The 126,092-nt window shown below is 41.7% G+C and overlaps 4 protein-coding genes across 6 annotated transcripts; 3 read left to right on the plus strand and 1 right to left on the minus strand.

Annotated features, from left to right (window-relative positions):
- Nucleotides 1–2,733: 2,733 nt before the first annotated feature.
- Nucleotides 2,734–23,403, plus strand: NIPA1 (NIPA magnesium transporter 1). 2 transcript variants are annotated; one of them, XM_065626691.1, is made up of 5 exons: nt 2,734–2,959; nt 6,645–6,692; nt 10,600–10,690; nt 12,068–12,228; nt 13,455–18,659. In XM_065626691.1, the coding sequence occupies exons 1-5, from the start codon at nt 2,800–2,802 to the stop codon at nt 13,964–13,966; spliced, it is 972 nt and encodes a 323-aa protein (XP_065482763.1). In that variant the 5' UTR covers nt 2,734–2,799; the 3' UTR covers nt 13,967–18,659. The 2 variants fall into 2 exon arrangements, with proteins under 2 accessions (XP_065482763.1, XP_065482762.1); XM_065626690.1 differs by lacking the exon at nt 13,455–18,659 and adding an exon at nt 23,358–23,403 and having other exon boundaries at nt 2,739–2,959.
- An 806-nt stretch (nt 23,404–24,209) lies between these two features.
- NIPA2 (NIPA magnesium transporter 2) lies at nt 24,210–38,034 on the plus strand. Of its 2 annotated transcripts, XM_065626805.1 has the most exons (8): nt 24,210–24,476; nt 27,151–27,207; nt 32,380–32,440; nt 32,777–32,999; nt 34,657–34,713; nt 35,303–35,393; nt 35,959–36,119; nt 37,009–38,034. In XM_065626805.1, the coding sequence occupies exons 4-8, from the start codon at nt 32,861–32,863 to the stop codon at nt 37,644–37,646; spliced, it is 1,086 nt and encodes a 361-aa protein (XP_065482877.1). In that variant the 5' UTR covers nt 24,210–24,476; nt 27,151–27,207; nt 32,380–32,440; nt 32,777–32,860; the 3' UTR covers nt 37,647–38,034. The 2 variants fall into 2 exon arrangements, with proteins under 2 accessions (XP_065482877.1, XP_065482878.1); XM_065626806.1 differs by lacking the exon at nt 32,380–32,440.
- Nucleotides 38,035–39,813: 1,779 nt separating this feature from the next.
- Nucleotides 39,814–119,748, minus strand: CYFIP1 (cytoplasmic FMR1 interacting protein 1). Its single transcript, XM_065626804.1, has 31 exons — nt 119,561–119,748; nt 99,110–99,233; nt 98,684–98,773; nt 97,175–97,252; nt 96,043–96,144; nt 94,619–94,800; nt 93,162–93,258; nt 92,894–93,022; nt 91,518–91,622; nt 91,253–91,344; nt 89,877–89,994; nt 89,075–89,197; nt 86,415–86,540; nt 85,966–86,132; nt 84,421–84,568; nt 82,360–82,513; nt 80,992–81,148; nt 80,309–80,405; nt 79,884–79,960; nt 79,681–79,789; nt 78,984–79,103; nt 76,210–76,409; nt 68,891–68,978; nt 56,776–56,919; nt 55,122–55,212; nt 47,289–47,419; nt 45,355–45,427; nt 44,316–44,410; nt 42,475–42,713; nt 41,408–41,555; nt 39,814–40,939 (listed from the first exon to the last, which is right to left on the minus strand). Exons 2-31 carry the CDS (start codon nt 99,224–99,226, stop codon nt 40,775–40,777), a joined length of 3,762 nt encoding a protein of 1,253 aa, XP_065482876.1. The 5' UTR covers nt 99,227–99,233; nt 119,561–119,748; the 3' UTR covers nt 39,814–40,774.
- Nucleotides 60,930–65,626, plus strand: LOC135984477 (fibronectin type III domain-containing protein 9-like). The gene is made up of 2 exons (XM_065626807.1): nt 60,930–61,064; nt 62,342–65,626. The coding sequence occupies exon 2, from the start codon at nt 62,496–62,498 to the stop codon at nt 63,165–63,167; it is 672 nt and encodes a 223-aa protein (XP_065482879.1). The 5' UTR covers nt 60,930–61,064; nt 62,342–62,495; the 3' UTR covers nt 63,168–65,626.
- Nucleotides 119,749–126,092: the final 6,344 nt, after the last annotated feature.

Below are 126,092 nucleotides of genomic sequence, written 5' to 3' on the forward strand. Positions count from 1 at the left end.
ATACCAGCTCTCACATATTGCATGAATTAAGCAATAAGTGGCCAACCAGTGTGGAACTACAAGTGCTACAAGTGCTTAGGTTGGAGTTGCATAAGAGCGGAGAGGAGCAGAGTTTGTTGAGGGAAATACCACATAAATCTGAGGTTCCTCCCTTGCAATTTGTGTGTTCATGAGGCATCAGACCACTGTGACATCAGTAATACTGCAGTACTGCAACGTAAAAGCCAAACTAACCCAAAGCATGTTGTTCTGCAATACTACAAACATGATGACACAACTTCAGCAGGAGGAATTATGTTATCACGACACAACTCAGTCTCAGAAGACTAGATGGACCTTAGGAGCTTATATACTGGATATATGTAATTGTTTAAGGAAAAGAATCTAATTTCCATTCAAGTAATTATAACAGCTGTTATCTTTAAGGTATCTTTATGTTTTGGTCCAAAATGTTTGTAAACTAGGTAATGCAGATTTTTTTGCATCAGTGATCTTATAAGACATTAGTGAATTCAGGCTCCATTTTTCAAGATATTTGCAAATTTAATATTTATAAGCGCTGTGCCTATTATTTTAGTCTATGACTAATCCTTAAGTATACTATGATTATTATATGGCAAGTGTAATAGCAACCAACTGAATAAGGCAGATTAAGTGTATTTAGACTTAGTTATCCAAATATGTACTTTAGAAATGCATATGTAAATTTTACAATTAGGAGATTAAAATGACATGGCTAGAGATAAATAAACTGTTTTCTTAAGATCTCTGGTATCTGGTTTTGAGTATAAAAATTGGTCAGGTTTGAGCTTTGTTTGGAAACTTGCCTGGTAATTGTATGCAACGACTGTTAAATATATATCATTTTTCCACTGTGTAAGCATAAATTATTTCCTGTAATAAATTTCACTGTACATGCTACTAGGCTGTATATAGATCAGAAATGGATATAATTAGCCTGTATTTTTCTTCACCTCTATCTTTGTTTCCAAGGGTTGCTATGGATAACTGTTCTTCCACCTCCTGTGTTCTCATTTTGCAAGTCTTGGGAGCCTCACAAGGATGAATCCTCTTGTCCATAGCATTAAATATTTATGCAATGACCTGATGAAGCAACCTAGGTGAAAACATGGGCAATAACGCAATAACTATTACATCTTCTTGCTTTTAAACCTAAAGAAAAGCATATTGCAGCCTTCCTGTGCCTTCCTAGGACAGCTGTCTTAAACAGTGTAGGCAAGCTGAGAAATATGCTAACAAGAGGAACATTTTCAGGAGTTCGCCTCTTCTCTAAACTTGCATTTCCTGGGAATTACAAAATTCACATTAAGAAGTATGCCCAATAGTTACGAATGACAAAATGTCCACTTTCATTTACACCGAGCCAAAATACCATATCCCATTTTCTTCACTGGATATTGCCACAGTAATCCATTTATGGATTGATTTATTTCGGTGTGTATCTGGGAATGGTAAGAACTGCAATGAAAAACATGCTACAAAATATTTCTGCCTAGCACAGAGGATTGCCTTCTGCTCAGCACTTCATGCTTTGAGAGACCAAGTTCTCTCAAAGAGAGATCTGTGGCCCCGTGATGGCCTGGAGGGTATTACTGTCAGAGGAACCTCCAGCACTTTTGTGTGAGGACTAGATGACTTCTGTCCTGCTCTCCTAGAACCTCAAGGTTGCTGAATGACACCTGAGAGGGGCTGGGAGACTCGTGAGATGACTTTGCTCTGTGTCATTAAGAAGGAGTGAACTTTTTTCCTAGAAATAAATGGGCTTTACTGTGGACAACACCAGAGTGATATGGATCCCAGAGTTTTCAGGCAATCTGCACAACCCCTGGCAGTGGCCAAGCTTCCCCAGTCTGTAGCCACGTGCTCACTTGCTGATTCTCCAGCTCTGCCCAGCACATTGACCCAGCTGGTGGCACAGTGGATCGAGCCACAGCTCCAAGTCACAAGTGGGGCTGCAGTGGCAACCTTGGTGGCACAGTGGATCGAGCCACAGCTCCAGGTCACAAGTCGGGCTGCAGTGGCAACCCTGAGTCCCAAACTGGCCTTCGGCTCACCCCTGCCCTGCTGCTGCAGCGCACCGCGCCCTCGGCCGGATTGGGGAGCCAACACAAATTTTAAAAACGGCAAAGGAAAAGTGAGAGCACTGGGAAGCAGCGCTGCTCCCACAGCAGAAACCCTGGCCCCGCGGGGCTCCCTCTGTCCTGCAAACCACGTCCATCTGCACATCCACCCACATCCCTGCACACCTTCCCACATCTTTCTGCCCTCCTGCATCCCTTAGTCCTGCTGCATCTCTCTGTCCTCCCGCATCTCTCTGCACATCCTCCCGCACCCCCGCGCCCACGGACGCTCCCAGCTCCTTCCCGCGGGGACCGCAGCTTCAGGTCCGTATTTCCCCACGCCGGGGACCCCCGCACCCGCGCCCTAAAACGCTGCAAGCCTCCAGCAGCGGCCCTGGGGCCGGCAGGGCAGCTCTCTGCCCGGTGCCGCCTCGCCCCAGCGCGGTGCCACCGCGGAGAAGGGTGGCACGGCGCCGTGACGTCAGAGCGGCGGTCGGGGAGAAGTGCCATGACGTCATCCTGCTGCCGTCCCCGCGCGGGACAGGCGCCAGGAGCCGCAGCTGCCGCCGGTGCCCGCCCGGAGCCGCCCCCGGCGGGGCGGGTCGCGCAGCGCGGCGCAGCGCGGCGCAGCGCAGGGCGGGTCCCGGTCCCGGCGCAGAGCCGCTGCCGGGTGCGCTGGGCCCGGGCAGGCGCCGCGCCAGCAGCTCTCGGCGGGACGATGCGGATGGCGGTCGGTGCGGCAGCGGGCGAGGGGGCAGCGCAGAGCCCCGGCCCCGCCGCCGTGTCGCTGGGCTTAAGCGTGGCCGTGGTCTCCAGCCTGGTGAACGGCTCCACCTTCGTCCTGCAGAAGAAGGGGATCGTGCGGGCCCGCGGGCGAGGTAGGGGCCCCGGCGCTGCGGTGGCGGCGGGCGGGAGAGCCCCCCACCCCCCCCCGCCTTCCCAGGCTCCCTCTCCCCTCCGCACCGCCGCCTCCCCCCGGGAGCCTCCCAGGTCTCCGCAGCATCGCCCCCAGCACCGTGCGGGACGGGTCCCCCCGCCCCGGGAGCAGCCCGGCTTCCCACGGAGTCGCTCCCTTCCTTTCCTCCCGCGCAAGCCCCGCGGAAAGGCCGCGGCTGCTCCGCGCTGCGGCGCCGGCCGGCACGGGGGGGTGGCGGTGCCGTGGGGCGCAGCCCGGGAGGGGCGCGGAGGACAAAGCCTGTGCCCGGGGGGTGACGCTGTCGCCTGGAGCGGGGGACACCTTCCAGGCGGCTGGACCGGGGGAACCGGCCTTAGTTTGTCACCTGGAGTGTGTTTGACGTGGGAGGTCGATGGCTGGACCGTGGCGTAAGGGATGTGCGTGATAAATTACCGAAGAGACGGCAGGTGGAGAGCACCGGGGGTACACTGACGGAGTCATCAGCAACAGCTTCCCGATGCGTGGCCTGCTCGCTGTCCCTCTGTCACGCTGCGATACAGCACTAGGGACGCGTGTGTGCGTGCATGTGTAGGTTTCTCTTGCAGTATTTTCACGTACCTGTGGGACTTTTCTACCCGTATGCCTGGCTCGGAGAGTTTCGTGCCATGAACAGCACCAGCCCATCTTGTGCCTTGTTTATTCGAGCTCTTCCACGGACACACACCACAAGTTACATCAGTCACGTGGTGATTTCCTTTTGTAGAGAAGAAAGGCGCACCAGTAACATGAAATCACTTCTTTATTTTTCGTATTGAAATCACGTACCTCATTGTTTTCTGAGATGAACGTATGCAGGAACTGACTGTGCTACCTAGCCAGTTTAGCCAGAGCAAAGCCGTAAATTCACAGAGTGTGAAGATCTTCTGTGTTTTATTCTGAAACTGGAGCTCCCCAAAACATGCAGCTTCTGATTAGCATTTGCTAGTTGCATCTTGATGCTTTGAATATGGAAAAATGCAATATATTTATTAATATCATGCTTTTATGTGAGGAGAAAGTTGTAAATGCAGGTAGCAGAAGACCTTTTTATTGTAGCCATTTGTTTTACAGATGATGGTGTCTGTGTGTGTGTGAGCAGAGGTTCTCGGAACCCTTTCTTATGAAAAATCCTTTTTAGTGACCAGGACATTCTAGGTATTTTCTCTATATATGTATGTGTGTGTAAATATATATATACAAATACATGTATTTGAGATGATTAGTGTTAAAGCAGCAGTACATTTGCAGTGCCTGCTGCATCTAGTGTGTTCAGGATGGATGCAGTGGAGCAGAGCAAGCTTGCAACTGTGTTACTACCAGCTGGCAGCCTGATCTAACAAGTTTATTTTGCATTTTCTGCAATGACTGTACAGTTAAGGGCCTCAGACAAAGTACTGTTTTGCAAGCATAGTCTCCCTTTCCCTCCAAGATGGCTGTAATCCATTTTTATTGTCCACAGAGAGATCACGTTTGCATCATAAATACAAATCTTTTTTGTAAGGGAAACAAGGAGAAAACGCGAGATGAAGAAATGACTTTCCATCCTAAGGCAGCTGAAGGAAGTTTGCCTTCTGCAGTATAGTTGGGTCTGGTTACTCCTGAAGAGCTTTTGGTGGAGCACTGGGTTAAGTGGGTGGTGGGTCTGTGCCTGCCTTCTCAGCACTGGCAGCTGCAAAGCATCCTGTTTTGAAGATATTACTGATGTTTATTTGTGTTATCTTGCTGAGCAATTTGTAGTATTTCCTATTGCCTTGCTCAGTGTGGAGACATCCAGGCAAATACCCTTGGTTTATCTCTCTTTAATCATAGAATTGGTTAGGTTGGAAAAGACCTTTAAGATCATCAAGTCCAACTGTTAACCCAACATTGCCAAGTCCACCACTAAACCATGTCCCTAAGAAACTCCTCTATGTGTCTTCTAAATACCCCCAGGGGTGGTGAGTCAACCACTTCCCTGGGAAGCCTGTTCCAGTGCTTCGCAACCCTATCCTGGAAGAAATTTTTCCTGATATTTAGTCTGAATCTGGTGCAACTTGAGGCCATTTCCTCTTGTCCTATCACTTGCTACTCGGGAGAAGAGACCAACCCCCTCCACGCTACAACCTCCTTTCAGGTAGTTGCAGACAGCGATCAGGTCTCCCCTCAGCCTCCTTTTCTCCAGGCTGAACAGCCCCAGCTCCCCCAGCTGCTCCTCATCAGACTCGTGCTCCAGACCCCTCACCAGCTTCGTTGCCCTTCTCTGCACTCTCTCCAGCACCTCAATGTCTTTCCTGTAGTGAAGGGCCCAAAACTGAACACAGGATTCGAGGTGTTGTGAAGCAGTGTGATTCTGCCTTGAATCTAGCAGTCAGAGCTGCAAGTCCGAGATCATCCGTGTCAGATGATGTCTTTTTTTCCACTGGCTTCAGTACGTGTTGTATAATTAACAAGGAGGCACTTCTGTCTTCTCTGTTGAATCAATAATACAGTATCAATGCAATTAGCAATCCTTGCTTAGTTAGAAACAGCAGCAGGTGACAAATATTTTGCAAAGTTATCTTATTTGAGTCAATATTTTCTATAATTTGTGCCTCCAACAGTGTTTTTATTTTATATGCAATAACAAAAGTCTGAAAAATTATTACACCCACTCTAAAGCTGGCCATTTTCATTAGTCATTTTCCATCTAATTTCAATTATATAGTATTTTTTCCAAGCACTTCATATTTTATACGTCTCCCGAGTTATGGATTACTGTGTTTTTCTTTCATTTGGGATTTCAGAGTAGGTACAATATTCCGTATTGCTCCAGCAGCTCTTGAGAGAGCATCTTCCCAAATAAATGCAGAGCAGAACATAGGAGCGTAACATGATGCTGAGGTCATGGTCGGTGGTTGCCAGGTTTTAGTTTAGTACGTGGTCGTTAGCCATGCTGTTCTACAGAAGAAAAACTTATAAAATGTGGTGCACAAGCTCCCCTGGCACATGCCAAGGCAAGAGCCTGTAATCTGACGATGAAAATAATCATCCTTGAGCTTGGGAGACACTAAGGGACAATCCATAGTTTTCAGTCCTCTCTTTGAACTGTGGAAGTATGTCAGGAACTCAGAGGCTTCAGTCATAGCATTTTCCAATGCTCAAATGCAGGAGGATCAGTCCACACTATGACACCACCAAAACTGCTTGCCAAAACCATTTCTCTGCTATTTCTCCAATGCAATTTCATTGAGGCTTTATTACCAAACTAATTGACCCAAATCATGTTTTGTTTCCGTAGGTTTCCCATTCTCCTAGTAGCGTTTGCAATGTGGCATTAGAAACATAGAAATGTATGTTTCAATGGCACCCTAAGAAGCATTTGGTGACATTATGGATGCTCCACTAAGTATAATGATATTGTGTCAGCATTGCATAAGTGCTTCACTGGAAACCAGAACTTCTGACTAATACGTTGTCTTAAGAAGGTCCAACTTGGACACTTAGGTCAAATCCAAGCACCCCGTCTCCTGTTTTACTCCCATTCAGTTGCCTTGAAGAACAGGGTCAACATGGTCCTTAACAATTGAGACCGTTGACATTATTCTATTTCATAGTTCCAATTTCGCAATTTCATATTTTTCTAATATGTCTCCTTATACTTTGTCTTCCAGGTACTTCGTACTTAACAGATATAGTATGGTGGTCTGGCACTATTGCAAGTAAGTATCTCAAAAGGTTGGTGGTTTTTGGTTGTTTTTTTTTTTTTTTTTTTTAAGGGGGACATTGTGGTTAGATGGTGAAATGAGACATCAGGAAATCTGGGTTCTCATCTTGAATCTTACACTCACTTGTCATGAAATTCCCATCCCTCTGAAGTATCCCACCTTTAGTAAGCTCTCACTCTTGGCTACTGTGTCTGATGGTGTCTGAGAAAGCAAAGAGCTGGGACAGTCCCGAGTCGGATATCTTTCCAGATTTCCAAATTTTTTGGTACTTGCAGCTGTTGGCAGCCACATGGTGCTCTGACTCCGGGTTCCTGCACAGTTTGTGTCTCTGGGTTGCGCCGATCCACTTAGCTGTTAATAAAAGCCAAAGCTGAATAAGAAATTGTTGCTCTGCACAAAAGGGCTCATTGAGCACGTTATTTTTTTAGATCAGAAAGCACTTAGCCAGCCTCAACTAAAAAAGAAAAAATCCTTTTTGATTTCTAGTTTGACAGATACAGTTTCGGTTTTGCTTTTAATCTACAAGATTAATGTGAAGCCTTGTGTGGTGCTGATATGAAATCAGTGTAATTCCACTCTTAGTATCTTTGTAAACTCTGCTCAGGCTAAGTTCACTCTCTGATGTGAATCCAGAGCATGGGGAGCAGCTTGCTTTCTCCTCTTGCAGTTCAGCCCTAGTTCTACCCGTGAGCTTAAAATCATACCTCACTTTTGGACTCTAACCCAGCCTTTTGTGAATTATTTGGAAATGTTCTAATGGTGTTTCTGAGAAGTACAGGAGTCCAGTTGCGCCCCTTGTTTTGTGGCAACAAGGTAAGTCTCTCTTTTTATTGTCTTCAAGCTATGCAAAAGGAACGGAAACTCAGAGATCTCCTGAAGGACAAAGTTCAGAGCAAGTGTAAAAACCAACAGAGCTCCAGAGGAAAGTCCTCAGCTAATTTAACCTGAGTTTAAGTAGCTTTTTGTCAGCTTCCTCCTCTGCCAGGAACAATACTGCCTAAGTAGCAATAAATCCATGCATTAATCACTGCTGTTTATCGTTCGTGAGGCCCCCGTCTTGAATCTCTGAGCAGAAGGAGTTAAAATAAGAGAGGTTTTATTACAGGAGTTTATCTTGGTGAATCAGAGAAAACAATTTCATGCTTAAAAGAGCTGACTGAATTGAATGAAGGCAAAATAGCTGAAGGGAATGGTATCAGTTGGCTTTTGTCCATCAGCTAGGTGCAGGTATTTCAAAACCAAGCCTCAGTAAGTTTACAAAGGAACCAAGGAAAGAATATCTTAAGGATGTTATAGATTCAGAATTGCAGGAGAATCACAAAACAGGAATAGCAAGAGCCAGGGAGGAACCCATGGGATGTAGAGAAAGTAGCAGTATCCCCAACTAGCTGGGTGAAATTATAACAGCTGATATAATTTTCTCAGGCAGGGTGTTTGGAGTTAGGATGACTAACAAAACCTGCATGAACTCTGTCAACATGTTTTCACAACATTTGTTGGGATGGTGAACAAGCATTTCTGTGTTGGTGTGCTGACTCAGCATAACACTGCCTAACCGTTTTGGGACCTTGGGATCCACTGGATTACTGAAGACTTGAGAAGAAGGGCTACAGATTCTGCTAAAGGATTTTTTTTAAAAGTCAATAATTGCAGCATGCGTACAGGTATTTCAACTAGCATTAAACTAAGTGGCTAATTGATTGGTTTCAGTGCAGGTTTTGATAGCAGCATAGATGTGGCTGTTTTTTATAATGGATACATCTATGTTAGTGTTTTATTGCAGATGGGGAATGCACTTGTGATGTGAATCTCCTGCTTGTCTCCACAGACTGGGTTTTATTTCATATTGTGGAGCAGTGTTGTAGCTCTTGAACTGGACTTTAAGATAAAACTGGGCTGGAACTCTAGGATTTAATGCACGGGAGTCCACTCTAGGTACATGCCTAATGCACACCAGCTGCAAATAAACTTTCAGTCTGTGGGAGCAGGCTGAAGTTAGTCCAAAATAAAGCCCCTGACGTGTAGAGCAGACATCTTTTGCTGCACGGTTCTGCTCCTGGCCTCCTTGCTAATGTAGACACCTCAGTGTTCATCAAGATTTGTGTTGCAATAATTTTGGGGATATTGGTGCTCCTTTAGCAAGCTTAAAGCTCGGTGTGCCTTCCAGAACTGAAGCCATGACTTGACTTAGAGCATTGGTGTATCTGGAGAGGAATTTCTATCCAGAGAGAACTGGATAGGTTGGCAGCAAAGGTCCTCAACATCAGGTAGATGGTAACAATTACTGAGATTCTTTTTTTAATTGGTCTTAATTATTGCTGGTCTGTCATTCGTGGTGGTAAGAGACTCTTACTCCATGGTGATACTGAAAGCTTCTGGTAAGTTCAATTGCCTTACAAATATGTGCAGTTTGAGGCTTCAGAGACCTAATTTATGGATCAGTGTTGATGCCATCTGTTAGGCTTCTTCTAACAGAAAATTAAGGCACTTGACCTCCAAAAAAGCAACGTTTTGTCAGAGTCACTTGAAACTGTATGTAGCCTGCAGAAACACAGCATGCCAGCTGTGCCCCATCCTCCCTGAAAGATCTGCCCCAGTGCCTTCAGATGCCTTGAAGATAATGTCAAAGTTGCCATGCAGGTCTGGTGAACACCAAGCCTGGTGCTGACAGCTGAGTTACCCTGTTCCCAGGGGCAAGGGGAACTCAGGAGACCATCACTGACTCTTATGTTCTTGAAATGCTGCTCATTAACTTCTCTGGCTCACTCCTGCATGTAGAGAAAGCCACAGTGAATTGAATTAGTATAATTTTGCCACACTCTGCAGTTTTGTAAGTTTGTGTCCTTCGCATTTCCTGCAGGTTACACAGGTCTTCAGCTCTACTGATAATTTGGTAAATTAATTAATGTTAGCACAGTGCTTTGCAGAGGCAAAGAACAGGATGATGGTAATGATATTTGATAGTCGAGTGCAATACCAGCCTGAGCATAAAACCAGCTTGGATTCTTGAAATGTTTTTAAATGCTGATAATGGCTCTTAAAATCAACTGGAAATTCGAGCTGTTTGTTTGTAATTTGTGTTCAGCCTCAAGGTTCTTGCCAGTTACCACAGACCCCATAACTATGCAAGCACCATGTTGACCTACTGTAAACTTGCCAGCACTTGCAAAACCATCCAGCTTTTCTTTTTTAACTGAAAACTTGAACACATGAACTGTTTATCACGGCTGTGATGTGCAATACTGTGGTGCATTTTGGAATTTGTTTTCATTGGGGGAAAGAAAAAATTAAGATTGTGAGGCTGTTATTGTGACTTGTCAAGGATCTGTTCTTTTTACAGTGGTCAGGAATGACTTTTGATGTTATATAGTGTTGTGAAAAATTGATGCAGTCTACTTTATGCATGTGCTTAGTATTTCATTATTAGATTACTTTCCTCAGTACTGTCCTTATTTTACCCCCCAAAAGTAACACTGCTGTTGGACCTATAACCAAGTGCATTTGTGCCACATGTATACATGTTCTGAAGCTGAAATCATGGGTTATATATACTTTTAGTCCTTATCATATAAAAATATTTGACTGTAATATTGAGATATTTGAGCGTAATCCATGAGTGCTTGTAATTCATAGTCTTATTTATATTCAACTAAGAGAAGTTGCAAATGAGATTATTTACTGTGCCCTCTTGGATCTTCTTGTGTGGCAAATATAAATCCTGTATTAAAAAATAATTTAAAAATACAGAAAAATTCCATCCAGTTTGTTTAAGGGCAAAATTAACAGAGCTAAGCAAATCTCTAACATCTGTTTTCCAGTCTTTCCCAAACAGTATTGGGTAAGTTTTCATTACTTCTTTTTACAAAGGGATTTAAAGGCTTATTTCTGGTTCTCTTGGCAGTGGCTCTGGGTCAAATAGGGAATTTCTTGGCCTACACGGCAGTCCCAACTGTGCTAGTGACGCCCTTGGGAGCTCTTGGCGTTCCATTTGGGTAAGAGTTTGCTTTTCTTGTTTTATCTGAGTGTTGTTACTACTTAATAAAATGCCAGATGGACTCCAGTGATCACTGGAGGTCAGCTGAGAAGATGTCAGGCTTATGACGGTTGATGATGTGTTATAATGTCACCTATTCCTGTTTTCCCCAGCAAAGTGGTGGGAGAGGAAGGCAATGGTGAAGGGTCCCTGCGCATCTTCTGCTTTAACTGTCACTATGATCTGGAACAGATAAACATCTATATTTCCCTCCACCCCCCTTCACTGTGGTTATTCTGGACTCTTCTGCCTATTCTCTTATTCACAGTTCCCTTACTATGTAGATCTTTCCTTTTGTCTCACATTCTTTCTCTCCCCTGCTATCCACAGCCCACATGTGTTTATTGATGCTGATTTTCATTTATTTGGATTTGGCCCTGTTTCCTGAAGCGAGGGAGTCCCTTGCATATGCATGCCCACAGCTTCTTGAATGTCATGTTCATGGGAGGGGAGGGAATTAAAAAAGGCAGTGAGTGTTCCTAAGAGGACTTTAAAATGCAACTAAATGTTTTGTGAATAGCTGAACTGCAGTTGTGAAGCTGCTGCAGTGAAAAAGTACAGTTATTTAAAAACAAAGCTGTGCGTTGCCTCCGGATTTTTCTGTTGCCTACTGTTATTTGCTGAATTGTGTGTCTGCACACTGATCATCTACTCCAGAGTGTAGACTGCTTTGTATTCACTCCGTGGCTGTCTTTAGCTTTATGAAGCACACTGATGGTGCTCTACTTACCACCTATTATTTTATCCTAGGCCACATAATATTGTGTATCTTGGTCAGCTACCTGTCTGAGCTGAGCCCTGTGATCTTTGTAACCAAAAGTCACTTTTATCTCATGACTGTGTAGCACCTATAAAACGGGGCTTTGTGACAACTACATTGTTAATGGATAGATATCTGCCTCAGGGGTGCCAGATGGCCGGTTTGGGGGTTATATTTTTTGGGGAGAGGGTGATGTGCTGCTGGGTTTTGGGGTGGGTTTGGTTTGTGGGTTGGTTTTTTGGTGGTTGTTTTGGTTTGATTTGTTTGTGGGTGTAGGGGTGTTTTTTGTTTGTCTGGGGTGGTGGTTTTGGGAGGTTTTTTTGGTGGTTTTGGTTTTTTGTTTTTTGGTTTTTTTAATCCTGAAATGAGAGATCAAGGATTGAGTAAGACTGAGACTGGATGAATCTTTCCTAAGATAAGTCAGAAATGCATTTTGGGCATCTGCCAACATTTGGTTGAAAATCTACCAACATTTGATACTGTTCCTTTAAGAGAGGAATTAATGTGGTACATTACTGTTGGAGCATTATTAACAGGATGTAGTCAAACTTAGGATTTTCTTCCTCTTTGTGAAAGGTCCATTTTAGCTTCTTACTTACTGAAAGAAAAACTGAACATTCTTGGCAAGCTGGGATGTTTGCTGAGCTGCGCTGGCTCTGTTGTTCTCATCATCCATTCCCCGAAGTCCGAGAGTGTAACAACTCAGGCTGAGCTTGAAGAGAAGCTTACAAATCCAGGTACTTTCTTCTTTTATTAACTCATAATGATTTTTGAGAGATTGATCAAGAGCACGTGGGAGGAATAGGCTTACCACTTCCATCAGGTAGGAAAATTGACTTCTGAAGAAACCATGACAAGACAGAGGCAAACCAGTACCGCTTTTGTGTAGGAAAACATTATCGTGCACAGGAAGCTCAGAACAATGGCCACTTGAACTTGAAATTTTCTAAAATTATGAAAAAAATGTATCTTTCTACTTAGAGATAAAAGGTAGGATCTCAGTTTAGGTTGTTTTATACAAAACAAAAAATATTGATTGTCTTTTGTTCTTTAATTCTACATTTGTTTTTTTAATTAAAAGTTTATAATAGATACCAGCTGTGTTCCAAGCAGATTTCTTTGCACAATAAAGGTGTGTAGAAATACGCTGTTGAGACGTATGCTGAAATCCCAGTTTTTCCTCACAGAGAATGTAAAGCCCCACTAGCTCCTGAAGGACACAGACTAGTGCTAATACATGCCAGACCCACTTTTATTTTTCTTGCATAAGGGCTAAACTGTGAACTATTGCTATTTCCTGTAATTGCTTTGGGTGAGAGAAACTCAAACATCATAACATTAACTATCCAAAAAATTTGCAAAAAAAAATAAAACAAATACCCCAGTCTAAATGTACCATTTCTGTCTGACCGAAATGAATTAGAAATACATTTCTTTAAATGTAAAACTGTAAAGCATGAAATGTTTTTCACCAGTCTAATCTGTGTACTGATGCTGTAATGTAAATGATACGGCCTTCCAGTTCTTCCAGCTCTCCTTACTGATCTCGGTCACATTAATGGGATCTAATTTTATGTTCAAGCTCTTTGCTGGATCCATGCACCATGCTTTATTGAACTGCTTATTAATGACATGTTACCACTGTTGCTGTCACAGAGGGCTTTAAGGAGTATAGTCCCCATGGAACAGAGAGTAAAATTTAAAAAGCCATCTTAAATCCCGTTCAAATGTGCAACAGTGTGTACTTGACTACATGATGATTTTTTTTTTTAACCCAAAGAACATGACATCATCAGTTGCAGTGCCCACAACATCTCTAAAAGCTTTGTGATTTGGATCTATATTCCATAGCAAATCTTAATCCTGGTGTATACCTGAAGTATGACATGATTTGCCTGCTAAAATCTTTAGAAGACCAAGTGTTCTCACCTTGCTGTTATCTTGTTTTCTTTTTGTTTTCCAGTTTTTGTGGGTTATCTCTGCATAGTGCTGCTAATGCTTCTCCTGCTTATCTTCTGGATAGCTCCAGCTCATGGACCTACTAATATCATGGTTTACATCAGTATTTGTTCTCTGCTGGGCAGTTTCACTGTTCCCAGCACAAAAGGCATTGGGCTGGCTGCTCAAGATATCTTTCACAATAACCCCTCGAGTCAAAGGGCTCTGTACCTCTGTCTGGTACTTCTGGCAGTATTAGGATGTAGCATTATCATTCAGTTCAGATACATCAATAAGGCACTGGAATGTTTCGACTCCTCTGTGTTTGGTGCCATCTACTACGTTGTGTTTACCACCCTAGTCCTGCTGGCCTCAGCCATCCTTTTCAGGGAATGGAGTAATGTAGGGGTGGTAGATTTCTTGGGAATGGCTTGTGGCTTCACCACAGTATCTATTGGAATTGTTCTTATACAAGTCTTCAAGGAATTCAACTTCAATATCGGGGATTTAAATAAACCTAACATGAAGACAGATTAAAATATTTTTTTGAGGGGAAGCTGGGTGGATCAGGGAAGGGTGCAGAGCCTTTTGTTTCTAGGTCACTGATTCAAATATGATTCAGGTTGGTAGTTACCCTCTGACGATTTGGTGGCCTACATGAATGAATTGGAGGCCTCCATCCAGTTTCAAAGGAACAGTTGTCCATGTACCCCAGTCCACACAATAAATGACCTTAATTGGAACAACTGATTGAGTCAGCATAGAGACCGATGTATTTCCTTACTGTAAAAGGTAATCCATCAGAAAAGATCTGGAGATATTCTGACAGACCCGTGTGTTGAAGTTTGTATTGTGGCTTCTGAGGTGCCGTTTCTATAGGCAGAGAACATCAGTTTCTAATGCACTCAATCTGACACCTTTCATGAGTGATGTGTACCTTAAAATATGGGGGGAAAAAGTGAGTGGAACAATTTGTTAATCTCAATATAGCAATGTGTTCACCGCCAAGGATGTGAATTCTGAGATGAACGTTGGTTGAACCATGGACTGCAGATTTGTCCTTTTTAGTGACTGTCTCAGCAACTTGGTCTGCCATATGGTGAAGACACTGGGGAGTTTTAAATTGCATTATTTCTACAGAGCAGTGGACCCTTAAAAATCTTTCACTAATTACTTATTAGCTGATGGTAGTGTCCAGGTATGCATTTTTCTTTGTAACTTACGTGCATTAAGACATACCGCATTCATCTGAGAGTTTTTAATTGGGCGCAGAGAGAGACTGTGAAGGATGTAGAAATGATGCACAGACTCATTGCCTATATGGTGGCTTATTTGTAAGCAGCTCAGAACTATTTCAGTGCCTTTGTAATCCAAAAATACTGCGTAAATGTGAATGTATTTGTTTCAGATGGCCTATACCAGTTTAATAATTCTATTTCAGTGTCTATAATATTGGACTGTACTCAAATTCTAAATACATAAAGCATCCAGAAGGAGCCACACATTTCTGGAAGAATTTACAGACCTGAACTGAAACTCTTAGATACCTTGACAGCTTCTGAAAAACCTATAGTCCTAATGGGACAAGGTAATCAAAATTCAGAGAGAAGAGCGTGAGATTTCTCATAGCTCAAAAAAAAGATGGTCTGATCCTCTTGTAACATGGGAAAAGGAGGTTAAAGACTGAAAAAGCATAGGCCTTCAGAGAGCTGAGTTGCAGATAACCAACAGGGATATACATTCAGATCCAGTAATTTACTGGCCTGTGTGAACAGTTCAGCAATAATATTTTGACAAGTAGTACAAATAGCTTAAGCTATGATTGAAATGATTCTGAACTGTTCGGTTTAAACCATTTAGAGAATACTGAAATATGAAAGAAATAGTTAACTTTCGTGCTGTACTTAAAATTGGTAGTTAAAACATCACAAGTCAAAAACTGGTAAGGAAAGCTTGAAAAGTAATGAATGTTGGTTTCCTTTTAAGTACAAAAATGAAAGGGTACAGTGGAATTCAACATCTCTAGTTCAGAACATCTCTTGAGACAAACAAAAAAACCCCAATATGATTACGAGACAGCATTTGAAAAAGTTTGACACTTTATCAAGAAATCATGAATGTAGGTTTGTCCCTGGCTGAAAGGAATGAGGACGCTGATTAATGGGGAGTAATACTGACCATTCTGGTGACATTTTTTGTTGACCTGAATTAATGTTACCTTAAAACTCAGCCTCCATTTTCATTTAAAAGGAATGTTATAAGCCCTTCTGATGGCAGCAATAATCATCAACAGTCCACCCTAAAGATTTAGTATTCTGAAAGGACTATTCTGAGGGAGTAACAGCCCCACTATGTTATTTGGAAGCTTGTTTTGTAACTCCAAATTGAGGGGGGAATGGCTCCGAGATGGCAGAAATGCACATTTTTATAGGCAAACACAGAAACTGGGTATCTTAGTGAAAAAAAAAATAGCACTAGCAGAGAAAAGGCCATCTTTGTGGATTTTCAAATACTGTGCACAGCTTCTAGAAAGTTTGAGAATTGTGGGTGAGGGGAACTGGACTATGAAGGTTGGTTAAAACTAACCTCTGTCCATTACTGATTGGAAGATGCTAACTTGGTTGTCAGCAGACAGTTATGTTTTGTCATATTAATTCCCTTTTTTCTGATTGAAACTGGAATTCTACATAAGTAATGAGACCTGGAGTGACCTATTTTTTAAAGCAATATTAGCCATTTTCTGAAGCAGACAAGTTCTCTTTTCAAAATTCAAATTCAGAGTTCATGAGTTGCATGTTGGTTTTGTACTAGCCTTTAATTTCTGAAGACATCTGTGAAAATCTTTAGGTTAGAATGGAAATGACCATGGTCTCATCTTACACCTCCTTTAGCCATATTTATTTGTCTTGGTTTGTTTTAAAATTCATTCCTATTTATTTAGAAAGTGCCTATCCTTGTACGTTAATGTGTATGCAAATTATTAGTAAATATTAGATTCAAAATATCTTGCCTGCCCTGTCTAAACCTTGCCATTTTCTGCACTGGACACACGTAAGTTTACTGAATAAGCGCTTACTATGCAGAGTAAGAATAAAGTAGCAGCCGTGTTCTGTGGTCCTCTGACCATCCTTACAGCTGGTAAATGTCTGCATAGGTTCCTTCTCTTCTCCCCAGCTGCTCTTCATCTGTGATGAGCTTTCTAGAGATGTCTAGTTAACCTTGTTCTTTAAAACACAGATGTCAAAAGCCAGCACATAAGGTGAAAGAAATTCTTGTGGCCTTGCACATTACTTATATCTGCAGCCTTTTACATCATGAATGCTAAATAATGGAAACCTTTATTTTTGCTACTTTGTTCAGTATGTTGCAGTGTTCTTTGGAGTTCTGCTGTACCTGGATCTGGTTCAGTTCTAACTTTAGAAATGTATTAGCATTTTCTGTTGTCACTGTTGGTATGATTCTTCTCCCCTCCGTCCCACGTCCTCCTCCTAGGCGTCCTACCTTTTTTAGTCCCATTGCTCTTCTGATTTAAAAGGAGGCACTGTTGAAGTTGAATTTTAGCTATTCCCTCTTTTTTTACCCCTTTGACAAGTAAGCACTTTGAATAAGACAGATATCCGAGTTCCATCATCTCAGGGAGCACATGTGCATAGTTGTCTCCTGAGCTTTGGTGTCCCTCACGGGTCTGCCCTTTCCACATTCTCTTTGGATTACATCTATCAGTAGCTACGAGCCAGATGACATGAGTTCTGATTCCAAAGTAGAAGTGGGAGAAGCTACGCATACAAAAAGTGGGCTCATTACAGTGGTGGGATGCATTTGAATTAAATTCCAATCCACATGAAAGGCGTTTCACTCTGGATGTCTGGCTTCTGTTATGCTTGTCAAACTTATTTACTTGGTACTCACTTGAAGATAGGTTTTCGATCATTATCCCTTCAGTGTATGGAGGATTTACATGTGTCAGTCTCGATCTTTATTAGCTGTCAAACACAAGAATCCTTCAAATGTTCAGTAGGAGAATAGGAACCCTTTTGATACAACCAAAAAAAAAAAATTGTTACACCTTGAATACTTATGTAAAAAAGAAAAATATCTAAACAAGTTATCTGCTGTATTGACTTTCCAGGACTCTGTATGTGTAAATAGAGCCTATTTATTAGTGAGCTGCAACTAACATTAACAAGAGCCTGTCATATCACAGTTTGACAAGTGAGGCTTCCTATTAATAACCTCGGTTTATATTCAACATAGGTATTTTTCAGAAGTAACTAGCACTGAAAAATGAAAACACTGGATTTTATTTGTTGAAATACCAGAATCTGAGGTTTAGCTTTCCTTTTTATTTAAAAACAGAAGGTTTGTATTTGAAGAAAGATTTTGAGTTATTAAATACGGGGTACTAAAAATAGGCTGTTGTTTGCACGTTATACCCCTCTCACCTTCTTGTTTAATAAATATGAAACATCAAGGAATCTATAGTTCCTCCGTTTTCTCGAGGTGGTGTAACTGCTGAAATTTTGCTGTAAAATCAAATGTTATCAAATGTTTATCTATTACCTGTTCTCTTTTCTTTACAAAGCTTAGTCTTTGTAATAATTTTTTGGTGCTACCGAATGCAGGCTAAAGTGATTGCAGAATTTTAGTGTGTACTATGCTAGGCACCAATGATGTCAACAGTTACTAGTGCCCAAGTGTTTCAGACAGCAGTTTTGAAATATTATAGATTAAGAAATCGGGGTTTTTTAAGCTGCAGATAAGTTTCTTTTATTGTTTTTCTGTTGTGTTCCCTCACCCCCAGACAGTTGCTCTACAGAATGGAAAATATTACACAAAAGGGGTATTTTTAAATCAAATCTTTTTCAACTGTGGAACTTTTTTTTAAACTTTTTTTTTTCCTGGAATGTGAAAAATAGTTCTAATGGGATATAGGGAAAAGGTGGATGGCAACAAACATACGGTGGCAGGTTTGGTTGCTTCAATGCTATTGCAATATAGTTACTACAGATCACATAAAAATGGTTTATTTTATTAGCTTCCAAATAATGTATATATAGATTTGTTAATGGCTTACAAGTCAAGCTTACTCACTTCGCTTTTTAAGAAATAGTTATAGGCATGTTGTATTTGCCTTGTGTAAATTATAAAAGGCTATTTATTAAGTTTTCTGATAACTAATCTATTTATTAACCTGTATTGTTTTAAAATAAATGATTTATTTCTAGCTCAATGCTTGTTTCATGACTCCTCCTCTTCATCACTCCCATGGTTTATAGAATCATAGAATAGTTTGGGTTGGAAGGGATCTTCAAAGATGATCTAATCCAACCCCCCTGCCATGAGCAGGGACATCTTCAACTAGACCAGGTTGCTCAGAGCCCCGTCCAGCCTGGCCTGGAATGTCTCCAGGGATGGAGTATCTCCCACCACTCTGGGCAGTCTAGGCCGGTGTTTCACCACCCTCATTGTAAAAAATTTTTTTCTTCATGTCTAGCCTGAATCTTCCCTCCTTTAGTTTAAAACCATTGCCCCTTGTCCTATCGCAACAGGCCGTGCTAAAAGTCTGTCCCCATCTTTCTTATAATTATATATTATATATTTTTTCTTTTAAATACTGAAAGGCCACAATAAGGTCTCCTTGGAGCCTTCTCTTCTTCAAGCTGAACAACCCCAAGTCTCTCAGCCTGTCCTCACAGGAGAGCTGTTCCATCCCTCTGGTCATTTTCGTGGTCTCCTCTGGCCCCTCTCCAACAGGTCCATGTCTTTCCTGTACTGAGGGCTCCAGAGCTGGACACAGCACTCCAGGTGGGGTCTCACCAGAGCAGAGCAGAGGGGCAGAATCACCTCCCTCGACCTGCTGACCACGTTCCTTCTGATGCAGCCCACGATATGATTGGCCTTCTGGGCTGCAAGCGCACATTGCCATCTCATGTCCAGTCTTTCATCCACCAGTATCCCCCAGGCCTTCTCAGCGAGGATGCTCTTGATCCCTTCATCCCCCCGCCTGCATTGATACTGGGGGTTGCCCTGACCCAGGTGCAGGACCTTGCACTTGGGCTTGTTGAACTTCATGAGGTTCGCATGGGCCTTCTTCTCGAGCTTGTCCAGGTCCCTTTGGATGGCATCCCCTCCCTCAGGTGTGTCAACTGCACCACTCAGCTTGCTGTCATCCACAAACTTGCTGAGGGTGCACTCGATCCCACTGTCTATGTCATTGATGAAGATATTAAACAGTACTGGTCCCAGTATGGATCCCTGAGGGACACCGCTTGTTAGCGGTGTCCATCCATTGTGCCATTGACCACTTAGGTTTAACCCGAGTGAGCAATATAACCACAATAGCTGCTCACTCACCCCCCCTCGCACACACCCACCCTGAAATAGAGGAGAGAATCAAAAGAGAAGGGAGAAACTTGTGGATTGTGATAAACACAGTTTAATAAAATAACATTAATATACTACTACTAATATATATATAATGGAAGTAGAATATAAAATGAAAGATACTCAATGCAATTCCTCACAAACTCCTTCCACACCAAGCGACTAGTCCCAGGCAGCAGCACCCTGGTCCTGAACAGCTGATCCTGGAGAGAGAAGAGAGAAAAAGGCAGAAGGGCCCAGAGGCCTCTGCAAAACAGCAGGATGGCAAAAGGCTGAACTGACGAAGTCCTGAACAGAACTCCCCCAAAATGGAGCAGAACCAGAACAGGTCTGTGTCCTGACACCATCCCAACTCCGTTCCTAGCTGGAAGATCTTGACTCTCCTTAAATATGAAGCACGATGCTAATGGCATGGAATATTCTTCTTGATCAGTCTGGATGTCAGTCAAGCTCTGCCCCATCTTTGCCCCCCTTCCTCGATGCCTCACACCTGTGGGCAGACAATTCAGAAAGACCTTGGCTCCCAGACAACAACAATTAAAAACTTTAACTCTGTCCTGGGATGTTATCTTCTTGTTCTCAAACTAAATGCAAACAATGACCATACTAGCTACAGAAAAGAAAGGTTTCTAACTGTGTGAAGAAAATTAACTCACTTTCAGTCAAACCATCACAGTCACACAGGGGGGAAAAAATCACTTTCCCACACATTTAGCTGCTGTACAGCCCGATTTCAACCCCTAAGCCCAAACTGTTTCCATTACCCTTTAATAAAATAGCAACAGTGCTTTTACTGAGTAGCAGATTCTTTCATGTATACAGATCAATTGCAATATGCAGGGCCCAGTCATCACATAGTGGTGTCTACCAGCAAGCTATAGTCTTAATGTCTTCATTGTACTTAAGTTTGCTCACAGGTGAAGTGAATGCTTCTCTGACAGAAATGTTTGTTGGGGCCTGAGTCACTGCAAACTGTGTCTTATGGGTTATCATATGGGTTATTATGCTCTGTTCATGCGTTCCTGTACACTGTCTACTTGCTAGAGCTTTTATTTCAAGATCTACTACTCTACGGTCAGGTGTGCATCGAGTGGCAGCAGCTGTAAGGAAGTCTGTGTCACCAGCCTAACACTGTCACAAGAGCTTCCTGCAGAAGGAAGCACTTGAAAAAATTACAGTGGCTGCCCATCTAACCCTTCATCTGAAATCCCTATCTCCTTGTATCAGGTACTGGCAAATACGTGACTTTCAGGCATGGTTGGTTTTTGGTTTTGTTGGGTTTTGTTTTGGTTTGGTTTAATGATGGAATTTATGATTAAGAACTGTTTCAGTCTTGGCGCTTGTGTTTTAGGCTATGCATCAGAATTACTGCTGGTCAAAATTAAAAAGTTATTTTTAAACAAGGAAATTAGCTCCTCTCCAATATAAAATATTGTATGCAGTGGAAAAGGCTGGCACGGATTCTTTACTGGGTATGTCATTGCAATTTTATTTTAAATGTGTTGATGATATTAATGCAATGTACAAAGACAGACCAGAAAACTGGCACGGATTCTTTACTGGGTATGTCATTGCAATTTTATTTTAAATGTGTTGATGATATTAATGCAATGTACAAAGACAGACCAGAAAACTAGGGAGGCTTTCCTTTCTACATGCAGCATCTCTGATTTTTAAGCAAATAGGATAAGATGTATTTTGAAAACACATTTTTAGCAGCAAAATTCAACTCCCTGTTCTTTTCTTGTGTACCTCTGGAGTTAGGCCTCTACGGCAGCATTGTGGTAAAAACAAGTATTCCATTTACACCACCATTATTGGTGAAAGTCTGGGATGGTAACCAATCCTGAGCATATATATCTTACCCACACAGTTCATATGGAAAGAGTGTTAAAGACCAAAATCTGATAGTGCCAAAAGAAATGAATTCTCATTGATTTTTCTGAGGTTTGTTCGAAGAGCCATAAGCAGAGTCCCTTAAGTCCCTTGTATGCAACGGTGCAAGTGTAGGAGTAGACTTGGAGACACGGCTTCTTTGTTCTGCTCCGCATTTGTTAAATGCAGCCGAGACCTGGCCACCAGAGACCCTGTTACAGATGCCCGATTCCCTAACTAATTTTCTGCCAGGTGCAGACCTCACTGGATTCCCCACCCTGGTGGGATGCTTTAAAATTGGCATCACTCTGCCCAGGGACCACATACCAAAGAGCAGTTCTGGGCAGTTGGCATATGGTGGCTTTCACCACAACACCTTCACTGCATGTACGCGGTTGGAAGTGACTGCACAAGGGTCAGCCGGTGTGCAACACAAGCTGGATTACCTGCAAACCCCGGGCATCTATGAGGTGGCATTATTGCTCTTTGTCCTTGTTAAAACCTTATGAGATGCTTATACATGTAGTAGATACTATGCCCTGAAGATCCTGTCCACGGCCTTGCAAAAGTACCTACAATAGCCGACCTCTCTTGTGAAATTCATTGAGCACAAAGATGGCTTGTGCTGCTGAGTTACGCTACAAAAATGGGTTAGGTTAGGCAGGTTACCACCATTTTGATACTTGGAGTTCTTTCCAGGTACTCTGCAAACACGCCTGAAATACTATTCTGTTATAAATTATTCAGAGATGCTTTGAGTATTTTCTGTTACTGAGCACGGCCCCTAGCTTTGAAGTAAAGATTTAATGATTTGGGCCAAATTGAGACCATGTTAAAAATATTGTATTTTGTGTGAACAGGTGACAGTATGTTAAGCAGAACTAGCAGTAGAAGAAACATGAGGAAGAAGATGAACAGCTAATGACTGAAGTCCCACAGAGTCTGTAATGCTTAAAGGAGTCCAGTTAATATTTTCAGATGTTTATTCCCTTCATTACAGTTTCAGGTCAGTTGAGAGGTGGTTTTGAAGGGAGAAGAATAGAAGGAGAGGAGAGTGGAAAGAGAAGACTAAATTAACTTGCTTCAGATATGGCTACTATTTAATTCAGGAATATGTATGTGTTTCTAGCATTTGGTTTGATCACAGGCACATTAATTTCTTTAGCCCCTTTAAACTTTGAATTGTCTTAGATATCGGTACTTAGATACCCTGTTTATACTGTTTATACAGCTGTTAAGATTTTTTTTCTTAATCCATCTGAGGAACCCTTTTCACCAGCTGTTGAACTTTTTCAAAGACTTCACAGCTTTGGTATCTTGTAAAACACAGAAAAGCCAGCCTCCTACTGTGTAATTACAAAGGTAATAACTGGATTTCTTAGCATGTGTATCTACGTGTGGAAACTACTTCAAAAGGGAAAAGTTCATGTCATAAATACCAGACTGGTTTTAAACTGGGGAATAGAATGTTACCTTAGGAAATAAAATAGACCTAAAATTTATCCATTTGCTTTGAGTGGCCTAGAAATTGTAGGGATTATGTGGCAGAGTGAAGGACCACATTAGTTCAGTTAATGAGAAAGACAACAGCAGGTAATGTGATGAGGAATAGCTCTTACGGGTGTCCTGTGGGGGAAACCAAGATTGCGTCTCTGCTTTTGTTTCCAAGTCCAGCAAAAATGAAGCAGCTGCTTGTGCAGACTATGATAATGTCATGACAAATCCTGAGGCAAGAAGGATAAAGCAGTAGGAACTGTCGTCACTAAGGGATGTGACAAAACAGTCCCGTCCTGTTTGAAAAGGCAGAGTTGCATCTTCTGTGCGGAGCCATCCCGTGTATTTTGGCAGTGCTGGTTACCCGCACCCGATGTCGCACGGCAGCTGCGTGGAGCCTGCTCGAAGGGTTTTGAAGAAACTGAAGAGCCGTCCGAGTCTGAAGCTTGTTATGGTTGAAGCTGAGCAGAAGTATTTGTCTAACCATATATACCAATTCTACGTCGTACGAGATTAAAGCAGTTTTGGTTGTAAAGCATGCAGTAAGAGCGCGGGACCTGAATAAAATAAACAAACCATGCCACTTACCCGACCCTGTAAAACGTCTCTTTCCCTTACCGCATGCGGTTTGTCAATGCAAGCCTTTCTTTTCCTTAAGAGCGTTAAAGCCGGGTAAGGTGGATTTTGGCGGGCGTGCCTGGGTGGCACGCGGGGATGAGCCAGGCGCGGCTGCAGGTGAGCAGCGCCGCGGTGAGACACGGCCCGCCACCCACCGCGGGGGGTTTTAGAAGCCGAGGCTGACGCTGGGGGAGGCAGAGCCGCTTCCCACGACGCGTTTTCCCCGTACCGGTGGTGGCGCCGACCGCCCCTCGCCCCGCGGGCCGGCCACTAGGGGGCGCCGCGGAGACGCGGCCGCCGGCCGTGCCCGCGGGGAGGGAAAGGGGAGGAGCCGCGGGGATGGGGCACGTGACCCGAGGTGGGCGGGGCGCCCGGCCCCACCGCCGCCTCGCTCTGCGCTGGGCCCCGCCCCTTCCGGCGGGCGCTGCCGGGATCAGCGGGGAGGGGGCGGTGAGGGACAGGACGCCGCCTGCGCTCGCGCTCCCGCCGCCGTTGTTGGCCGCCGCCGGTTCCCCTCCCCCCCTTACACACCCTCCTCCCCTCATGGCGGTGGACCGCGCGGGCACCGGTCCCTTCCACCGCCCGCTCCGGCCTCCCCCTTCTCCTCCTCTCCGTCCGCGCGCGGCGGCGGCCGCGGGGCCGCTCCCGGCGGGGATGTGAGGGGCGGTGACCGCAGGTAAGCCTGCCGCGGGGAGGGGGCCCGGCTGGCCGACGGGCGGTGGCGGTGGGCCCGGCCGGCCGCTCGGAGGGCGGGCCGAGGGGGGCGAGGCGGCGGTTGGGGGCGCTCGGGTCGCTGGGTGACGGGGGCGGGGCGCTGCCTGCGGGCGCGCGGCGCGTCCCCCACCCCAACGTGTGGCCGCGGCCCGGCCGGAGCGCTCTCCCCGCAGCCGGGAGGGCACTGGCCGCGCCGCCGGGCTCCGCTCGGCCCCGCCGCCCCTGGGCCCCGGCTGTTCCGGCTGCTGCCTGGTGCCGCCTGTCTCCCCGCTCCCTGAGCCGCGCAAGGTCCTTGGTGTTGGGCGCTGCGGGCGAGGAGCGAGCAGGCCGGGGCGAGCCGCGCTTCCTCCGGGCGGGCGGCGGGCGGCGGGCGGCTGTCACGGCTCCGGGCCTTGAACCTGGCTGCAGAAGCCCAGGGAGACTTTCGCCGTGGTGGTGTCTTCGTAATGGGAAACTTGTGGTGGTTTGAGCTCTGGAGGCCAAGGTTTTAAAAAAAAAAAAAAAATCTGAATGTTTGTTAGGTTCTCTGGCTGGACGGAATTGGCAAGTGACAGTATTCTAGTTGTGCCGGAGCTCCAGAGCTGTTGTCCTTTTTAATGGAGCGTGTGCGGTGTTAATCAGGGAGCTAAACCAGTTTGGCTTCGGTTTGGCTCAGGATTGAGTTCAGCTGAGGTTGAGGGTGGTGCAGCATGGTTCCAGATCGACTTCAGTGGAACTTCAGAGCCCTGGCAGTGCTTTAGTTTGAGATGGAAAAAAAGTAATTTAAAATTTATATTCAGAATGATGGTTTATGTTCACTCTTACATAGACTGGGTCTGGCTCTTTAGTCTCTGGGTTTTTCTTCTAATCTTTTTTAACCTGTCAACTTTCTAATTTTCCAGTAATACATTTAACATTGTTTTTAGTTAAAACATAATAGACCTAAGTCATCCTGGCTCTTTCTGAATGCTTCTGATGTACCTCATTGTGTACAGTTAGGTTTTTTTCCCCTGAAAGGTAATGAGTTCATTGATAGGAAATAATTGCGTAACTTTTTATCAGTATCATTGCATTTGGAATTCAATGTCACACTAGTTCTGCTTTTGTTAAAGTTACTAATTCTCAGGACAAAATCTCAGCAAATAGAAAGCAGGTTATAACATTATCAGTCATGTAAATGAAAAAACAGTGGCTAATGTCTAGATTTGACTTCAACTAACTGGCTTATCTCAAATTTGAAACTGCCCATCTGAAATAGTAAAGGTAAAACTTCAGTGAACCCGTACTTGTGACTCATCTTACTGAGATTGGAGTGGGTGTCCTAGGTACAGCAAAGATGAAGCAAGTCATGTCATCTGCTCTTATCTTGGATCTGTTCTCATAGACTTCCAGGAAATACAGTCAATACAGTACCAGCTATAAAGCACTGTCTTTAGTTTGTGTTTAGTTCATGAATAGCATTGTGTTTTAGTGGAGTTACTTTTTAGCTTTATGTGAAAATGCTTTAATTGAAGAGCAATCTTTTTATAGAAGAGGCTAACTACAAATAGCAAATATAAAGAATAAGATTACAAAAATTTTTAGTGTGGCATTTTTCTTGTTTCCTCCCAATTTCTTAAAATGGAATGCTTATTGCATTTACTTGATTGGTAGAAATCTGCTATAAAGGATAAGTTTTCCCACGGTTTAACTAAAACTTTTTAAATAGGCGACTTTAGAACCATTAATGTATGTTTTGCTTTCTAAGTACTTGTGCTAGTTCCTCTAACATTACATTATATATATGCATATCTGTAACAATATAAAGAAGTTAAATATTTTTTTGTACCTTTCCTATGTAATGTGTAAATAATAATGTGTGTAAGTTCGCAGACCCATTTAACTTTGACAGAGCTGGAAAACTGTATCTTACAGTGCAAAATTGAAGGTACTCTTTGCTAAAAACCGTGTACAGAATCTTTGGGTACTGTATGCGTGGCCTTTTAGAGATGTACGTGACTAAGTTTCAAACCAACAATTCTTTTATCTTAATACTATATCTGTCCTTTCAGTGTTCTCTCTATGCCTGTGCTTAAAAGATATGTTCATGAGTAGACAGAATGTAACTGAGGAAGACTTTGATTAAGGAGTTAGCTATATTTCGGGGATTTTAGTAATCTTACTGAGAATATTTCTGTGTCATACTCTCCACTGCTCCAGAGTTCTGTATATGAATATCCTCTTGAGAATTCACCATACCCAAGTCAATAATTAAAACTTTTTGTATAAGTTTTTGCAATAGAAGTGCCTTAACACTTAAGTTACAGAACAAAACTGAAAGGAGTAGCATTTCAGTTCAACTGTAGCATGTTACCTTCTAAAGAATAGTTTAGATTGCAAGTTAGTTTCTTTGATTAGTAAAGTTAAAAGCAAAGGGAAGAAATAACTATAATGCTTCAGGTGAGACATACCTAAGGAAGATCAAATTTAAAATCATACTACTTCGTTATTCAAATGTTTTTAAAACAAAAGTTCTGTCCCTCTTTAAAGCATAGATGAGACAATGTACAGTCTTGTGTGTCATGCATGAAAATGAGATTAACTTGAAATGATGAACATACTTTTTTAAGCCGAATTCTTAAAATGCCAATTAATGTTATTTTTAACTTTTATTTTAGAAAACTAACGTTGAAATATTTAAGAAGTGAATGCCTCTGGATATCGGAACAAATTTGGTATGTATAATGAGCCTTTAAAAAGCTTATAACTAAACATTTGAATTTTTTTTGTTAGAGAGTGTTTCTGTTTCTTGTGGCTTTATGCCTGTGGAAAGGAAGAAGGGAACACATAATAGTCAGTGTGGCACGTAATAGTCAATGTGTATTTGTTAAAAGCAACATTTTCTTCCATGAAAAGCTTTATGGCTAGGAGAGCAGTAAATAGGTGCTCTATTTCAATGTTAGAAATGTAAAACTTCTCATGAAGCTCTTGTAAATAAGCAGAATTGAAAATAAAATACCACAGACCAGTTCAAAAGGTGCTGAATGGATGTACCTGGAATAACTATTACTAATCTCTTGTCAAAACAGACTTTTATTTAAACGTCCTTCCATGTGAGTCATGTCTGAATCTTGTGCTGTTTAATATTAGTGATCTGGCTGAAAGGACAAGTAAATAATTAATGGCATTGAGCAGGGAAGGATTGCCAGTGTGTAAACTCAGATAAATATTTTCAGGAAACACTTCTGGGGCAGGGGGGGGAAGATGCTTTTTATGGAAGTAAAAGAAAGTTATTACACCCAGGTGGGAATAATTGGCTATACAAATACAGTTTAGAGAACAGTAGTTTTGTAGAAAAGAATTTGGAAGTTATACTAATAAAGAAGCTGAAGATGAGTCAACAGTAGATGACTGCTCAGGAATGGCTAAGAAAACCACCCATTTTGCATTGTATGAAAAAAAATATTAGTCTTGCACTGTGGTGCAGAAGTAATAATAACTCAGCTAAAATACTGTATGCAGCTTTGGGAGTTGGACTTCATTAAAACAAACAAACAAAAAATACCACACACCGAAAAAAAACACGAAACAAACAAACAAACCAAAACACCCACCTGGGCACAGCAGGAAGTGCCAAGCACCTAACTTGCAGAGTAATGTTAAGATGTGGGTGCAGAGATGAAGAGTGTTGTGTCTTTTCCGAGTCTAGAGTGGACAATATGATGGGCTCTGGTAGTCAAAGTGATGATCTAGATGAAGATGGTTAGATACAAGAGTTCCTAACAGCATCAAAGCGTGGCTCTGGTGTTTGTGAAGTTTCCTTCTTAAGTATTTATTGGGAGAAGCTTGGCTGAATTACCCGTAATGAGGAGCAGCAGTGAATGATGCTGTACATGGCAAAGAGTTGAAGTAAATGTCCTGTCAAGGTCCTTTTAGCTTAGTGACATGATCCTGTTCACAGTTAAGAAGATCAGGTTTTAGACAAAATGGTGAATTCTACCATTTAAATATTTTAGCATACATATAGATTACTAAACTCTTAGAAGCTGGTGGTTAAGTAGGCAAAGTTGAAGCAATCCACCGTGTTTACTTTTCCAACTATAATTATTGCTTCCATACAATGTGCAACTTGTGGAAGTAATACTCATTTTCTTTGGCTGATAACTCCCTCATACATACTTATGCTTATCTGCTGCTTGTAAATGTAAAATATTATTTTGTCTCATGACACCGCTTTTAGTGTTTCTGAATATTTAGAGGGCTTACTTGTTATGATAAATATAACATCTTTTGAGCACTGTGTATGTGCTGCTTTTGGGAGAAAAGTACTTCTGAGAAAAAAGACAAAGAAGTGTTTCTTGTGCTTTAGACCAGAGCTGGGTCTGTTCAGCCTGGAGAAGGCTGAGAGAAGATCTTATCAATGCTTATAAATATCTCAGGGGTGAGTGTCAAGAGGATGGGACCAGACTCTTTTCAGTGGTGCCCACTGGTAGGATGAGGGGCAGCGGGCAGAGACTGAAGCACAGGAGGTTCCATCTGAATATGAGGAGAAACTTCTTCACAGTGGGGGTGCCAGAGCACTGGAACAGGCTGCCCAGAGAGGTTGTGGAGTCTCCTTCTCTGGAGACGTTCAAACCCACCTGGACACATTCCTGTGCGATCTGCTCTGGTGAACCTGCTTTAGCAGGTGGGTTGGACTAGGTGATCTCCAGAGATCCCTTCCAACCCCAACTATTCTGTGATTCTGTCTATATCTTGTCAGCATTTGTGATAGTTCTCGGTTACATCTTAAAAATAAGCAAGCAAACTTTGTGGTTAATCTGGACTTGCTTATGTCCTACAGGTTTTTTTTCAGGAAGCTTTTTCCCTGTCTCTTCCTGTCAGATAACCTTCAGACTTTATATACATTCGCTGTGTTTGTCATTGCACTGTTGCACGCTGAGAGTTATGACTCATGATACCAGGTGATCCACGGGCAGTTCATAAGTGGGTGGTTCTTCGAGGCGTTGTAAATGTAGCTTCCGTGGGTAGGAAAGTCTCATCCCCTCATTGCATCTCCTGAATCAGAGAGGCAAACTGTTACTGTTCCATTAACCTGCTAGTCTTGAATGGATGAAATACTCTGTGTTAAAATGAGCCATGAACTTGATTAAAGAACATTTGCAGAAATACAGCAAATCCAACTAAACCCACTGCCAGCTTTATTTAACTCCTACCTTTTCTGGCTTCTCTCCTGTTTAGAACTTAGTAGTGGCCCTGGCTGCTGGGACAGGACAGCTTTGGCATGTCCCAAAGCTGAAACCTGAGAGGAGTATTTCTTCCAGAAACTTCTCATTTTGTGATTATTTTCTTTTAAATTTCCAAATATAAATATCATCAAGAAAAAATATTATGACAACTCATTAGTTCCTTTTCTTTTACTAAGTCTTAGGGTTATAATTAAACTACTGATTTCCTGAAGTGTAAAACTTCCTGTGCCTGCTATTGCTTTGCCTTTGCAGCTATACATGTCAGTTCTATGCATGCAAATTACATCTGCACTGTATGCAAAGTGGACCAAACCTCTTCAGAGAGAAGTTGGGTTCACCACAACTGTGCTGCAGAAATGGTCAGCAAATGTAGACATCTGTATAGACCTTAGGTGGAAGTATCGCAGTCCAACCCAAGCAGAAGTGGGACTGGCCATGTCTGTGTGGACAGTTAAACTTAAAAAGAAGAGCCAGCAGGGATTTACGGGAAGAATTGGTTGAGATTTGAGTTGTTTACAAACTTAACGAAGTGGTTGACAGCAAATCAAAAACTCTTTGATGTACGTGGGACTTGCAGGAGAATAGAACTACTAGTTCTGAAGTGTAGCATCCCTTGGGCGTTTTTAAGTCTCAATTCAGAAAATTATCTGTTAACTTGCAAGTTTTCCTCATTCTTCTGCAATCAAATTCTTTGTCGCAAAGAAAAGCAGCCTTTGCTTCTTCTCCCTTGTCTCTGACATGCAGTGGGTGGAAGATGTCAAGATGGGACTAACTGATGCTCTTTACTTCTGTCAGAAATGTTTTCATATAGATGAAGCTATGCAAGCCAGGGAAAGGAGGAAAAAAAAAGTGGTTTTGTCAGTATGGTGAGTTCTGTTTTAGTAAAAAGCTACACTAGTAGAAATACTCCTGTTAGTAATATAACTAGAGTAGCAACTGTTGAAAACGCTGGTAGAGTAGAAAAGCTCAGCAAAAGAAGCTCCCCTCCCCCAGGTGATGCTATACGAGTATCACATTTTACACCAGCTGGAGTTAGAACACTCTTAGTTTGATTACCTGAACACTGTGACATACGACTGCTAGAAAAGGTGAGAGAGAACAGTCACAAAAGTCTCTTCATGTCTTTTCCTTACATTAAAAAATGCATTTATCCTTCAGAGGACTGAAAATCTTGCTTTGAATTCAAAACCAGAAGAATATTTGGTGCAGTTAGTGAGGTGGCTTGTTCTCACCTGTCTCCCTCACTAATGATTTGTCTTTTTTGGTTTTGGTAGGTGATTTTTGTATCATGCAAGAATCTCCTTAAGTTTATTTTTAAAATTTGCTAGAAAATGAAAGCAGAGAAATAAGATATTAAAAACTGCTATGCAAGGATTAAGGGAAGAGGATTTGAGAATTTTGAACAGTCACTTTTGCAGCATTTTGAGTAGTGTCGTGTTGAGTGCTTATTAAATGGGACTGTTTTCCTGTACTTTTTCACAGCCTTACTGGATGCAAGTAAGTGGATTTGTGTTCAGTTTTAATGTTCACTTACCTGTCATTCTCTGCTAGGTTTTTCGTAGAGTTGTAGCAAATCCACCAAAGTTGGAAGCAAGAATGTACAGGGAAAGGCAGTACTGGAAGAAAACAGGTTTTGGAGAAACAGGTTCAGAAATCGGAACTGTGAACTTGCGTGGCAGACTGGAACATGATTTTATCTCGTCCTGGACCCCCAGGGTGTGGGTGCATGTGTCTGTCTGCTGCAGCCTGGGCATGCAAGGGGATGCTTGGTATTGACACCAGCACTGTACTCTTGCTCAGGGAAGCTGATGCTGTATCTCAGCATTAAAGCTGTGGAATTCAGATTCTAATAACCACGAAAGCAGAAATATTTTATTCCCTCCTTTGCCCCCTTTTTCTTTTAATTCAAAAGCTTGTTGATGCAACTTAGGTCATATGGCATGCTTCTGAGTATCTGGAAAATAATTGCTTAGGGAGCTAAATGCTATTCTTGGCGTATCTGTGATTGGTGTTCCCAGGAAATAAAAATTGTTTTATCTATAGATGTTTTCTTCCTTTTGAACAGTTCTCTATACTGTTGTAGTGATCAGTTGTCTCGAAATCAAAGCCTAAAAATGATTTTCATTTCCCCTCATACTATGCGGAAGTTAATCACCTTGAAAGTACCTTGAGCTTTTTTTTTTTTTGTTTAAAAGTTATTAATAGAGATAACCTTAAATTCAAAATCTTATGTGTTAGGTGGAATCCAGGATATCCTCATTGCAGCTTGTAACAGGAGAAAAGATGCACTGAAATTTTCTTGTTAAGCAGGAGGTTGAATGTGTAAAATGTTGATTTCTAGCCTAAAAATTGCTGTCTTCTGCTAAGCTGTTGTTGGAGGTGTTGCCTAACTAAATTTGGAGTCTTAGCAGGCTAGGTGAAAGCTTTTAAACTGTAAACTCTTAATAATTAGTGTAGCTAAGCTGAAAATATGCTTCATGCAGGTATGGGAAACTTTGTAGAATATACCAGCAAACAAATGCCTTAGTTCTTGTTCCAGATTTCCCTGTTGGTTAGAGGATAAGTGCACATGCATACATCTCAAGCTTGTTTGCGTTAGGGAAGTTACTATACTATATGATTAAACAGCCGTTCTAATCTTCTCTCTCATTTTTCTAGTGAGTTTATGTGGCAGAAATGCTGTGGCTGTTCTCAAAGCCTCTTACAAACTGATTTCAATGTAAGTAATTGTTTGCTCAGTATCATCAGTTACATGGTGTGACGGGCATGGATCTGTGTACTTAATGAAAAGAAAAACCAATGACACATCTTCAAGTTTTCCTGAGCTTTTTTTTTTTTTCCCCAAGAACTTTTATTTGTTTGTGTTTCAGTTTTTATATGCTAGGTCAGAAGCCCTTCCTTCTGGGTGTTCAGACCTGTTAGTAGATTGCCTTTTTTATTTAGCCGCTCATAGCAGGGACCATTCACAGGAGAGCCAGTCACACAAGCTGTTGAGGATTTCCCCGTGCAGTATGTGTTTCTACCAATTTAATTCTGATGTGTTTGTTTTGCTCAGGTTTCAGCGTTGCATCATCTCCTGTTGAGTAACAGAAGTTCTGCTGTTCCTTGATCAATGTGACAGTAGTTAGTAGTTTACGAGATGAGCCAAACTCGTGGGAGATATGACTTCTGTATTGGTCTGGTGTTGGCTATGAGTTCCAGCATTTTCATCGGAGGAAGTTTCATCCTCAAAAAGAAAGGCCTTCTCCGGTTAGCTAGGAAAGGCTCCATGAGAGCAGGTAAATACGTGTTTAAGGAATTTGCTGACATCTAAGTTTTGCTGTTCAAAGGAAGATTACTAAACTTATGATCTTATTTGACTTTTTTTTGTTTGTTAACAGGTACACAAAACCTAAAATGTATAGCTGATGTGTCGATGGTTTTTCTTTTTCCCTCTGGTGTCAGATGCAAATAATTCTGTGTGTGATACATGCTATTTAATTTGCATGTAATGCCTTCTAGGGACACCTGTTGAAGGATGCATTCACATGTCAGTTATGTCTGAATTATACTTGCAAATGGAAGTTGGAACCAGCGCTCTTAACTACATCTGTGCTCCTGAATGAGTGAATTTAGGAGAACGTTAATTGTGTTTGAGTGTGAAAAGATTGCTTTAGAAAACTAAAAATGACATGTAATAATTGTGTGTAACAAGTAATGTGCCTCTTCATAGTGGAACTGATACTATGTAATATCTTCATCAATGACATAGACAGTGGGATGGAGTGCATCCTCAGCAAGCTTGCAGATGACACCAAGCTGTTGACATGCTGGAGGGAAGGGTTGACATCCAGAGGGACCTTGACTGGCTTGAGAGGTGGGCCCGTGAGAACCTCATGGGTCCTGCACGTGGGTTGGGACAATCCCAAGCACAGATACAGGCTGGGCTGTGAATGAATTGAGTGCAGCCCTGCAGAGAAGGACCTGGGCTACTGGTGGATGAAGAACTGGACATGATCCGGCAATTGCACTCACAGCCCACAAAGCCAACTGTATCCTGGGCTGCATCAGAAGGGGCGTGGGCAGCAGGTCAAGGGAGGTGATTCTGCCCCTCTGCTCTGCTCTGGTGAGACCCCACCTGGAGTGCTGCGTCCAGCTCTGGAGCCCTCAGTACAGGAAAGACATGGACCTGGTGGAGAGGGGACAGAAGGAGGGACACAAAAATGACCAGAGGGCTGGAACAGCTCTGCTGTGAGGACAGGCTGAGAGAGTTGGGCTTGTACAGCCTGGAGAAGACAAGGCTCTGGAGAGACCTTATTGTGGCTTTTCAATCTCTAAAGGGAGCTTAAAAGAAAAGTGGAGAGAGACTTTATCAGGCCCTGTAGTGACAGGACAAGGGGCGACAATTTTAAACTGAAAGAGGGTAGATTTAGATAGGGTGGTTGCAGCATCCTCAGATAACTCAGAAGCTTGAATCTGAATATTTCAGTACCTGTCACCTCTGCTTCTAAAAGATCTTGAGCTATGTAATTTATGCTCTCTGGTTTGGAATGGGAAAGTGTGACTACATTTCACATATTTGTACCTGTAATCAATCACATAAGCCACACTTCATTTCCACAAAATAGCACTCATAAGAGTCGCATAGCTTGGCTTCTCATGTCAGTACAAAGAGTTGAAAGAACTGGCTTTCAGGGTAATGCAGATGTGGTCATCACTACCGTTTCTAAAACAAAAGAAATAAAATAACTAGTTTTCAAAGGCTGTAGGAAGCATATGCACATCATAAATTCAGAGATGTTTATTTCAATCTTCTAGCTATAAAGTATCAAAAGGCTGCTCATGTTTTTAAGGGCATGGGCTGCAAAAATTATGTTATGGTGATGTTATCAGTCACAGCTTATGCTTAGTCAATGTATGTTTTTAATGGAGTAGCAAACATTCTTTCAATTTTAGGTCAAGGTGGTCATGCATACCTTAAGGAGTGGCTGTGGTGGGCTGGACTTCTTTCAAGTAAGTAATCAAAAATATAATCTGCATTCTATAATTTAAATAAATAAATATGCCACAGATGGCAGCAATGGTTACAAAAAAGGAGCGAGATGAGGATTCTACAATGGATCGTAATGCTATGTGGTGATTTCACAGGTGCAGCTCTAATGGTTTTAATATAACTTCTCTCACACCACAAGTTCTTTCATTGATTTTACTGCCTTCTTTGGACAGTGGGACTAGGCAGACATTGGTCTTTCTGCTAGCATATGCATTCTGGTTTTTGTCGTAGCAGAGAAGTGCTTAGATACACAGGATTCTTTAGAGGGAAGTATATTTTGGGATGAACTTTTTTGTTTGTTTTTTTGTTGCTTAAACTCTGGACTTACTGGCTGTGTTCAAGTAACTGTGGCTTAATGTGTACATTGCTCCGTATCCTGCAATTGCAGATGTCTCCATGCAGACATGACTCAAGTTGGCAGGCTGGGGAGCGGCAACTTAGACACCAAAATAAAACATCTTCTAATTTGGCTGAATTAATTTTAATTCACGGGTTTTTTGTGTAAAACGGCCTAACTATTTTTTTTTCTTTTTTCTTATTACTCTGCAGTGGGAGCTGGTGAAGTAGCAAACTTTGCTGCCTATGCTTTTGCACCAGCTACATTAGTGACTCCTTTAGGAGCTCTCAGTGTTCTTGTAAGGTAAGAAACACTAACAGAAAGCAGTGTGATTTCAGAGAGAGAAATAAAATATTTATTTAGAAATATGTCACTGAAATATGCTCTAATAAAAGTGGTTGGTTCTTAACAATAAATAAAGAGTGCTTATAAGCATCAGGAGTAACTTCAAGGTTCTCCAAATGTTAAATGACTATGGATAAAAGGGTCCTAGCAATGCATCTACATCTCAGTCTGTGAAAATCTGTCATCTTCTGCATTTCAGAAACATGTTCTATACAACAGAGTAATATTTTCATTGCTGAGTAAAGATTTTTGTATTAAAAATATTATTTTTACAAGTGCTTAGATAGAGAGTTTTTTGGGAGGCAGCATAAAAAAGGGGTTCTGGGGAGAGATGCCAAATACTCACAGGTAGTTCTGTCCATAGCAAGTATCTTGAAATGGAAAATCAACTATGTAGCTATTTTTAAGCTGCACATTGTGTGTGCAAGTGACCCGTATAGTCTAAGCAACCTGTAGGCTGATGAGCAAATTGAGATGTTGCTAATTCCATGTTTGCTGGTGCTTTTTTTTTTTTTCTTCTTAGTGCCATTCTGTCATCCTTCTTTTTAAATGAAAAACTTAATCTACACGGAAAAATAGGGTGTTTGCTAAGCATACTGGGATCAACTGTGATGGTAATTCATGCTCCACAAGAGGAGGAAGTAGAAACTTTGAATGAAATGTCCCACAAACTAGGTGATCCAGGTAAGAAAAATGCTGGCTTGTTATGTACTCAGCCCATTGTTCCTTTATTATAGTTTCATTACCGTTGCTTTCAAGTAAGGCTGGGGAGAGAGCCCATGCCTGCTCCATGTTGTCCAAATGAAGTAGAGATTTGAATTCTGTGACATAATTCCATAGGGAGCTTTGCAATGATGCCAGTGAACTTGTCTGGCCTTGAACAAGGTGTCTTCATGTGAACCACTGAGATGACAGTTTAAACAAATGCAGCAGCACAGTCGTATAAACGCAATTTATAGAAATTTTAATTGAAGCGCATCAGTCTCTAAGCCCAACTGTGAGCTCTCCTTAAAATGAAAAGTAGATTCGGTGGTGTCTGCTGAGACATGTAATCCTGAAGACTCGCCCCTACGCTTACATGGAAGCTCAGGCACTCGCAAATACACACCTGCAAAATACTACCCATGCAAAGACAAATCCTATTTTAAACATGAGGAAATAGCCAGCACAGAGATATTAAAAAGCTGATCTTAAGGAACCACGTGATTATTGGAAATCTGCTGATGAATGCAGCAGCCTGCCAAAATGTACCTGCTTCAGAAGCCTTCAGAGACAAACCTGTACCCAGTGGCATCTACACCTCAGAGAGTCTCTGTGTAGGGCAGTTTAGCAATCTAATCCCGTAGATGTCTTGCTGATAGACTGGTAAAGGTACTAAACTCTGGCTGAGGTTCAGTCTTTGCTTTAGCTGGCTCACTCTAAAATCATTTCAGCTTTGTTATCGGAGGAGTAGTGAGGAACATCCTCAGCTTTTCTGTTTAAGCTGAGCCACCTGCACTGTTCACATGTATTCTTGGTACCTTTTCGTAGTGTACCTTAATAACAGGGTTTCTTTTTTTCTGCTCAACGACAGGTTTTGTAGTCTTCGCAACTCTTGTTGTCATTGTGTCTTTAATTCTGATATTTGTGGTGGGACCTCGTCATGGACAGACCAACATTCTTGTGTACATAACAATTTGCTCTGTAATCGGAGCATTATCAGTCTCCTGTGTAAAAGGTTTGGGCATTGCTATAAAGGAATTTTTTGCTGGAAAACCAGTGCTGAAACATCCCTTGTCTTGGATTCTGGTGCCAAGCCTTGTTGTCTGTGTGAGCACGCAGATCAACTATTTAAACAGGGCTCTGGATATATTCAACACTTCGATAGTGACTCCAATATATTATGTAATCTTCACGACATCTGTTTTAACTTGTTCTGCCATCCTCTTGAAGGAATGGCAGCACATGGCGGCCGATGACATTATTGGCACCTTCAGTGGCTTCCTGACTATTATCGTGGGGATCTTTTTATTGCATGCCTTCAAAGATGTTAACTTCACTCTCGCAAATCTGCCCCTCTCTTTGCGGAAAGACGATAGAGCAGCAAATGGTACTTTGCTGAGCATGTACGACTGCTTAAATCACGATGAAGAAAGTTCTGCCTGTCTAGGTGAAATACAATCCACTGAGAGTCCCGCAGCCAGGAGAAATGGTAGCCTGTCAGCCTTCTGAAAATATCTATCTGTTAAGAAAAGAACAATTCTGTAACTCTGGAATTTTTTTTTCCTGCTGTGAAATGTCTGAGCTTGTCTGGAAAATCATGTACTTTTTAACAGTATGTGTAGACAATCGTTAATTTTTAAGTTTGATTGATTAGTTTGGGTAAAGGACACTGAAGGGGTTTTTATTTGCCTTATTTTTACTTTAAAAAAAATACTAAAATGACCTCAGACCACGGTTGGTTTTGTTGCTTAACTTATGTGTAAATACTTTCACTTAATTCTTCTGTTTTAAGATGTATTGCACTAATGACATTTTTTTCCAAAATAAATTGCTTTATTTCTGCATTGGTGGTAAAAAAGATTGCAGTGAACCTGAATCCTTTGTACTTGTGCCCTGGCTGAAGGCTGAGGGACTGTGTAAACATGCTAAAACATGAGCTGCAGTAACTACTCTGTAAGTTTAAAAAAAAAAAAAGGGTAAAAAATGTGGGACATAATGTCATTGCTTAAGGAGGGGTGATAAGTTTTCAAGTTCACAAAGGCAGAAAATAAAAATCAATATAATTTTTATAACAGCCCTTCTAGTGTAGATGTGAAGCTTAGAAATTATTTGGTACAGACAGAACTAGTTGCTGCTGTAATTTGTCCGTTGTGTGCTTACCTGCAAAACAACCTCTGCTGCCTTCCTCTAGTACATGTTGTACTTGCAGGAGGGGCCAAGGTGTCAAGCAATCAAGCAAGAAAAAGTTTCTTTAAAGTCTCTGGTTAAAGACTGGGATTTGAACTTCTACCTAAAGATTGGGAATTGAACTTCTACCTAATTTTAAGGGACACCAGGTCAGCACTGCTGGGTTAGGGAGCCACATGCCCCTGATGCTTGCACCACACAGAGCACAGTACTGGGGGGCAGCAGGGCAGAAGCAAAACGGCTGAGGTGTCACTGCACTCCTGCCTGCTGTGCCTAGTGCCAGCCCAGCCGAAGAGCAGGTTATAATTTCATACAGTGGAGTCTATGGCTATATGTCATCATAGATGCTTTGTTCTCCAGACCCGCAGGTTTTGATAAGAGAGAATTTGAAATCAAAAGCACGATGCCTTCTGTGCACCTAGCTGCATTTCTCCTTTTCAACAGGAGGAGTAGTTACATGTTTTAAGTCCTTTAAAGTCTAGTATCCATCCTGTTGAAAATGAAAAAAACCTTTGAAAATGCAAAACAACAATCTGATGTCTGAATTCTTTTAAATCCATACTACCTACAGGGGAAAAAACAAATCTTGAAGTCTGTATTAACAGTAGTAGTTTTAAGATGTTGGTGACCAAGTTTCTTACTGCTGCCAGTTAACTGGTAAGAATTACAATTTACTTCACACCATGATTAGTTAAATATTTCGTAACCATAAAAACCCAGGCTTTATTAATTAACTGTTTCTGCACCACAGTGCTAAGCCAAAGCCTCAGGTGCATGAGACTTCTATCTCAACCAATTATTATCTCAACAAATTAAGAAACTTGTTCATTTCCTTACTTGAAGCCTGAAGCTTAGGGAAATGTTTGGCTGGCCAGAAGTCCTCTTCACCCAGTGGTGCTGAGAACTAAAACAGGAATGTTTCTTAAAGAAAACTTGCATGTTAGCACCTTGTAAAAGAAACCCTGCAACGAGCTAGTGTAACAAAGCACGAGCATTTCCTACTTCTGTGTCCCCCGCAGCAGGCAGTCTTGTGTGCATCCCCACCATGACAGGGACCACCCCAGAAAGGCAGACATCTGGGGAAAACCTGTGGTGGTGGAAATTTGCGTACAGATTGACACATCTGTCCTCTGTTTTGCTGAGGAATTTCACCTCGCTTCTTTTTTCCTTAAAAATCCAGTTCCCTGCCAGCCTGGCACCTACGCTTTCCTCATCTACTTCATACCTTCTCTGTCAGATGCTGATTTCTGCCCATTACTGGGCTCTTTCTGCTGTGAAACATCTGAGAAGAGCTGAGCAGGAGAAAATATGTAAGAGGAAAGGGAGAAAAATGGATTCTCAAAGGGATGGCTTCTTGGTTTGACACTAGGGGTTAGAAAAGTTAACCAAGTAATGTTTCCAGAAATCCCAGGTAAAAACCTGTAATTATCTTAACGCACATTTGTCTTGGGCTGATCCCAACAGCCCGCTGAAAAGCTCCGTTAGGATTCTGCAGTCAGCAAGCAGGAGTTCCCAGCTTTTGTCCGAACAGGTTTCTTTGAAATTCAACTTCTACAGTTGCTGAAGTTTTACAAACGATTTTACTGATGCGGTGTTTGCATAATACAGTAAGTGTAATTAAACAAATACTTTCCATAAGTAAATCATGATTGACATTATTAGAGTTAATGTACTTGGATAGTTTACACCTGATCGCTATATTTGAGATTCTCGTAAACAAGAATTCCTTATCACTTGTAAACATGTATAGGTATGTATCACCAACCAAAACCTAAATTGTGTTAGAAGCTCTCACTAGGAAAAAGCAATCAGTTCCCATTCTCATCAGTTAAACTACTGCCTTTTACAAAGACCAGGATACTATCAGTCATCTCCATGTTAAAGAACTTTGAAACAATCACCTTAATTAGCCTTCATTTCCATAATTACTCATCTCAGAGAATAGTTTGCAAAGAGGAAAAATAATCAAGGGACTAAAAAAAATTATTCACAAAGCACCAGCAGAGTCAGTTGGTTGTTTTTTTAATAAAGGCTAATTAAGCAATTAATGCTCTAATACAAACAGTTAGGAATTGATTTCTAAAAATTTTTTCTACAGACCCCAGTTTCTTATCCTCCACAGCTATTATTTTGATAGCTTCAGGGGGAAATTAAGCCAGTCCAGTCTAAAATGGCCACCTCAGTACAGGAATGCAAAGAGATTTCAAAAATCTTTTACAGTCGCAGGTTTTTAATCAAAGTGTATAAAATTTTAGTCTAGAAAAATAGGTATGGATTGTATACAGTTACTGTGCTTGGAGAGTGAAAAGGACAGCGCACCACTCAAATGGCACAGGCATACTGAAAAATGCAGATGAGAGGATTCCTTAAAACTGTCTGGGTTTTGTTTGTTGTTTTTTTCTCATACTTTTAGCTTAAATAGCTGCAAAAAGTATCGTTAGGTGGGAAGTCTAGTTGCTGGCAAGAGACTGGTGAATAGGTGGCTGGAAGCAGCGCACATGTTCCACGGGTGTGCTCTCTCCATCGCCTGACTTCAAGTACTTGTCCAAAATAGCAATTATCTCATCATTCAGAATCTGGAACTTGCGAATTCTCTCAACCATTTTCTTCAAAGGCTGCAACCATCAAAAGAACAGATACACGGGAATTAGCTTTGGAGATAAAAAGCCTTAGACACAAAAGCAGCAAATGCTGTTACCTCACCTTTCCCAGGCATGTTACGAATGTTTCCCTTCCACGCCTAATCCAGTGAAAATGCAAGGTGCATTTTGGTTTTTGAGAGTGCTTTTTGTACAAAAAAGGGCAATTTACAGCAGCCTGGTCATAATCCGAATGCACATATATGAGACAGGAAGCATTAAGAAAATCCCACGTATTCAGGAAATCAGAGTTCTCACTGACCAGTCTTCAGACTCCAGTACTAATGCTTTAATCTTTTGTCCTAAAATCCCTGGTGCCCTCATTTTCAGCATTTCACTCAAAAAAGCAATTGCTACATCTACACTGCATCCAAGTACGAACAGCTCTGATTTATCCTTGTCTTCATTACTACAGCAAGTACAGAACAGATGTTTTCAACTCACCACATTCTTTATAACCTCATCTTTGCCATCATGCTTTTGGACTTTCAATAGGTGGTAGCAGAAATCCAACACATCAAAGCGACGCTGCTGTCCCAAAAGCACGATGATCATACAGCCAGCCCAGTGCAAGCCGTCTCCAAAGCACTGCCTGGAACGGTAAACACACCACAGAAAGCGCATTTCGCCTAAATCTTCAGAAACATATCCACGGGAAACGCTCAGTGCTCAGCCATTGCACTAAACTACATATATATGACTCTAGGATATGTTAGACATTAATCTAGAAAATACTGCAGAATCTCTAGTAAATTAAGTTCTCTTTCCAGATACCACAAGCAATGCAAAGGGACACTTAACAAAAACAAAACCAAAAAAACAACAGAGGCCCCCTCCCCAGTTTTACACAAAGTAGAGTTACTCCAAAAAAAATGTACTCTCCACTAGACTCCAGCAGCATCACATTTCATTTTCAAAGAAAATAACACGTTCAAAGACGACAAAGTGGGAATTCAACACCCCTCTGCTCCTCTGGGCTGCAGACATGGAAGGATGCAAATAGCCTATGCTGTTGCCTCTGTAATTGCTCAGTGAAAAGCACGTTACAGCTCAACCATTTTTCAACAATAAGCGTATTATCAAAATTTACAGAACCAAGAACTACAGTTCCTGGTTAACTCGCGTTAATCATGTTAGCTTCCAAGTGCTCAGTCTTGCTCTTAATTCAGTGAAAATACTTCTTAGAAGTAAGTGCACAAATGTTCAGCTATTTTATTTAAGCGCAGCGTCCGTAGGGGTGTGACCACTATTGAAAGACGCGTGCTAGGGCCTGTTTGTCCTGAGATCATTCATAATACACTGGCAACCCTTAAAATAGAGGGTTATTTTTGTCACAGATACAATAATATCTGTGTTCGTGGATTATGAGCTCCTCCCAGTGATGGCAGCACTTTCCCTTGTTTTTGCTCTTGCAGGCAGGCACATAAATGTCTCCATCCTATCCCCGCCGCCAGCCACAGGCAGGACAAGCCCAGCACTGTTGCCTGCCGGTGCAGCGCGGTTGTACGTACTCCACGGTGAACTCGTGCGTTCCCACGGGGATGCAATAGACAAACTGCATGGCGCTCCAGAGGCGATGGAATTCCACGCACTCGTCCACGTGCATCACCCCGTTGCTGGGCAGGGGCCCGCGCCAGATGGGGTCATCCAGGAAGGAGCGGATCCTTGTCAGGATGACCTCAAACATGGACAGGCCGCAGCAGAGGCGTTCTTTGGTCAGCAAGTCCCCTTCCCTTGCGATTGCTATTTGCTAAGGTGGAGAGAAAGAAAGTGCAAAATCCTAGTAAAAAACACCACAAGACTTTACTTAAAAAAACCCCAACCAATCAAAAAAAAACCCCAAACCAACAAAAAAACAAACAAAAAACCACCTCAAACAAACAAAACCAAAACACGTTTTTCAGTTTCACTTAGAATCATAGAATCGTTTTGGTTGGAGAAGACCCTTAAGATTATCGAGTCCAACCATTAACCTAACACTGCCAAGTCCACCACTAAACCACATCTCTAAGAAGCTCATCTACACATCTTTTAAACACCTCCAGGGATGGTGACTCAAGCACTTCCCTGGGCAGCCTGTTCCAATGCCTGACAACTCTTTCCAGGAAGAAATTTTTTCTAATATCCAATCTGAACCTCCCCTGGCACAAACTGAGGCCATTTCCTCTCATCCTATCACTTGCTACTTGGGAGAAGAGACCAACCCCCTCCATGCTACACCCTCCTTTCAGGCAGTTGCAGACAGCGATCAGGTCTCCCCTCAGCCTCCTTTTCTCCAGGCTGAACAGCCCCAGTTCCCTCAGCTGCTCCTCATCAGACTTGTGCTCCAGGCCCCTCAGCAGCTTCATTGCCCCCTTTTGGTTTATTCTAGGAGATATTTCTCCTGACTTGTAAGTGAGGTCCGAAGCCACTAACCTATGGTTCAGTTCAGTGGAAAAAATGTTCAGAGAAAATTATAAAAGCCTTTTCAAGCAGACAGGCTTGAAAGTAAATAACACCAATTGCAGTAATGCTAATCCTGGGCTAGTCCCAGGGAAGTTTACAGAATTCTTTGCCTGAATCGAGGCAGAAAGCAAAACCAAAGAGTTCGGTGCTCTGCTGCTGGCACAGGCAGTAGCTCCTGCCTGCACTCTCCTGTGCATCTCCCTCAGCTGCTGCTGTCAGAGGTGGGAAAGCTCCACAGCCAGCACAAACAGGCTCTGACAAAACCCAGAGATGGCAATGCCAGTTAGAGCTTGTCCCAGCTTGTGCCATCCCACGTATGAAGATAAAAGCAGTCTGAAGTCTGCTCCAGAGCACTCTGCTCTTGGCTTCTACTATTCACATCTCAATTGCTCACAAAGTGCAAAGGTTAGCAGGGAATTAATGTAACCCTCATGCTGGCAGAAAATAGTGCTGAAGCTGCAAAGGCAGTTCAAGAAGGTTCTCTTTGGCCACCGTGTTTCCAGGAGAGCTCAACTCGCATGACGGCTTATTTTCCAAGAGTTTCTAATCACCTGGCTCCAAGAGGAAGAAATTGTTTAAAGTATATCTATATATATATGTATACATAGATACATATATATACGTGCACAAGAGAACTGATTGCTTTTGGTGGAATTGGCACTAGGACTCCTCAGACAGGCCCTTATGCTGAGCGGGTATCACATAGCAACATACATAAAAATCAGCACTTTGCCCAAAACATGTAACCTCCACCTCAGTATCAAATATTTTAAACTTCTGAGCTCTAACAGTTTTACTGGATGTGCAGGTTGAAGTTCTGACACGGCTATCAGCACATGTGCAAGAACAGGCTTTCTAGCGCTCAGAAATTTCTTGAATTGGCCCTAACACAAATGAGAGAGATTACCTGGGGTGTGCCCAGTCTTTCAATAAGAGGAACCAAATGTAGTGGAGCATATTTTGATTCTAGTCTCTTCATTTTAGCATCAAGTCTTTCACCCTCTGAAAGAAAGAAAAAAAAAAAAAGCACTGATTCATTTAATAAGGAGACAACAATTTTACAAATTGGAATGATGCAAGAAAATTCTTATTTTTACAAAATCTTTATTCAATGTAGTAGAAAACTGGTAAGTTATTTTTATAGTTCTAAATAGTTGGTTAATCTTCAACGTGCTTTTAGAAAAATACATATTTCTATTTTAAAATGTTGCATTGTACGTGCAAACAAAAAAAACCCCCAAGGATTTGTAGTAAAACACATTTAATTAACTAAATTGAAGACCTAATATAAGGTTCTATTAGGCTGCTGCTGCTAATACATTTGAGTCCCACTTGTAGTAAGCCAACTAAATAGTCCTTATCATACATAAAATGCTTGACTCTAGAAGCCAGCATATAATGAGGGTGGAATGTTGTGTATAGCACAGCTTAAAAAAGCAGTTGGCACTCCCTCATCACTGGCAAGTAGGAAATGTTCTCCTGCAAATGGGAAAACACTGTTTACAATGGTCTGGTTAGTTTTATGCAGAGATGCAAGTAGCTACGGTAAGTCTGGAAATATACTCAAAAGATTTTTAGCTGGCACGATTTCTCCAAGCAGAACAAATCAGCTGCTCTGGCAGCGAGAAAGAGAAAGGAATGGAGACAGAGCAGCAACACGGAAAGAAGATAAGTATGAGGGGAAAAAAAAAAAAAATACTGCCCTGGGTACCGATCCCCACTTCTCCCTGTCACAGCGTTCCTCCTCTTCCTCTTCCAATTTGCACTGAGCCCCACCAGGAAGCACTTATTTTTGAGCCAGGCAAACAAGCCTGAATCTGTTACCTCTGTCCTCTAATTAACAGCGGTGTGGTAAAGGATGGCTGGGGATGGTCCCTGAAACCGCAGCAGCAGGCAAGGAAAGTGGAAAGCATTACCTGAGGAAGGTGTTTTCACTTAGCCCGTACCTTTGACGTGAACTCTGGGCAGGATATTTTGGAACGGTGCCGCGTGCAACAGGTCACACACCTCCTCTAGGGACTGGAATGAAAAGGAAACGAGAGGTGTTTAGGACCGAAGAACCCCCAAACCACACCAGAACCCCAAAACTGGCTTCCAAAAGCATGTCGATGCTGTGGCTGGGGCAGCCAGCACCCCTCGCCACCGCGCAGAGCCGCTCTGAGCCCTCGCTCTCCTCACGGGATCGCTCCCCAGAGACAATTTCATTTCACCAGGCTACCTTGGATTCCCAAATAACCTCCAGCAGCCCTCCTCCCACCCTCAGTTGGCAGTTTGGGAAGGACAGCATATTTATTAAAAAGACTAATGCAGAATGAGTAATTTTGGCATGGAAGCGGCAGACAGCTCCTGCGCAGACAAGCAAAGCGGTGAAGAAGGTGACTCACTGCTCGGTTATTTTTACCAACGCTATTCCCACAACCATTTATCAATTGTGGCGGGCACAGCTCCCGACCAGGAGGGCTGAGACACACAACAGCAGCAGTGAACCACCTCTCGGGAAGTATTTTACATCTTTAGGGATGGGGGGAGGGAAGACAGATGTCTCCTGGCTCTTTCTTGGATGCCATACGTGCAGAGTAAATGCAGAGATGACCAGAAGCAGACACATGACTTTGCTATGCCTCTCTCCTCATTTTTGGAGCAGAGGCTCTGCTCATTTGTAATCCCTTAGTGCTAATATAAGAACAGATGTTCATCAGCCATACCCTCAGCAAGGCCAAGGTATCACAGAATCATAGAATGGTTTGGGTCAGAAGGGACCTTCAAAAGTCATCAACACTGGCCCAGGCTGCCCAGAGAGGTGGTCAATGCCCCACCCCTGGAGACATTCCAGGCCAGGCTGGACGGGGCTCTGAGCAACCTCATCTAGTTGAAGATGTCGCTGCTCATTGCAGGGGGTTGGACAAGATGAGCTTTGAAGGTCCCTTCCAACTCAAACTATTCTATGATTCTATGATTACGTGTGGATTTATTTTTGTGCAGTGGCAGGCGCCCAGCCAACTCGCTGAGGAAATGACGTAGCTGGTTTTCAGTCAGAAAAGATCTTGACGTGACAGGCAGCCCAGCCTCAAGCAGCAGCGTGTGCTTGCACAGTGTGGGCAGAGCCCCCCGTACACATAGGCAGAGGAGAGACTCCTCACCCGAGTCTCAAAGGCACAGCATAGGTAAAGAAAAGGGAAGGCTGCACGCTCATTGCTTTTTGGGTCCATAAGCAACGCCCACCCAAAAGCACGAAGACAAAGAAATTACATGCCTGGCCATTTTGTCTGAACAGCAGATGGTAGTAACATGGAAGAAGAGTGGAACAAGAAAATGAGAGGTGGGGGAAGAGAGCTTTGCATGCTGTAAAGTAGAGGCTATAGGGAGCAGCTGAAAGACTGGACACGTTTCATGGCTTCATTCAAAGCTAAAACAGACAAATGTCTGACAGAGTGGGTGCCGCTGTCAGCCATCAGCAAGAAGATGTCCAAGAAGTCCATGTTAACTTTGTGATGTTTGCGGTGACACCAGGAGAGGAAAACAACAGTACCAGGGGCAGAAGTCACTGGACATAAAGAGAGTAGCCACCCTGTGGCAGACTGCAGGAATACTGTATTTGATCATTATTTATGATCAAACTGATAATATTTGATCCTCAGGTGCCATACACAAGGCAGTGTGTTTCTCACCCAGCAAGGTGAGGCATCCCTGCTATCTCGCAAATGTGCAAGCCCCTGCAAGACTGAAAGAGATCAGAGCAGGGAACTGTTTCTACCCATCTGCCCACCAGCAACAGCAAACTCGCAGATTTCAACCATGTTATTTGTGACGTTAGTAGCAAAAATTGGAGAGCACATTTTGAGAGACAGATGGGTTTTAAACTAGCACAGCAGGCACCTACCAGACTCTGTTCAATGAGGAGGCAAAACAAGACAGCATTTCCCACTTCCCGTAAATTCTGGAAGCAGACGGTCTTCAGTTCTGCATATTCAACAATGTCCTTCAACTGATGGTGAAAAAACTCCAAGATACCTGAAATGAAAAGAGAAGCAAAGAAATTAAATCGCAGGAGCCAGTGATGATCACACAGGCACACCTGTTATCTTGGGAAAGCAGACAAAAGATTCTGGTCATGTGGATAAGAGCCATACAAATCAGGAGTAATTTTTCATTCTGCCTCAAAAGCATACCAATTTTCTAACCAATTTGTCTATTCAAAGGTTGCACTGAATGTGCATAAGTACACTGTATCAGAGCACAATTAACCCAGGGTGCTGGTTTAGAGTTCTCTCTCCATGTATCAGCACACACGAGTTTTATCATCTCCAGATGTGCAGCCTAAAAGAAACGGAAAGGAGCAGTATTTAAATACATCAAAAATCAGAGGTTATAAAGTGTTAAGCCAGTGGCGTGCTGACCTTTATAACTGGATACATCATGCATAATGGAGTGCCTAGCTCCTCACTCCTGGAAAAGGGAGCCAGTGTAAGAGGTAAGAAAATAATTTCCAGGAGCAGGAAGGTAGACTAGGGCTCTTGCCAAGAAAGGTTGGACCAGATGATCCTTGAGGTCCCTTCCAACCCGGTACTCTGTGATTCTGTAATTCTCATCTGCTATTAGTCCTGTTCCAGCTCCTGTCCCTCAACCTGCTGCATCACCCCACAGGTTCAATTTGCAGCTGTTATTGTCCAGGATGATGGAGTCAGCAAGGAGCAGAGTGCTGAAAATAAAGGCAACAGGGGTGGTGTTGGGCTACGACTCTGACAGTGCCACCCACAGCCAGAGGGGATCTGCCACCTCACAAAACAGTGAAATACAGAAATCTCAAGTCTCTGCTGGTAAGGGTACATCAGACCCTGCTGGCAAGCACAGTCAAACACTGTTTCTGTCAAAGTTTTGCCAAAAGCTGTTAAAAAGCAGATGAAATAATGATTTTCAAAACCATAAGCATACGTCTTTTCCACCAAACATCTCTGATGCTTAAGGTGCTGGTGGATTTCCAGCTCCCTTCCCCCCAGCTCCAGAAAGGTTGTGCAGTCCCTTCGTTAGAGACAAGCCCAGGAAACCCCAGGCTCAGCAGCTTCTTCAGGAACCCGAGCTAGTCAGCATCACGGAGGTGAAAGCGATGCTCAGGATGGGCGAGGAAGAGCAGAAAATTGCAGTAGGTCAGACAGCTCTCTGTTTTTTCACAAGTTAATTTTTATCAGCATTTTTCCATCTGTCTGCACAAGCTTGGCCCTTTTAAAAAGCCACCAAAAACCCTGACCGATGACAGAAGAAAATACATCGTGCAAAGCTTTCAAATCACATGCTACATACAGTAGTTCATTTCCAGTACGCTGAATTAAGTCAGTTAAATCTGTACAAAATCACATCTAAAGCAATGGGGAGGAAACAAGGAAAGACAGCACAGATACCCTCCAACACCTTCCCATGTGTGTGGCAAACACTTCCCATGCAGGGGATTAGACATCGTAGGTACCCAGCAGGGCAATGGCTGAGAGGGGAGCGCGCAAACGTAAAATACAGCCTGGAGAGTATCCATGCCGAGGAAATCCCTCAAATTCAGCAGAGGAACTCGACAGCATACAGTGAAGGCAGGAACTATAGAGCTAACCCACACACTTCTACAGAAAGCCTCACGTCACTAAAATTAGTAACACGAAATATCAGTGGAGTGCATGGTGAGGGGATGCAGGGCTGGCTCTGGTATTAGACATCTCAAGGAACTGTTTGTCAATAGAAAATTTGCAGTGAGTGAGCGTTCCCACACACATTTGGTGGAGATAAATTTCAGACCTAACCTGAGCAGTTTAGTGACTCAACGGAAAAGCAAAACTGAAAAACTAATGGCGATAGGTCAGATGTAACAAGTGCTTGCTGAGCTTGATTCATTCAAAGGAAAACACATTTGAATCTAGCTAAAAAGCAAAGAAGTTGTGCCAGCACATCACCAAGTTCCCCCTTTCCCACAACACAGGGACAATGTAATGAAAAAGCTCTGCAAAAGACTGTCAGTGTCTGTTCAACACTGTGGCATAAAGGCAATTGCCAATTGCAGTTCCCAGGTCTTTGAGCAGCAGTGAGCACTCGTGTTTGCTGCTTAAACATACCAGCACACTGTGGCAAGGAGATGCTGCAGTGCGGAATACTGGGATTCCTGTTTTAAAGATGAGGTTGAAAAAGCAGTTTGATATGGCAGAAAATTTTTCACAAAAAAATTTTGATGCTAGGAAAAAATGCAGAGTGAGGGCATTGAAGCGAACTTTACCACAAGTCTACAGTGTGTTTTAGTTACATGCCTTAGTATTTCCTTTGTGTTTTTTTCTGTTGACAAAAGAGCTTCCATGCCTCGCAAGAAAGGTCTTCTGAGCATCAGCTGCTAGGAGTCAAGTCAATTACCTTCCTCACACCAAGACCGGTTGCCTTTCTGGAAGCAAAAGTCCATTGAGTTATCCTGGACTTTTATTTCCTCTATGGCACAGGCCTAAGTAGAATATTTACCAAAGCTTCTGGTCTTAGTATCCATAGCATGTACACAGGGACCGATGGTGAACCACCAGAAGGGCTGGAAGATTTCGCAAAACACAGTGAGTTACCGTAGACTTCACGTAGTTACCATGGTGAGGAAGCACTACCCGAGCAAGCAGGATACTGGCTACAAGGACAGACATGGGGATGTCTTTCCCTTGATCTTGTACGGTGAGTGGGGAGCGATTTGGTGAGAAACAGGAACTGAGCAGAACAGCAAGGTCAGTTCTGCTGCTGCAACGTGGAAACAAGCATCGGTCATGAAGCGGATGGAAAGGAGGGGGTGGTTCAGGCTCCCCTCAATCCCCTGCCCAGCCTGTGGATTTTGTGGGGAGCTTCAGAAAAGAGATTGATGCTCAGAATGACAATGAGAAAATGTTATCAGTGTAAGTCCACCCCAAAGCAGCAAGATAAGATAGCAGAAGTGAAAGAGGCTTGAGGCTTATACCATAAACATTATATATCGTCTTTTACAGTCACTCCAGATGACAGAGTTCCTATCAAAGTCCTTAAGAGAGATCATTATTTCTTCACCAAAAGCCCCAGTCTCCATATACAGATATATAAATACAGACACCCACATACATGCATTCATGAACAAATTGTTTCATTATTTTGAAAATCTGACAGCCCAGCATTTAGCGTGCAGTTGTTCCAAATGCTGCTATCCGTGGTGCACTGCTTCCCCTTAGATAAAGGGCTTGATTTACTGGCAGAAGAGACAAAAGTTCACAGAGCTACACGGGCTATTTTTGATGGAACAGAAATGACAGTGAAAGCATGATCTGCTCCCCAATAGAGTCCTGTGGCTGAAACACATCATCTTTTCATTAATGTTTAAGCGAAGGCATTCCCAATTACACATCCTGAAACTACACAGTACCCAGAACTGTATTTTTATGAAAGACTACACATGGATAATGAAGCCCTGGAAGAAGAACAAGTGTCTGAGGAGAGTTAATTTCACTTAACTGCATGCAACTGTCCTCTTTGCCCCAGTTTTATTTGTGGGTGCAATTTGTTAGTCACTGGATTAGTTATATATACCTAGCATTTTGCAAGGCAAATGAATCAAGGCTTTTTGCTCCTTCTCTCCAATAAACCAATTTTAATTAAACCCCTCTATTCCTGCAGATGGGATGACGTTAGGTGTCATAATAATCCTATAATCCTAGTTTCTGATTTACACAGATCTCAGCAGAAGCAAAGCTGTTGATATAAAATAGATCCAGTAAAGTATAGAAGATTAGTAAAGGATTAGGTTCCATCTCTGCTTCTATCTCAACAGCACTCAAACGGCAGATGCCAAGTTTCAGCTGTAGAGTCTGTACACTAATTAATTTAGTAAGTCAGACCAAGTCAACACATGCAACATAAAGCTGGTTGGATTTCTTCACTTTGGTCACCTTTCATTTCCTATAAAACAATCTCAGTTTACTCCTATGGACTCAAATCAAACACATTTCAGAGCTTGCAACAATACTGGTACCTTAAAGGTTAGGACAAAAATTGGCTATTAATTCTAGAACTGAATTGCCGACTAACAACAAACTAGACCTTGAATATAATTCTTGGTCTAGCTGTGTTATGGGTTATTTTCTGCAGAGTACTGATTTGACTAGCGTCAAATAAAATCTGCTACTCTGCAACAACAAAACCACTCCCAAGAAACTGGGTGTTATAATGACCTTTAGTTTATGTTCACTTTCATACAGACCTTCAAATGCCAGCTATAAATACTTCTTTGCCTTCAAAGGAGACATTATTAACTCTGCATATCAGCACTCATGCCACTCCTTTCAACAGAAATGTTCGTAAGGTTTAAACATTTACATGTGTCTGGGAATTACGATCACAGAACCTGTGCAGTTTGTTTATTTTGATAGAAAGAAATATCCCATTGTTTTGCATAATTAATCGGTCCTTCTTTCACAATCATCTACATGATTCGGGTGGCTCCCAGATTCTCCCAAATAGTCTGTGATTCCCTCCCAAATCTTTCTCCAATGAACAGGTTCCAGAAGAACCTATGAATAAATTCCCCTCACATTCTTCCCCACAAGGACTCAAACCATTGCACCCCCACCAAGAAATCCAATTTTTCTCCTCCTCATCCAAGTTTGATCAAAACCGTGGGATAACGGGAAGCATCACTAGCACTTCTGCTGTGCTCCAAGCGACGCCTCCCCAGCGGCCTCCACCCACTACTGCTCCCTGGCCCAGCCTAGCGCCAGTTCCTGTTAGACCCTGACCCAAAATATTCCAGGAAAAGGAAGGGTGGAAGACAGGTTTTGCCAGGTTGCTGTGGTGAAGCAGCTCAGAAGGTGCTGGCCACAGCACGATCAGGCCAGGGAGAGATGGGAGCACAGCAGTCAGCAGTGTGGGACACGGGGAGGGTTCCCCAAACTGCCCTGCGAACACATGGGATTTCAAGAGATTATGGGCTGGTGTAATGAGTGTTTAATACCAGTGACAAAAATCTAAGCCTCATCTCACAGCAGAGCCAAAAAACTACTTTCCTCATCATGTCCAATGACACTTCAGAGTGGCAGGACATGAAATACTCGTTTTCCAAAAGCAGGAATGCCATATTCACATACTAGAAAAATAGCAGAAGAAAATGTTACCTCCGAGATGAAATTTCAGGTTTAAACTCTTATGGGCCAACATTCCTTTAAGAGCTTTAGTGAGTTTAAAAGGTCCCTTTTAAAATCTTTATGCTTAACGTATTTTTAGACAAATATTTTTATCACTACATGATGAGCAAGTTTGCCACTGCTTTAGACTGTTCCTATGGAAACAAACCCATTGGTGAACAGGAGTCCTGAAAAACTGTGATACCACTATCTGTACCATGCTCCTTGCAGCAGGAATAAATCACCATTTAGAGATCCACAAGTTTGGAGGGCTGATTACACACGGCTCAAGTAATTGCAATCAGAGTCCAAACAAAGCTCTCCAAATGAAAAGCCTGGAGCGTATGAAATAGCCAGAGGCTTACTTACTGAGCATGCTTAAATCACTTTGCATATGGAGAATGGACTCCAGAAATTAATTCTGAATTGATAAATCCATGTTACATCAAGATGGATGAGAATCTACATATTTAATCTGTAGATCAAAATCACAGTTCTGGTCTGTATGTGTAGGTAGTACCAATTATAAAGAAGCGATTAAATGATTTGTTATGAAAGAATAGAAGCAGCCTACAGAGGTACTCCACAGCACTCAGACTTACTACTACAACTCTGCACGAAGCCTTCATAGGCAGAGAAGAGAAAATGGTTGGCACATATTAGCTCGCATTTTCTGCGGTGAACCAAGTAAACAAGGTGTGGCAATGACTGGTACAAAGGAGAATTTAGCACAGGAAGGAGAGTGATTCAAATCAAGCACGGTTCGAGCCCGCCCTTCCGCATCCTTGCAGCTCCTCTCAAGATGCCAGGCGAGGACTAAAACCTACAGCACGTCCCTGTCACAGGGAACATTTTCTTTTATCAGTCAGAGCTGCTCCAAGGGCAGACAGCTCCATGATGGAGAGGTGTCTGAGAGCGCAACACGATTCTTCAGCGATGTGAGAGGGATGGAGGTGTCTTGAGCTTCCACACGCATTTTTTGTCTGGTGTCATCGACAGGAAAGGGAAAGACGGTGTGACAGTGCTATAAAGGCTTTTGCTACCACTTCTTGGAAGAGATGCACTGGGAAACTGTCAAGGGTCCACTGCTAGAAATAGTTCAGAACAGGAAAAACACACATGTCAAGACAAAAGCTGACAGGAATAGGGGCAGTGAAGGAGCAAAGAATCAGGTGGGTTTTTGAGATCCAGTTCAATTCTAGTTGCTATGATCTTCCATTGTAACACCAAGAATTACTCTGATCTCTTGGTATAGCAGGCATCTAAACATATGGGATCTCTTTTATAAGAGTAAATATGAGGTCAAAGCAGTCTGTGAGCTCTACAAAACAGGAAAGTGATACAGAATTTAAAAATGTTGTAATCAATCCTGTGAAGGCTACTCTTGCAGAAGTAAAGTTTTGCCTTTCATATAGGATGGATTGCCTTTTAACCTCAAGCGAAAAATTCTGCTTAAGTCCCTGGGCATTTCCTGCCAAAAACTCCTTGCAGGTGAGGATTTCTGGCAAGAGACAGTGAGCTTCCTAATGTCACCTGCAGCGTCGCAGACCCTGGTGATACATAACCTATATTTGAGAATATCTACTGCTTTTGCGGTCAGACCTTAATGAGTGGCTAAAAACTTCAGCTAGGTTATTTTTATACTACTGACTACCATGATTCATCCATTTCTACACTCCGGGGAGAAAAACAGGAAGGAAACACTTAGTAAGCCCTCGATTTTGTTTAACAGTGGTAATGAGTGTCAAGAAAGCTGTGGGAAGCAGAAAAAAACCCCTCATTCCAGTCCGAGTGGCATTTAATAAACCTAAATGACTCTGGAAAGACAAAGATATACTCAGGAGGTGGGTGGCACATGGAAGGATTAATTTGTGTTAATTAGAAGTTGTGGAGGAGGAATATTTTGAAGCGAGGGGGGCGAAGCAGTTTCAGAATTTCAGTGAACAATGTGATAAATACTAATTAGGCAATTATTTCTCCGTAGTGGCGGGCAGCTTTCAAAGTCATTTCTTCTCCTGCAACTGTCGCACCTCCTGTTAAGTGGCTACGACGCGCCCCACACAAGCCTCAGACATAGCTATTCCGGCAGGACCAGTTTGCCTCTCAGCAGCATCACTCCTTTTATCTTACATTTGGTAAGGGCAAAGGAAGAGGGAATAGAGGCTTTTGCAGAGAATCGTGCTTATCTAAATTAGACATTTAAAAAGAACGAGTGTGAGAAGCTAACATGCAGAGGGAAAAGCTCAACAAGTTTATGAGAAAGACTAGAAATAGGAGCTATTGTGAACATCCCAGCTCAAGATCAATCATGTTGTAAGGCTGTCTCTATACAGACTGTCATCCTTTTAATCGCCCTAAGCATGGAAGTCTTAAAACTTTATTAAGTACTTTCAGAAAGCCCAGTATTGAATGATTCTTGCTATGAAATTAAAAAAAAAAACAGACTAAATGCTGATTATTGGGAGAGAGAAGAGAGAGATGGAGAGAGAAAGGTACACATGATTCAGAAGACAGTGATTAGTGTCATCTTATCAAGGCTACTATGGTAACACCAAACATGAACTAACCTGGAGAACCATACTCATGTCTTGGTAACCTACAGATCTTAGGCATCACTTCCATTAGGGTCTTGACATACTGAAGAATCGTCCCTTGTAACTAAGAGAAAACAGATGTGTGCAAACATGTCAGTGTTATTGAACTAACAAACTTTACATCAAATTGCATTCAAACTGCACACAAATCGAACAAGCTTTAAAAATCTTGCCTTTAAATTCTGTCAGTCACCATCTTCAAAAAGGCAACTGTTTCACATGAATACAGTTGCACTTTCCATCACATGGCATTAGCAACCTTTTGCTACAGGAAGAGTGGCACAACAGCTATGGGCAGGAAGGCGAAAAAGAGGAAATCATGGGTTTTTTGCCTACTGTCTCTACCATCTATCCACCTTTTAGATTTTTGGTAAAAAAAGCTGCATTTGAATGCTTTCAAAAGCAACAACAGAAAAATCCTTAACATCAGGTATGTCTGTAACAGCTCAAACTGGCTATTCCGGACATCCCTGTTAAGACACAGTCCCAGCCCACAGTCTGCCTTCCCCCCACTAGACACACACCTCCCTACATCTGACCATCTGCATCAGGCATCGGCAGGATACCTCCCCTCCAAGGCCTTTTAACCTCCTTAATAAATACCCAAGCATTCAATGCTACCTTTAATGAAATAAGACAATCTAACACCTAAATAAATAATAATAATTTAAAAAAATCCCCTGAAAACCAACAAACCATCATTCAACCCTGAATCGTGATCAATATCTGTTTTCCTCTTGCCCTGACGATTAGACCATAGCATTCCTTCAAGCAGCCTCCAGCCTCCCTAGACCCCAAAAACGTACTTAGACCATTGCGGGAATTACTGCAAACAAGCTGCTGAATGTGTCAAGCGTCTGAAGTGAGATCACAACTACTGCAGCTGTCCCCCAGTATAGCTGGGATTATTTTGCAGCGCGTTCCTTACAGGCAACAGGGACAGGGAGGAAAAGACCATTTCTTTGGTTTAAACTGAACTGCAATGTATTATGACTGTATACATAGATACTAGTAACGCAGCAGACAGACAGCCCCTCAATCTCCTCCTGGTTACAGAAAAGGCCCTTTCCAATACCAGATACCCCAGCTGCATGGATAACTTCTTCAACATTTGGCCTGAGCACTCTTCTAAATAGGCTTGATGTTATCCATTGCTAGATCAAGCACAGAGATTAAGCCTTCCCAGTTATTAAGGTGTCATCTGTCAATGATGTTATTAATGAAAGCCCTGAAGTTAGGCAAGGCAGAAAGCATGCTCCAGCTGTTCTCAAAAAAAAAAAAAAAATTCAATAAAATGAATTTACAGTACAAAGTTGAAAACAGCTGATTTTAAACACACTTACTTTTCCGGAGTTTACCCAGGACCTAACAACACAGCTCCCCACAAAGTCAATTCATCTCCAATGCAGGATCCAAGGTTTTCAAAACACTTCTCAGGCTACCAAGGCACATCATCTGTTGCTTTCACAGGACATTCAGTCCTCTCAAACACACCTTATATTGAACTTCAATGGAAGTAACATTTTAATTAGTTTTATCTGAGATCTTACTTTCACTTTGTTTTCCTTGAGACATTTCCTATCAGAAGCCATTTGAAAAAGCGGGAAATGAAAGACAATTGGCATACCAGGCTCTTGACAACTTTCAGCAACTCCTCCATCACCACCGCAATACCCTGATACCCAAGAAGTCTACAGATGACTTTAAAGTGAGGGGGACCAACAAAATTCCTGTAGTTGCTGTAGATGCTGGAATATGCCAGATTCAATGCCTAAAACAAGAGAACAGATACGATTAATGACAATTTCAGCTGACTGCATCTTTATAATAATTTCACTTAAACAGCATTTTAAAGCATATTAAAAATAAAATAACAAGTTTGCATCTCACTCTCCCTTTTGTGAGGCGGGAGCTCCAGTGAAAATCTATTAGCGAGAAAAACTTATAAACACTTATTTTTCACCAGGCATCTTCCACTTAGCATTTATAAGGCCATGAACATTTCCTCTTTCATATTCTTCTATTTTCATAGGTACAAAAGGACAAGAGTAGTCATAGAATAGAATCATAGAATCTGGTTGGAAGAGACCCTCAAGATCATCAAGTCCAACCATAACCTAACACTGTCACTAAACCAAGTCCTTAAGAACATCATCTAAATGCCTTTTAAACCCCTCCAGGGATGGTGACTCCACCACTGCCCTGGGCAGCCTGTTCCAATGCCTGACAACCCTTTCCAGAAAGAAATTTTTCCTAATATCCAATCTAAACCTCTCCTGGTGCAACTTGAGGCCATTTCCTCTTGTCCTATCACTTGCTATTTGGGAGAAGAGACGAACCCCCTCCATGCTACAGCCTCTTTTCAGGTAGTTGCAGACAGCGATCAGGTCTCCCCTCAGCCTCCTTTTCTCCAGGCTGAACAGCCCCAGCTCCCTCAGCTGCTCCTCATCAGACTTGTGCTCCAGGCCCCTCACCAACTTCATTGCTGGTGGTCAACGTCAACGTTCAGATCCTTGAATTTGAAGCGCAGCTTCTATTCCTATATTGTCCATTTCACGTACAAAACACGTTGAAAGAAGTTACTTCAATTTTCGGTTCACAATAGGTGTTTTAAGTCTCTGAGAACTCAATTACAAAAAAAACCCCAACAACTCCCAAAACAAACAAACAAAACAAACCAAACAAAAACCACACAAGCAAACCTTCTGCAGTTATTGCTCTCTGCAACTAATTAATAAGGATCTCTCTTTTTCAAATCTCTTAGCTGTACACAAGATGAAAGCAAATTTAATTCTGGGACATAACCTCATGGAAATTTTTCCAGAGTTGTATAAAAAGGATCAGGTGCTTTGCCATATTAACGACTATTTCTTCAAAGTGAACACAACTGTACAGACTGATGCCATGTCGGGATTTAGGAATTGTTTGCTGAAGCCACAGATCAAAGGCGAGTTAGCTAACTTAACATCCTCCATTTCTGTGAGTGAGTTGTTCTCCTAATTGCCTGAAATTTAATTTTAAAAGGGAATCTTGTCAATTTTTCTTGCAGAAGGTTCTGCCGTGATTCCTTTTCTTTTCTGCATTTTTCATTTTCTCTAATATATGTGGGAAGGACAGCATACTATTAGACTTTCAACTCCACACACATCAGCTGTAATAGAAAATTTTCCTTCACTGCTATCTGGGAAGAACATTGACCTCCCTTCCAGTGCAGATCCTGCCCCAAGTATCCATGTAAGTCAATACCAGATACCGTAATATCCGGCATTGCACAAAGAAATTACTAGGAATTCAGATGACGAAACACTGCCAAGCTCTTGAAAGATTTTAATCTCATAAAAGGACTTAAAATCATCTTGAGAAGACATCAGGCTAGAAGATACACATTTTTATTTACATTGTAGATCTCTATATAAGCACCAGTTTCCAACACGCTTTTAACTGCGGTCTTAGAAATTTAAAAGTCAGATTCTAGACTGACATATAGTAAATGCGTATTTGGCAACAAATTAAGACTTCTTGGCCACCTTTTGAAGATGTGTTAGATGTACTTCACAAACCCTCCTGGGTCAAAAATTGTTGCACTATGAAAGAATACATGGAAGCACAGGAGCAGAAGAGACCATTAGGCCATAACAAGAGATAATGAGAGATCCAAAACCAACTTTCTGAAATCGGGCAACTACTAACCTAAGTGAGAAAATTTGCATATGTTATTAAAAGACACACACAGAGAAAATCATATAAATTTTATCATGCTTCAACAACTACAGAAAGTTATAACCAGCAACTTACTTCTACAACGTGAAAACGCAAGAAGTTGACAGTACTGAAGTGTACTTAAAGGTTTACCCATATTTCTTACACGCCTGATCTTCTGTCTCCACCTGTGTGAAGAAACTATACAGCACAACAGCCTGACCCAGCAGAAGGCGGGTCTGGGACGGTTTTTTGGTTTTCCTATTTTGAGGGTCTTGGTGAACAAGCAGCTGACCATGACCCAGCAGTATGTCCTCATGACAGAGGTGGCCACCAGCCAGTAGGGCTGCATTAGATAGAGAACTTGCCAGCAAATCAAGGGAGGTGATCCATCCTCTCTGCTTAGCACAGATGGGACACACCTGGAATACTGGGGTCCAGTGATGGGCTCCCCAGTACAGGAGAGACACGGAGTGACATATGGGAGAGTCCAGCAGTGGGCCCCAAAGATGTTTGAGTGACTGGAGCATCTTTCCTATGAGGAAAGGCTGAGAGAGCTGGGACTGTTCAGCCTGGAGAAGGCTCAGGGGTATGATATCCAGGCGCATAATTAACCGGCAGAGAGAATAAAGATGATGGAGCCAACTCTGCTCAGCAGTGCCCAGTGACAGGACAAGGGGCAATGGGCAAAAACAGGAAATCCCATCTAAACATCAGAAAAAAACTTCGCTATGGGAAGGGTGGTTGGACAGAGAGCCCGTGGAACCTCAGTCCTCGGAGATGTTTGAGACCCAACTGGACATAGCCCTGAGCAACCTGCTGCAGGTCACCCCTCTCTGGAGGGTCCCCGGCCTCAGCCGCCCATCAGTCTGGGAAGCTCCGTTCTAAGGACCACAGGCTTGTGTGGATTTTGTGGAGGAGCGATGTTTTCAAATTCTCGGCCATCTTTTCCATGAATGTGAACTAAAGTAGACACTTGGCTAGTTATTAGACTCCTAATACAAATCGCAGATCAGAGCTGGCCAAAAGGCCAAACTCCGAACACATTCCACCAGGCGGACAGCCTGAAGCTGCATCCCTTTCATATGAGATGTGCATGGCTTACAGAAATGGGGTCTGGTGCATCGACGGGGGAAAGAACTGGTAAAACCTTACAAAAACACGTGCAGACAAATGCCCTGATACACTAAGCATATATACAGTTGTCCCTAAAAGGTGAGATTTCATGTTTTGCTTTTGGTTTCAATCAGGTAAGTCTCAACAACAAATGTGTCCAAACTGTCTATTTCAGCTAGAGAGCAAGGAGAATTTTCCTTCAGTAGGTTAACGCATTTTACTGCTGTGAGGTTAAGGGGAGGGAACTCCTCTTCACAAAGCTGAAATTTAGAAAGCAAGCCCTGAAAACACGATTTCAGTATTAAAAACCTCACCAGTACATAACAATAGGATGACAGTCAATCTAAAAATACATCTTTCTTTAATGTAACCCTCTTGGGGAAGTACCTAAAATGGTCCACCTGTAAACACTGGATTAGCGGAGCTTTATAAACTGTGACAAGGGATTTAGAAAACACCATCGCACACCACCACCGCTTCCCCCCATGATGCACAAAAGCATAAAAATCCTTCGGGAAGAAAACACTAACAAAGTTGGGGAGGAGGAAGGGAAGGAAAGAGAGAGCGAGCTTTTTTTTTTTTTTTTTTTTTGAGCTATGCTGGCTCCCTCCCCTACTCTAAATTAAAGTAAAAAAGGAGAGAGAGAGTTGCTCATTGCTGATGTCATTAAAGTGCTAACATTAATCACTCACAGCATCACTGGTACAGGCACAAGAGCATATAACAGGGATGTTCAGACAGTACACTGTCCAAGGGGAGGCAAGCAGGAGAGGGAAGAAAAAGACATTATTTTTTCCCCTGTGTGCTCTTTGAAAAGCAAGGCAACGGCACCTCTAGACAAGATGTGCTCTCGTGTGAATTTAAGTGGAAGAGACAAAGAAACCAAGCCACCAGCAGCATCAGGGAAAAGAACTGAAAGCACCAAGCAATGAAAATTCAGTCCAGGGAATCTGAGGGGAAGAACGAGCAAACTGGCAAGCAGAGATCAGGCAGGAAACAACTCATGTGAAAAAGGATACAGAAAACTTAGTGCTTATATCATTTTCACAGCAGCATCACCGTATGAAAATTCTGTTCTGAAATTTCCATCAGGAAGGGACGGTAAGTGCTGACTTTATAATCTATAAAACATCTAATGGGTTTTCCAACATTTATATGTCAGTAATTATGTGTCTTCTAATAACCGATGTTTTGTAACAACAGAAATGTATTATTGTTATTTAATTAAAATCTAAACATTCTACTTACAAAATGCTGTGAGGATGAAACTATTGTTTCTAGACTGTGTTAGGAAGTGCTCTATAAAAAACAAATTATAATTTTAAGTAATTTGTATCTACCAGCTAAAGAGAAGACAACTAACTAAGTAAAAGCGCTGATTTTACTAATGCATCCAATTTTAATATCTACAGAAATTGGATAGATGCCAAAATGTGTCTGTCTAGTAAGCTTATTTGATAGCAAACTTAATTCCTTTATATTGTTGCTGTATCAACAAGGGCTCACTTACCACACGATTAGAATGGCAGCATCTACCCAGATCAGTCACATCTAAGGTTTAACATTGCAGTGAAAATAAACATACATCCTTCTCTTCCCACTTCCCAATAGGTATAATCCAAAAGCCTTGAGCAACAATTTTCATACATAAACAGTCACAGAATTCTTACTATTAATGCAATGTAACTATCAAAATCCCACTAAAATAATACAGATTTTGCAAGCCTTCCTATATAGTATAACATACAATTAAAGTATTACAGAATAATTTCAGAATATGTTATGAGCAAATCTTATAAGCTTTCTTCATCAGGAAAATTTTCAATAGTCAATTGTTATTTACCCAGAAGACTTAGCATCTTAAGCTTGATCATAAAAAAATAATAAGTTTCTATCATGAAGTAATAATAAAACACAGAGTTACTGTCATGGGCATTTATATTCATTAATCAGAAATTTTCAAAGTGGAAAAAAACTTTCACATGAGTGCCACTAGAAACTACCTTTAAAACCGGTAAACGGTGACAAAACTAAAAGAGAATCAGATTAAATTGCTGAGGTAGTCTTTTTTTCAAAACAGTAAAACTGGAAAAACCAACCAGATGAACAAAAACATACACTGTCTGTTATTAAGGTTTGTTTTGTTATAGAATAACAATTTCAATTAGAAGTCTATAAAGGCAGAAACCAACTTTTTGTCCTGAAAGGAAGACAGTATTTAATAGAAGTGTTTACAAAACTTAGAAGCGTACTCTTAGCCTGTCACTTGGGGGAAAAAAGTACACAATTTAAAATATTCCAAAGTTTATGAACTGTAGTACCAGCAGTACCAACCATAAGAGCGTAGTTTCCTAATAAACTCCTTTCCTAAATTACAGAGCACTACTGATTAAGATCCACACAACATCTCCAGTGCTGCAACCTCTCAGTTACATCCCTGGGAAACGAACATCTCCACCTTCCACAGCGAGATCAGCATCGAGAGGAAAAACCAAACCAACCAACCGACTAACCTACCTAAGCAACATCTCGATGGGAATAACCGTCCAAAACATCACAGGAAATACAGCACTGGTGATTTGGCCAAAAATGGCCAGTTGTGCTGACAGCTTTTACAGCGTCATGTACCACCCTAACTGGAACAGCATGCTGGCAAGTTACTCGAGAAAGAGCTTCCAGAAGGAGGAGAGGGTGCCGGCCAGCCGCTCCTCCTTCCTTGTTGAAAACCTGACTCCTCTGACAACATACATCGTGTGCGTGACCTGCCAGTCCGCCAACCCCTCCACGGACCAGTGCCGAGTTTTTAACACGCTGGAACGAGACCCGGCATCTGCGAGCAACACCAAGAAAGAGCTGGCGCTGGGCATCTGGCTCACCAGCAGCGTCCTGCTCCTCGTCATCGCCGCCATCCTCCTCTACGGCTGCCTGCAGCTCCTGTGCCGCCGGAGACGTGAGCGTTTGCAAGGGCAAAACGGGACCTCAGAAGAAGACCACGGGACGGCGTGGACCAAAAGCACGGTGCGCGCCTCGGAGGAGCTCGGCCGGCAGAGCCAGCTGACGCAGGATAGCGAGGAAAAGCATCCAGGTGGCATCCAGCTGGCCACAATCATAGAGAACCCCTCAGCATGCAAGAAGCCCGTCATGCTGCCTCCCAAAAGCCGGGAACAAGTGCTGACGACAGGACAGTGCTCTGCTGTAAACTAGAAACCTTTTGTCAGGGAGGAGATTTTTACTACGTATGACATCCTCCGGAGCCACGTCCCTTTCCAACAGCCCGCACCCAGCCAGAGGCACTGGGAGGCAAAGGTTCCGATTCCCAAGAAACGAGTAATTTGGCCACACACTGTTATTTAAAAATTATGCATGTAGCAAATAATCTGTTTATATTTTCAGGTGATTTTTTGTGTTGCTTTTTTTAAAGTCTAAAACAGCAAAGAAATACAAAAATGAATCAAAAGTGGTGAAGATACTTTTTCTTTTTTACTAGCCTAAATTAAAACTGAGTAGAAGTTTTCAGATGGCAACCCAGACTGCTACGCTACGGGCAACTGGAACATACACTCCGAGGGCCGTGGTTTGCCAGGGAGAGTGTTACACCCACAATCCCGCTGCTTCTCAAACTACACACTGCAAGTTACTACACTTGGACTACTCGCTCTGCCGACCACGGTGTTCCTCGTAGCTCCCGTCTGAATGGGGCCAGTCTCAGCGTGTAAGCTAAACTCACCGGGATTTTAACAGTATAGTTTCACCTGTCTTTGACATTTCCCTTCAGTCTGAAAACAAGATTGTGACTCTGTAAGGACAATTCTAGTGAAACTAATGAAACACCCTGGGTTATATCACATTTTGCACTCTCCCACAACCACCACAAGGTACCTGCTGCTCCATAGGCAAGTGACTCCCTGTAGAGGAAACAGAGTTCAGAGAAGCAGCTCCTGGCTCTTCCTTCTGTCTTTCAGTTTCAATGACAAAACTCATTCGCCCGCTACAAATTTCTATCCAACCGCAGAGTACATTTTGTGTGATGAAGGGGGAAGGAAGTAAAAATATGCCAAAACATATTCTATTTTTGTAACAATCAAATCTGATGTTCCATCTCACTTTGCCTTGGGCTTCATGGCAAAGTGCAAAGAAAGGGCCTTTGGACAGAAATCTGTTCACCCTCGCAACACCGTGCATCTTGTCTGGCTTACGTGTATCAGTCATCCTGTTTTAAATCCCTTAAGTGCATTTGTGTCCCATAAAAACATAATAAATTTAGTATTGCTGTATAATACGCTATTTCTAAAAAACAAAGATATGCTGTGACTGCAGGCATTTTAAATGCTGTTGATACGAACGTGAGCATAAAGTCAGCTCTTGTTGCCACAGCTGGTTGTACCTGCAAGGGCTGGAGAACCGCAGGCTAGGCAGCTGCTGCCCCTTTCCGTCGCACCTGGGAAGCCGAGGGGTGTACAATTTTGGCAAAGAGCACCCGCTGAATGTTTTACGGCACGCAGTGGGTCTTTTCAGCTACTGTATTTTGACAACATTTCCCAGAACGTGTGAAAGACGTCAACTCTCATATTGCTAGGAAGACGCAAGCTGGCATAAGTTTGATGCGTTGTCTTGACTTTTTTCTACTAGGACAGGTATGACACACAGAAACACGTGCTGAATGGAGGCGAGCATTCCATTTTTAGAAAACACTTCAAAAGGCATCTTTATTATGTTACGTTAGCAATAACGTGCTCTCCACCCCCTAGACATTAATAGCATTTCCTCCAACTGACACATTTTTCTTCATCTTACACACCAGTCTTAGATAAACTGTGAAGATGACAACAGTTCACTGCTGTTGAAAAACTCTCTTCAGAGCATGAAACCAACACTACAGGTTTATTGCCAAAAAGGGGTGGGCTGGGTGGCAGGGACATAAAAAAACCGCTTTAAAATGATCTTGTAATCAAATTAACGGTAACACTTCTCTGACTAGAATTTCACAGAAAAGATTATTTTAAAGGGATGGAGCCAAGAGACATACATTCTCATCTCTGCCAGCACCTTAGGCTCTTGAAAACCCATTTGTTTCTCTGGACCTCTGTTTCTTTATGTGTGTTTTAAGGCAGTCCATTACATATATTTACATGCATTTATATGTTGTGCACACATGTATATACAATACTGAGAACAAGGAGCAATTCAGTCTTAAAGGAGGCAATTCGTCTACTGAATTTTGTTACTTATACAGAAACACACATATACAAAAAGACACGCATATATGCATCAGATTGAGAAGGCAAGGAGCTACCATGGAAGTGTCCCCAGGAATGGGATTTACCTCATCTAAATATAAATCCATTCCACCCAAGGAGTCTACTGTGCATTCCTTAGACAAACATTTATATCACCTCCTGAGCAATGGGCCATCTCGCACCCGCTGCAGATGAGCAACGCGTAAGGAGTGTCTGTCATCTGACTTCCACACTAGCTTTGAAGAACTCATGTCATCACTCGTCCGTAGAGCTACACTTCTCTTTGTCTCTTGATCAGGAAGTTTTACTACAGATTCATTCAGGTTCATTCTGGCTATTCTGTGTTTTGGTTGTTCACTGCCCAATTTTAAGAGTGATCTGGTAAGGGGCAGACATTTTAAGTGATTACTAAACTGATAATAAGATGCAACATAGTGCAAACTGATGTTAATTTGCGCACCAGCAGTAAATAAAAACATTTATATTCACATTGAAAAGTGTTTTCCAAAGTGGTCTTTTTTCACATAACAAATGATTTAGCACCTACAAAATGCAGACGACATACAAACATGAAAATCTTTCAAAAATGATGTATAAGCCAGAAAGGAAGCTCTTAAATTCTGGTCTACACAACCTCTCTAAAATCAGGCACTTCATTAACATGCAAAGTTATTTTCAGGTCCCCGAAAGAGACTCTTATACACACATTATTAAGCATTTTATGCATCCATCCCATGTTGCCAAATTTAAGTCTTCTAACATTCATTTTATTAACCCTACACACACACTTCGCTTGAGTAAAGGGCTTTCAATGACCATGCTCAAAGAGCTTTTAAAATACTCCAGCTCACTTAAGAGGATGATGAGCTTTTGCAGTTTGTCTCCCTCCCACCTGACACCGCTGCTCCCATGTCAGCCAGGAGAAGTAAATTGTATCTGTGGGTTTTTGTTTTGCTAATTGGATGAAGGTATCGCTCAGAAAATTTTAGATGCAACAGAGAATGCAGACGCAACTGTGTATGCTGAGCATCAATAAAGCCCAAGTGCTTTGATCCATTTAGAAATACATAAGAATATGTGAATCCTTTGAGATCAAAACTAAAAATTGGTTTAATTACTCTTAAGCAAGCACATTGCTGGTGCAAAGCTTCTGCACAGAAAGTGTTTAGCCATTACCATCCAATACATCTATGAGTATACACATGCACAAGAAACCACACTGCTCTTGTCTTGACCTAAATAAACACCATGGATTACCAAAATGAAAAAAAAAGCACACCCCTCAAAAAAACAAGAAACCCAAAACCAACCAATAACAAAAGAAGTCCAACAAGGAAAATAAAAAGTCATTTTCCTTGGCTATATGATGAATATGAAGTGCTCACCTGAATACCTTGAGTCACTCAAGAACTCAAAAAAGACAATAAAATAAAAAATGCATAGCTACTCCATACTCCACTATTATCCAGTCAGGAAGCAGTATGACAACGTAATGTTAAAGGACCCAAACAAGGATGTGCTCTGTGACAAGCCTGTCTATATAGTACAAAATAATATCAGGCAATTACATCACATGCTAGAATGTGTACCCTCTATCATATAAGAATTACTGTTACTTGCTCTACACAGTAGAAACGTCCTCCTAACATATCATTCTGATATCCTCAATTCCAAAATACATTAGATTTAAGAATAAAAGTATACTCTCATAAAAATTTAAAACTACAAGAGAGTGAGGAATATATGCTAATATAGGCATATCTGGTCATGAAACTTGCTCCAGAAATGCATCTAAGAACCCTCTCGATTGCTCCTGCTCATAGAGAAAAACAATCTGATTTCTGAAAATGTATAGCTCTCAGAGTAAAGATTACTAAACTCGTTTTAATAACATAACCTGACTGATAATAAAAGGGTTCCCCAGTTAATCCTCTGTCATTCACCCCACTCTATCATCACTTAGATAAATTAAGTTAGCAATCTCTACTAAATTCAGTGGGCTTTTTGCTCTTTACACTGCATCTGGTGAATTCCTAAAATAGTAAGTAACACAATATCTCTAATGCAAGAAAATCCCACTTTCCTATAATTTACCGTTCCCATTGGAGAACAATTATATAAAACGCTATTCACAGTACCAGAGAATCAGCCATTACATTCCATGTTAAAGGCATGTGAATCGTTTTCCACCTCCTTCATATCTCAAAAGTATTAAAGTTTCACAAATTGGGACTGAAATTTGTAAATTCTGAGCTCTCTCTTCAGCTCTCAAAAACTAGCTTGCTGGGCAAATCAGAGAGTTCGCACTGTATAACTAGGATATAATGAGCAGAAAATAACAGTAAGACAAAGACTAATTATGCTCATGTTTAAGAAGGAGCTAGATAATGAAAGTATCTAGACATGAAAATGACACAGTGCACTTGTATAAAATACAAGGATAATTTGAGTACATAATTTTAAAACTTTATTTTAGTCAACAATCCTCTAATTTATCCTTATATTTTTATTGATATTTTCCATACTTTCATTTTTCCTCCCTGATACTCAAGAAAATGCAAAATTAAGAGTGACATCTTGTTAAATATTCTCAAATGATTTGCTGAAGATACAACTGCTGTTTTTTACTGCTGTTGGAAGCAGATCAATATTTCTGACTGGGTATTAAAAATGCAGACGGATGTTAGTTTGCTATGCCTTTAACTTTGTTAAGGCTCAGGTAATAATTCTGAAGCACTAGAAAATAAATGTGCAGTGATCAGGGAGAATAAATCTATTCCTCCAACTTACAATACTGCCCACAGAAACATATCACTGGTCCTGTGAATACAGCCCACCTTTCGTAGGGTACCTTGGTAGCTACCTTGGGTAGCTCCAGAGAGCCCATGACTATTCTTGTGCCGAGTATCCTCTCAACTTGTCACCCATAGAAGCTCCTTTCCAACCTCCATACTGGGCATTGCCTTAAGGCACAGAGTACATGACTGCACATCACGTACACTTCTACTGAAAACGTGCATAAACCTTCTAAGCACTCCTAATCTGCAAAGCAAGAAAGACGATGCTAAAACAAGAGATGAGATGGCCAGAAGGCCAAGTTCATCACGACGATTCTGAGGTCCTCGGGTTGAAAACGCCAAAGAAATGCTACTGTTTTGTGGGGGGTTTTTTGTTTGTTTGGTTGGTTGGATTTTTTTTTCCAAACAATTTAAGCAGTGTGGTGTCTGATACTTTAGGATGGCCAGAATCTATATTCCTTTCAAGACAGATAACATCCGAAGCAGTTTTTCCTGTCTGTTCCCTTTTCTCCTGCCATCACAGTCTTCATCTCTGTAACAAGGGAGCAGCTGCACCCAAGATGGGCTCTTGTTCTCACTTCACCAGATGACTAATTAATCTTTTCTTTGAGTCTGCTCTGCCACTATAAGCAACTGTGCAATGCAAGGTGGTTGAGAGAAGGACTTATTTTTAGCTGTCAGATAAGACTAACCATCAGACTAATCACTTGCACTTTGGCTGAAACATATGGTGAGCTTCACAGCAAAGTCTGAAAAAAGTATATGTTGAATTTAAAATATAAAATGTATTTGAGTACCATTTTTAATAACTTTCATATTGTATAATTTTTATTATTAAAAAGAGACCTTTAAATATTAGCAAACCATAAATATAAAGGGAATTAAATCCAACCTTTGTTCCATAGAGATACTGTGGCTGTGCATTAGGCTGCTTATCTCTCTGAAACTCCTGAGAAAATGGTAGCACGGTCCGAACAAATCTATAAAAACAAAATAAAGAATTCATTAATTATATTTGGGTTAGTAAATGTGCGCCTAATGCCCCTTACCCACTATAATACTGTTTTGCCTGTGTATAAAATCAAAGCCAGATGGGTAGCCTTTTAGCCCAAGCTGAGACTGGGGAAGCACAAAGACAGTGCTGCCCAAAAGCCTGGACACAAATCATGACGCACTTCTCCATCACCTACTGAGACCCTGTTCTTTCAGTGGTCTGCAGGGTCCCAAAATATCCCTCACCTCTACTCCAGCCCAGCAAAGAGAAGCAACTAACCAAGTCGCAATAGCCTTTCACAGAGAGTAAGGAAGTTCCTCGTGTTTCCAAAATTAAGTCCTTGAGAACAAACTACAGCTTCAAAGAAGAACATGACATTTCTGTTTAATGTTTTGGAGCTTTATTCTCCCCCAAAAGAAACTCACAGCAGGAGAAATACTTTAGGTTAATACCTTTAAACAAAAATCAGCAGAAAGGGTATAATCCTTGCAGCAAAATTAACGTTTCAAAATATGACCATACTTCAGTGTGCGCATGTACCAATATAAATCACATTCAGTGAAGAGCTTCATCTCTGTATTTTGTAAGAGGATGACAGGAGAACTACAAAGATACTGCAAAGGACAGGATCAAACAGCCCCCTCCAAACTGGGGGGCCCAGAGTCTGAAGAACAGCGTTTGGGCAGAACCCTGCAGGCACGAGTTCTCTCAGGAACAAGCAGCACAGACTCACTCCTCTGACGTTGCCTCTTCAGCTGTGCCATGTGCAGTCTGCAGCACTACGGTTTTAGTGCAGAAAGAAGTTATTCAACACCTACTCCAATTCTGATTCTGCTTAATGTTGCTAAACAAAGCAAAATATTGGTGCGTGTGTTTACAGGCTGGGTGGCTACTTTATATCTGGATAAAAAGGATTTCTCGGTAAGCGGTGCAAATTGTAATATACACAGGGAACAGGAAAAACAGCTATTTAAGGAGTCTAAATCAAATGCTTGTATCAGATCAGGCTGTTCTGAGTGATAGGTGTGTAAAATAAAGGCACCTAGAAAAAGTTTTCAGGAAAGGAACTTTGCAGTACATTACAGTATCATAAGATGTAATTGTATCTTGATGTGGTTTTGTTTAAAATACGTTTGACTTGAATCAACATACAAAATAAATGATTCATTAGTACCTTTTCCTAGAAAAAAACATAGAAATTCTGTATTTAGTACGTCCATTTTCTAGCTGAAAACAAAACCAGCCACGTTAATCAAAAAATGTTTTGCCTAAACATGTATCAATTGCACCATGTTGCTTACAATTATTTCCACTGTGTTTTATTTCTGAGTACTCTGAATCATTCCTGTGAGAATCTGTAACTTCAGGGCAAGGCTTTCTGTATTTTCTTAACCTGATCAAAAATAGATATATGAACAGTTTCTGCTACGTGTTCATATGTATTTTAGCCTTGTCTTTCCAAAAGTGCTGAAGGCTAGCAAGTGCTCATTTAGAGCTTTGGAGGAAGAAAAGAGCATTTAAGTGTTCTATTTTTTTACTAAAAAAAATAAACCCTCTACATTTTCTTAATTTGTTTCTCCCCTTCTGTCTCACTTACATAGCAACTAAAAACTTACTCTTCGGATTATCTGAATCTGTTCTCTGCACAGATACTTCGTTAATGAGTTTACCAGAGATGTTGTAAACATTTGATGGAACTCAAAGTAATCTGCAACATATGACAGTCCCAGAGATTACTCTATTCCCTCTTCTTTTCTCTCCAAATCCTACTTCCTGTTAAACTGACATTGATTTCCAAGCCCTAAGAAAATCTCTAAAATGAAAGAAATCAAAAGAAACATCATGTCATTTGAGATAAGACTGGGTTTCAGCGTGCAGACGTACTGGGCAAGAACTGTTTTGTTACCACTAAATTAAAACTCTCACAAGAAGAGTGTTTCAGAATATAAATGTGGGTGCATCCCATGACTTGGGAAGGTGTACCTTATTCTTCCTCTTTTCAAAAAGGTATTATGAATATATTTGAACTACAGTGTTGTTAGTGCCAGGGAGCAAACCCGACACAGTTTGTTTGGAATGAGAAGAAATCACAGTCTCAGAAATCAAACACCAGAGAAATACTTCTGAGACACAGTCTCTAGTTTCACTAGCTCTGTACAAACACAAGTAACTCTTGCATGTTCCCCAGTGTTCCTCTACATCCCTGGGGCTTTCTCCACCTCTAATGTTTCAGGATAGTAGCAAAATAACCTCACAGGTTTCTTAAAGACCTGAAGCAAGCACCCATTTTATACTTTCTTGAGAGACATGGGGGAAAGATGCTGAGAAAGGAAGAAAGAGGTTAAAAAAAAAAAAAGAAGTAGGAGTAAGAGATACCATCGTTTGGTATCTTACGGCAGGGCTATGGCTAAGTGCTGGGGATACAAGAGGGAAAAGAGTACATTGTTCTAGGAGGTATGTAACCAATCCAAATATATAATTCAGATATATGTTAGAGATTTCTTCCCTCACAACCAAAGGCTACATGGAAACCTTCACAGTTCAGCATCATCTGCTATTCTTCACACTTTTTCAGTGTGTGTGTTTTCTTTTTGACATCCTGCTGGTTGGCTTCCTTCTGCTCCTCCTCCAAGAAACAGAAATGTCTCTTTGAAGGACTGAGGCTCTTTGAATATCAATGATAAAACTAAGCAAATTTTTACTTTCCCTCGGATACTGCTGGACACAGGTTTTGGCATACCCCAAGATAATCAGTTCTTTTGATTTTTAATCAGTGTTGATGATCTCACAGCAATTTATCCACTTTAATCAACATGGGTTGCAAGCAAAGTAGATCAAGCAGATGAAAAGCCTGCTGGCTTACCAAAGCTTTGCAGAAATGATTGGTAAAGGACAACATGAGCCCTAAAGTAAGTATTTTAGGCATCAAGCCATAGTGTTTCTGTGATACTTATCACAAAGGTGTTCATAGCGAGCACTTTACAAACTAACCTAAATGATCCCATGATTCTAATTATCATAATCTATTTAAGAAATTAAGCAGAAATCTGAAAGAGACCACTTGGGTCAATGAGCCTGTTGCCTTGCTACTGCAGGCACCACATCAGACAGACAATCTCATTCACAAACTTTCTGAGCTTCATCTCAGAAGTAATCAGATATCACAATCTTCCCTCCCTGCCTCCTCCTATGCAGATAGTGTCCCTCCTCCCTGTCTAATTGGTATGAACACTTTTAACTCCCAGCCTTCTCAAATTATCTTGTCCTGTCTACCAGTTCCAAGGGTAGCCCCACACCTCTCTTAATGAATGCTACATCTAACTCACCCTTCTTTAACATGACTGTCAAATAGAACAGGAGGCTACAAACTGAAGTGTGAGGAAACAGCAGACAAAACAGAGCATAAAAAAGTAACAGCTAGATTTAGATTAGATATAAGGAAGAAATTCTTCACCATGAGGGTGGTGAGGCACTGGAACAGCCTGCCCAGAGAAGCTGTGGATGTCCCCTCCTTGGAAGTTCAAGGCCAGGCTGGATGGGGCTTTGAGCAACATGGTCTAGTGGAAGGTGTCCCTGCTCATGACAGGGGGTTGGGACTATTAATAGATGATCTTTAAGGTCCCTTCCAAACTAAACCATTCTAAGATTCTGTGATATCCACCATTTCATTGATAATGATACTGCCTTTCCCTTTGGCAGAAAGACTACTTTTTTTTTTTTTTTTTTTAAGTGGAGGAAGATAAGGTGCTTGTTGTCAAATTTGATGGCGTATTTGATGACAGGCACCCCTACTTCACATCAGCCTATGTAACGGCACCATTTGGCTCTTCGTAGCTGAAACTGGGTATTTTTAACTGCCTGTGTTGCTTGTCAGATTTGCTCCAGCAGTGTCTGAGAGGGCTGAAAATTTTTCTGAACAGTCGCTATCACCGAGTAGATGCAAGACAAGAAGAAACAGCTGTTCTCTTGTGAGAACTAGTCTCAAAAGCAGGACGAGAGAGACAGAGCTTGCAAAAGGAAGGGGGAGGCAGGCAGGCAGACTGAAAAACAAAAAGCTGGTATTTTTGTTCATTCCGTGACAAATCTGTATCATCAGAAGAAACATGTCATGCTGCATTTGGAAGAGTGCTATACACATGAATTTTAGCAGAGAATACAGATTTGGATAATGTGTTGAGAGGAGATGGTGCTACGAGTGTGACTACTGTCTCCAGAAGCATGTATCATTTCTGTCAAGAAAGCACAGAAAATCCTCAATCCAAATAAACATTGAGGCTATCTCACACTTGCTCCTCTGTTAGCCCTGAACATCAAACATGCTATCATGGAAGGAAAATACCAGCTCAGAATTAGTAAAGAAAAGAAGGCAGAAAAAGGAACACTACAGATAGTGGAAAAGGAACAAAGAACAAAAATCTGGAAGGTGTCATTGTGTCATTTGAACCCTCTGCACAGCCCTGGTCCTCCTAACCCCACAAAGATACAGGGGAATAAAAAAAGTACAGATGCAGGTGCAAGCATGAAAAATATTCCCGGTGTGGAAACACCTTTGGCTTGGAAAGACATGCAATTGAGGGCAAACATGAGAGAGGACTCTTAAAAAAATTAAAAAATCCCAAGGAGCACAGAAAAGACCACAAGTGGGAAATGGCTGTTCATGGTCACCTCTGCTGTAAGAACTGGCAGGCAACAGCTTGAGAGCAAACTGAAAGAGATACAGCATGCAGCTTCACTGCAGGCTCCTCACCACAGCACATCATGAATGCCCAAACCTCACATAGCTTTAAAAAAAAAAAGCACTGGGCAGAGCAATGGCAGAAAAAAATACTTATAAAAGGCCAGAAATGTACTAACATCCCACCATTTTTGGTTTACAGAAACACCTGATTGTTGCTAAAGGCCGGCGTGTTTCCTGGGAGAAAAAATCACCACAAGCTTCCCTTGGTTTTGCACTCAGCCTCTGCCGGCATCAGGACACTGGACTACAGAGGTCTTTGACCTCACCTGCAGTTCATACGCTCACGCCATTATCCAAAAGTTACTTCTTTCTTTCCCAACTGACAACAGGTGGATTAAAACCACCCTTGGATTTCACTGCTGGTGCCCATCTGCAGAGGTCCCCACACCCATCTCCTCATTCCTTGTCCACAAACTGCTGTGCCCAAGTCCAGACACAGCTGTGCAGCTGGGCCAGCACTAATGAGACTAAATTTCAGAAAATCGTCAACTGCAATTATTAAATTGCTAAATCTTTTAATGGCAGACTCATTGTTTAATCTCAGTACATTATCAGATATAAAAAAAAATCCCTAGGTCCTAAATAATTTAACATGCAATGTGTCTCAGTACTTCATGGCCTTAGCCTTTGAACCAAACCTGCAGAGTTTCTACACGTTTGAACTCTTTTACAGATGTTTGAAATGATCATGTTCAAGCATTCTTGGAAAAACAGCTTCAAAAGGCACTAGATACAAGTCAATCTGACCAAGGACCTTTACACCTAGGCTGTTTTCAAATTAATAAAAGGCAAACCACAGGTATTACACAACTCCTGGGAATTCCACCTCCAGCCCCTCACCACTAAGCAGCCTCTCTGCCTTTCATCTTGCTTATTTCTCTTTCTTCCAGTCTTTCATTGTTAGGTATCTTCCCTTGTTTACACATAGCTTTCATGCAAGGCATTACCTATCAAGAGTCAAGAATTACCCTAGCAGCTCTCACAGAGCTCCTTGCTGTGTACTCCCGTATTTGCACACAATAATCTGTACAGTTGAATGCAGAGAGAGCTCATCAATTTAAAGTTCATGCTAACAGCAAGGCAGCAAGAGACATAATGAGCACACTTAAAAAACATAAAAGGGTTAGAAACTTCCTCTTCTTTTTCCCAGCAAAAATATCAATTGGCACCACACAGCATGTGCAACACATACATTAATTCTCTCCTCACTGCTGGTTTTGACGGAAACCAAAGCAATTCTGTGATGAAATCAGATACATGGTACACATTACTGTGTAAGATCTGGTTTCCTTTATTATCTCTTAAATTAATTATCCTGAATCAATTACCTGACAAGTTTGAGGATCAGCCTAACTCAATTCGTGCGTACCGTTTTCAAACAGACAAGCAACAGTCCTACAGGATCCTGCCAGTGTCCTTTGGTGTTCCACACTTGATTCCCAAGAGCTGTGGTCTGCGGTATCACAGTCCTTATAGCCAGGATGAACACAGACTGAATTGTTATAGGAGCTACTGAATGTCTTTCATTAAAGCTGACAGGTGAAGGATCAGCATTTCACCAAGGATTTCTTTTGATATTATGCTTCTATGATTCTTAATATATCACACTGAATATTCCAGTATTGATCTCCAAATACATCAACTGCACAGTAGCCTCCTTGGAAATACATTCAACACTCCTGTGCAAACAGATTAATGTAACAGAAGTTTCTTGGCTAAAACTTAAAAAAAAGTGGTTTTTTTGTGGTTAAGACAGAATCTTGGCTCTAAAATGCAACATAACCATCATGGAACATGTCAGACAGGGAAAGCTCTCCAAAGAGACAGTGAAAGATGAGAACAGGCTTCCTCCTCTTCCTACAGCTCGATATTCAATATCACTTCACAGTGCTTTAATCAAAACGTGAGTAAAGTCTAAAAGCAACACAAATCCTAAAAACAGCACACAAATAGGAAGCCCAGAAATGCAGTCCCAAGCACTGCGCCTTCTACTCATTCAAACTTCAGGTCCTTCCTATTTCCATTACTCAATCTTCTTAAAGGCTGCAGCTATAGTTGCAGTGAACACTGAACTCTTCCCTTCTCCAGTTAACAATCCTTCACATTAACGCAGAATTGGGAATATAATTTTATTTCAATCGTCTCACAGTTGAGGATCTTGTTTACCAAAATATCCTCCTGATACGCACTTCGCAGTATTTTTGGATGCACTTTAATTTTCAGCATATCATAGTTAAGTCATTAAATTGTCACAACTTGAATGTGGTGGTTACATTTGACTTCTATTGCGTACAAATAACAGGCTTTCATACATCTGACAGTACTTGGTAAAATGACTCATACTGCTTCGTTTCAAGTAAAGTATTAGAAGTAGAAAACACACTAAATGAATGGAGATGGACTTGTCAGCATTTACTAGGGAAGAAGTTGCAGGAGGGTGGTTGAAAAATTGCTGCAAACAAAAGGCTGCCAAGCTGACCTGTTCGTGGATCCATTGTAGCAGTAGTTTGGAAGAAAATCATAATTGAGTTCCCAAAAGACGTGAAGAGTGATTCTTCCATAAGGGGCTGACACGTTGTGATTGGCTTCTCTGAACATGGCATCAAAGCTGTCCAAGGTCATATATCTACTCAGAAGCTTGTGAGTCATTTTGTTTATCTCTATCAAGCCATCCAGCTCCTACAAAAAACAAGAGGAGAGAAAGTAAGCAGGATATTTAATAAAGTGGAGAAACTAAAAGTACATAAAAAAACCTTGACCAAATAGAAGACTAGAAAGTAGACTGACTGCCCCCCAGTCTATAACTTTAATGATAAAGAGCTGAAAAGAATCAGTGCTCTTGGGATCGTTTTGTAATTATCTCCCACTAAAACCTTCCAAGACCTTAAGGGCATTCATTAAAATTGGTCCACACTGCAGATGGGTCTCAAAACCAGATCTGTGCCAACTCTTCTTCCAGTGAGCAAAAGATAAAGCTCCAACATTTAAATGGAGTCAGACACAGGCCAAGAAGCTTCTTCTGCATTTCCTACTTTACAAGCTATCACAAAGTAATTTCTGCTCAGTAGGGCAACTGGTCAATTAACTTTTGTAGTAGTACTGGTAGGGATAGCATCAAATTTACCATAAATCCTTCTCATGGTTTACTCCAGTGAAGAATGTACTAAGATGCAATGAAAGGCCAGACCAGACATTTACAAACGTTGTGATGGTATCCACAAAATCACTAGCTGCCTATATGAGCACTGCCTTTCATAATGTTTCTCCTCTTGACAAGAAATTCCTAGTATGGTTTCTGGCATTTTCATAACATAACATCTGACATCAGCCACTGAAAACACCAAACAAAAAGAATACCATCTCTTGCTCAAAAAAACCCCAGGCACTGCTTTTAAAGACTGTTGTGCAATGACTTAGTGAAGGAATGTCCAGTGGCTTTGTCTGGCATCAAACCACTGGTCATCTTCCCATACAGTGCTGTCAGATTTAATTATTCCATGTGTCAAAGGATTTTCAAACCTGTGACTAACAGTTACTTTGAGGAAAAAGAACCACTATAATTGTAATTACAGTATTGAGTCCAATCTGAGGGAAAAAATTGGCTCAGTCTTTTGGCTACCTTGATTTAATTTATTTAGCTTGAAAAACAGCAGAAATTAGTGGTTAGTTAAGCTATTAGTGTCAGTTTCTCACTGAAGAAACCAAGCAGTTTTCAGCAGAAATTTTGCATAAAACAAAAAAAGGAGCGGGGGGGAGAAGAGTATGGTAGAGGGACAACACCTTAGCCCTGCCACTTTCTAACTCAAGAAAGAGTGAGAACCTGTGACCTAAGAAACAAATCATCAATGGTTTCTGTTCAACGAGACACTATGAAAATCCTACATATAACAAAGAAAAACTACATTTCAATAATTCAAAGGTTATAACACCAAGTGCTGAAAAGTCAAGAGGCTCTATGGCCTCAGATTTTGGTTTATCTTCAGTAAAGAATGAAATTAAATCAAGGTAGTTAACTGCATGACAAAATCTCACGGGTAAAAAAAACTTACTATGGAAAGACCAACAGTAAACTTTCTTGCATAACTTTTAATTCTTTTTTTATCTCAGCAGAACTGAATGTGTCTGATACTTTCCTTTCTGACTGCATATTTACTTGTCGAATTCATGCCGTCTGGAAATAAAATTTGTTTTTTGGCACTTTAATCAGCAAGCTAACTCAAAAAGACACCTCAATATTGCACAGATGCTCTTCTTCCACAGACACAAGTCAGATCTTGTTCCTCCACATAAAAAATACTTTTGCCACTCTACAAAACTAAGCTGCCTGGGTAAATAAACTCATTTTGATCCTATCAGGCACAAGGCTGTTTTATTTTGGTCTACAATTTCTCTATAAGCACAGAGAGAAGTGGGCATTTACAGAAATTTTAATCACAAGAACGCTCATTTTCCTTGTTTCCTCATGGCTGCTAGTATATGCCTTCTCTAGAGTGATGTTTACACTTTACTCCAAAGACCTTTGGTTGCAGCAGATTTATTTTTTTCTGGGCAAGGAAAGAACAAGATCCTCGGTCTCAAGAGGACTGAGACTTGTACAGTCCCATGTAGAACAACACACTCCAGAGTTCCGCCTCAGGTCAGGCCAAAGCACTGTTTGAACCAAGATGCAGGTTAAGACATGGGGAGAAAAAAATCATAGCACATCAGAATTAATAAAGTTCACAATATACTACAATGGCAACAGAGGATTCGTCAGTATAACTTACGATGTAGCTGCAGATGACTAAAAGAATGCCTTCTGCAAGACTTAGCTGCTTCTCAGGTAAGGGGTTTTGTCAATCTAGAATTTGTGAACTAGACAAATTTCAACCATAGCATCATATGATTTCACAGTTACAGAAAAACTAAAACAGAGGGAGAAGTTTTGTTATTCTTCTAATAAGACTGCTTAAATTATTTCCTGTTTATATATATTTAATTAAGGTTTAGGATAAACCAAGTTTGCCTGTTAGTCCTTCAGTCTCTTCTTCCAGGAGCGACTGTACAGCTATTTGCTGAGAAAATACCTGAGAAAACTTTTTTGCTTCTGCCCTTAATGAACAAATACAGATTTATAATAGGAAAAAAGGCTAGATGTCTATCATTCCCAATGCAAATAAAAGAAATTAAAAAAAAAATAAACCAAAATGAGACTGGCATCTAGACCCCAACTGCTGTGTTAATGCTCTGGCAGAACTGAAACAGAACACTCACCACAATGGAAGTCAAATCCTCACTTTCAAATCGGCCAATTGCCAGTTCCATTGACCTGTACATGGCTGCTGAAATTCGCTGAGTGATCAGTCGGTTCAGGTCTATTGACCTACCAAGAAGCTAAAGAAAAAACTGCTATGAAGTTTTGAACTGAAAGTCAAATTACAAGACAAGCTGTATGAAGACTGTGAGACCTCACAGATTAACAGGCTCTCACGTAGTGAATTTGCATTCCAGACCACACGAAAACAAAGCAGATGAACAAAATTTAACAAATTCATGAACAAATGAGGTACTACAATTTACATCCCAATTCTCACAAAAAGAAATGAAATCACATGTGGCATTTACATCTAAGTATTGGTATCAGCATTTTATGCTTCCATGACATTGTGCCGGCAACATATTGAAAACTGGTGAATGTCATTACTGGGAAGACAACACTAACGCATGTGACATTCATGTTTGGCTTCTGTTAGCTTAACTGCAACAGACATTTGCATTAAAACGGGATCTTTTAAGGTTTTTTTTTTCTTAATTTGCTCCTTCATATGACAAAAAGCTGTTCTCAAATGCCAGTTGTGCCACTTAGATGACAGAACATAAAGCATAGAAAGAGTTTTGTATGCCTACATAAGTCGACACCACTGGCAAATTGCCAAGCAACTCGAATACAACAGAATATGAGTTAACTCACCTGGACGTGTCTTTGTTTGAGCAGCGTCTCGTAGCGGTTGGACTGCAGCAGCTGAATGGTCGCCCCTTGGTTCTTGCATTCTGAACGTAATCGTTTATCCAGAAGCAGGCTATTAAGAAAGGAAGAAAACACTTAAAGTGTATTAGACAAGCAAAGCAGAGCAGAAGAGCATGAATAAGAGTGCGCATCACTGGAATAGCTACCTGCCGGCCATTGCCTTGTAGTATGCAAATATTTGGTCTGCCAGCTTGTAGACAAATTGGTCAAAACATAGGTTTACCTTGGAGGGAAAAAAAAAAAAGTGGATTTAAAGAGACTTGAGATTTAAAGAGAGGAGCTTACCCAAGACCTCCCACTGATTATCAAACATAATTAAGAAAGCTAATGCATCCAAATTCCCAGTACAAGAGAGGATGACATTCTTCAGCATTAATCTAAGGTGTTTTGCAGAGGTCTACAGGTTTCCTCACAACATCTCACCCAAACAGTTACCCATTTTTTGGTCTTTCTTCTCAGTCTGTTTATTATTTCCAAGTGTTCTGAACCTCTTATAGGCGGTCTTGGCCTTCAGCATAATTTTCACATTCAGGTACAGAAAATTTTTCCCCAGTAGGTAAGGTTACTTTACCTCTGCTTCGATCTCATCATAGAGGAACTGCTTCTTAAATTTAGTAAGTGCATAGTGAGCACTGTCATTATAGAGGTCCAAAGAATACAGAACATACCTGAATGAAAAAGAAAAAAAAAAAACAAACCAACAACAAAAAAAAGAGTTATATGTCTATAGAAATTGTGAGTCTTTAGGATGGTGCAGTCAGGATGCTGTACACCAGTCAATACTGTAATATACACGTGGTTCATGCAAACAGGATCTTTTTTTTTGTTGAGTTTATATAAAAAGAATCACATTTTCTCCTTTAAAAGTCTTTTGTTAGTTGAAGAATTTGTATAGGTAAGTTTGCAGTCTGAAACTTGTTTTCTAGATGTAGTTTTCCATCAAAATGGAACTATGCTTTTACCACTGTACATTGGATTTGACATCTTTGAGGAGTAAGGAGAACTCACTCAGGGAACAGCATATATGGCTGGTGCAATGATACTTATATGAAAGGTTTCTTATTTCAATTATTCACTTCAAAAAGAAAATTTTGAGAATCTGGAAATCAGCAAATGTAAAAGGAAAATTGTATGAAGGTTTAGAATACCTTCTTTGTGACTGCTTGCTAAAACAAATTAAAGCAGTAACATTACAATATGGAGTGACAATCATTAAGAATAATCATTCAACTGAAGAGCACAAGTAGATCTTACTCCATCATTGATGCCTCTTTGGTCTCCAAAATATGGTCCGTCAGAATCCAAGGCATGGACATCTCAATGGGAAACTGGATTCTTCTGCCCATGGTCAGCTCTAGGAAGAATTCCCTGAACCACAGCTGGGACAGATCACAGCATTGCTGCAGGGTTTCTTTCAGAACAAATAAGGAAGAATTACACTTCTTATAGAAATATATTATGAAAAGTACAAGTGTGATTCTGATGATGCAATGTGAAACAAACAAACAAAAAAAGCAGGTGTTGAGTCATTAGAGCTTTACATATGCCAAATACGTTAAACAAATGACTTTTGCGTAGAGTTCTGAACTCCGCGTTGGCCCCCGAAGTGGTGCCCTATTACACAAAAAAGCGTGGAAGTGGACAAGACTACCAGTTAAACAGAAAAACTATGTACACCAGTAAAGGGGGATTCCTAGTTTAATTTCTCAGTTGGGGGCTGAGAAAGCCGTACATGGAACTTGGGAAGCACCAGGAGGAGACAAAATTGCACCAGATGCACGAGCACCACCTCTCTTTCTGGAGGACTGAATCACTCCACATTTCCTGTTGATTAGATGGGCAGGCAACGACAGATGGACACATGAAGGAGGGATTAAAACAAAAGGTCTCTAAGGCCGCTGTCAAGGGTGCAGAGGTGCGCTTCCCACCTCTCCAAAAAACACTGGGCACAAGCCTTCTTTTGCAGAAGGCTTGGGAACCAAAACAGGAATGGACTTTTTACATTAAAATCTTCTGAAGTGCTGTTCCCCAGCAGCACTATGACTGACATCAACCCTTCTCTGAGGGTAGAGGAGTCCGGAAGCAAAACAAAAATGAAAGACAACACAGCATGGTGACGACAAAGACTAGATACATTCAATGTCAGTAGGTGAATGCTTTAGGACAGCATGTTTCCGATTACAATTAACTGAATAGTAAGAATAGTGAAATGACATCAAATTTACCACAACAGAGAACTTGTTTCCTCTGTACTTAAAACAAACAAACAAAAAAAAAACCCAAAGAAATCCAAAACACAAAAACTACTTCCTTTTTTTTAAAAAAAAATTTCAGTGTGTTTAGGCTCATCTATCCCTTGTTTATATAAATATGTACATAAAAAAATAGAAAAAGGAGGTAACAATATGAAATTTGATGCATTATAAACAAATGTATAACAAGTCAAAATAAAAATCCCACCACAATACTGAATATCACGTCTCAGAAAAAGTTTGGACAGGCCAAGGCTTTTGATAAATGAACCAAAGGTTAAGTTGGCTTAGGCAATCGGAAACATTTTCCAGGTCGTGTTAGAGGTGTTAGGACATGCTAAGCTGGACACTGATCATCTACATATCTTACCACTGAAATTTATCAAATGAGTGTAGAAGAAAGACTCGCGGTGGAATTTTTCTATGTCCAATATGGTGGGCCCCTCAAGGCTACTTCTCAAGGTTTTCTTGGAACCACTTTTGTCAGCAATGAGGGACTCTAACATAGTTCTCACCATGTAAAGCTGTATCATTAAAGGAAACAATTGTGGTGGAAAGAGGGGGGGGGGGGGAAGGAAAATACACACGGTACGTTAGTTGAGCAACACTGAGAATTACTATCAGTAATCGACTGCTCCCCTTCAAATTGAAAACGGGCACTGTGTGGGTAAAAAAAGCCTTTTGGGCGAGAGGAACAGATGCCACGCTACCCTGCACACCAGCACAAACGCCTGCCCAAGCCAAGGGGACCTCCACTGACACTCAGCAGCAGACCATTTGCGGTGGAACAGTTCACATCACCACAAAAAATTTAAACCAAAAAAAAAAAAAAAAAAAAAGAAAGAAGGAAATGTCTTACCACCAAAGTTTAAAAGAGGCGGATAGTTGTAGGACTGCCTCAGAAACTTGTGTGTCACATGCAATAGCTTTTCCAGTCCCAGAGACTTGAGCTGCTTCAACAGCTCGGCAGAGTTCAAGGACTCTGTCATAGTGCGAACCATGTAGAGCTAAAAACCAACAGACAGGGGCAGGCAGGGGAGAGAGAATCCGTTAATAAAAACACATGGGTAAATAAGGAAGGGGAGGCAGAAGCAGAGAAAATGTGTTAGTTTGTTAAAAAACGAAAAAAAGCAGCACGGTAAGCATGCGGAGGAGGACATACAGAAAGGGTTCTTCCTGCAGACCGATCGCTGCGGCCTGGTGCTCCCTCAAGTGAAGGGAAAAGCTCCCGATCGTTTCAGAGGATGCTCAGAGAGCCATTAGCTCCTCTGTGATTTCACAAAGATTTCCAAGTATTACCAGTTCATACACAGCCATTTCAGAACTGTGTGAAACTGAGAAAAACCTATCTAAAATTGATATATTTGACCTCCATTCCTCCTGTCAGCTGAGACAGACAAGTGCGACAGCCCAAGAGCAGAAAAAAAGGCAGAAAGAACCGTGTCCCCTAAACAGCTTGTTGCAGCCAGTGAAACAAAGCCACTAAACATCCCAAGCACAGGAGAAGCACATCGGTGGTGACATTAAATTTTGTTGCCCCAAAAAATTAGAAATCAAAACATTTTTTTCCAATTCCCAAGCCAAAATCTTCATTAAACCCATTTTAGCACAATTTAAGCAACTTTTCATTACCCAAGATTATTATCCACACACGCTCTCTTCCCCACAGATTTTAGGTATTAAAATATAGCATTTACAAACCACAGTTGCCCTCAATTTTTGTATCTAAAGTGCTCAGTACCTCATTTTCTCAGATGAGCTATGAATACCAGACCATACACTCGCCAAACAAATTCAAAGAAAATAAAAAAAATATAATTACATGGAGTTAACAACAAGGAGCATCTAGGTATCGTATTTCAATGACTGCCACAGAAAACACACTTTAAGTACCTCTTGTTTTAGCAGCAGCAGCTTAAATAGATTTTAGGGAGCAGTTTTATCATCCATTACCGAAGAGTAGGAGACATCTTGTCACGAGTCAAATACTCTCCTATATTTTATAGGCAATCATTTATATTTTACACATATTTTAAAACTACACAGACATCTATTGAGTAATTTGATTTAAAAACAAAAACACCAGCGATACCAGAGATGCGAGTCAGACAAGAAATAATTCAAACAGCTCACAAATATAATTTAAAAAACATTAGGAGCTCAATGAGAAAATATTTCTTCCCAGTAAGTCAAATTATAGAGATGGAACACTTGGAAAAATTATGCATTGGAGTAGAAAGTGACAGCAACCAAGACACAGGATTTTCATTAAGTATGATTTTGTAAATATAAATCTAATCAGAGTAGATTTTCAGCATTAAAACCAAAACCAAACAAACCAACCTGCAACTTTTAAATAGTTCAGGCCAGAGAGAAAACATTTCATGCAACGACTGTTGACAGATATCACAACCACCGGACAGGAAAATACCTGAGTGCTGGAGGGTCCCACTGCACGCCTTGGGACTTTGATGTCAAAACCACTTTTGGGGTCCTTCTCCCCCCTTAGAGCTGGGTCATTGAACGGCTCATGACCCGCTTCCCAGTCACAGACTGTCTTTCTGATGGCCTGCAAAACACTGAACACAATTCATGCTACATCAGACCAGCACACATCCAACTGCACTGATGAGAACGTTTTACTTTTTTTTTTTTAAGCACTCTTCCACAAGCGCAGAAACTTCGCAAGAGCATTCGGGAGCTCAGGGTAACTCAGAGCAATCGCAAACTTCAAGAATGCCACATCCACGAAAAAATTGCTTTGTGCTTTTTATCAAAAAGGACAGTCCAGAGCCCTTCTCTGCCAAAAGAAAGCTGACCTCCGAAACTGGTTCACCAGTGCCAGAAGTCACTTCTGAAACATTCACCTCTTGAGATCCTTAGCAAGCGCATCAAGACATTTTGTTCTCCTAAACCACAAAACCCAGATTATTCCATCAAACCAAAGCAGACTATTAACCAAACTAAAGAGCCCAAACTAATTTGGGCTTGAAATGAAAAGAAACAGTAGAATTCCTGTTTCCAGTAGAACTCCAGAACTCAGCTGGAATTTCTATAAGCAGCCTCATACTTCTAACTCCAAATACTGATCTGGACTTCAGATTCTTGTCAGAAACACAACCTGCCATATCCTGTGGCGTGCTGAATGAACAAACAAATGTCTCCTCCCAGATTCGAGCATGTACGAAAGTAATAGTTCCCTATTTCATAAAATTCCTTGGGACAAAAAGACTGTCCCTACAAACTTGGTACTTTGGAGTAATTTGTTTCTTTTTAGCTTGTGATGATATTTTTGTGGCACTCAGAGCATTTAGCAATAGCCTAATTAGCCAAAGACTTTCACCTCTAAGAACTTTGCAATGAACTGTGGGAGTAAACAAATGGTAAACAAGTCAAGATTAAACACAAACAATGAGGGACAAAAAAATAAGGTCAGAAAATGCCACCAATCAGTGTGGGCAGACAGAGCACTTGGAAGAGAAGTGTAAAGCTAATAAGCCAAAGGCAGAAGCAGCTGAGAAAGAAGGCAGGATGATAAGAGGGCAAAGATAAGGCTATGGAGTGGGATGTAAACATGAGACACAAGGAAAAGAAACATTGGAATCATAAGGAAGGTGGACCGTAACACCTTTCTTCAAAATAAAAATGCCAGTCTTGCTTTCAATATGACAGTACTTATCTTTCCTTATAATAAAAATAAACTAGAGGCAACACGACTTCTTGCAGTAGTTCTAAGTGGCTCAAGACAGTCTGGACTCTTACTGTAGCCATGTTGGCAGCCGTTCATTTTTGACTCCAGACTTCAGACTTCTTCAACTTCCAATACATATTTAAGCAAGCTAACTTTGAATACCAGACAGACTAGTAGGGGAGTACAGTCTTGAAGAGGCAAAATGTAACAGCTTTGCAATTCTGGACCAAATTTAGTAAGTTTCTGGGGAAAGAATACAGAAGAAGATGAAAACAAGAATGTTACCTCTGAATGACATTTTTTTTCTTTTTAATGGCTTGTCTTAATGGCTCTCTAAGTGTGACCTGGGCAAAGTCTTGAAGAGCTGCATAAATGGTGTGGCGAATGGCATGGTTGAAAACACTTTCCATCCTTCCCATCAGCACCTGAAGACCTTTGATCATGGCAATCACCTGCCAAAAAAAAAAAAAACCACGTGTATTTTTCATATTTTGCTTGTGTAATTATTCAAAAAGCCCTTTTTAAAAATCCAAATAACACAAAAAATTATAAAAGGGTAATTAACAAGTTCTCTGTGCTCCTCCTGCAGACTGAATGGAGGGAAACATGCTCTTTCAGAGTCAACACAGGGCATGCTGTCTTTTTGCACTGTGTATAGAAAATGCTTATAGAGAATGTTCTCCTTTGTGTAGAATTAATCTTTGGAAAATCCCTGTAAAAAAGATTTTTCTTACCTCAACCAAAGCAAACTTCTCCTCACTAGTATAATTGTATCTTGTTGCTCTTTCATACTCTTCTGCATTGTCAGGACAATCTTTATTAGAATATTTGTCAGTTGGGTGCACTAGCTTCCATGAATACTGCAGTTCACACAGGGAGAAAAAAGATGGGAAAAAAAAAAAGGCCTGAGAAACACAAAACATAGCTGGACACAAATAACATGTCTTACGAAATACTCCAGTGCTTTCAAGAATATCTGAAAAAATAATATTTGGTACTATTCTCGAAACCTGCATAAATTCTAAAAATACTATCTAGTGGAAATGCCCAACAAGAATTTGCCAAATGAATTTTCTTAAAAGCCAGTGATCCTGTATTAGCTCAAAAAAATGCAATTCACACTCAGCAGGTAATGCACTTTAAGGTATTTTTTACTGAGTAAATGCTAGCATAGGCAAAAGATTCTCCTCCACTTCAAGCACAAGAAACACAGACAGACCTCAAAGTTTAACCAAAAAAAAAAAATCCATCACACCTACCTACAAAAAGAGGAGCTTCCAACCTGGCCAAGTATTCACATATAGAATTCAAAAGACAACTGGAAAACTACACAGTTTTGGTTTGGGTTTTTTTTTTTGGTTGGTTGGTTTGGGGTTGTTTGTTTGTTTGTTTGTTTTTTTGGGGGGGGGTTGTTTGTATGTTGTTTGGGGTTTTTTGTTTGTTTACTTGTTTAATAGGCTTAAAGGTGTGGGAATAGCTCTATCATCTGTGGCAATACCATCTGCACCATATGCATTTCTCTTAAATACTGCCTTTTCAGTCATTGCAAACACAGCTCAAAATGTTCCTGAGCAGTGTCAGGCTGATCCATCAGGGTACATATAATGAAAAATCCTAGTCACATTCAAATACCATTTTCTCACAGTTTGAGTTCAGCGAATAGTAAGGTCTGGTTGATATTATCTTTGCATAGAACAATATAAATTTGCCTGCTATAGTGGATTAATATTCGCAGCAGTTTACCTATGGCAAAACATAGCATCACACCCTGCAACCTAAGTGCTGCAGAGAGGACACTGGTGAAATTATTAAACAAAGATGAGGTGTTTGGGGGGCATTAACTTCATAATTTAGATGGACATCTACCTTACGCTGAAAGTTTTTCTCTGAACATGATGCATGTAACAGGGTTCATGGATACTGAGTGAATGCAGAAGATAAATAGGATACTCCAGATCAGAATAAACTCTCAGTAGGAAGACAGGGAGAAGTTGAACATGAACTTACATGAGAAGTACTTAAGGGAATCTATATAAATCAGAAAGATAAAGAAATGCCATGACAATAGGCAAAAAACCTGCGGTGGTCCTCAGAGAAAGTTTGTTCTGGAACTGGGAGGATAAAAACAGAGCTAAGAACAAAAGACTTTCTACAGAGAGATAATAAAATAGGAAGATTGTCACTGTGAAGAGAGGGCCTGAATGTAGCAATTTGCAATGACAGAAATAAAGTGTCTGGAAGTGGCAATGACAGAAATAAAATCTGGGAGTCGCAGAGGCCGGAAATAGATGACAGCAACCTCTCTTAAGAAGGAGAAAGGGAGAACAAGATTTTCACCATAAAATACACAGTTGATTTAAATAGGAATAGGATAATACAGGAAAAAAAACCATGACTCATCTACTAGCTTTTAGAAGAGGCAGTTAAAAATACAGAAGAGAAAGAATATGGGTCTCTAGCTATGCCCACTGTGACTGCACTGGATTCACGTAGTGCTGAGGGGCTCAATGCTCCCTCAGTCATCAGAGGCAGAGGAAGAGCAAGTCTGGCTTCTCTCACACATACGTCATCTGTTTCAATCCCTCCTAGAACATGCTTGGGTGCAGTTAAGATGTGCAGCTTTTATCTAAGTGTCTGCAGCACAAGAGAAGACTCCTGTATCCCCCTCTTCAATTTCTGCCTTAGGTGGTTTGCAGTTTCTTATTGGAAAAAGAACACAGTCGTCTTTCTAACTGGCATCTGGTTTAAAATAAATTATTAAAATATAGACAAATGATTCTGCAGGTTCTTTATCTCCTCTTCCTCATCTTCTCTCAAATTTTCCTTTCCCCACGTTCACTTTCCTTTTGACTAAACGCCTAATCTAAACCCAGTGGGAGCCTTTCCATTCATTTTTGTGTCTTTGGTTAAGACCTTACATGCTTCAAATTTACTAAGTGATGATGTCTAAACATAGCCAGTTGAAGCTGTTCCATCACCTCCTGTGTGACTGCATGCCAATGTGGATATTTCTAACAGAATATAATTTTAAACAACGCCTAGAGGAAAATAACGAAGTCTTAGTTTACAAAATGTACATATCAAGAGTAACAAAAACAGCTGGTCAAGGCTCACAGGTGATCACCTATCCATTAAATACAACAGATTGAATGTGCTATATGATATTGCACATGCTACTGGATCTTCAAAGCAGCAGCATTACACCTGGGCCCTGAAAACTTAATGTGCCTTCCCCTGAGATTGCGGTTTGGAGGAGGAGAAGAAAAGGAGTGAAGGAAGAGGGGAATTAAGGGAACAAAATAAAACACAGATTTTTCATTCCACTAAAGGAAAGCCTGTCTGACCTCACCAAGACGGCTCTTTTTCATCTGGTTTTATTCCCCAGATAACATACCACTTCCATGACGTGTGCACTCCACTGGGAGAGAAGCTGCAGGCCTTGGAGAGAGAGATCAAAGAGCTTCCGATATTCCGCATCTGTTTTTTGAGCTTCCTGTCGACCAGACCCAGTCACCACCTAGAACATTATTAAACAACAACAAAGAAACTCAAACCCACATCAGAACACGTTGTATCTAGCATCCATAGCGAAATTTCTACATATATTTCTTTTAAGAATTAAAACAGCATCATGTACTGACACTTGCATTACTATCAGTTTTCTCTTCCAGAGACTTACAGAGTTCAACTTCACAGATTTTGGTCAAACGGAAAGCACCAGTATTCCTAATCACCAAAATATTGTTGCAGATGAATTCAAGACACTCATTATATATATATGTTATAGGTTCTATATGTGTATACATGTACATATACATGTGTATTTAAAAAAAAAAAAAATTAGCTACTCTCTTAAGTGTCATTTAAATTGCTATGAGCACCCATTTGGAGTAAGGGCTAGATGGCCTATTCCAAAAGAGATGAGTCAAAATATCTAGGATATATATCCTGGATAGATAGACAGATATAAGCAGAAGAATACTGCAGTCTGTATGATGCACCATTATTATTTTAGATTTACATAGTGTAAATGTCACGCAGAGACGGGGGTACTAGCCCAGCAGACAGCTTTTCTTGATTCAGGTGATCAAGCTTTGTCATTCACCTAGCCTGAGGTTTACCTGCTCTTCAGCTGTTTAACAAAAGCTGTTAATCAGTGACATAAAATTTGCATGAATAGCTCTAATCCCACACACCTCACTGTTGCTGTAACGAGCCAGTTCCGATATGAAACGCATATGGTCTTCTCTGATTTGGATCATCTGCTCACATATATTGTACTGGGGACTGCTGCTGGAAGACGTGCACGTCCATCTGTTTCAGACAACAAAAAAACCACCTAAATCAGTTTAGGCAATAAACAGTACAACTGATACTGCAAAGAACGAACCACAATGCGCGACTTAAAAAATCTTCTTTCTCCTCTATTTGAGGCCTTTCCTCTCCTTACACCTCCACCTCTGATCCTGAACAATCCATTAGTGATGGATTGCCCTTCTGAGTTCAAACAGCACTTCTTCCAAGCATTAATTTTTTTTTTTCTTTTTCTGTATTTTTTTTAAAGGCTGCTGCTATGAAATACAAACCAGCATCTCTCTTCAGGAGCATACACTTAAGGACAGGACCGAAAAGTATTGAAAAGCAGGGCAGAAGTATAAGTATAGGCTCCAACATACATCTAGCTACCTTCAGATTGTTTTTTGTTATTCTTGTTTAACTGCGAAGAGTATACTACAGTATGCTCCCAACTATAAAAAAATGGCATTACTAAATAGTATCCACATGTTATCAAGAGGGACACGAAAGACATGCTACCAAGAATGTCATGTTAAGTAGCCTCGTATTTTTAGTAGCTCAGTAGGCCCAGTGCTGTTGATTTTCTCTCAGCAATTACATGCAGGTTATATGTTTTTTTTCTGCAGGAATTAAAATGCGAAGCACTACATTCTAAATTCATGTAACCACATGGAGGGAAGGTCTTGGAGGAGCATGGAAATGTTCACTAAAACAAAGCAATAACCATAAACCATTTATGCAAAAACTGGCTGTATTTTCCAGCCATCTTGCTATGCTGCACACCTAGCCAAAAAAAGAAAAAGAAAAAAAAAAATAAATAAAAAGGAGGGGTGGACAAGCTAAGTTGCTGCTTCATATACAATGCCTGTTTACATATACATGCCTGTTTACCCATGCACTACTACTGCTCACCTTGCTTAGTAAAATCCTTCATTTCTTTTAAAGAAAGTTTCATATTTAAAAGAAAAAATAAAAATTAAATTAGTGTAAGATAAAATTAATTTCCTCCAACCCAGGTGATAAGAAATGTCACAGATCCAAGAATGAGCTCAGCAGCATAGAATGATCTTTAAACAACTCTTTTCTTTAGTTTTATCTATTACATGAAGTACATTAATAATGAAACACCCACACCAAAAAATAGACCGAAGTGAAAATCCTATTAAAGTTAATTACCACAGACCCACAGGCTAACGGATGATTATGAAAATATACTCCAACGGTCAGACTTTTGTCAGCCCAGAAGCTCCCCTCTTTGTTTCCTTCTTCCTCTTACCTGGATTTATTTTCCTCGTAATGGGCACTGGTCTTAATGTATCTGGCAAGTTCAATCTGCATGTCACCAAAGAGTGGGACAACCTGCAACTGCTGTACACAGGGAATAAATCAGATTAAATGAATTATTAAACACAGATCTTAGTGAAAGAAAAACATTATTTACCCATATTATAGTCCAAATGATCTTTATTCTACTTAATTATATTTAAAACACATGGGGAATTACCTTTAAAAACACGTATTAAGATCACATCTTAACCAACCTTAAAGAATTTGTCTATTTTGGCTAAATTTATCCTTTTCTTTGCATCCAGCTTATAGATGTTACTGACACTTCCATCCATCAGGTACAATCCAAAGCCCATAACCTGCAAAAGAAAAAAATAAACCTCTCCACAAAAGGACTTCAGAGGTAAAAACTTCCTGCAATAAGACTGTTCTTCATATCATTTAAAAAAAAAAGTAATATTTTAAAAACACAGTGCTGAAACATCCAGACTCCTTCAAACAGAATACATGTTCAAGTACATACATTTCTGTAGTATTTTTTAGTAGTTTTTACATTAACATTAGCCTGGCCAGTTACCTTTAAAAGATGTGACTTGTTTGTATAAAGGTTTAGCATACAAAAAAAATCTCACTGAAACTAGAGTTGGGCTATTTTTAGACTTTTTTTTTCTACTTCCATTTTCTTAAAATTCTGTATGTGCAAACTAATCTGTGACAGAATTTTATATCTAACATCTCCGAGCAATTGTTTTTTTATAGCTTTCAGCGTATCTCTGAATTAGACACACAAGAGCTCAGAAACATAAAAAAAACCCCACCTAATTACATTTTGTCCAAGTTATTTGTTAACATAAAGTTATACTTCAGTATTTACAATAGCAGGAGCTGAGCATTAGCCACTTAATGTGTTCTAAGAGCACATTTGCCGAACAAAAGGCCTAAACAGTAAAGACTCGCGTTGGACACCCCTGCAGGCAGAATGCAAGTGTTCTAGAGTTTGTGTATTCTTTCGGGATGCTTCCATTTGGTCCTAATAAACAGAGTTCTTCAGAAGTTAAATACCGAAGTGACTCAAAATATTTGTCATGAGGCAAATTCTCAGTCCTTACTGTATACTTTTCTTCCATTGCAAGATGCGTAGCTGATAAGATCAACCACACTTGAAATTGCCCAACACTCTCTTACTACATGTATATATTCCAGGTAATTAAACTTACCTACTTACTAACCCTAATTTTAAGCTACTTGTTCCCTGAAACCTTTGATACACAGCCTCATCTCCAAAAGCTTTTTATACAAACTTGCCACATATCTAAAAATAAAACACAGTAGTTCCTTTCTGTTGTCATACTTTATAGAAACATGATTCTATAGAACTGGTTTCCTAGCAAGGCTGCAGTTCAATTAGGTCAACTTCAATTTATGAAAAACAAAAATGGATTAGAAAATTTCTAAATAGATTTAGCATGCAATATAATAAAAAGACAACAGAGAGGAGGGGAAAAAAAAGAAAAATGAATAATTTGAGTTATGTGGTTAATCTGGTTCATTTTAAAAAAAAAAAGTAATTCAGACATCTGTGTCCTGCCTGAACAACTCTCTTTAAATTTTGTACCAGAAAGAAACTCACTTTCAAAAGCATATGTTTCTCACTGGGCGTTAGATACATTTTGTTCTCATAGTAGTCCACACACAAATTTACAATATCTGCAAGCAGTTCTTCATAGCCAACAATCACCTCCAACTGCTGCTGTAAAGACTGCAAAAAAAGAAGAAAATAATATTAGTCAACTAGTTAGACTCCCTGGGGAACAAGAGTTACTACCAAACTGGAGGAATTTTATTTTAACAGTTTTGTAAAGCATTAGGTATTTTGCAAAAAGACAATTAAAGCTTACTTGTGTTATCTTGTTGTGGTTGGCAAGGAACATGGAGAGGTTCTGGGATTCTTGAATGGACTGAGGATCTGCCATTTTCCGTAGGAACTGAGCAGCTCTTTGCAAACAGAAGAAAAAAAAAAATAGTATTTCCCTTTGGCACGACCACTTGTAACCAAATCTGTCTCTTCTCAACAGAAACACACTTGTCCCCAAATCTACCACAGGAACTGACAGTCATCAGCACGTCTTCAGCTGCCAGTACAACGGTGTATCACTCTCTGCTGATACACGATTGTCAACCTCCATGCATCTCCCACCTCCAAACTCCTGAACCAAGTAGAACGGGAACTTGGCAGACACAGCCAGTATTTTTTTGCCACAGCTTTATACAAGTGAGTTATCCAAACTCAAGCTGTGGACTCAACAAATCCGCGTCAAGAGCTTGTTTCATAAAAGGGAAGGCTTTTTAGGAAAACAACCAAAAAGGTGAAAGTTCACTATAAGAAAGATATGGACTTAATTTATCCCAAATTAACTGTTTTGTAATCCCAAATCCCCCACTGCACCCTAGTTAAAAGTCCAAATGCAACCCAAAAGCCATTTGGTATATCCCTCAAGTGATGGGGTCAGCAGTGGCTCTACAGACCCAAGGCACGCAACAACCCAGGAGAAGTCAGCCTCCCAGAAAACAGTTTGTCCACCAGAAGCACGCTTCCAAAGGAAAAAAAAAAAAAAAAAAAAGTAAACCAAGCAAGTTTAAGTGGTCTCCAGGCACAACAACCACTACAAAAAGCAACTACTGGTAGAGGTAGAAACTAAATCTCATGCAAGTGGAAGTAGCATAGATAGATAAATTGGCTATTCAATGCCTGAATGGTTTTATTTATGAAAGACCACAGATACTACAGCTGACATAAAGATCATCTTCCCCTGCTGCTCTGACCACCATGTTCGACAAAAGATACCAAATATTGCCTGGCAGCTCAAGCACAAAATTTGGCCGCCAATATCCCACCTTCCTCCTCTCCCTGCTACACCTGCAATCAAAACGACTTTGAATGGCAAAGCTGAAATGTCTTAAGAACAAGTGTAAAAACTCTCAGCTACGAATGTCAAAAATGGATACCAAAGATTAGGAGAGGATAGGCACAAGCGACCAGAAGGGCAGTTTCCTCTCAAAAAGAAAAGCTTTTTTGAGCAAAGTATATTTATTGTGTTTAGCATACACCAAGAGAGAAGTATTTGATAGCTTGGCATTAAAAGGCAGAAGAACATTTTGCTGCTGGAAGAACAGCATAAAGAAAATAGATTTACTCAACTGCCCAAGTGCAGTCAGTGCACCCCTAGTTTCAAAGTACATGAGGGAGACCACTTTTGAAGAGAAAGTCGTCAGAAAAAGGGCAACTGCTGCCATCTCGTGGGAGGCCAGTGTCCTGGCACCAGATACTGGGGTCCTGCTGGTCCTCGCCTCTTACCGCTTGTAGGCTGAGTGGTCGTTCTTCACGCTGCACTTCATATTTTTCAGCTCATCCAATACCGCAAACATGTTGATGAATTTGCCCAGCGTGATCAGATACGCTTCAGATACAAAATCCTTCCTCCTCTCTGCATGGCACAAGCGTCTTACCTCCCCACAAAATCTTTCGATCGCGTTTCTCTAATGGGAAAAAAAAAAAAAAAAAAAAAAAAAGAAAAAGGGAGTAAAAGCCGTGACGTTTCCAGGAAAAAGGTTTCACTGTGTAGCTGGAGCTGGTCCAATGAAAAGCATCACTGAAGCAGAAAAATGTTTAAAGCATGCAAGGCTAACGAGGCATCAGCACAGGCATTCTAGCTCCATCTCTGTGTAACTCGCTGTCAGAGATTTTTGCCACAGAGCTTGCCTGGCACAAGAGGCGAGGTTCTTCTTCAGAGATTAAAGTCATACAAGTTTTACATCCCTCTGAAACAAGTGCATTTTCCTTAGTGAGCAAGTGCATAGGCATTAAAAGGTAGATTATAGGTATATTCTCTTAAAATGAAAAACCCCACAGCACACTGTTTAGTAGTAGTACATGCCAACTCCCCAAATCATCCTGCCACATTTATTTGAGGGCTTATTTCCAAGCGCACGTCAGGGCCACCTGAGATGGGGATTGCAAGTACAAAAGAGACAGCAACTTCGAATGTAAAGAGGAATCTGTTCTGAGTTTAGAGCACTAATCTCCTTGAACAGAAGGAGACTGCTCATAGTCAGCAAGATCCGCCAGTCGGGGAAGACGACAGGAAATATTACATTTCATTCAGTCTCCTCTTCCTGTGTGCTCCAGGGCTCGTGGGCTCTGGCTCCCTCCGAATAATGCCTGAAAGCATCCCCAGTCCATTGAACCAAGTGGCAAGCGGCCAGCATGGGAGGAAAGAGACAGACAGACAGACAGATGGCCGTTCTCCAGTGCCCATGAAGCTCGGGTGGCTGGCAGGTCACAACAATGGGGTTAGCTTGCCTCAGTTATGAATTTCCACAGCAAAGTTGCATCTGCTGCTCTGGTGTGCAGACTGTGGATCCCTCACTCCTCAACAAATGGTTCCTGTGCTGAGACACTTTTATGTATACATGTAAAATACATTATATTCCTATTTCCTTTCTTCCTAAAGTGACAGAACTGTCCCCATGTGCTACATAGGGACCATATGCAATTACCTTCGACTTTATGCTGAAAGTCTTAACGGAGATTGCTGGAAGTTTTTAAGGTAGGCATTAGAAATTCTGTCCTTCTGAGAGACAATATGTTGGGGGGGGTGTTTGTTTGTTTGTGGTTTTGTTTGTTTTTTTCAAAATATAATGAACACACAATATCAAGCATACAAAACAGGAATATAAAAATATAAGTCTACTGACAAATTTTATTTCCATTCCTTTTACCTGAAAATACATAAAATTCATCAGTTTTGTGACTTCTGGCTCCAGAACTTCCACAGTTTTCTCATAAATTTCTACTCTGTTAGGCTGCTCATTGCACTTGACCTGTGGATAATTAAAGAGATCATTACACTTGGAACTTTTCCTGATAAAGTCTCAGAAACTAAGATCTCCAAAGTCAATTTGAGAAAATGTATCATCATCCTAAAGAGATAAACTTAAGGCATAAATTGCCAGTTTTGGTAATTCTATGCTAGTCTTCCAAGGTTAACTGTGTGTGTTAAAAAGAAATTAAAAAAAAACCCCTAAGATTTTTCTCTCTGTTACCTCACAGCAAGTAATTCAGTTTTCAAACACCTCCGTATGGTTAAGACTACTTTCCTTCCACACTATTAAGCCACTGGCTGAAAGTCATGCACTAAAATAGGCCAAAACCAGAAATTAAAACAGATTACCTGTTTTCCACTCTAAATATTTAAACCACAGGACAAGACTTTCTTGCATTTCAGTACAAAAATAATTGCATTGCAAACTCCTTACAAAGCAGGCAGGCGTCAGCTCACGGTTATAATTTTGTTCAGTTTTCTGGTGCACCTTAATATTCTTCCCACCTTTGTACAACCATTCTCAGACACTTGAGGCTGCCTATGGACTTCTCACCTATTCGCAGGGGTTTCATTTGCATACAGATCAATAAAACACTGCATAGCTCTGACATTCAGAAAATTACTACCTAGGATGTCTAGAAACTTAAACATTTAACCTGAATTGTAATTATTACATGCTATGCCACCTGCTAAACCTGTTTTGAACTGAAGTATTAAGTTGGGGGGGTCCATTCTCTTGAATGAAATTAATTAAATTTTTACCTCTAACAGATATGACAATCAAAGATTTTCCTTCTAGAGCACATTACCCCTATACTACTCTTGAGCCAATCAGTAAGATTAACACAAAGGCGAGACCAACTGGTCCCCAAGTGCTAAAAGACGCTATGGCACGCTCAGCTTTCCTATACAGGAGTCAAAGGAGACTAAATTTTGTAGATTCTTGATAAAGCTACACCCGTGCAACTATGCACCAAAACAAGACAGAAGTTCACAAGATTCATGACAGTTTAATTTTCATCCTTTACCTGAGGAATGGCTCTTGAGCAGCTTCTCCATGTGTATAACATGACCGCGTATTCCTGACCTTCTTCTAGCATTTCATTCTGTAAGACACTCAGTGTAATTAGGCATTGTAATCAAAAGGGTTAAATCCACTTGTCTTCCATCATTCCAAAACCTTGTCCAAACAAGCCTGTTTCTCTTATCATAATGTATATGTACAAACACAAATTTATTGCAAGCTGAATGATAGATCATACGGTAGGTATGTAAAATCATATTACCATAATTCATAGGCTAAGCTGGCATAGTACATGAATTAGAGCTGACCAGCTACTGATGTCCAGCTTGCCTATAATATAATCCAACAGCTAAAAAAACCCTCACTCTTTCTCAGTCATCTGTTTTAGCACCCAACCTAATTCTGAGAGAATTCACATCATCATCTTCATACCATGTAACAACCTACCAGATCACTAAGCAAAAACTATAGCAATTATGCCTACCTAACGAAAAAAATTATTATCTCCCCACATCAGATTGTTTTTTGTGTTGTGCTTTCTTCCCTAAACTAAAGACGCTGTGATCTATAAATAAAATGCTAATCTGAAGGGGCAAGGGAGGTGTTTGTTTTTCTTTTTAAACTCTGATACTGCAGGTAGAATGGTCAAGAATGAAGGAGTCAGCACATGCAGAGCAATATCCTTTTTTCCTTGTCCAAGGAGATGCTCTACAATATCCAAACAATCAAAACAGGTTAAGGAGTGTCCAGATAATTTTAAGAGGAGATTGGTGTAAATTTACATAATTTTCAGAAGCATCTAATCAAGTGCTTAACCTGCCTATTCCACTATTTGTTAACTGGTTTCTAGAATTGCATGACATTATATTACTCCTCATTTTCCAAGAATGCCATGAAACGACAAGTTCAGTACAGACCAGTGTTTGCAGCCTACAATTTCTTTTGTATCAAAAAAAAAAAACAAAAAACAAAAAAACCCAATAGCTACACCATCAGCAGAGATGGATGGAGTTACTGGTATGAAGTCTTATGTTATATTGTGAGACTGTTAAAAACCAGAGAACACCTCACTACAAAAGCATACCAACACACCACTAACATCCACGCTCCACAGTGAGGAAGCCAACAAAAGCCCTTCAACACCACTAAACTGACAGAGAAGTAGTGGATATTTGGGAGGATGGAAGGTAATTTTTCACTCAAGTTACAGCAGCTACTTGTCAATACAACCAACTCACCTCAGAATACTGGAAAAATGCATAATGAAAGCAAGAAACTTTTGAGCAACACTGGTTGATCAAAGAGAAAGATCATTTTAAAATTATCAAGAAGTGTGTGTGCGAAAAAAAGATAAGCCGTGCACTTTTTCATCTCACAGCCTCATAGAAGTGTTGTAGGTAACCTGGTTTGTGGTTTTCTGTGACCACAATTCTTATAATGAAATGCAAGAAGACATGTTCCTCTCCTTTTATTCCAAGTTAACACGAAAGTATATATCTGAACATCTACTTACCATGCTAGAATGGACTGTAGCTTGCTCAATGTATCTTGCAATGCCAGTGACAAATGCATTTCTGTCTTCAAAATTAGTGTTGAAGTTTGGCTGCAGAGAGAGTAAATGCAGAATTTAATCTTTGGTAGGGAAAAGAATATCTACACATATTGCAAATATAAACACACTTTGGGTTTGGTTTTTTGTTTGGTTGGTTTTGTTTTGTGGTTGTGGTTTGGTTTTGTTGTGTTGGGGGTTTTTGTTTTTTGTTGTTGTTGTTGGTTTGGGTTTTGGTTTTTTTTTTTTTTGGTTGGTTTTTTTTTTTTTTGGTTGGTTTTTTTTTTGTTTGAGGGGGAGGGCGGTTGTTGTTGTTTTAAATAGCATACACTCTTTTTCTTAACAGCAGTGGGAAATGGAAAAACTCTTCTTCCTATAATAACAACACACCTGGTAAAGCAGAGATGATGGCGGAGGTTCAATACATGGTTGCTGGTCTGGCAGTGGTAATTCTTCCAAGAGATCCACGTTGGACAAGGCATCCTCCAGCGTTACTTGTGCAGTCATTTTGCACCTGGTTAAAAAATACATACGTACCTATAAATATGTATACACACATACACATAACTTCTTATATTATTATATACACTGAAAACAAATGAGTAATATAAAGACCAGGGAACTACTCATGTTGTTGGAAATGTACAGTTTCCCTACAACCATAACAGAAGAGAAACAGTCAAACTGAAAGCCAGGTTTTTTTAGTATACAAGTTTAAAAAAGACTTTTAGGACTGACATCCTCCTCCTTCCTGAGTTGAGAAATGTTTCTCCTCCCCCATGGCTGTACACCAGAAATACACAAAAATAGAGGAAAGGATGATGACCTCTAATGCATTGTAAAAAAAGGAACACTTCTCTCATTAAACTAGAAGAAAAGGTATTCTGGGGTTTGCTTCAGTCACAATAAAGACAGAAGAATTCTGTAATAAGCGCAGGCATAAAACTTTCCTGTGAGGTTTCGGTTTTGAGCTGAGGAGTTTTCAAACATTTTTCAAACATTTCAAACACGCACAGATGTCACTACCAGCCCATCTTCAGGAGACCTGGCTCCTGAAAGGTGCCAGCAGTCTCCCGTGTTTCACGTCCTAGGACATCCAGATCTGCTTTGAGGGGTCAGTGACAGAGAGGAACAAAACCCGTCAGGGTCACGGCAATCTCCGCACACCTGTGCCTGCTGCCACTGCGTGGGGGTTTGAACAGCAACTAGAAGAAATTTTAGGAAGAAAGCGTGGGGTGGAACAACTCAATCATCCAATCATTCACTTTTCCATAATCTACTCATTCTCCTCGGTGGAGTAGAAAATTCCTCATTTTTAAGGTAAGATCTCTAACCAAGCTGTCTCTTTTTTTCTCTGCGGGGCTTTGCAAGTTATTTTCCCCCCGCTTACCAGAGCAAAACCGCGCACCCACTGTGCAAGCAGTGGCTGAGCCTGCTCTCAGCTCTAACGAGGCGGGCAGGAACGCCGAGCACCCGTGCCCCAAAGCTGCAGGGCCCTGCCTGGCACCCAGCACCCCCATGGAGCCCCACCAGGAGCAGAAGAACAAGCAGATCTCGCCGCAGCTTTGCCACAAGCTCACCGCGCAAGAGATGAGACGGGCTGGCCGTCCCACTGCTCCCTGCGCTTTCAGTGGGACGGCAGAAAAACCTCCTCACTTTCTCCTACCTAATCATGGTTTCCTGGGGGAAACCCCATGGAAACAGCAGCTTTACCTTCAAGGAAGCGCTCGGCAAGAAAAAAAAAAACAAACAAAAAAACCAACGCACCAACCCCACCACATAAAAAACCCCAACACACGCACACCCAAAGCCAAGGGAAGGAAAGAACCAGCCAGAACCAACCAACCTATCTGCCTTCAGAGACCAACCCCGCGCCACAAGCCATTGCCGCAGAGCTAACTAACATACCCTGCACAGAGAGAGCTCGCCGACAGCTTTAAACAACCACCATCGGAAAAGTCCAGGGGCCTTTTGCTTCTTGAAACCCCAGCCCAAACCTTGCTTCGAGCCTGAGCGTGCGAGTTTTTGTTAAAATAAATACATAAACAAATGCCCACATTGTGCAATTTGTGATTCCTGCCAAAAAATGAGGAAGGACTGGACTGGCAGGAGTGCTGGCTGGCAGACCTGCGCTGGGACTCTTGCCCCACACCTGCCTACACCCAGCTCAAGCTCCATCACATGAACCACAGTTAAATTAGAGACCGGTAAAACCCACGGCCTCCTCCATTCGATAAATAAATAAATGCCAAAAACATTCCACGTCTGGGCAAAAGTCCTGTGAGGAGGTCAGACTCTCCCTAGAGGGAACAGAAGAGAGTTGCCAAGAAGTCAGAGCATTTCAAATAAACGATATTTTTATTTTTGGCCTGAGTATCTACAAATCAAGCTTTAGCTAAAAAAGAAAACAACCCAACACTTTACTTAGGTTAGTTTAACCGAGAGGCTCCTTCCAACTTGAAACTTCTCCTCCTCGCAGCCTACTCTAACCCACTGCACCGCAGGACAGGCAAACAGACACAAAACACAGACTCCAAGCGAGCACAGCAAGGGGCATGTGATAGAAAACTGCTCCACCTGCGCTCCAAAAACCACAGCGAAAAGTGGCTGCCTGTTCTGCGCCAAAAATTACTGCTCTTAATAAGTCCACTCATAGGGGAGCTGTCATTTAATGGAAGAAAAATATCAACACCCTCTCCCCAGTCCTCCCATCTTCCTTCTCTTCCTAAAACATGGTCCATTGATGACTTGGGTCTCTGCTGCAGAAGACAGCCAGGCAGCCACAAAAGCCAGGCTCCTGGCTTGTGTTTCCTCAGCGCTACAAACAAATATTCTGAAAACACAGCCCTTAATCCCCCGGCGTGCTATTTTAGAAAGCACACCTCCAAGGGTTTGAGCCTCAATATTTATGATTGCACAGGAGTGATCCGCTAGTATCAGCTTTCTATTCTCAGACTATCAGGCTATCTGTGGATTTGTTTGGTTTTAATACAGGGAAGTAATTTAAAAATAGAAAACAAAGCATAAGCAAAACCAAAATCCTATCTCACTTATGCTGCCATCTATTTAATAGCACACGTCTGGGAAACCCTTGTGCCAGAGCCACATTTTTCCAAGCTCTTTGGCACGATTTCCCAAAGACAGATCAGCATTTTTTGAACTGGGAAAACACACGCAATTGGGTGCAGACAAAAGCCTTCGTGTTTTAAGGTCGCTCGCTCACAGCTGTGCAGTTTTGCCAAAAGGTATCCACACGCCTGGTGTTTTGTTGGCCATGTTCAACGCTCCTGGTTCTCCGGCGTTTTTATTCGGGTACCTAGTGAGACATGAAGAGGAAGCAGCTCCTTCCTGCCCAGCTTCGACACATTTGCAAACATTGCAAGGCCACAGTTCACCCTTCAGGCTAAACATGAGAAGAAGTTTTTCACAACGAGTGTGGTGAAACGCTGGCCCAGGTTGCCCAGAGAGGTGGCAGATGCCCCATCCCTGGAGACATTCCAGGCCAGGCTGGACGGGGCTCTGAGCAACCTCATCTAGTTGAAGATGTCCCTGCTCGTTGCAGGGGGTTGGACTAGGTGACTTCTGAAGGTCCCTTCCAACCCAAACCATCCTGTGATTCCCCTCTGCTCCCCGAGCAACGGAGGCTGGACAATGGCAGGGGGACAGCTGCAGCTCGGCCACACTCACGACTTGTCAGTCAGGAGACAACGTCCCACACCCCGGTGACACCACCACAAGCTGCTTGCCACCTCCTCGCCTGATGTGGAAGCCCTGGGACCAGGAGAGAAAAGATTTCCTTGAAGTTCAAGGTTTTTTTTTTTTTCCCCTCTTTCTCTTCTGCTGCTGTTGTTAATAAAACCAGCTGTAAATGACAGTGGCCGTTTCTAATGTACAACAATGGAAGGCTGGCAAAATCAGAATTTTTTTCCCTCCTAAGTCTCAGAAAAATTAATTTAAGAAAACTAAAAATCCTAAGACACAAAATTGGATAGTTTTGCTTCCTTAAGAGTCTTTAACTATGAGTTCTTAAGGTGAAATTACCAGGCAGGAGAGTTAATACTTTAACAGACTCCTTTTTGGCAGAGAACGTAAGAAACTTCAAAGATCTACCTAAAAAATTCAGAAGTTGCAGTCTGATCAGGCGTTTCCCTAAATGAGAACAGATTAAAATGCTGTAGTCATACTGATAGTTGTAGTTATACTAGTAAACTTATCCAAGCTGTGAGAATTACTTTCTTACTAAATTCCTACAATATTGTGTTTTCACCTTTGTACCTACCTGAGATTTTTCGGGATAGAAGATGCGTAATAATTATTTCCGAAATAATCCTCTTTTTATCTTTGTATCAGGACCCATCATTACAGCAGTAAAGTCAAAATGCACTCCAAGAACGCATTTTCCTGGACGTAAACAACTTAATGAAAAACCATTCATCAGCTGACATCCTCTCTCCAGCAGAGAGAATGCATACACTGGTTTTGCTAAATTTTGGTGTTTGATGAGCATACCCAGCTTTCTAAGCAGGAGACAACAGCATCTGTGCTGATTCTCAGCTCCTTTTTCTGGATTCCAAAGCAAGAAAAATCACTGTCTCCTGCACAGGCAAGCTTCAGCTTTGCAGTGCCAAGTCCCGCCGTGTCCAAGCATCAGAGGTATCAATCACAGGGTTTTTAGGGAAACTTTAAGTACGTTATTGCAAGGCCACTGACTAGCTTAAATTAAGATATTCTTCTTTTTCTTCAGTTGTAAAGGAGATGAGCCCTGGCTGGGCCTGATTTGCTCAGAAAATCTTGTGCTACAGAGAACCTCACTGAGCCACCTCATCGCATTTTGTCCACAACAAAACAAAAAAAGGCAGCAGACCTTGAAGTCCCTTTAGCGTTCTTTACATTTTGATTTAACTTCAGAGCTGGCTTATCATCAAAACACATTCAGACAAGAGATTTGCCAATTTTTTAAAATGTCATAGTTCTGTACTCTTATTCACAGCCATGCAACTGTGTGGTAGGCAGTGACCTGCTCACAGCATTGCTCTGATATTCAGAGGAGATGAGTGTCAATCCTTATAAAGGCGCTGTCTCCACATCTCCATCATTACAGAACAATGCTGAAGTCTTTGCAAAAGACCTATATTCTTAATTCCAAGCATATCAGAAAACAGCCAGGATGCTTCTCTCAGCCTCGTGCTTTCAGGTCTCCTGAAGCTTCAGAGTATCCGGAAAAAAATATGAATAGGAACAAATTATGGTGAAAAGTCTTTTGGATGAAAAAATAGAAAATTTACAAGAAGAAATAATAAAAAACCACAGAAGGTAAAGGACTAAGAAAGCAGAGAGTACAGAAAAGAGCCTTAACTTCAGAATCACTGTGAGAGAGAAGACTACTGCTTTCAAGCTTAAAGTTAAAAAAATTCCCCCAAATTCTAGGGAGTTAAGTAGTTATTAAAAAACCTTCGACATTTTAAGATTTCTTCCAGTGACAGAGTTAAGCAGATCATATTATTTATCAAAGATAAGATCAAAAGATAACTCAGGCACTCAGTCTATAAATAGCTAAAACAGGAAAATGATGCTTGATGACACGAGATAGTTCTTACATGTGTTTAGCAACGGTGCACACAATCCAACAGATCTAACTCGTACCTAGCAACCAAGTTAAAAAAAATAAATATGGGTAAAGCAAACGAACTTGGGTAACTGCAGGCCTCTTGAGACCTTCTTAGAAATGCAGAAATTACCATGCAGTTCCTCTTTAGCCTCTGACATAATCATTTGGCCAAGACTTCCCCAGAAACAACCCCTACTGGCCTTAAGAATCTATCCAGCTGAGCTTTAAAAAGACATCAATTCCCAACATAAAAAGTTCAACCTCAAATGACTAGGTTTGATGGTATCTGCTTACACCACAAAAATTATCAGATAAAATATATGGCTGTGTTAGACAAGATCAAGGGATGATGAGGATGGTATCATGTTATCACAAGACATTAAAAAAAAATCAAAAGATAGATTATCATGAAAATATATAGAGAAAGAATGGGAGGTAACTGCTTGGAGAGGTACAAGTATATATGCTATTTAAATTATTTGCAAACTGGCATTATCCCCTGGACTAAGACTGTGAAGTGACCATTCCCACAGAAAACAGATAAATAGTATAATTCAGTTCTTTGGTAAACAAACAAACCAAAACAAAACAAAAAGTAGAGAGTATCAAGCTACAGTGAAAGCAACTTTTCTTCAGATGACACCAGTTTAGACTATCACACAGCACGCACAGGCATTCGCTTCATTGCAATCCCTGCTCTCCCTTTGGGAAAAAGAAGTAACAATGTTAATCCTCCCTAAATTAAACAAAAAATAATTAAAACCTAAATCACATAGCCAATGGGCGTTTTTTCCTTTGCATCACTCACTTGATAATTTGAAAGACTGGGAACACCTGAGCGCCCTCACCTTGAAATCTGTAAGGATTTATCCTCACACAACTATCAGAGTGAAAAGCCAAGCAAGGTAGGGTTGGAACAGGTAACCATCTAGACACAGTGACAACTTCCAGGTGGCTTTTTGCCATCAGCTTCTTACAGCACATCTTTTGCCACGCTGCTGCATACCAGAAAGATTAGGTGATGGATATAACCAAGTCTATTGCTACCACACGATCGCCTTGTGCCCTGGAAGGTAAACTTCCATGGAAAACAAAAGAAGGGTTTAGCTGATAGCAGGGCAAGGGAAAGATCTGAGGAGTGAACAAACAATGCTATGGAGAGGGAACCTTTCCCCAGCACTGATATAACACATGGAGGCCCAGCAGCCAACCTCACCACCCAGGGCATTCGAGCTGCTAAGGTGAGTAAAGGCTCATCTCATTTAGGCAATAGCTCAGCTGTTCACAAAGGTTGACTTCCTTTTATCATTAACCTCCAATTAAAAAAAAAAAAAAGGCACGAAAGAGATAACAACGTAAAGGTTCTGTGCTTTTTTTCAGCTTAACTTCAGCTGAATTACCAGAATATCTGCAATATTCTAAGAGTAAAATGAGTGTCATTGCTCAGTTGGGTCCTTAAGGTGCCCTGGCATGAAGGGCTGCAGCAAGCTAGTAGAGGCAAATGAAAAAGTGATGGATGAAATAACTTTCCTCTACTCGTTCATCCCACTTTTCAGACGGACTCTGAAAAACAGGTGCTGAAAAGTAAGGCATGTTCCACCTGCTCTTGAATGAATCGCCAGCTGCCCCAGCTGTCCCCACGGCAGCTACAGCAAAGCAACCCCCTCCTGAGGTCCTGTCCTCTTCAGAGCAGCCCACCTACCACAGCTTTCTCTTCTGGCAGACCCTTTCCCTCCTGTGCTTGTTTGACTGAAAATGAGTTAATTTTCTTCATGCAGTTAGAAACCTTTCTTTTTCATAGCTAGCACGGTCATTATTTGGACTTGGTTTGAGAATAAGAGATAACATCCCAGCATAAGAGTTTTTAATTGCTCTGGTCTGAGAGCCAGGGGCATTCTGAGCACTCTGCCCACAGGTGTGAGGCATCGAGAAAGGGGGGCATAGGTGGAGGAGGCCTTGACTGACATCCAGACTGATCAATAAGAGTATTCCATCCCATTAGCGTCATGCTAATTATTTAAGGAGAGTCGGGATCTTCAGGTCGCTCTCTGGCATTCTCTTCGCTCTCGGAGACCTGTTCAGGGGAGTTCTGTTCAGGATTTTCTTTAGATCAGCCTTCGCCATCCTGCCATTTTGCAGAGGCCTCTGGGCCTTTTCTGCCTTTTTTTCCTCTTTTCTCTCCCTGGGATCAGCTGTTGGGACCAGGTGCTGCTGCCTGGGACTGGCTGCTCAGTGCGGACAGAGTTTGTGAGGAATTGCATTGAGTACCTTTTATATTCTATTTCTATTTTATATATCTATTTACTAGTAGTGTATTAGTATTTTGTTAAACTGTGTTTATCTCAATCCAAGTTTCTCCCTTCCCTTTCGATTCTCCCCCCTATCTGGGGGGCACTAGGAGGGAGTGAGTGAATGGCTATCGTGGTTGTATTGCTAGTTCAGGTTAAACCATGACATCTCCCTGCCCCAAACGCACACACCACCACTTCTGGAGGCATTTGGCAAGGCAGGCGGGAAGAGCTAAATGGGCAAAGAGTTGAGCCACGTTTAATCTCAGGGCAAGGAGAGTCAAAGCAGCAGCAGCACTGGTCAGCCTGCCACTGTAATGAACCAACAGCAATAGGGCCCACAGGGAAACGCAAGAGCCCAAGTGCTTATCCTGGAACAAAGCGTAAAACAAAGTCATCATACAGATGCAAAAGAGCACTGAAATTATCACGAACTCTTCATTTTTACAAGCTGTACAAGTTAGACCCCAGGGGCTCCTTTACTTCACCATTCTTGGACACCAGCATCTTAAATACACACCTCAAATAACAAAATAAAGAAATTCTCCAAAGCTTAACTTTTCAGTCATTTAACCACAAGCTCCAAGAAAACTTAAAGCTTAAAATGAGCATGAATCCATTCAAAATGCAGACAGTTACACTTCAAACACCCTGAAACAGTTCAGGAAAAACATATCCTTTGGCCATCACAACCGCAGGGCAAGTTCCCACCACTCCGCAGGAGAGGCTGGGGCCCCCAGTCACAAAAGGCTGGATCAGCAGTTTGGGGCTGCAGCTGGCATCCACGTGCTGCACACCAAGCTCTGAGCTGGGATCAGCAAAGCCTGACCCACTCGAGCACAGTTTCTCTCTCTTTCTCCACTGCAAAAAGGCCCAGTTTTGGGCCCCTCACTGCAAGAAAGACGTTGAGGTGATGGAGAGAGTGCAGAGAAGGGCAACGAAGCTGGTGAGGGATCTGGAGCACAAGACTGATGAGGAGCAGCTGAGGGAGCTGGGGCTGTTCAGCCTGGAGAAAAGGAGGCTGAGGGGAGACCTGATCGCTGTCTGCAACCACCTGAAAGGAGGTTGGAGCATGGAGGGGGTTGGTCTCTTCTCCCAAGTAACAAGTGACAGGACAAGAGGAAACAGCCTCAAGTTGCACCAGGGAAAGTTTAGATTGGATATTTGGAAAAATTTCTTCCTGGATGTTGGGCATTGGAACAGGCTGCCCAGGGAAGTGGTTGAGTCACCATCCCTGGAGGTGTTTAAGAGACATGTAGATGAGGTTCTTAGGGACACGGTTTAGTGCCAGTGTTTGGTTAACGGTTGGACTTGATGATCTTAAGGGTCTCTTCCAACCAAAATGATTCTATGAAAAAAAGCTGCCACAGCATGTTCAGGGATGGGGCAGTGCAACTGCACGAGTGGGGCAAGAAGAGGTGCTGCAGCACACCCCATCTCCTGCTGCTGCACAGAACGGGCCACAGCTGCACCCAGTACTATCTGAGCTCCTGACACTAGCGTAAATCCCTCACCAATAAAACACATGCAAATACTACTGTGAGAATACACCCCAAGAAAGCAGAGGTATTTTGGGACATTCAAGGAATTGGTTTTGGTTAAGACCATGCTCTACATAACCCCAAAAGATCTCAAACATTAACATTTGTAAGTGAAAAAATTACTTCTTGTTCAGAAAACTGGTGAGGACTCATGCCAAGGAGTGAGATAATTAAGGTGGAGTTTATACAACTACCAAAAAAATGCTGGATTACAGAAGTTCTAGAAAATATTATGACTTTGCAGATGAGAGCACTGTTTCATTTGACTGAAAACAGGTGTTTTGAAGGGACGGCCCATGACTTTTTGGAGTTCACTGGACACATTTTTTCATTTTGCTTTTAAATAGCTGCATTTGATCCCCAAATGCTTGTACATGTTCCCAGGCTCAAAATAAAACAAAGAGGAAGTCTGTCTGCACTTGAAACAGCACTTCCTTTGACATTGCCCCTTTTCTTTCCTAAGTCTGCAAATGCATGTTTGAATCTTAAAATAAAATCTCAGATCTGGCTTGTATACTGCAAATTACAATTGTACAACCCATGAATCAAAACATGTATCTACGTGAGTTGTTTTGCCTTTTAAAAATAGGCATAAATAAATCAAAGCTTACCCTGCTTTACAGAACAGGATAGCATGGTGACAATCAGGAAAATTCTACGTACAGCAGTTAAAGAAAAGGGAGCATATCCTTCAAAAAGGAGAAACAAAGGCATTCAGCAGTCCACACACAGAAGGAGAGATATTAAAATAGGGATAAACCTAAAAAGATGACTGAATGGCCTGTTGAACTTAGGTGTATGAGACCAATCTCAGTGGACTCCACAGGAACTAATGACAACATTCCCATAGGAATAGGTTTGGTCTACACAGCAGCAGAAGTTACGTTTTATCCCTATAGCAACAAAACATTTTTGGGCTCCTTCTGTTCCATTGTATCATTCTTCTATGCTACTGGCTTGCAGAAAATGAATTAAATCATTTTTCTACGAAGAAAAGTTGATTCTATATTCTGTGTAATATTCATACCCAAGTTAAACTGTGAGACTGATCACAAAAGGCCCTTGTGAAGGGGCTAACAAAAGGAATGGATTTTCTCTTCCAAGAACAGCATAGTGATTACTATAATATTCATTTTCTTTCAAACCTCCAAAATCTCTCTCAAAAATTCCCTTTTAGTTCTATTTTAATTAAACTTCAAAAGCCTCAGCTGTTTAGCTGCATACCTATCAATTCAGAATGAGCAGAAAACATTTTAACAGACTGATAACTAAAGTGTTTCAGAGAACAGCAACGCCCTGGATCTTCTCAGTTTGAATGCTCGCTTTCTGTGCTCTGGACAGCACAATCTGCCTTTTTGCCAAGGGGATCAGCTAAGATGTTCCTTTTGGGACTGGAGCTCCTCTTTGTTCCTAAGCAACAGATTTGCATAAACTGAAGGAGCAAAGAAAAATGCTTTTCACATCATTTACTGGCCTGCCTGATTAAAGTAAAAGACAGAAGAAAGCAAACAGCAGCTGACAGTCCTTTGTGTAACCAATTTGACATACTGTTAAGCTTTCAAAAATATATTTGTGACTGGAATAAAAAAAGGCTTAATGGGTGCAAAAGGGAAAACAAAAATTCTGAAGCTGAATTATCCCACCCCGGCACCACGGCAAGTCCCAGAAGAATGGCCACACAATGGAAACAATTAATTTAGTATTAGACTCTTACAGGGCAGTGTGGCTCACATTAGCTGCCTTGCCCTGTCGCTGGAGGGGTGCAGGAGAAGAAGCAGGCTTCCAAGAGCAGACATCAACTTGGAGGAAAACATAATGCTAAAGCACAGAATGGCGTGGGTTTTGTTTTGGTTTTGGGTTTTTTTTTTTGGGGGGGGGGGTTGTTTGTTTGGGGGCTTGTTTGTTTGTTTGATTGTTTGGGGTTTTTTTTAGAAAATCTCGACTTCCCAAACTAAAAGCACTTGGTGTTCAGTCACATGTGAATTTTTCATGCAACCTTCTTTAATAAAGTTGGCACATTGCTACCAGCCCAGCTTCTGTCCTCTGCAGGGAAACATCACGACAATAACATTCCCTGCTCTTTACACAAGCAATAACATGCTATGACAGTGCAACTGAGGTTCAAGCGCTCAGTGATACACCAGTCTTATCACCTCAGACACCAAACTCTGTGCAGTATCAGATGCTTCGGTAAGCAACAGCAGCACTATTTCCAACCTAAAAACCACACTTTCGTGAGGCAGCACAGTTCCTCCCTCCCACTCCATTATCAAAGTCAGGAGGACACCACTGCTAATGATGCTGTCATGTAGCTGAAACAACTCGCTGGCACACTGACCACCAGCACTCAGATGACAATCGGTCACGCTTGTCAGTTAACTATAGGCGTTCCCTTCCAGTGCCCTGGATGAATTCAATTCATTTTTAATGATGGGAAGGCCTGACGCTCCACGATCATTGCAACAGGCTATGAATGGGAACCCTCGGGCTTTTTGGATGAAGCCTACATCAAGACTGGTGAGCCATGGTGGGACGGAATTGTCTCCCCTGACACCCCCCTTTTAAAGCATCAGTAAGAAAACTCTGCCATGATTAGACAACATCATGTAACCTTAGGCCTCCCATATCATAGCACAAGGCTGGAGCCACTATATTCTTGCAAGCAAGTCAGCACAAGAGCGAGTTTATCTTTTCCTGCTGTACTAGCAGCCAGCAGTAGCACATGGCTGAGCACCCACTAATTCTACAGCAGCAGTACCTGCAGTGAATGACGCAGCAAATAATCACCAGGTATTCTGACAGGCAGCCTGGCTACACATCTGCAGTATCATTCCAGACCTTGAAGCTTTGGAGGAGAGATGCAACAACCTGATGATAAAACACAGGGTCAAATGCTATCCCCATGCATGAATCTCAAGCGTAGTGCAATACACGCACTTCGAAAATGGGAAACTGATTCTGCTTATCGCAACTCCTTTCATTTGAGAATACATTACAATGGTATGCGAGAAGCCCAACTCCACAAAGTTTGCTCCCAAGGCATCCCACGCACGTGAACAAGGAGGGAGGGCCCGTCGCTGCAGCCTGGTCTGCAGCACACAACCCCCTCTGCAATGGCACTTGTGCTACAAGAATTCACAGAGGGGTTTTGCTTAGTTTGTGTTGATCTGTGTACTCGGGCTCGAAGCTCAAAATATGTCAGCGGGATAAAATAAAATTTAAAATTCTGCTATTGGTGGAGCTAGGTGGCTGAGGGGGTGCTTGTGTTGATATACTAATTAATTCTTACCTTTTTTTCCATGTTCGCTCAGAACACTAACTCAGCTCTGTATTAATCCTAAACTTACATACATATTAAAAACCCTTCCACAATATTTGGCCTCTCTTCAAGCTGAAATGAAGTTAAAAGATTTAACTGTTGTTTCCTTCTGGGTTAGGTGTGCAGAGATCTATTTTGTCACACTTATTTGCCTCATCCCTTTAACACTCCCCTGATACTGCATCTTTGAGCCGCATCAACTGCAACTTATGTTTTACTTGTCTTTCAACTTCCAGTTCTTTCTTTTTATTGCTTCTTGACTAACTCCCTCCACCCTTCTCTTTTCCATGTTCTTTTCCCCTCACCCAGTTCACTTCTCCCCTGTTGTTTAGTCTTCTCTTCTTGTTTTGCTGCTTGGGCTGTTTTGCTGCTGCTGTCTCCTGCAGCTGTCCTCAACGCACATGTCTTCCATACTTCTGTTTCTGACTCTTCCTGCTGTTGCACGGGTGTGTTAGGAAGCAATGCCGCTCAGCATCGCTTTGGGCAAGAATAAAATTTAGCACCGAAGCACAGCGCTTCTGGCGCGTTCAGCAGTTGTGAAAAGCTCTCTCGTTTCTTAGCAAGGATAAGATTCCCAGTGTAAGGATTCTGCGAAGAACAAGGAAGGAAGTAGCAAGAGCAATAACCACACCAGAAAGAAGAGGAGAAAGCACATGCGCTCCGAGTTAACCCAGCATTGCTCAGGCACAGCACCTTTCATCCTGCAGAAAGACTGTTGTCGCAGATTTCTCATGCTTATTCAACATGGGCTTAGTTAGTTGTCCTTTGTATTTGCTGTGGGGAGAATGCTGTTACCTTAACCAAAAAGGGTGCACCTGTGTGCATATACTGAAAGGAGCATTGGACCTGGGCTGAGCACCAGTCTGTCACATTACAGGTGAGAGAGATGAGCCACAATGATAAAGACAAGGAGTCTTCAAATTTCGATCTAAAGAATAACGCAACCCCCTCAGCCTTAGACAAACTGCTTATCTAAGCACGCGAGTTCTTGAACTGTACTTTCACTTCACGAGACTGGGGAGAAATATAGAAGAAAACATCGTTTTCTCAGGGGACGGAGAGACAGCACTTGCTTCTCGAGCCCATTTCCACACAAGGTTGCTTCAAGGTCAGTCTCACCGCTTGTGGCAGCAGCTCCTGCCCACGGAGAGGCCACCAGCCACAGCCCTGCATCAGGGCAGCCACCCAGCTTCCCTTCCCTTCCTTTCCCTTCCCTTCCTTTCCCTTCCCCTCCCCTCTGCAGAGCCTCCGTGTGATACATCCAGCTCCGTCTTACAGCACATGTCCCCGATGACACGACAGGCATTAATTATATACAGCGGGTTCCTTCAATGCAAAGCTGCAGGTGAAGCTCTGGCTTCGGCACTGCCTTATTTTGAAGTTTAAAAAGCGAACAAAGGCTTCAGTAAAAATGACTCTTCAAAGCTGCGTGCTGTCATTGCCACTCCTTCCCTCTACCTGAAAGTATTTACTAAGCCCAGCAGTGCAACTTCCTCAACTTTCATTGAAGCAAAAAAGAAAAAAAAAAAAAAAAAAAGGTATGCTGCTTTATCTGAAAAATCAGTTGGAAGATATTTTAGGCAAATCGGTAATACTTATGCTTTAAAGTAGCTTTTTATTTAATATACAACACTGTACAAGAATAATGTACAATTTTGCAAAATTATGGGGTTTTTTTTTAAAAAAAAATCAGACTTCAGAAGCTGTTATTAAAAAAATGTACCACTAAATGCATTTTGGGGAGGAGGGGGAGAGTCAGACAAGAAGCAACTTATGATTTAACAGTGCTCTTAAAAAAAATAATAATTAAGGAAATACTACAGGACAGGGTGGGGGAGAAATAACCCAATAGCTTTTAATGTCTTAAGCTTTCTTTTTCTTCTAAAAGAGCTCATCATCTGTAACATTTTATACTTCCATTCTTATACATGAAAATATGCAGTTTCAGTGAAAATTAATCAAAAGCTTTACTTTTGATATCACCTGATAAGCATCCACATCTTTCTCGAGCAATGTGTCATGATAGTTTAACTGAACTTTACATTCAGAATGTATGATTCAGTGACCTCTCCTTATTAACTTAATATATGTCAGTAAACCCACTTAAAATAATTAGAGCTATAATGAAAAGACTATAAATCAAGTTCAGGTCTATAGCATTTTTATTTCCTGCCAACAAAATGTCCATGTCCCTATTAGAATTAAAGTATTTTAAAGCAACATACAGCACTATCATATTTTTATCTAACCCTTGAAACAAATCCCTTCTATACCTGTAGTGCACAAACATCTCCAAAAGCTCCTTGTAGCATTTACACAGCTGAAATCACTACTTAGCATGTCAAACCTTGAGACTCATGTCCTAACATAAAACCACAGCACAGGCTTTGAGATATTTGTTTCGAAAACCAAAAGCACCATTTATGTTTTTTCTTTTACTTAATATTGTATTCATTCATGAGAATGTTACTAAGACTCAACCATGCTAATCATTTGTAGAGAGTGCCATCTAATAAGTGTTAGTCTACACACTGTCTGAAGCTTTAAGATGCCTTTTGGTGGAGGGCGGGGAGGGGGGATGGTATTTTTTGCTCCAGATGAGTAATTCCAGGCCTTAAAAAGTTGCTTGGTCATTCCTCTACCTCCTGACCAACATTCCTGTAAAGCAGACCTGCAGAAAGCAGCCCCTTGAGAGAACTGCTGAGAGACACACCGTTAAACTGAGAAAACCTCCCAACATCTGGTCCAAGCGTGGAGAAATCACGCAATTTCACTCCGCGAGCAACTGCTTTGTAAACCAGGGAAAAGGGGACACCACAGCCTGCTGCCCTGGCATTTACTTCTAACAAAAGCAGGAACAGAAGCGCCAGTTCCTCATGTGTTCGTGTTACACAATTATTTGAAATAAGAAAAGCTTTATTAAAGTTAGCAGGTAGAACCCTCCCTCCTGGGAAGGTCGTTCACTTTAAGCTGCACCAATGCCAGGGCTCCTGTCCCAGCAACGCACGCGCAGGACTAGAGAACAACCACCCAGCTGAAGGACCACCACGTTCACCTTCTCTCTGGTTATTGAGAAGAGTTTGACAAGCACCTCGCTGTGTGACTTGCAGGGTTGCGAATCCACACCTGGCAGACCACAGCCAGGTAAATCCCACGCAGGGAGTGCCCAGCAAGCAGCTGGTTTGACTATGAAGGGATTTCCACCTCGAGAACCCTCCCTGAGCTCTGTGCCTCAGCAGACCATGAGACTGTCTTACGAGGAGCAGCTGAGGGAACTGGGGCTGTTCAGCCTGGAGAAAAGGAGGCTGAGGGGAGACCTTATGGCTCTCTGCAACTACCTGAAAGGAGGTTGTAGCATGGAGGGGGTTGGTCTCTTCTCCCAAGTAACAAGTGATAGGACAAGAGGAAACGGCCTCAAGTTGCACCAGGGGAGGTTTAGATTGGATAGTAGGAAGAAATTCTTCATGGAAAGGGTTGTCGGGCATTGGAACAGGCTGCCCAGGGAAGTGGTGGAGTCACCATCCCTGGAGGGGTTTAAAAGGTGTTTAGATGAGGTTCTTAGGGACGTGGCTTAGTGCTAGAGTTAGGTTGTGGTTGGACTCAATGATCTTGAGGGTCTCTTCCAACCCAAATGATTCCGTGATTCTATGACTGATGCCTTGTTTGGGTCCCTGACAGCAGGAGCAGGGCGCTGGTGAGGTGAAACAGCTCCAGAAGATGCAGGGAAGGGCCATGGCAGCTCCTAGCCGTCCACCCCTGGGACCACCACCACCTCCCAGCCATGGAGGCCTGGAGAGCTGGGCTCCCTCCCCAGCCAGATCTGCTCACAGCTCTGCTGCCCGCAGCCTGAAATCACCTCCTCTACAAGGGGCTTTCTCCAGAAAGGCTGCACAACTATAAATTCACTTGCTGCCCCGTTGATGGTTAGCCTGAGGGGAGGGGGTTTTTTGCTGAGGTGACAAACACCTGACAATTATTTGTGCCATACCCACATTTACCATCACCCTACTTTTTACAGTTAGAAGTCCAAGTATGCCACTTTTCCCCCCCAAAAAATGAACAGCTCTAAGATAGGATTTTCTCCACAATGCACACTTTTATGAATAAACGTATTTATAGACATAATAGAGGCAGAGAAGAAACAGTATATACTGACACAGAGAAAATCTTTTAAGTCCTATGGAGAAAACAAGCTCCAAGGTTTTTCCCAGTGTGCTTACAAGGAGCTACCCAAAAGATGAGTTACAACATTTTTGGTGGCAAGAGATAGAAAGATTATCTGCTACTTCACACCTTCTGCCTTCCTGTAGCATGTCTCATCTCTGCATCATACATTAATTTTACCACTAGAAAGGCAGGTGATGTGGATTAACAGAATTATACTTAAACCAAACAAATCGATACCCACTCTCAGTTATCTGTATTACATAGCAAAGTGTACCCCTGAGCCCTACAAACGTCAGCTTCTAAGGGCAGATGTACAGTAAAGAGGAATCTCAAACTGATGTCCTTAGCTTAAAATATGAGTACCATTACCAAGTTCTCAGTAAGTTTTTGTAGGCATCCAGTTATATTTCACAATTCTGGTATGTCCTTCCTCCATGTTCTTGTATCAGAGCTGCATGCACAGCACACACACATACACAAAAAGACAAACACAGGTGGGTTTTGTTTGTAATGTATTCAAATAACAATGTAACCAAAAACTAACAAAATGCCCTGGAAGAATAAGGTCTATCAGAGACCACTTGTAACAAGGTATATGTTTTAAATAGCAATAGTTTCCAAATCTGCTGTATTTACTGCTCCCTCTCCATGTGATCTGAGAGCAGGTCCAAATGGAAGCTCCAGAGTGTTCAAATGAATCACATTCCCCAGAGTCTGCCCAGATCCACCCGAACCGCCTCACCAGTCATTCGTGCTTCAGCTGCGCCAAGCTCCTGCAGCATCCCTAGGTAAACAAGCACTTAATTTGCTTCAAGAATAATTGCTTTTTAAGTTGGGGCTTGCCATAGTAACTACAGCTATTTAGAAATATATAAACAATAAAAATTCAGAAACTGGCACTGTCACTGTTTCAAGAGAAGCGCAGTCAATCACACGGTTGACTCCTGATTCACTGTGGCACAACGTGCCACCCAGCATTAAAGTTTACTTTACTTCTTGCTACAGCAAAGGAACCACATGAAGAACTTGCCCCAAGAACATAGAGCAAGGACTGTGAAATAAAACCATCTCGATGTGCACATAAATATGTGTGGAAATTATGCTAAGATTAATTTTCTCTTGCATAGCATTGCAAGCGATTCTAGTAGCTTTCGAGACAACAGATGAATAAAACTGAAACCAAGAAAAGGAGCTTTGTGGGGATTTTTTTGTTCCATCTTTTTGTTCCAACTTTGCAGCTCAAATCCAACCACCCTGAAGCTTCCACTTCTGCCTGAATATCTTGGAAGTCTTTGAGAAACAATACAAAAACTAAAAATAAGATGATTCTGAGAAGAGACTTATGACAAGATTGGGAAGCCTAGGCACCTTCCAAGACAGCTCTCTTGGATAATGAATAAACAAAGCACTAACCAAAACTTTAGGAACAGATCAGACAAAGTTCTAGCATAAAAGACATACCTGGAACAGATAGCTGTTAATTATTTAATTAAGCTTTGAAGTCCGGTCATGAGAGTTTGTCGGCCAATTCACACTTAAGGCAAACTAAAGAAACACGAATTTTGCTAATGAACACTTTAGACGTTTCACATACATCATTAAAGTACTATCAGCTTTTCTAAGTCACACATTCAGGACTTAAGAACTGCAAAGTCTGGATTGTTTGTGGAACATTGCCTTATAACGTAGGTTTATTTTTTTTTTTTCAACAACTTATGTAATTCAGCTCAACTTAGGTTTAAATACTGTGATATCTTATTAAGTGAGAAGTTTTAAGTTTATACTGCTGAACACATTTCAAACACCACTCCACTCTCCTCGTCATGACCCTCAACAGGAATTGACTAAACCCAAGGTCTCTAAACAAAACACATGGTCTTACTCATCTTCAGCAGGGCAGCCGGGGGCAGGGGGGAGGCAGGTTCAGAGATGTTTATTCTCTAAATTACTAAACAAATAAACTAGGTGTAGCAATCTGGAAAAAAAAAAACCCAACACAAAGTACAGTTGAGATATTCCATTGATCACATCGTCCTTCACAAGAAAAAAAACCAAAATCTAAGCTGCTGCAGAGAAAGAGTACTGTACATTTCTTAGAGGGCAAGCTGAGCAAGCGGTGACAATACTGGGACTAAGCCTTCCTGCTGTACAGGCTGCTCCCAAATTCCTCCTCCTCCTTCCTGGCAGCTACAGAGACCTCAGCTGCCTGCACCAGCCAGACTTCACGGACCAGTTGCCTGGGAACGCTTAAAGAGCCTTTTACATAAGATGAGGAGAAACACTGTATTTACAAATACTAAAAAAAAAAAAAAAAAAAAAAAAAAGTTTTTAAGCGACAAAAGAAGGGCTTAAGTGAAGAACCAGAACATTGAAGTAAGGTCTAGCAAAGCATTTTCTACCATATAGGGGTTTGGACTAGATGATCTTTCGAGGTCCCTTCCAATCCCTAACATTCTGTGATTTGTCTTCAGCTGAGAGAAACTTGGTCTGAGCAGTTTGTATAAGTGCAATTAATACAAACATAATACAGAGATCACAGAACTGCACATGAAAAACACGCTAACCAGCAACACCACATGTGTATGCATTCAATAGGTTTATTATAATAAGCTTATGGCAAATAAGTAACTGGAATGCAATAAGGACTGGAGTCACTCATTAGCCTAAGCTTTCCATTTCCCACAGTTTACAGCAAAGCATGGTATGACCGTCTAATTAAGGAGAAATTCCTCCAGACGTCTTTCCTCCCCCTCCAACGCCACTCTCCAGCCACCACTTCTGGCAGACTGGCTACATCCCACAAAGACAGCTTCCTCCTAACAGTCTCCCTGGCACAAACAACCATTTACATGTCTAAATGCTACTCAAACCTGTCATCAAACGGCGCGGGAATAAAAATCAAGGCAATGAGAGCCTACTCGAAGGCAAAGATGATTAGCAGAGTTGCTGGTGAACTACAAGAACACTCATACAGATGAAGTGCACGTCTGTCTTCATCTCTTTGCTCATCAGAGACAGGGAGAAGAGGGATGGGATAACTGACCACTCATCTGGGGAGTTTTGTGGTTCCACTGAGATATGAGAAGAAACTTCTTCTCAGTGAGGGTGCCAGAGCACTGGGACAGGCTGCCCAGGGGGGTTGTGGAGTCTCCTTCTCTGGAGACATTCAAACCCGCCTGGACACCTTCCTGTGTAACCTCATCTAGGTGTTCCTGCTCCGGCGGGGGGATCGGACAGATGATCTTTCGAGGTCCCTTCCAATCCCTAACATTCTGTGATTCCGTGATCCTCACTACAGCCTAGTTATTTTAACTGGATAAAGTTCAGCTTACTCAAGAGGAAGTTACTCTATGTTCTTAGACAGACACTAGATCATCTCCTTCATCTGAAGACCAGAACAGACTTGCATGGAACTTTTCACTTTTCTTTTTTCCCAACCTAATCTGCTCCCAGACAGCCTAGGAAACGAAACCCCGACCCACCCCTCGTGTCAAAGGCACACGGGCTACACACACGTGAGAGAGAACAACTCAGACCCGACACCCAGAAGCTAAGACTAAAAAAACTGGCTTTCAGGTAACGACCCCTGAGGCTTCACCCACCGGCAGGGCTCGTCCGACGGGGCTCGTCCGACGGGGCGGCCGCCTGCCCGCTGCCGGCAGCGCCCGGCCGAGCCGCCGCACGACCCCTTCCCGCCGCAGCAGCGCCCAGGGAGGGGGGAACGAATAAAACAAAAATCAGCGGGTGGGGGTCGCGGCCAGCAGCGAGAGGTGCGCGGAGCTGCCCGGCACCTCGGACACGAAGCCTCTGTAAAAGGGGGAGGGGGGCGAAGCCGCAGCCGAAGCGGCGGAGTCGCCGCCTCAGGGACGGACCCACCCCGCGGGCAGGCCGCTCCGGGCCCGGGGAAGCGCTGCTCACCCGCTCGCCGCCGGCTCCCGGGAAGGGCGCTGCGCGGCGGCGGGAGGGGCCCCTTGTCCGCTCCGCTCCGCTCCGCTCCGCTCCGCCCGGCCCGGCCGCCGCCGCCGCCGTCGAGGGTCGCGTCGGTCCGGCGGCTCCGCTCCTGGGCCGCGCCTGGCGGGGAGTTTCCTGTCTGAGTCACTTCAACCGGGAGCTGCGCAGGGAAACACCCTTCCTGCCGCTCCAGCTCCTCCTCCTCCTCCTCCTCCCGCCTCATCCCAAACCTGCCGCCCCTTCCCTCCCCCGGCAGGAGCCGGCTCCTCCTCCTTCTCCCGGGAAGCTGGGAGCCGCCCCGGGGCTCCCGCAGGCGGGAACCGCTCTGGGCTTTTAATGAGAGAGGCCTCTTCTGTGCCACATGCGCAGGGAAATCTACGTATACGAGGACAAGTCTATATATATATGACGACCGTGCCGCCGTGGTACTTGTGTACAAACCAGATGGAGCCCGATTCGGCGCCCTGGCACCCCCAGCATCACCCCGCAGGGAAATCCGGTACTCCGGGGTGGCTTTAACATTTGTGTTTTTCCACTTTAGAAGGGAAAGAGCCCGGCAGTAAGGACGCAGGATCTAGCCTAAGAGAATCAAAGGGGATCCTGCAGGAAACCCTTTAAAACGTCCCCAAGAGGGTGCTCATGCGTGTCTTTTTCATATGCGAAATGCCACTGTTGATTGAAACTAAAACCAGAAAAAACCCTAGGAATGGTCATTTTCTACTGGCTGTTGACAACCTCCCACTTTTACTTTCCTGTAAAACACAACAAACACGTATATACTTGCTCTTTTTAACCTTTGCTTACCTTTTCTAGGTAATATTCTCCCAGTTCAAGTTCTGGCTTTCTTTTATTTCTTCAAGATTCATCTAATGGACTTGATGATGCACCACAAAATGAAACTGTCAGCTTTTTCCACTTAAGTTCGTCAATATTGTTGTTTCTATCTATAATTTTATGGCAGACAGAATCCACCAACCCACTAGATGTAGGGGTTACAGTCAGCTGAGAGCATGGGAGCTTCCAAACAACTTTGACTTTTCCTCAAAACCTATTTGCATATATTTGACTGCCTTAAGTTGCATCCAACATTTTATTTATATAACCATTAGCAAACTCCACAGTATTGCTGTAGCAAGCAATTTTAGGTCTCTGCTTTCAACAGCTGTTAGTGAGACACTGTGCTATTAATGCTTTTTGTGCTGAGAATAATTAGTCTTCTACTTCATCTATTGTTTTTTTTTAAAAAAAAAAGTTTCCACTGTATTAAGTTTCCTTAAGTAGCTGTTTTGTAATAGCATCTACAAGAAAGCCTTTGGAAAGTCGGGATAAGTTGCTAAAACCCCTAATTCTCATTATTTCAAGTACTCTCTATAATCCAATTATTCTACCCATTCCATATCATCAAGAATTCAGACAGCTTGGGAGAAGTTATAAATCATTTCAAAATGTTATTGTTACCATCTCATCATATCACAGACACACCTTCACAGTCATTTTTCCCAGTGCCACAATACAGTATTTTCTATGAAACAATCTCTTTTTTAGCATGTGGCTGCTTATTCTTCTCTGTATATATTCATAAGTATTTATAGTGCATATACCAAATGAATGACTTTCACCCACCACAGCTTCCTATCAGCTCAGCTTCTAAACCCAGCTCAGTCAAAGCTGTAAAACACAACCAGAGCTGGATGCTTCAGTTTCTAAAATGACAGCTGACACTGTTCAATGCGATCCACCCCGTGCCCTTTTCCACAAACCCCATGCGGGGCAACGAGCTCGCTGAAGTAAAGAATAACTCACCTTTGTAATGTAGGACTGGTTTTGTTTCCTCGTCCTGGGAGAGCTTTGTCATGATGCCACCAGTTGGCCCACATCAGCAGTGAGACCCCGTTTATCAAGCCACAGCGGAGCAGCAAGGATGGGGAACGTGCTCCAAGCAAGGCCAGAAGCTCCCAGTGAGATCCGATCAAAAGCAGCTTGTCCCCAGATGGGTCACACTTCGCTGTGCTCCCATGTGAGACTGACATTGCAGCTCCTGTGCTTGACAAAAGCCACCTGGTGCCAGGAAAGACTGCTTTGCATGGGTGGGAAAACACTGGCCCAGGTTGCCTAGAGATGTGGTAGATGCCCCATCCCTGCAGACATTCCAGGCCAGGCTGGACGGGGCTCTGAGCAACCTGATCTAGTTGAAGATGTCCCTGCTCATGGCAGGGGGTTGGACCAGATGACCTTTGAAGGTCCCTTCCAACCCAAGCCATTCTGATTCTATGAAAGCAAGACGCTGCCACCTGGCACCACGTCCTAGCAAAAGCTTCTCCTAAGGACTGGCTGATACCCCAGGTCTTGCTACACTCCTTCTAAAGTAACTGAGTGGGCGAAGGAGCTACTTTCCCACTGCTGGGGCAAGCTACTCTTGATCAACATTCCCATACTCAAGTTTCTAGCTATCCATAGGTTAGACAAAAAAAAAAAAAAAAAGGTAATAATTGATGGTGATATGCAGTTAGTCAAGATTTGTGTTGCTTTCCTATTATGTGATACTGCAATTAGAGGACAAACATTTTAATGTTTGGGTGTCTATGTTTGCATGTAACATGAGACATGTCTATCGTAACAGTTTAAAAAAAGCCCACATTGTGCCATTCCAGCTGCCTGATTTAATTCTGCAATGACCCTATGACTCCCTGCTCTTTCCATTTTTGTGCAATTCCAGTACTGTAATGACAGGACTCGATTAAAGGCATTCAGCGGGTCTCCATGATCTGCTTCTCCCTCTACCGTATCCATCCTTCTAATTATCCTAGCCTCACAGAACATAGGCCTTCTTGGCCTAGCTAAAGATACATGTATCTACATATTCCTGATCAAAATCAAGCCAGATGAACATCAGATAATATGGTAGTAACAAGCTTAATGCAATCATCTGAAGACTAGGTAAAGCCTTTGCTCAAGGCACCATGTGAGCCACAAATGCTCACAAGTCTAATTCTTGAATTCCAGGTATTTTCATTTTAATGTCTTTCCTTGGGCTTTACAATAGTCAATGAAAGAAGATCATCCACAGGAGCCCACAAGAATCCATGGGAGAGCTCCATTCCACAGCAGCCTCAGAGTTTCAACAGGAATCTTGTGGTCCTGCCACAAAGTGTCTGCTCTGTCCAAGATGCTGACGTACTCTCTGGTTTCTAATCCATTATTTTAGTGACTAAGCTTTATAGCATATCTAGTTATTAATTTTTTTTCCTGCTGAGTCCACAGAGGTCTTTTCATCCTCAGAAATGAGTTAAGGCAACACAAGAAACTGTCATGACCTGACACAGAAAGGTATTTATGGAGCCACGACAGGCAATGGGTGCAACAACACCAAGAATAGGACATCATGCAAAACTATAAAGAAAGAAAATAAGTAATTGTCTATAAGTCAGTTAAAATAAATCCAACCTCTAGCAATGTACCAGCCACCGGTCCATACTCTAAAGGACTAGACAAGATTTTTCGCACAAATCATCAGCACAGACTTCATTTTGTGTCAGACATGGCAAATGGTGTAAAGCACAGCAAGGCTACAGGAAGCTTATTTGCTTCCACACTGCACAGGGCAAACCCATTGTTTCAGCTCTCAGGAGGAGGCAGGCACCTATGTAAAGGGCACAGCACCTGGGAGAGCCTAAGCAGAAGAGACCAAGTAGAAAGCAGCAACTGTCTCAGAGGTCTCAGTGAGCAGCCAGCTCAGAAAGCGAGAACCTGCGCGCAGCAGGAAGCCTGTTCGGCTATGTAGACACAACTCCTACCATCACTCCTACCAGGAGCTCCCCTCTTCACAAGGCCTAACACAATTGCAGAGTGATCTGCTCACCCACACCTACCTCTAATTCCACAAAAAGTCAGATTCCTACCACTAAGAGCACAGCTGACAACAGCAAGTGTGCTGCTTATTCATAAATATCCACCAGCACATGACAACACATGCACCTCTCTGGTTCTCATTTCCCTCCCAGTGCTGAATGCCACTGTCTCAGACAGATCTGAGCAAGCAGCATTTCCCAGTTCTGCTTTCCAGCTCCCTGAAATGCCAGACAAAAGTTCTGTTGCTAACTCAGAGGGATTTAACCCTTTATCTGCATAACAGATCGCTGCCTCCCAAACTCTGCTTTCCAAGAGTGCCGCACGCTGTGCTGTCAACCACACCGGAGTCCAACCACCACCTCCCTGACAGACGCAAACAAGCATTAAATCCCTTCTCGATTCTATTCTAAACTACATTCATTTTGCTCGTGCAGGATATGGGTACAGAAACTAGGGGACCTACGTCAGGCAATTCATCCCAGCCACTCTTCACCCCAGCCCTGCCTTTCTAGTGCTGGTAACTTGATCAGCTGCCTAGAGCCCAAAACCTGTGATTCCCCTATAGCCTTCCCAGCAACAAATTCACAGTGCAGCAACAAGCCACTGCACAATCCAGTAAATATGAATTTTATCAGTGAGGAAAGGTTTTTCTGTAAGTGTGCAGAAGAGTATAGGAGAAAAACTGGAAAATTTGTAAACCTCTACAGTTAACAAGACAAAAAGCACATCAGAGGGATTTTTTAAATATTTTTTTTTAATCAGCCTGCAATTTAGAGATGCTATCTTTAACCCATGCTGCCATGGAAACCATGCAATCAACAACTGGTTGCTAACTTTTCTGATAGCAATAGCTTGACATAAGCAAAGGTGTGCCCTTGTGGCCAAGAAGGCCAGTGGCATCCTGGAGTGTATTAGAAGGGTTAGTAAGTCAAGAATGGTTCTCCTCCCCCTCTACTCTGCCCTGGTGAGACCTCATCTGGAATATTGTGTCCAGTTCTGGGCGCCTCAGTTCAAGAAGGACAGGGAACTGCTGGAGAGACTCCAGCGCAGGGCAACAAAGATGATGAAGGGAGTGGAGCATCTCCCTTATAAGGAAAGGCTGAGGGAGCTGGGTCTCTTTAGTTTGGAGGAGACTGAGGGCTGACCTCATTAATGTTTATAAATATATAAAGGGTGAGTGTCAGGAGGATGGAGCCAGGCTCTTCTTGGTGACAACCAATGGTAAGACAAGGGGTAATGGGTTCAAACTGGAACACAAGAGGTTCCACTTAAATTTGAGAAGAAACTTCTTCTCAGTCAGGGTGACAGAACACTGGAACAGGCTGCCCAGGGAGGTTGTGGAGTCTCCTTCTCTGGAGACATTCAAAACCCGCCTGGACACCTTCCTGTGTAACCCCATCTAGGTGTTCCTGCTCTGGCAGGGGGATCAGACTAGATGATCTTTCGAGGTCCCTTCCAATCCCTAACATTCTGTGATACTGCGTGAAAGGTCCTCAAGGACCTAGTGGTTAATTAGGGGTTATCAAAACTAAACAGCACAGAAAGCATTAGAATTTACTAAATATGTGCTAAAATGTGGCCTGGAGATTATAGAAGCCCACAGGAAAGAGAAGGAAGAAAAGCACTGAGCCAGATATATTAAGGCTTCTATGCTGCAAGGTTTATCAGAGTGCAGTACGTTAAAAAAGAACAAATAAAGGTGAAAATGAAGTATAGACAGAACTGTGACACCATCCAATAACGCAGTGTCGTCTTTTCCAACAAATTTTAGACATCAGACATAACATCTTACTGTGAATATAATAATTTTCTCTAATACCACCTAACCAAATTCTTACTTTTAAGCACCCAAATCCATGCTTGCTGTTCCACCTGTATCAGTGCTGCTTTTTAAAGCCATTCACTTCTCCGTTGTACATCATTTAAGTATTTATTCTCACGTTTCAAAAATCCAAGCAGGCCTTTTTGTGCCTTAGTATAAAATATCAGAATATAGCTGAGATTGAGAGCTAAACATTTTTTTCTCTTTGTAGTTTCAAATTCACTAGGATCAGAATAATCTGGCTATGACTGTAAACCAGATTATGTTTCCTCTCCTTCATAATTCATTAGAACATCTTCTCCATAATCAATAATGATTTTTTAAAACTATTAAGTAACTATTTCTTATTTTATGCTTTTTAGATCAGGCATATTCAGGGGAAAACACATGCGTTTTCTCACTTAAATAGAGACTAGCCTTTTGACGTTATGAAAGCAACGTCCCTGAGCTTGGAAAGAGATCAACTAATAAAATGAAAAAAATCCTTGAAATTTTAAAATCTGCCACCTAGAGGGCTTTTTTTAAAAATATGGTTTTAAATTAGAAGATAAGCTACATGTTTTGCTGGGTATTTTTTACGTTTTCTTTCAGCTAGACTTGACAATTTATAACACAATAGTCTATGACAAAACCTCCTTAAATTATACACACATGCAATAAATTGGACCTCATTTTTCGAACATCTCTGCAATTGCATACTTGAAATTCCAGAAGTGCAAGCAAGCATAGTCAAATGCTAGATGTCTCCCCCATCAAAATGGGAAGAGTGTCCAAAAGTTAAGACTCAAATCAATTCAGAGGTAACTGCTAAAAATTGTAATTTGGGAA

This window comes from Caloenas nicobarica, chromosome 1 (assembly GCF_036013445.1).
Source record: "Caloenas nicobarica isolate bCalNic1 chromosome 1, bCalNic1.hap1, whole genome shotgun sequence".
In the NCBI taxonomy this organism is placed as follows: Eukaryota; Metazoa; Chordata; class Aves; order Columbiformes; family Columbidae; genus Caloenas; species Caloenas nicobarica.

Bases quoted from the DNA above. Each gene is read 5' to 3' on its own strand.
- NIPA1 (XM_065626691.1), top strand. From the start codon at position 2,800: ATGCGGATGGCGGTCGGTGCGGCAGCGGGCGAGGGGGCAGCGCAGAGC. The intron at 2,960-6,644 runs GTAGGGGCCCCG...TTTGTCTTCCAG, and splicing joins CGTGCGGGCCCGCGGGCGAG to GTACTTCGTACTTAACAGAT. The intron at 12,229-13,454 runs GTACTTTCTTCT...TTTGTTTTCCAG, and splicing joins AGAGAAGCTTACAAATCCAG to TTTTTGTGGGTTATCTCTGC.
- NIPA2 (XM_065626805.1), top strand. From the start codon at position 32,861: ATGAGCCAAACTCGTGGGAGATATGACTTCTGTATTGGTCTGGTGTTG. The intron at 35,394-35,958 runs GTAAGAAACACT...TTTTCTTCTTAG, and splicing joins GCTCTCAGTGTTCTTGTAAG to TGCCATTCTGTCATCCTTCT. The intron at 36,120-37,008 runs GTAAGAAAAATG...GCTCAACGACAG, and splicing joins CCACAAACTAGGTGATCCAG to GTTTTGTAGTCTTCGCAACT.
- LOC135984477 (XM_065626807.1), top strand. From the start codon at position 62,496: ATGGGAATAACCGTCCAAAACATCACAGGAAATACAGCACTGGTGATT.
- CYFIP1 (XM_065626804.1), bottom strand. From the start codon at position 99,226: ATGACTGCACAAGTAACGCTGGAGGATGCCTTGTCCAACGTGGATCTC. The intron at 86,133-86,414 runs GTAAGAAAAATC...TTTTTTTGGCAG, and splicing joins AGAAGTTTGCTTTGGTTGAG to GTGATTGCCATGATCAAAGG. The intron at 81,149-82,359 runs GTAAGATATGTA...TTGTTCTGAAAG, and splicing joins TCATTTGATAAATTTCAGTG to AAACCCTGCAGCAATGCTGT.